The following is a 117,166-nucleotide window of genomic DNA, read 5'->3' on the forward strand; positions in this document are numbered from 1 at the left end:
CGCGTTTTAAATGTTTGGACGATGTTCGCACTTATTGGAAAATTATTCGCTGATTGAGGTCTCCTTGTCGTTTCATGCACTTCGCTGTGGCACAAAGCGTTCCGGGGATCTATTTCCTCATTAGTTATCATGTTGAACTCGAGATATGAATGAATCCAGCCTTGGAGGGGTGATCGACTCTGTGTACGGGGAGCCGAAAACTCATATTTTTAACACAGCTGGTCAGCGGCCATGGTTTCTCGAATGATCGTCCTGCAAGAAAACAAGGGGGGGGGGGGGTGCATATGCCCCTTCATATTATTAAGGAATAACCCTTTAAATATCTCCGCGAAGGTAGGCGCAAATTCATCTGTCGATCTCCGCTCCGATTAGTGGTATATCACCGCAAATAACACTGACCAATAAAAACCTGGCTCGTTACACGTGATGGTCTCTCTCATTTTTAAAGCCACGCCTTTCATCCTTTTTAAGGCTCCGGTTACTTTCTAGCGAATGATTAAATAGTCTGTAACGAGTCTGGTGATAGTTTTCTCTTGATAGTAACATAATCTTGCCTTTGTGCCATCAAGTCATTTAGTGTATATTAAATTCTTGGCGCATGTTGTAAGTGCTAAGTTATCCTCTGATGCAACTCTGATGGCACTGGCTCTTTCCTGCTTTCTCAAGTATTTCCCACCCAGATTTATCTGTAGCCAGGCCGTGCCTTCCCGCTAGAGGCCGCAGCACCGCTTTTAGGTTTTCATTCCTCTTTTTTTGGAATACAAAGGATTTCTGCGTTTAGTCTGCGTGAATATTCTCACTGGCACATGGCCGTGGTGCGGGGCCACACCCACACTATTTCACATAACATGGGAATGCGAACGAAACAACGCATTCCGAGAACACAAACCCCCGAGTGCGGAGCACTGGGAGAGCCGGCTCGTCAGCTGCGAGCTCGCCGTCCAAAAGAGGATGGTAGAGCACGCAAGGGATGCAGCCAAACTCAGTGGAGCCCTGCACTGAGGGACCACCCTTTGCTGAAGAAGCCTTCCCTGCAGCGCAGCGTGAAGACAGCGACACGCGAAGCAAGCAAGAAGACTTCTGATCGCCTAAATACTTATGATTCAATAAAAGTTTTCCTATCCTATCCTATCACTGGTACAGAACCGACGACCTCAGGCGTGCCGCCTCGGACTTTCCAGACGGCTATTTCCAGCGTTACAAACGTTATCTTAGTACCCTTTTGTTCTTTTTTGTTTATTAGCATTCGCAGCACGCAATCGTATACTGTTGAGATAAGCGTTCCAATGAACTTTCTGTCGTTTCTATTATGCGTTGCATATTGCAATCACTCAGTTCAGCCCTTGGGCGCGGCCGCGCAGCCACCAAACCACGTGACGTGACGTCATGACAGCCGGAGGAAAAGCTGGGCCCCAACTCGCGCGGCCGTAGCCACCACCTGACTCCCGCTCCTCCCGCTAGGGGCGCTGGGCCGGCGCGTGACGTCACGGAGGAAAAGCTGGGCCCCAACTGGCGCGGTCGCGCGCGGCCGCAGCCACCACCTGACTCCCGCTCCTCCCGCTAGGGGCGCTGCGCTATGATTGACGTCACGGCATATGTATAAAAGAGCTGCGCTCCTTCGCCGGGACAGTCTTATACCCCTGTGACACGGGCATTTCGAGGGCCCTCGAACCGATAGTCTATCGACTCAAAGGCGATCGAGCGCTGCTACACGGGCAGTTTCAATGGCGATCGAGTCAATAGCCTATCGAGTCAACGGAGCAGCACGGAACTCCATCGAGATATGCAACGCATTCTTGGCTTAACCAAGCTAAGCCTGGTCATTTTTTTCTTGGCTCTTTCTTCCAGCTGTAACAGTTAGTTGCCGTGTTTGATCATTTGAATATCAATTGGCGTTTCCAGCTTTCAAGTGCGATTTTGTACATCCGTAGCTTATCTGTCAGAGTGGACATGCAAGTCATATCTTTCATTGAAGGCTCTCGCGTCGGATCCGCCAGCTCAGTATGAGTGACTGCCTAGCTAGGCGTTATCTTAATTGTTTCCCTGGTAGTACCATACATGCAAGTTGGGTACACCCAGCACTCTATGTCCTTAGACATATTTTTCACGGCTGCTTTCGTTACACTCGAGCTGTTCAGTGTGATACGCGTTTTTGCAAACCGCACATGTGATGTCGTAGGACGTAAAAGCTTTCATGCATGCAAAACATCTTTAGGTTCCATTTCAGCTTACCAGTGTGGAGTCCAGCGAAGCACCCAGTAAAAGATAATCAAGCTGCTTCCCTTACGTAAAACGGTAAGACAGATTGTCGGCGCAGTTCATCGTGCGCTCCGCCGAGTGCAATCGTGCGTCGGCCGCACGGTAGCGGAAATAGCCATCCGTCTGTCCGCTGCTCGTTCGCTATTGTCCAGTGCCGTCACCCATGAAGCAAAAAACACCGCACCCGCCGACTCGCTTCAGCAGCCGTTTTTCTTTTCAGTTCATCGCTGCCTTGCCATCTTGGGTCCAGCCGTTGCACCGCCCGCCCTTTCGCAGACCCGGTGGCATCGAATTGCCTGCCAGATGTAGGCCGGCTACCCCCCTTTGTAGAACGTTAAGACATGAATTGTCGACGCTGTATGTCGTGTGCTCCGCCAGACTGCCAGAGGAGTTGGACGGCTGACGCTGCAGTCGCCGCCTTCTCTTCTGCAGCAGCGGAAGAGCTGCCCAGTGATGGCAGCGCATCGAGGCTTTGCTCGCGTTCGAACCGCGTTGGCCGAAGGTTCCCACCTTTAGCAGGCTGTGAGGAAGTTCGAAACTGGGCTTAGCTAACCACGAGGGGCGCAGCAAGGTTTGCGGAGCTTCCCCCGAGCGCACGCCCCTGAAGAAAGCCGGGCGCCAGGCCAGAGAACGCTTGTGCCCGTTTTTCGAAACAACCGCCTCCCGTGAATAGTAAGTAATGAAAAAAAATTAACAGAATATGAGGTAGTTTAACATAAAACAGAAATGCAATAAAGGCATTAAAATTCATGGTTTTATCCAGATGCATCTAACACTGCTAAAATGATGGAAGCTTTCATGACGTTCACCATCACCTGTTGGTGTACAGCGACTGTATTTAATGTCCTGTAAACATGACCGGTGACCGAGTGAATTCAGAATTCTGTCTTTGTTTTCATATCGGAGCTGTTAAATATACCAAAGCATTTATGCGTTGCATGTAGTAGGAAAATAACACGCTCAATCCCAGTAGCACCTCATAGCGGCTTGCTTTTATATTGTCACAGGCCAGACGGAGAACAGTCGTAGACGTAGAGGGGGACCGCAGAATGGCCGAGGTTTTTCTAATCGCCCAGAACAGAGCCAGCTCGAGCGCGCCTCACGCGAACGCGACCACTCCGTCCTCGTCACGGCTTAGCGCGCAGGTAGCTCGAGCCAGGTCCGTGGCATTAGTCCCCCGAAAAAGAAGAGCATCGTCCCGATGCGAGGGTATGTACAAAGCAGAAAACGAACAAAAAGAAACAAATTAAAACGCAGAACCCGAACACAGTTTAAAGTGGAGCGTCATCGCTCTCACGCAAGAAGTATGGCTTAAGTCGCATTACATGCACAATGTCAGTCCGTGGTTGCCGACGACCGGTAGCCACAGTTCCACGTGGAACAACCTCATAATCCACGTTTCCAACACGACGGAGCACCTCATAAGGTCCGAAATATCGGTGCAGCAGTTTTTCGGACAATCCCTTTTGGCGGACAGGGGTCCACCCCCACACACGGTCACCGATGTTGTAGGTAACCTCCCTGTGGCGCCGGTTGTAACGTCTGGAGTCCGTGTCTTGTTGAGCTGTGATGTGCAAACGAGCAAGCTGGCGAGCTTGCTCGGCTTGTTCGACAAAGGAGCCCGCATCTGGTGTCAAGTCATCATCCACGCACGGGAGCATGGCGTCCAGCATCATCCGCACTTCTCTGCCGTAGACTAGACGGAATGGTGTAAAGCGGGTTGTTTCTTGAGTCGCAGTGTTGTACGCGAATGTGATGTAGGGGAGTATTTGGTCCCAGGTTCTGTGCTCCACATCCACGTACATGGAAATCATGTCGGCCAGTGTTTTATTCAGGCGTTCTGTGAGCCCATTTGTTTGGGGATGGTATGCTGTCGTTGTTCGATGGCTGGTGTGACTCAGCTCAAAGATGTCGTGGACAAGCTGAGCTGTAAATGCCTTCCCTCGGTCTGTGATGACGACGGACGGAGCGCCGTGTCGAAGCACTATTGCACGCATAAAGAAGTGCGCAACTTCGAACGCTGTGCCTTGAGGGAGAGCCTGCGTTTCGGCGTAACGCGTCAGGTAATCGGTTGCAACAGCTATCCATCTGTTTCCTCCCGACGACAAGGGAAATGGACCGAGGAGGTCCATGCCGACTTGTTCAAAGGGTATGTTAGGAGGCATGATAGGTTGCAACATGCCAGGCGGTTTCAGAGGCGGCGTCTTCCTACGCTGGCACTCACGGCAGGTCCGAATATATCGCTTCACACATGAGGCAAGGTTGGGCCAATAGTAGTTCTGCCGCACTCTGGCAAGTGTGCGCGTGAATCCAAGGTGCCCAGAGGTCGGCTCGTCGTGGCAGGCGAGGAGGATCTCGTGGCGGAGGGCGGCTGGTATAACCAGAAGGTAACTCTTACCACTGGAGGCGGAGTTTTTCTTATACGACACTCCGCCTCGAAGACATAGGGATGGCAGCCTACGAGCCAGGTGGGAGGGTATCGAGGGATGGTGACCTTCTAGATGCTCCATGAGCAGCTTCAACTCGTCGTCCGCACGTTGTTGTGCGATGATGTCGGACGACGTGACTGCACCAAGGAATGCTTCGTCTTCTGCGTTACCTTCGTAAGGTTGCACGGGTGAACGCGACAAGCTGTCAGCGTCGGTGTGCTTGCGACCAGACTTGTAGATGATCGTGAAGTCAAATTCCTGTAAGCGTAATGCCCAACGTGCTAGGCGGCCACATGGGTCCTTGAAGTTTGTCAACCAGCACAATGAGTGGTGGTCAGTAATAACCTTGAACTGCCTGCCATACAGATAGGGGCGGAACTTTGTGATGGCCCATACTACGGCCAAACATTCCTTCTCAGTTGTAGAGTAGTTACACTCTGCACGGGAAAGTGCACGGCTAGCATAAGCGATTACTTTTTCGACACCGTTCGGACGCTGGACGAGAACCGCTCCAAGACCGACGTTGCTGGCGTCCGTGTGAATTTCAGTGGCGGCATCATCGTCAAAATGGGCTAGTACTGGTGGTGATTGTAGCCGACGTCGTAGATCGTCAAAAGCAGTTTGCTGCTCGGCACCCCACAAAAATGGCTCCTCATCTCGTGTCAAGCGCGTCAGAGGACTGGCCAGCTTAGCAAAGTTTTTTATGAAACGTCGGTAGTACGAACAAAGGCCTAGAAATCGTCGGACGGCTTTTTAATCAGTGGGAACCGGGAAGTCCGCGATGGCAGAAATTTTGTCAGGGTCTGGCCGGATGCCCTCGGAGCTGACGACATGCCCGAGAAACTTCAATTCAGTAAATCCAAAATGGCATTTTTGCGGCTTTAGAGTAAGATGAGCTGATCGGACGGTTTCTAACACCACTCTGAGCCGCTGCAAATGTTCCGAAAACGTTGTTGAAAAAATGATTACATCATCCAGGTATATAGACATGTTTGCCATTTAAGGCCGATGAGCACGGTATCCATCATTCGCTGGAACGTTGCTGGAGCACAGCAGAGTCCGAAGGGGAGCACACGAAATTCATAGAGGCCGTCCGGGGTGACAAAGGCGGTTTTCTCCCGGTCCCTCTCATCAACTTCTATTTGCCAATATCCGCTGCGCAGATCTACCGAAGAAAAGTATTTTGCTTGGCGCAGTCTGTCGAGGGAATCATCTATACGAGGTAGCGGATAGACATCTTTTTTTGTTACGCTGTTAAGTTTTCTGTAATCCACACAGAAGCGCAGCGTGCCATCCTTCTTTTTTACGAGAACGACAGGAGACGACCAGGGACTATTCGATGGCTGGATTATGCCGTCATTGAGCATCTCCTTCACTTGCGTTTGGATGGCCTCCCGCTCTCGGGGAGATACGCGATAAGGCTGTTGATGTATTGGGCGCGCGCCATCGTGCGTGACTATCCGATGCTTAGTGATGGGCGTGTGACGTACCTTAGACGACGAGGTAAAGCAGTCCTTAAACTGCAGCAACAATTCTTGCAATTGCTGCCTTTCTGCGGGCGGGAGGCCCTCGTTTATGTGAACGGCGCGTACTGCCTCTTCGTCAACTTCACCAGGCGTATCTTCTAGGCATGCGAAACACTCAGCCACCTCTTGGACGGGGTCGACGTGGGCGATGGCTGTGCCACCAAATAAATGGCGGTGTTCATTACTGAAATTGGTCACGAGGACTTCAGTGCGACCGTCAGATAGAAAGGCGAGCCCTCTTGCTACGCAAACACCCATGGTGAGCAAAAGAGAGACATTTGGCTCAACAACACGTTGTCCGCAATGTGGCGCGTTCGAAGTGACCCTAGCCAGAATACTCGCCCGTGGAGGCACCGTTACGGCATCGTCGGATATACGCAGTGCGGCTCTGCAATTCTCGGGGGCGGGTTTGGTGGCAGCGAGTTCAGTTGAAAATGTAACCAATCGATTTCGAAGGTCTATAGTCGCACCATTTTCTCGAAGAAAGTCGAGACCGAGAATGATGTCTCGTGAGCATTCAGGCAAAATGAGGAACGTTGCCACGAACGTGCATCCGCGCACCGTAATTCTTGCCGTACACATTCCGAGCGGCGTAACCACGTGGCCACCAGCCGTACGTATCTGTGACCTTGCCCACGGCATCATAACTTTCTTCAGCACCTTAGCCATCCTACCGCTCATTATCGAGTAGTCCGCACCCGTATCCACTAGTGCGCTAACCTCCTTAGAGTCAATCAGCACGGGTATGTCAAGGGAGACCTTGGTCTTACCAGACCCAGTCGTCGGCGCCGTCTTCGTCGTCGTCGTCGTCGTCATCGGTAGCGTGGTCGTCGATTCGGGAAGGGTCAGTCGGCGCGTCGGTGGAAGCTTTTCGGCAATACGGCGTTCGGCGGCCTCGCCTCCAAAGGTCGCCTGTTCTAGTTTTCCCGGTGCGGGCTCGAGGACCCACGCTGTGCACCAGGTCCATAACCGGACTGATGAGGCGACGGATGGCGAGGTGAGGGCGATCGGGACGTTCGGCGCGGAGGAGGTGGTGAACCACGCCGGCGGGTGACGTATTCGTCAAACTCCTGAGGCTGTTCGGCATGCCGCGGACGGGGACTACCTGCAGACAAGCCTCGCAATCCCAGAGGCCGATATGGACACCGCCGGAAGATGTGACCGGCCTCGCCACAATGGTAACACAGGGGACGTCGGTCTGGCGCACGCCAAATATCGGTCTTCCTCGGCGCCTGTCCTCGAGCTTGCCAGTAGGGAACCGGCTGCTCGGCGTGTACTGCGACTACCGAAGGGGCATACGGTGGCGCGCAGGGAACCGGCGCAGGACGGCGCAGCACGTCCGCATACGTCGCTGGCGGCCAAGCAGCTGGCTGTGGTGGCGGCTCTACTGGAGCGACGGGCGATCTGAGCGCCTGCTGAACTTCCTCCCGAATGGCGCTAGTCAGAGAGTCCACAGGAAAAATCCCCTGAAGTTTCTGCAGCTCCTCACGGACCACAGAACGCACGATGTCCCGAAGGGAGCTTGTATTGGCCCCCGAAGCAGCATCCAGGGGGTGTAGAGCCGAGATAGGGTTTAGCTGCCGGTCGTAGAAATTGTACCGTTGCTGGAGCGCCCTCTCCATGAGCACAGCCTCGGAGAGGAACTCGGCGACTGTTCTGGGCGGGCTTCGCACAAGACCGCAGAACAATTGCTCTTTCACGCCTCTCATCAGGTGTCTGAGCCTTTTCTCTTCCGTCATGGTCGGGTCCGCTCGGTTGCAGAGGCGCGTCACTTCCTCCACGTACATCGCTACGTTCTCGTTTGGTAGCTGAATGCGAGCGGTCAATTCACGCTCGGCCTGTTCACGGCGATCGCTGCTGGTGTAAGTCTCCAACAGCTGGCGACGAAAGTCCTGCCACGTCATTAGACTCGTCTCGCGGTTTTCGTACCAGATCCGAGCGGCGTCTTCTAAGCTGAAGTAAACGTTCCGGATCTTAGCACTGTTGTCCCAGCCGTTGAAACGCGCAACGCGCCCGAACTGATCAAGCCAGTCTTGGGCGTCCTCCGAGTATCCGCCGTGAAAGGGCTTCGGGATCCGGGGATTTTGCAGGCTCACAAAAGAAGCAGGTATGAACGGGGCGCTGTCTGACCTTGCTGCCATGGTCGTAGCCATGGGTGCGCTCTCTTGAGGCTGGAGTCCGAATTCTGGAGACAAGCCGCGGAGCCTGCGGCTGACACGATGGACGGGGGTTCGCACAAGAGGCACCGGGCTTGTGCTTCGGCTCTCCGAGGAAGGATGGAGCATCAGCCGAGAATACCCAAGCGACCTCCACCAGATGTCACAGGCCAGACGGAGAACAGTCGTAGACGTAGAGGGGGACCGCAGAACAGCCGAGGTTTTTCTAATCGCCCAGAACAGAGCCAGCTCGAGCGAAGGAAGGAAGGAAGGAAGTCCTCAGACGTTGCTGGCACATACCCACTACGGGGGAGTGGCCAAGACACAGGCGGTCCGTGGCAATATTAAAAGGGTCATGACACCATTTTTCACACTAAAAGTGTTCATTGCATGCTTTTCGCTATGCATCTCGGAACAACTGGGCAAAATATGAGCTCATCTGGTGCAGCGACAACTTTGCAATTGAATTCTCCTGAGCCGTAAGGCAACACTGGCGCATTCGCGATTTATGACGACATAAGTGGTCGGTCACGTGCTTGCTCGCGACTGCACTGCGCACTGCGGCAGCATGCAACACAGACCGATGCCCTTCCCTTTTATGCCCAGCTTCTGCCCAGAGACTCGACCATTGCAATGTGCAGCTACCGGACTCTGGTAAGCGCGCGGTTTGCTCCGCACCGACCATGCGCAGTTTTGCAGCATACGATTGCGCAGTCGAGTCATGACGTCACTCACGCTGCTTCAACATGGCCGTCGCTTCTAGGGGAAGGGGTTTAGAGCCGATAACTTCTAACTGCATTTATAGCTGAAACGGGCGCGTAGAGCCCTATCTCTTTTTGCAAGTACGCGTGATAACGTCGTGGCTAGTAGCTGCAACGTAAAACTACGATTTAGTGCATGGTAGGCGATGCCATCGCATGACCCCTTTAATTCTTTTTGGGCTAGCAGCTCGGGCAATCTAGTTAGACTATTTTGATATTTGCCGTCAGGGTGACGATTACAGCCCTAGTTCTCGAGCAAATTCCTTGAACTGAATGCCTATCCCCGATTGCATGCTGTCGTCTCGCGCGAGCATGCCTCACACATTGTTCACATTTCTCCCTTTCCTTCAGTGGACCAAATTTCGCTGCTTGAAATGAAAAATTGGACGGGACACTTGAGCTCCACTTTAAGGACATGACGTGATAGCGTCAATGAGTTAATGCCCATATATGCGGAATTAGTCATTCTCAACTTTACATTCATACATCCCTGGGGGTCATCACATCGCTCCTGGCGCAGCGGCTAAGCGATGGCCCTGCGATGGCAGGCGCTGTTTGCTCACAATCCGGTGGGCAGGTTGTGATGACGTCACCAGGTCACGTGGTATGAGTGGCCCGCCTAGGTTGCTTCTCCGGGGATTCTTCGCTCACAGCGGCGACGAAGACGCTGAATTTTCCGCAGAACGGGAGACTTAACGCCATGCGTTAAAATGAGTCATTCACTGTTACAGCGCCGCTGCATAATCTCACACAGTGAACTCTGCAATGTCGCCCTCTAATGGGCCAATAAAGTGCAATTAGATTCGAGGAAACGTTATAAATGTGGGTGTAATCTTTTTCTGAGATGTGTAAAGCAAATTGCACGAGTAAATTTGCCACGCCACCATATCACAACATGAATGCCAGCTCTCATTAAACACCTTTCAGAAAGTTACGTATTTGCTGCAAGCCTGCAACAGAAGATATTAGCAAATTAAGGTAGTAAAAGCATAGCAGAAAAATGTAATAAATCAAATTTTTATGCATAACAAATCACACGAGTGTTTTCAGGGCTTTGATATGACACTTTCCCTGTTCATTTGCAAAGACTCATTACAGCAGTAGCTGAACACGTTCTGAGCTGCTGCGTATGGAAATATTCATCAAAGCCGGTCCCCACTGAAAATTTAATGTTGTTTGCAGTATGGACCAAATGATACACGGAAATTCACACGCGCTATTCTCAAGCTGTAAAACTGCGGTCTGTACAAGTTGCATGGCTTCACTTTGAATAACAGCTCAAACGAAATACGAACACACGGGAGAGCAAACAGCAAAGCATCGCTGTTATTAACCAAGGGTTAGAAGGATCCTCGCTTTGTGTGCATTCTCCGTCTTCGTTGCTCCGAGCAGTGACAGCCGCTACTTTCGCAGAGATGTCACGAGTCACGACGACAGGCGCTGACACAGGCCGCCTCTCGTGCTAGGCGCCGCTTAATTGCCGTAATCTATTTGGCTGCACCTGTAGCTGCGCACTTTCGTCAATATACCTTTGCGTAGCATTACCTCCTCTAGGTATCTTTTTATTTGATTTTGCCCAACCATCTCTCGCAGGTTAGAGAGCGGCCTCCACAGCGAAGCGGCCGTCAGAATATCGGGTTATGGCCGGGGGCGCCGTGCCGTTCTTCCTGCGACGCCGCTATCTTACGCGAACGCGGCAGGGCATATTTCTAGCTTCGAGCCAATGCGCGTGCGCAGAGATGTTTCTAGAACATCTGCACTTGCGCATTTCTACCTAGTCGGATTCTTTGGGTGGCCGCAAGGTTCTGAATTGCGGGAACACAGACATCGCGTAAGAAACAGGCGTTGTGCATGAGAAGGAGCTTTTCTCACAAGCGTGCTATTCGCATGCGTCTGCGGTGCCAATTACGCAAGAATTCATGGAATACTTTCACCACACGCTCGTTGCTTACACTCCACTGCCAACAAGTTGTGACACAATGTATAGATGAAGAAAGACGAGCAATCTCAAGTTCGGGGTCATTTCAATTCTCAGTTTCGTAATGCCCTTCGCTCGCCTGAGCGGTCTTCTTTTTTTTTCTTCCTTGAAGCACGTCGTTTACACAACGCCACAAGGATTGCAGACACGTTACGGCGTCTCGTACTCGTGTGGCGTCGCTGGAAAACGTGCCAGAAACCACTTTGCGGCCGGAACGCAGAGCTAGCTGTGCGCCGTATATTTTTTTCCCACGGCCGCCGAGTGAAACGGTCAGGGCGGCGCGGGAGAGGGGAGGAGGCCGACGTGCTGCTTTATTCTGGCTGGTTTGTACAGCGGGCTTCAGTATGCGGGCCACATCCGTATGTATAACGAGGGCCCTGGCTCACTTTCGGCGCGCTTTCACCGAGTTCCTTTTGATGCGTCAGCAGGCTTAACACGAGTCTCCGCTCTACCCGTGCAGAGTCTCAGTAGGCGTCTTGACTTCGGTACACGTCCTCCGTATCGCGACCCCTATAGAAGGTGCAAGGGCGAAGTGGTTTCTTATTTCAGGCAGCGAAATGTATATAAAAAAAAAAGTGGCAGATCGGGATTCAGGTAAGCGTCCCGTCCCCACCTTTACCCTCGTTTCTTTTTCAAACGAAACGTATACTTTCAAGGCTTGTGCCGAACACCGCGCAGTGCATGTCGAAGAGAAACTGTAAACGTGGGCTTTCTGGACCTGTAGTGACGCACGAGCTATGCGTGAAGACGTAATGGAAGGCTCTAGTTTAAGCCGCCTGCGGTCCTTCGACATGCGCAGAGCACATGGGCGTCGTGTTCATCGAGATATGGCCACTGCAGCCGGGGTTCGATCCTGCGACCTCGTCGTCAACAGTCGACTTCGGTTACCGCGGCCGGTCATATCGGAGGGATTCTCGGTCATCGCTCCGAGAGAAAAGGCGACGGGTAGGCATACTTTGAAACGTGTTAGGACTGATTGACCCTCCACAACAACAGCTGTTCATACACGCTGAGTTTCACTTCTAAGCATGGCATAGTAGTTTCTCTACTCTTTGGGCGAGACAAAATTTGTAGTCTATGACTCGTTGGCACCTTTATTGAAGTCCTGATGTATGAGAGTTTTTTTTTTCTGCTAAAGTGACAGACCACTTACACGTATTTAAGCAAGAATACGGAGACTACATTGCAAGCATGCGGTACCGGAGAGCTTGCATAAGGAGGGGGTGCACTAATAGGTAAGTTGCGATATCACGCTATCTCAAGCCCAAGTAGGTTGGTGGTGATGATTATGATGATGATGAAAGTCACCGGAACACCAAAAAGTACCGCATCCGTTTGTTCCTCGCCGCAGCGCCCCTGATTCGCTCTGAATGCTAGTGTAGCAGCAAAACCACATGCCGAGGTGCGGACCCGCGCAGACTCCCCTGCTCTGCCCTGGCTGGGTGGGATGCAATCGGATGTGGGAACGGGACGTGGCTATAAGGGTGGGGTTATGACACTGCATGCACCACCCGACAACGCCGAAGGTAGCGCGAGGCGGACGGAAGAGAGAAGAGTAAATTTCAGGTCAAACTGTATAGCCTCCGCCAGATGGAGCTGGTCAGCGAAGGCCGCGCACAAGTATCTTGTGGTGTGGATAAATAACGGTGCCGAGTATCTGACAAAGCATGAAGAATATGTAATGAATAAAGCTAGTAGGAATGCAGCTGTTATGAAAAATAGGGCACTGTGGAATTACAATAGGTATGAGGTGGTAAGAGGGATCTGGAAAGGGGTGATGGTCCGTAGCCTGACTTTCGGTAATGCGGTCATGTGCATGAGACCAGATGTTCAAGCAAGGTTAGAAATTAAACAACGGGGAGTAGGGAGGTTAGCTTTGGGAGCACATGGCAATACACCAAATCAGGGGGTACAGGGTGATATGGGATGGGTGTTTTTCGAGAGCAGAGAGGCTAGCAGTAAGGTAGAATTTGAGGAGCGATTGAGAAAAATGGGGGAAAAGCGGTGGGCTAGGAAAGTTTTCAGATACCTGTCAATGAGGAATGTTGACACGAAATGGAGAAAGCGAACTAGAAAATTGAAAAGCAAATATCTGGACAGCCGTAGATATTCAGCAATTATCGGTTAAGAAAAAGGTTAAAGAAACAGAGAGAGCTCTGTGGAAAACAGGGATGCTGACGAAATCAGCACTGGGAACATACAGGGTTTTTTAAGCAGGAAATTGCCAAAGAAAATATCTATGATAATTGTAGGGGAAGCTCTTTGTTGTTTGAGGCCAGGACGGGAGCTTTGCGGACTAAGACGTATAGAGTCAGGTACCAGGAGATAGACACGTTGTGCGTTGCGTGCGAAGAGGAGGAAGAGGAAACGGCTGAACACTTGATACTCTCCTGTAAAGGGCTTTGCCCTACAGTGGAAAGCAGCGGGGCTGATTTATCCAAAGGCATTGGGGATTAAGGACGGTGAAGGGAAAGTAGATTTTAAGAGGGTAGAAGTAACCAAGCGAAGGTTATCTGATTGGTGGCTAAAATCAAGAAAGAGTAAAATTTCGCAAGTCATGGCTAGGTGGCTTGAACCATCACCCGATTTAAAGGGCTCAGCCTTATCCATCCATCCATCCATCCATCCATCCATCCATCCATCCATCCATCCATCCATCCATCCATCCATCCATCCATCCATCCATCCATCCATCCATCCATCCATCCATCCATCCATCCATCCACCGCGTGGTGCGGTGCTTGTGGAGAAGAGGAGGAAACGGCTGAACACGTGATACTTTTCTGGTAAGAGCTTCTCCCTGCAGCTGAAAACAATGAGGCTGATTTGTTGAAAGCACTGGGGTGGAGGAAAAATAGACTTTAAACGGGTAGAAATAACCAAGCGAAGGTTATCCGACTGGTGGCTAAAATCAGACAACAGTTAGATTTTACGAGTCACGGCTAGGTGGCGCGAGCCGGCGCCCGCAGCATTATCCATCCACCCACCCATCCATCCGCGCACGCCAACCACACCCGCCTGTGCAGAGAATGGTGGGTATAGGTAATCAGAGCAAAGAAGAGCTCCGGGAGAGAAGAAAAGGGTGTGCTTGTGGAGCGGGACAATTGGCTAATCCCCCGCCGTGAGTATGTGTCATTAAGCCTGGAGACATCATCATCATCATCAGTTGGGACGGGGGGATCAGAGCAGTAATAGACACTTTTTGTTGGACGTAGGGGCGCTACGGCCCGGCCAGCTAAAATTCGCATTATGATACATCGTTCTGGCGCACGAAAAACACGGACGAAGGAAGAACAGACACACAATCGCCGAAGAACAGACACACAATTGTGTGTCTGTTCTTCCTTCGTCCGTGTTTTTCGTGCGCCAGAACGATGTATCATAATGCGACTGTGAACCAACTAGCCCAGCTGTCTACGCTTAGCAGCTAAAATTGTCGTATTTACACTATTTACAGCGTACGCAACGCAGTAAGCGATGCGTACGCAAGCTTACTGCGTGCGCCCAACTAAAAGTGTCTAAAAGTAGAAATATACACGCGTTGGAGTGATGAAAGAGTTCAGCTGGATGTACTTGTGCTGTGGTCGGGGAAGGGTGGCGTGCAAGAAATGTGCGTAGCAAGTGACTAAGCTGTTGGTAGTGTTGTTTTGAAGGCCTCCCTTAAATGAAATAATTTGCCGACAGGTTTGCATGACGTAGCAGCCCACAATGTTAATCGCCTGCTGGTTGAATCAGCGTGCACACTTGTATACGCCAGAATTGCCAAACATTGCGAGAAAACAGAGAATTAATTCTTTCACTGAACCAGAGCACCCGGGTTCAAACCTGGCTGCGGCAACAGCGTTTCGAAGGCGGCGAAACGCAAAGGGCACCCGTGTATTATGCCACGGCCGCTCGATCTCCAGCAGGGAGGTCGAGCGGCTGTGGTTATGCGATGCCTGTGCACGTTAAAGAACCCCAGCTGGTATAAATTAATCCGGATCTCTCCCGTACAGCATCCTGCAAAGCCCACGTGTAGCTTCGGAGCGTTGAACCTCAAAATTTACAGTTTTCAATTAAATAATCTAACGTATCCTCTTGGTCTGCAGTCATTACAAAGAGCTAGGCTTTTATTGTATTTGTATTTTCTTATTACTGCGGGCCTTTTTGGTTCAAAACAGGAAGAACAAAAGCAAAATACAGAGGAGCAATGTTTCCATAGCTTTGTACAAAGAGCTCATTGTGCAAATATTCTTTAAAATTTATGCATGAGACGGGCGGGTGGGCAGGCAGACATACAGACAGACTCCCATATGCGGGGAATGGCCAGGCCACTACAAGTGCTTGCGCACTAAAACGGTTGCCTCTTGCTTGCTTCGGTTTCATGCAGATCCTATATTCTAGCGCCGTGGACTCGGACCTCTTTACAATACTGGTGAGGTGTCCGAGACCTCTGTGTTTAAGCACTGCCTACCGGTGTTTTCTTCCCTAAATGTCCTGAATGAATGAATGAATGAATGAATGAATGAATGAATGAATGAATGAATGAATGAATGAATGGACTTGATTCCCGTCATCATGGGGTCTCACGGTCGGGGCGCAGCAATTAGGAGGGGGTGCCTCCCGGCCGGCTCTCAGCACCGGAGATCGCGGAGAGAGTCTTCTAGTAAGCTGTCTCCGCCTCACGGATGAGGAGTCTTTGCTAATCCGGGTCGTGGCTCCGGATCAGCTCTTCCCAGGTGGCAAGGTCTGGGATGCTTTGTGATTTAGCCCCAGGAGAATCCTGACACTCCCAAATTAAGTGATTTTGCGAAGTCATTCTGTGGCAGCTACTGCAGAGCTCAGGCTCCCCAGTGTCTTCATCGTGTAGTATAGAGTACGGAAAGAGTCTGTTGACCTGAAGCCTCCTCCAGGCCCTGCACTCCTTTGAAGTGAGTGACCTATCCGGAAGTGACAGCGTTCTCCTATCCAGTCTAGGTGTTTCGGTTATTTCTTTATACGTTATGAGAGGGTGTTTATTCCCACTCAGGGGCACTTCCAGAGCAGCCCTGATGTATAATTCTCGAGCAAAACTTTGAGCAGCCTCATTCCCCGGAATGCCCTCATGAGGATGGAACCCGCATGAGGGAGACCTCCCTGCTTGAGGGGTATCTTAGTAATTTGGCGGCTTGACTGGAGACCATCTCTTACAAAAGTTGTGAACAGCTGCCTTACTGTCAGGCAAGATGATCTTGGCTTTGGTACTGACGCACGCTAGGGCAATAGCAGCCTCCTCTGCCACTAACGCATTCCTTGTGTTAATCGATGCTACAGTTACTTTCTCCCCATTCCCATCAACGGCGGCAATGACGGAGGCGCCATGGAAGCCACAGGCTGCGTCGCAGAAGGCTGTGTTACCCGGTGGGTCCCGGGCAAGATTGTTCATTATTGTTCGAGCTCTATGTCTTCTCCTTTCTTTATCATGCTCCGGGTGCATGTTCTTAGGTATATTGGCAATTTTGAGATGCTTCCGTATGTCTAGGGGAATTAGCTCTGCAGTATACGGGGGTTTCCTCTCGCTCTCCCTTAGGTCATTGAGGATCTGCCTGCCTGCTATTTGAGGAGCTAAGCCTCCGAATTTGCGCTTCTCTTACTGCCCTGGAGATCTCCGCACAGGCATTGTGGACTCCCATACTAAGCAGTTTCTCCGTTGAGGAGTTAGGTGGGATGCCGAGAGCTCTTTTGTATGCGTTTCGTATGCTCTATGCTCTGGAGAGAGGGCTTTCCTGCTCCCCTCAAAAATCGTGAAATCTTCTCCCTTAATACCAAAGACCCGATGAAGAAAGAGACTCGCTTCCCTCGCCTATACGGCCCGATAGAGGTTGCCGTTGGGGGTAGGTTAGTACCTCGGGTTGACACTATAAGAGTCCTAGGACACTTTTTCCAGACGAACGGACGTAACATAACCACTATCAAGAAGCTTAGCACCTATGTCGCCCAAGTTATAGCTATCTTTAGGCAGATCTCCCTCAGAAAGGCCTGTGAGAGCACCGTCTCCTTAGATTAGTAAAAGAATTCCTAGTGAGTAGTATTGCATACGCGACTCCATTTCTGAATCTTAGTCAGCAAGAGGAGGAGAAAATAGACAAGTTAATACCCTAAATGTCCCTTTAAAAAACTTCATTTTCAAAACACGCGCGGCTTTTGTTTACTAGCGCCATCTAGTGAAAGCTTTAAAACCAGCGTTTCGTGCGCACGACCTCAGAGATCGGAACAGATCTCGGAGGTTATGTTGTAGAAAGGAGGGCAAGGGGCGTAAGGGCGTTGTCGTCTGCTGCCGCGGCCAGCCGAGAGCCTTCGCCACATTTGCCGTTCTCGGGAGCGCTTTTTTCTCTCTCGAGCGGTCGAGCGCTCTCCCTCGCCGGCGCAGCGCCGTCGCCGCTTCCCTCCTCACGCGAGCACGCGAGGGCGGCCGTGAGCCGAGTTTTTGTGCCTCGTCTGTTCGTCAGTTGTCGTGAGCGCTTCGACAGTAGCAACGCGCTCATGTTGGCCTGACCACGCTGGCAGCAGCAGCAGCATCAGTAACATCGTGTGGTGTGTGTGCGTGCGCGTGCGAGCGCGTGCAGTGCGGAAGTGCGGGCGCGTGAGCCGTGCAGCGTGCTCTATTAAGAGCACGGACACCGTCGACGTAGGAGGGACTTGTCACCCGGCGGTCTGACCGCGCTGGGCGGCCGCTGCAGTGCATTGCCGTGGCGTGAGGACGCATCGGGTCCGTCACAAAATTCTCCGGCCGCTGCGGTCTGCCGAGGCGGGAAAGCATCGTCGACGGCGCCCGCGTTCGAAGCCCTGTTGAACGTCGCCACGCAACGTCGATGACACGGATGATGGGAGTCCCGAGGTTTCGCCCCTTCGCGTACGGTGAGTGGAGCACGTATTTTTGGGCAACGTGTTTTTGAACGGGTATCGTTTGATGCGAGTTTCAGCGCTTGTTCTCCTGTCACTGGGTCTTAAACCGTGAAGGGATCGCACCACGTGAGACGACGGGTTGTACGAAACAAGATCGCAAGAAAAACGTATTCGTTGTATACGATGTTTATTGTCGTTGGCGAAGATATGCCTTTTGGTGCCAGCCTCTACACATCCTGAACTTTTCTGAGCGTTACACAGAACATTTAGAGATTTGTCATTAAACGTTGATAGCTGAAAGTGCAATGATATCATTGCAGACGTCGAACTAGCATGGAGTAGCGACCCCCGCTATATTTTTAGCAGCATGCTGAAAGCGTTCAATCTTGCTTATTTTTCTTTTAAGCGGCTCGACATTTCGCGGTCAGCTCAACGTAACAGTGAGGGCGCATGCCAGTGAAGTGAAAAGGTGTTTCGGAGAAAAAAATCTCAAAGTTAAAGCTGGTGGCCTATGAAGCAGTACAAATGAGTGTATACCACCACGATAGATATTGGGTGCAACTTTTCCTCGACATTCTTTTAATGTATTTGTTTTCTGCAGAATCCCAATCCGCATCAAATTGCTGATTGACGAAATACCCATAGCTGACGAAACATGCCGCTAGAGCGGAGAGACACTGCACCAGCAGCCTTCGAGAGAGATGTCAGTGGCGGGGTTTGATCTTATATTCTTTACGGGCTTCAACCGGCTGCCGATTAGTTTGTAGATAGACGACCCAGCATTCTCACGCCTAGATACTTTATCTGCTGTTCCCCGTGCCTTCGATGTTATCTGCCTGCGGAATCACAGGCTACGTGGTTTACCAACGTCATCTTAGCTCTGTTTGATGGGACCTGCGATTCTAAAGTTTCCAGGTGCAGTCTTGGTCAAAAGTCTTATGGCCAAAGGCTTTTCGCTTCAGCCGCATTACAGAGCCATTACGGAACTTGCTAAATACCGAATGAATTTGAAATGCTGGCAGAAGGTTTCTACTTGCACTAGAGAAGCTTCCTGCTTGGCTTGTGTTTTGAATGATCGGCTACACGAAGCATTCTATAGGAACATTCATTGCGCTGCAGCTGAACGCCGTGGCCTTAACACTTCTGACCAAGACTGTACTTTCAAATTTGATCGATCGAAGTACTAATGCGTTGGTGGGCGTCGAGTTTCTAGGGGCCACAATCGCTTAATTAGTCTGAACTAGCTCACAAAACCCGTTCACCGCAACGCGGCACTCATCTTTTTCCGTGGGGGGGGGGGTGAGTTCGCAGTTCACAGGTGGCGAAAACGTTGAAGAAACAGAATACGGAAAGGAAGACCTTACGCAGTTTAATAAACACTTTTTTTTTCGATTTCTTTATAGCAAGGCCCCCTTTTTTTACGGATTAGGACTTCACTTCCCGAGTCTTCATTAGTCCCACGCAGTGGCTAGTAGTAGTAGTAGTAGGAGTAAGTGGTTCATTAAAATGACAATAAAAAGGAAGGAAAAGATTTTTGCTCGCCCCAGCATCGGCCTTCACTACGGAGGCACCTGAGCTGGGGCTGCGGAAATAGAGGATAGCAGGCAGAATGGACAAATGAAATGCAAGAGGTGAGGGTACAGGAAGAGGATATAGGGGAGAGGTAATATACAGAAGAACTATTTACACAATAATAAATATGGTCAGGTTGCGCTCGTGATTAGTTCATGATGAAGCAGCAGTGCCTACTTTCCATTTCTCATTTGAGGATAACACCACCAAGAATAGTTTAAAGCAGCTAATAATGGTGCTCAGCATATAAGTGCACCATTTATTTTTCTGTTCCTTTTCCGTGTCATGTAGTATAAAATACAGCACTTCTTGCAGCTCAATACTCAGTGCGCCAATGTTCAGACACTGTATGGCATTTTTAAACGACTTGTGGAGCAGTCACCTCAGATTGTCTTTGTTCTATACGATCGCGCCGCGGTTTGAATTTCAGTCCGAGTCCAATGGCCCATATTTGGCTGCATTTGATAAGTATAAATTCGTCTCATAGCACTGTGAGCTTTTTTGTAGCACTGCCTGCGTAAACAGCGCGCCCGCTTTCATCATCGCATCTGAATAAAACGAAAACATGTCTCGCTTTTATTAGTATAGCTGCTGGCTTGAAGCAAATAAAAAAATACTTTTTAACATACCAGAGAAGCACTAGCGCAGACACATGCCGTGCCGCCAGGGCGCAGGTACGCGTTCCTGCCTGCCGAAGCGCATGCAGAGCAGGCTACGCTAGTGTGTCTCCTCTGCGCTGGAAGTGAATTTCCACGAGGAATGTCGATGCTCATCGCGAGAGCCAACAAAAAAAGAAAGACACGGGTAACGGAACGCAAATATGCTCTTTACAGGATCTGTCCTCATCCTGGCGCTTTCCTGTTTACGCATGGAGGTTGGAGATGTTTTACGTTTGCCACAGGTTCTGAGTATTACGGAATTTTCGCCGAGGTTTTAGGGAGTTCTACGGAGTTGATTTTACATTCCCGAAGGGCACCGCCGGTGGGCGGCCGAATACGCCTCAGCGTCTGCTTGTGCTTCGTCAGCGGGAGCATGTTTCGACAGCAGCGCCACCTCGCGCCGAAATTTTCGGGCTGCTTCAGCAGCATGGATATATTCTAGAGCTCTATAATATGGATAGCGTGCAGAGGCCGGAGGGTTTGGCAACTGACCGTGCTTCTATTAACGTTGGCCAATCCATCGGTACAGGAAATAGCATCAGGACTTTCGTCATCTGTTTTCTGGAGAGACTCTCTAGTTACTAAAAGGGAAAACAGGAGCCGCCGCGGTGGCTCAGTGGTTATGGCGCTCGGGTGCTGGCCGCTGCCGCGGCGGTAGAGTTTCGATGGACGCGAAATTCTAGAGGCCCGTGTACTGGGCGATGTCAGTCCACGTTAAAGCACCTCAGGTGGTCGAAATTTCCGGAGGCATTCACTATGGCGTTCCTCACAGCCTGAGTCGCTTTGGGACGTTAAACCCTCATAAACCAAATCATAAACCAATCAAAAGAAAGAACATGCAGTGAGGAGCTGAAAGGTGTCGGCGACTTCCTCAAAGGGCAACTGCAGCTTTTTTCTACCTTGACTAATTTTACTGAAACCTTCACTGTAGGTTCTCCGCACTTTTCAGCTCCTTTGTGCCAAGTTTCGCAGCGGGGCGGTGTTTTGTTGTAACGCAATTGAATTTTAATATTTTGCATTCCGTGACATCGGTAGGGGAGATTTCCAAGGCCAACCTTGCGTGCATGGCGTCACTGGACGCACAGCCGTCGATGTTCGGTCTTTGTTTGCTGAAAGACAAAATTTCGAGCTTTCTTTTTGGTCATTTCGGACAAATAATGACCCATGCTCTTACTTGCAGCCGCCAGTTTAGCCAATCAACGCGCACATGGTAGGTTTTGTGACAGTGTTCGTGACGTCATGGTTTGGTCGAAAACCAGTTTCGGTTTAAGTTTTCTGGTTTGTGATCTATTTAAATAATTCTACTTTAAATATATACTTTATTTAAATAATTCTACTGGCTCCATCAGGCTCCGAAGGGAAAAACAAATTGTCTCGACTCATAGGCTCCCACTCGCAAAAATTATATACATGTCCTCTTCTATTTTTCTTGCACAATGAATACACTTGCATTGCGTAAGTGAGCTTCGAAACCAAGGAGTTATTGCATACTTGTATCCGTGCAAGCACAGGCAGCTCCCCACGCATCCAAGCCTGAGTTTGTCGCCTGACGGACGAGATTTGAGAATGCCAGAGAGGCCCAGTGTTGCGATGCAAGGGAACCCCCGGATGCTGTGAGTCCTCGGAGTGCCACATGGTGCCTCCAAAAAGACTTGGTTTTCTGCACCGGGGCCCTAGCCAGAACCCTTTTTGTTTATCAAGGTTACAAGCCCCCGGAAATCAAAAAAAAAAAAAATCTGCTCGGTTACATGCAAGACATCGAGCACACTCTTTTTATCAAAACAGAGAACAACAACGTCATCGGTGGCAGTGAAAATTTTGATTCCACATTGTGATAGCGAGAAGCCTAGAACTGCTGTGTTTTTGTAGATTATAAGGGATAGAGGCTCGGGATATAAAGCGAATGAAATAGGCGATAGCTGGAAACCCTGCCAAACCAATGATTTAGTTGGAATAGGTTTGATAAGCTTTTGATCAACGACCTCTCTCGTAGTGGACGCTTTATAACATAGTTCTACGCCTTTAAGGCATCACCAACGTTCGCACTCTCCGAGACTGCAACAAAAAATCATCTCGCACCTTACCAAAAGCTTTTGCCAGATCAATCTATAAATAAGAGCCACTTGGCTAACCTCATCTGATGCTGTCTCCAACACCAAACGTGAGATATGGATATGGCTGTGGATCCTTTGCTTCCACGCATTTGCCACGGCTCTAATAAATGTGATGCCGCAAGCGGTAGACGAGAAGAAAGAACCTTCGCAAATATCTTGTAATCGACTTTGCATCAGGAAATACCGGACGATACCTTTCAACAGTTTTCAATTAACCGACCTGCATATCTGCTTTTCAGGTTTAGTATGGTGGTCACTGCACTAAAGCTTCCAACAAGGCAGGTGCTAGGCAAGGCGCAGACGCTTTGTACAGTTCACTACTTAGACTATCCGGACCAGGAGACCTCTGGCCCGAGCAGAAATGGCCGAGCTGACCTCCACTAAAGTAATAGGCTGTTGTAATAGTTTATAACTATAACTGAGAAGCACCTGGTTTCAATTATAGACTTGTAGCCGGCCGTTAATAATCATACCAGTTTAAAATTTTTTTGAGAACGCGATTACCCTCGCCACTGAGGCCCAACAGATTTGGTCCATTTCTCGCGCCATTCGAAAACCAAAGATAAGGGAGTCCCACTCGCCCGTTAGCTTTCCGCGGCCGTGTACGTTCCGCATTTGAAACAGTCCTCCTCTGTCGCTTCGTTCCGCATCGTTGCAGAAGCGGATGCAGGCAGTATAGTACGGGACAAGGGTGTGCGTGTAAAATGCGACCTTGTCCGCGGCTTTCCGCTTGGCCGCGTCGTTCCGCATAGCCTTCTCTATCTCTCTCTCTTATGACATCTCGCTTTCTATCTGACGCATCTTTTTTCTCATTTTTTTGTTCCCTCCTGGTTTCTTCCTTTTCCTTTCGCATTTCTTTATCCGTCTCTTTTCCTTCTGCGGCGTAAGAAGTGGCCGCAGATGCGAAACTGTCGCTGTGGCCTCTCTATCTGCCGCACTCGGACGACGAGCCTATAGGTCACTCAGCAGACATCGACCGAGGAACGCTTGACGGAGTACATTGTGTTGTGCCGCGGTTTTTCCGCTCGGCTGTAGCGAGAAGGAAGTAGACAAGGCGTTCTCCAGCTGCCCCAAATGGCGACCTTTCTTGAACGTGCTCCGACTAGTCAGCAGGTGTGCGACAAGAATAGCTTTAGCGGCGAATTAAGATCTAATTAGGTTTCATCCGGGACACAAAGAAAAACAAAAGGGAGTAAAATCTAAGCATCGCGTTTTCCTGTTAAACGCTTCGCTTTTGTTATATCTTTTTTGATCACTAACTAACGAAAGATGCAAATACACACAAGAAACGCTGGATGTAAAACTGCTGCAGGAATGCACTCCCCTCGATTGCCCATAGAAAGCCGCGTATTTTGTCGAGGATTTTTGAATCTGCTTTTACTGCTGTCACCTACGTACGCCTGCACATGGCAGCTCTGAGGTCATGGCGTTCGGCTGCTGGCCGCGGGGTCGCAAGATCGAATCCCTGGCTTTCTACTAAGACGCAAAGTAAATAGGCTGTAGGCGCCCCACGGCTGTGGTGATATCAGTGGACGTCAACGAACCCCAGACGGTTGCAATTAACCCGGAGCCCTCCACAGCGGCAACTGTTTCGCAGCGATAGCTGTCAGGCGCCCGCCCCTGGCTATCTCGTCGCCGTCGGCGTAACCGGTGGGTGCGTAATGTCACGGTCAACCTGCTAGGTCGCATAAGCCTGCGGATGGCTCTGTTTGGAACAGCCACCTGCCAGTGCAGGGGTGCATCACGTGACCACTACATCAGTCCGCCAGGAATGTATCCCCAAACCTAAAGGCCTAAACAGCTATCGCTGAACATCGCGCTACACAGTCGTAACCGTCCTGCGGGGTTCCCCCCCCCCCCCCCCCCCCCCCCCCCTGTGTTTAAAAAAACATTGTGAAGATGAGCTGTTTTTGCCTTACCTGTCGCGTTTGCTCCGTGGCAGTGACATTCTGCTGCAGAGCACGACACAGCTTATGCTTCCATTCCGGCCGTGACGGCCGCATTCTGATGGGGATGAAATACCAGAAAAAAAGAAAGAAAAAACACGTCATTCGCATAAGTATGCTGTGCGCGTTAAAAAGCTCCAGGTGGTCTAAATCTATCCGTAGCCGTCCCAGGAATGCAGGCGCGTGAGTGACGTATAGAATTTACTTTAAAAGAGAGAGAGGGGGGGAGATTTTAATGATTACAGGAAAGGTATGCCTGGTTGTCAACCTGGCATGCTACTCCAGATGAAGGTGAAGGAAGAGGGGAAAAGAATAAAAGAAAAATTGAGCTGAAATCGAGCATACGCAACACTCGCGCACTCACAAACATACGGGATCTCCAAAGGGTGTCGATCAAGCCCGTGTTCCTAAGATAATCTAGTCGGGCTTTTTCTCACGCGCAGCCGAATCCGAATCACTTCAGAGTCCAGAGACATGATCCATGCCGAGCACACTGCCCTGGCGATGTCGTAAACTACTTAGCAGTACCTTGGGGTATGAATTTAAAATTTGGCAGCTGCAGACCTAGTGTTCAAGGTCTTCGTTTTATAGTAAACTCCGCATCACAGCTTTCGTTCTTTCGACCTCCTGCTCCCCTCCATGCACACTTAAAGACGCTAGCTACTGCCCCAAGTCACCCCTGATGAAGGAGCCGAGCAGGCTTCGAAACGTTGGTTTCAAATTAAAGTTTTTGGTTGGAGATGTGCAGAGTTTATTATAAGTCTTCAAACCTAACCAGACAGGCAAATATGTCAAAATGTTTGCTTTGTAGCCGCCGCGGTGGCTGAGTGGTTATGGCGCTAGGCTGCTGGCCCGAAAGACGTGGGTTCGATCCCGGCCGCGGCGGTCGAATTTCGATGGAGGAGAAATTCTAGAGGCCCGTGTACTGTGCGATGTCAGTGCACGTTAAAGAACCCCAGGTGGTCGAAATTTCCTGAGCCCCTCACTACGGCGTCTCTCATAGTCTGAGTCGCTTTGGGACGTTAAACCCCCGTAAACGAAACCAAACGAAACAAAACCGAAATGGTTGGTTTTTAAATCTTCGTCAACACCGGATGTCGGGCACAGAGGGCTGCTTGATGCGCCAGTTTTACGAAGAAAGTGTTTTGTGCGGGAAACGTCCGAGCGAATTCGGTGCAGGCAATTACAGTCATGCATGTCTAAATTGCGTGGCATGCGAAAGTCACAAGTGGTGTCGAAATGAAGTAGGGGTCTGCATTGACGCTGTGGATCACACCACAGAGAGCACTGCGTCCGCCAGGATTCACTAGCCACAAATGTGTCGCCATCACTACGGGAAAAGGGAATGAGTAGCAGCAGCACTGAGGTGTTGCCGTGCACCGCTTTCGCTACGCCGTCAGCGTGATCGTTGCCTGCGAGGCTGCAACGAGCGGGCAACGAGCACTGCAGCACAACGTAGCTCGCAGTCCTCGGCGTGTTCAAGTAGATGACGAGCGGCTGCTGATGACTTCAACGATTGTAGTGGGGCAGCGCGACAGGCAGTGAACATAACCCGCGCTGTTGGGTGTTGCACAATATAAGTAAAAGCTGCTCGCAGAGCAGCCACCTCGGTAGCAGTAGTCGAAGTGCGGTGGCTGAGTGTCGCCGAAATTGTTCGCGTTGATGGAATCCAGACCCACTGCTGATGATCTCGAGCTCTCATCTCCCGGGTGCCTCATACCGACTCTGATACCTCGGATGCAGGGCAACCCTTATTCCACTTTTGTGTAATTCGGCAATATTATCAGCATAAACATCAACGCTACCGATCTCTGGTGAAAGGGCTTGGGAAAGCAGATGAACGCGTGCTCCTCCGACTATTCACTAATATTCTAGTGTGTCCGGCTGTAATGAGACATTTCGACCCTATGGTCACTGGCCGGTGCTCTCGGAGGTGGCTGACACCAACCACATGGTGTGCGCCTGCCAGCAGAACACAGCCCTTTCCCCAAACACCCACCCTACCCTAGAGGACTGGGAGGTGGCCCTGCTTCGCTGCTCGGACCTCCAGGCCCAGCGGGCCTTGGTCCAGAGGACCCGGACGGCGGCTTTTACCAATGGGATCCGAGACTAGGGACTCCACCTAGCATGTAAATAGCCTTCCCACTAAGGGAAGCCTCCGAACACCTCTGTGTATATATCTATATCGAATAAATGCTTTTCACCACCACCACCACTGCTGATGAGACGGGCGTGACAGTGCCACCATAGTAGATGTGTAAGTGCGCACTGTAGCATCCAGAAATGTGCTAAAAGGCAAAGTATTGAAATGCTTGGCCGGGGGTGTTGGTTTTGTTCTTAATGCCAGGTAATCTTGTCGTGATCTGCCATGCAGCAAACTTCCAGGGTGGTGAGGAGTACGTGACAGCGCACTGCGACGCGAGAAGATCGGAAACTTCATTTATGCGTACGCTGCGAGTTGATGGCTACAGGTCCACTGACCACAAACCGAAACTGCACCTGGTCACGAAGCAGCAGCGCTGGGTTAGGAGCACTGGCAGAGTCGTCTGCTCTCTCCTAGAGTACCCACTGTGGAGGTGTTGTTGGGAAAGCCGAGGCAGGTACTCGGGGATTTAGCTTGCATGGCTTCGAGGAGTTCGATGTTTGTTTACGAGATACCCGGAAGAGCTGGGAGACTGTAGCGCACAAGGCGTCCCACAAAGCCGTAGTAATGAACGTGTACGGCAGCCTCTCCTGGTACCCGCCGCGGTGGCTCAGTAGTTGCGGCGCTCGGCTGCTGACCCGAAAGACGCGGGTTCGATTCCGGCCGCGGCGGCGGAATTTCTATGAAGGCGAAATTCTAGAGGTCCGTGTACTGTGCGATGTCAGTGCAGGTTAAAGAACCCCAGGTGGTCGAAATTTCCGGAGCCCTTCACTACGGCGTCCCTCATAGCCTGAGTCGCTTTGGGACGTTAAACCCCCACAAACCTAAACGTAAACCTCTCCTGGTGGTGGAGAGCGTATACGAAAGATAGAGGCGTGTGAACAGATCGAGTTTGATATTTAGCTGTTGTATACAAGATGAGCTCATTGTGAAGAATGCTGTCCCAGGGTTCTCTGCCCTTGATTTGCGTATATTTGTATCCCCATGCGGGATGATGAGCGTTAAAGTCCCCGACAATGACGATAGGGTTTTTGCCCGCTATCTGTTTCGTTTTTGCGAATAGCCTGTCGAAGCCGCAATCCTTTCTCTGTTTCGGAGAGCTGTATACGTTTAAGACGAATAGGCTTTTCTCTCTCCGCTTACGCGGTATCATTTCGATTAGAGTGTGATCTAATTGGACGTGCCCTGTCTCGTGCTGCAGCGCGGTAACGTTGCGTTTGACAAGGGTGGCAACCTGCGTGTTGTCCCCTCGGCCCGGGTACGATTTGTAACCGGGCAGCTTCGCGTTTTTCCCGCACTCTTGTAAAGCTATAATTTCGGGTTTGTCTCCGTTTGCAAGGAACGATTGTAAAACGGCCCGTTTACGCAGAAAGCCCCTACAGTTCCACTGCCAGATAGTATTATTGTTCTTTGGCCAAGGCATTTTTGGTTGCTTGGAATTCCGCGTATATCCATCGGTCCCTTTTCTCAAATTCCGCCGTGAGAGCAGCGTCTCGCTTTGCAAATTCTGCTCTGATCGTTTCTGTGACTTGTTTCATGAATTGCATTAGTGTTCCGTTCAGTAGTTGCATGTCCTGTTGTTTGTCGTTTAGTTGTTCGAATTTGGTCTCAAGATCCGACTCTTTGGTACGTTTCTTTTTTGAAGGGGGTTTTTCAACCTTCTCTGTCTCAACCTCTCTATCCTGCTCCACTTGCATAGGCGCCATTGCCTTTTCCTGTTGCGGTTTGTTTTCCTCGGGTTGTTTAGCTGTCGTTTCTAGCATTTTGATCCGCTCTTCTTGCTTCTTAATATAATCAGTTAAAGTCTTAATCTGATCTGCCTGCTGTTGAATAAGTTCTTTTAATTCTTTAACTGTCTCGGAGTCCTGGGAAACTTTAGCTGGCCAGCTCACCTTTGCAGCTTGCTCCTTGCGTGGCTGTTGCTGTCCGGTTTGTAGCCGGGGGAACGACTCTGACCGAAACCTCGTTCTGCTGCCGGATCTATCACGGGAGCGGCTGTTCCTTCGGTCTTCTTGCTTCGCTTCTTCAGCCTCCTGTTTGGCTTCCCATTGGCGTTTCTTGACAATATAAGGGGTGCGGAAGAGATTTTGGCACCTCTTGTCCCCGGTGTAGTGTTCTTTGCCACATAGTTGGCACTGCGGTGTACATTGGTGCCCCTCGGGGGGCGATGTCATGCCACAGCCGCGGCACTTGGTCACCTCACTGTCGCAGACGTCCGAGCGGTGGCCAAGTCCTCCGCACTTGTAACAGACCTCATAGCGTTTCTTGTATAGAAAGCACTTGAAAGTGATTCCGCTCAAGACTACTCTGCGTGGTACTTTCTCTTCTTCAAAGGTGATTAGGAAAGATTTAGTCTTCCCCATTCTTCGTGCATCTATGACTAGAGGGTTGAATCCGTTAATGTTCAGTCCTTCTAGTACATACTTGTGTGTGTATTCCACATCAATTCCATGGATGACTCCCCTGCCGCAACTCTCTGGTGCGTTCATGTAGGTGGTCACACCGCGTTCCTTGTCTCCGATCTTGACAGTTTCAAGTTTCTCCACCTTCCTCGCGTTTTCGTAGCTAGGCGAGTGGTAGGTAATCGTTCCTTGCTTGGCGTTTATAGCTAGTCTGTCCTTCAGTGCCTCCTCGTCCTTGATTCCGGCGTTCTCCCTGATGGCCGCCGCAATTCTCATCTCGGTGGTGCTCTTCAGCATTGTGAGTCCTTCTTTGGGACGCATAACTACTTTCCATCCGGTCGCTGGAGGTCTCGGGAGGTCTGAGGCTATTGAACGTTCAGCGAGTTTCCGTCCCGCCTCTCTGTAGGCTCTCGTGTCGCTGCCGTCGGTCGTCGCAACAGTGGCGGCGTTCGCTGCCGCCGCGTCTCCGGCACCATGTGGGTGTCCTAGGTGGCGTTCGTTGTTCTCCAATTTTTCCGCTCGCTTCTTCAGTCGCATAATCCATTCTTCTTTTTCGGTTTCTTTGGGGTCGATGTCGGTTCCCACCACCGCCACTTCCATCGTCATCGTGGAGCCGGGCGCGGTCGGCGATGGCGGGAGCTCGCCGGTCGCCGCCTTCCCGGTCGAAGTAGGCCTATCGTAGCGTGTAGCGTTGGCGAACTTGGAGTGACGATATAGGCTTTAAAGATGCACTTACAGGCACAAATGTCGTATCCTCGGGTTGCTTGCACCTTAGGAAACAGGTTTCAAGGACATTTACGGTCAACGTAGGAAAAAATCCGCCATGAAATCACTGATTTCGCGGAGCCGACGTGAAACGCGTCCGTACTCCTCGACGCCCCCTCTAGAATGTCATACATGTGGAGATCACGAGATGGAATTTGCCTCTCGCGCCACAGAAATGAGCTGTCGTTTTGGCGCGAAAGCACTTCTTCATTAGCAGTCTTGAGGAAGCCAATGGGTCTCTGAAGTCTCGACCTTTGACCCTTGATACTTCTCAGATACCCTCAGGAAGAAAATAAATAATGCCGCTACTGGGTCTCCGACCCGCGCGAACAGATCAGCTTCGCTGGCTACCGCATGACAAGCACTATGCTATCGCCGCAACCGATCACTAATGGTGCTTAACTGCCTCACTGTCGCGCTTTTCATTGCACGTCGTCGCCTTCGTCAACTTCCAACTGTGCGCAAAAAGCACCATTAGCCTCCTACCCCGCAAAATCCGCAGGTGGGCGTGAGGCCTCTGAGATAGTCACGAAATGAAAGGAAACGCGCATAACTGGCTCCCTGGGTCAGTGGACACCTCAGTCGCGCTCTCAGATGCGTTGCGGTGGAGTCCACCTGCAAAAAAAAAACTTCTTCCGCAAAATATTTCGTGCTTAGCAATGTCAAACCGCCAGCCACTTTTTTTTTTTCACTGGCGCCTGTCTCTTGCATCATCCCAAACCGAGTAGTACATGTCTGGCGGGAACTGTTTTCTGGCTTACGCCGGATGCTCACATCCAGCGGGCGTTGTTGGAGCTTTATTTACGTTTCCTCGAATGGCAGGCGCCGTGCAGTAACCAGCCAACAGGATAAGCCTAGGTTCGCTGCGGATAACGACCGGCTTTGGATGGTTATTTATGCGTGGCTTGCATCTCGCCGTCAAATTCGCCCGCTTGGGTTGAGCGAAGTGCGGCTCACTTGTCTTTTCTCCTTCCGCTTGCATGTCGCCATTCTGTGTGCGAAAGACATCGCATGAGCCTCGCTTGACGTCTCTACAGTTGGCGGAAAACACGTTTAACGAACTGGCAGATCGGGAACCTGCCCGTTCGAGTGAGAATGAGTGAGCGAGCGAGCTCCGATACGTACCCTGGTGCTAGTGAAAGGTGATCACTTTAGGCTTAGCCTTCTCGCGGATTGGAGTGCCCTAACGCAGTCAGTCATTGTAAAAAGGCTGAGTGGAATATTTGTGCTTAGCCGCCCGCTTGGTCGCTCTATCCTGCACCGTCATTTCGGTTGGACAGCAAATTGCCATCACACCCGGAAAAGTTTGTCTTTTTGGGCCGAAATAAGCATGACCTTCATGGCTGTTGTGACACTACAGCAAACAGTTTATTCCTTCGCTGCTTGTTGCACGCACATATAGCCCGTAAATGGCTGCTCTAAACATTATCGCGAGTCGAAAAAGTTTGGGGTAGAACTCCTGCGTGAGAAATCGGCGCTGGCAAGCTTTGTCGCATTGCCTGGCACCTGACTGTGGCGCATCTAAAAAACGGTTTCACGCGGCTGCTGCTACGAGTAAAAGACTTCTAATAGTGTTTTTTTTTTTGTGCTAGCTGGTGTGACATCTTGCGCGTACTGAGCGCACTTAAAACAGGCGCGTACAGGAGTGCATAAAATTAACGACGAGACACAGTACCGACAACAGCTTTTTTTTTTCTGGCGTGCTTATGAACACGCACATAGTACACTAATGTGTGATGATAGATTTTTATGGCGCAAGAGCATATGTGGCCAGAAAGCGCCATGGCTCAAGGTAGTTTCGATTTCTCAAGGTGGGGTCAAAGACCCGTTTTTTCAAGCATTTCACCCCAGATAAGCCGAGCACAAGGCCAGGGTAAAGCTTGTACCCATTGTATCCCCGGTGGGTACTCGGCGGCATTGGGGATCGAGCCCCGCACCTCCCGCATGCGAGGTGGATGCTCAACCTCTTGGCCACCGCAGCGGTACATAGTACAGTCGAAATAAAGATCACAAAAGTAAACGACAAACGGAAAGTAGTTACAAGACACGCGTGTGTTGGGTTATGAGGTCTTCGCAGCTGGTGTGGCAGACAACGCTGCGGCAGGCATCGCTTGATCATTTCAACGTGGACCGTAGCGGTGGCCTAGTGGTTCCAGCATCCGCCTGGTATGGTGGAGGTCCGGGGTTCGATCCCCAGTGCCGCCGGGCTCCCACCGGTTTTTGCTTCCCCCCGTCTGGTGCTCGCCTTCTCCATAGGGTGATATGCTGGGGGGAATGGGATTTTGTGCAGACCAAAGACACGCTCTCCGCGCCGCTGTTCGGCCAGGGTGCCCTTGCGCCATTTCAAATAAAGTCGTCGTCATCGTTGTCATCATCATCATTTGGCAAAGCAGTCGCTTCTCGTGGGCGGAGTTTCTCGGCCTCAATTAGGGTCGCTAACTTTGTAATTAACACCGCGTCCAAGGTGTTGCAGCGTTATTTACTAGAATAGTACTTAACTGCGACATTCTGAATAGCCACCAGGCCACTGCACTGCTATATAATTCAATCCTTAACTGCCACTGTGTTGACGCTGTTGACGCGCGCTAATCTCTTTCTACGAAAAGAGGACGAGAAGAGGAAGCACAGGACGGGCGCTGTGTCCTGTGTTTCGTCCTCGTTCCGTCCTTCTCGTCCTCGTTCCGTAGAAGATCTTTTTCGTAGAAAGTATGAACCAACAAGCCCACACCGGAATAATCTTATAACGCTAATCTCTTGTCGTGCAATTTTATATTTCTGTGCCATCATCTGGCTTTCTCTGCTTCCTGCCTCAGTTCCGAGCTTTCGGATGTCCGTGCGCGTGCTTGTACGCAGTTTTCCTACTTTCTCTTTTTCTCCAAGTGCATTCTTTCTGGTGTGATGAAATGCAGGGAATGAACGTGCGGGGTAACAGTACCACGTCCTGCATTTCGCGGAGTCCGCGTAAATTATGCAAGCCATTTCCGGCTGCATTCTGTGACTCAAAAGGCCGGAATAAGCAAACAAAAATGGTCGAAAACGATGTGTGCCCACTCCGCACCTGTATTTGTGAGGTTTTACTTGGCTTCTTTATTCCTTATAGCGTGATTTTTACGTGACCTGCATTCGAGTTCATACATGAGTCGTGCTTAAAAAAGGCGGTGGAATCGGTGCACATTACGCCGAATGCATATTGGCTAAGGGTGAAAATCGGCGAAAGGGCCGGAAACCGTGCGATCTGCTTTTAATTTATTCTCTAGTTGCAATGGATGAGCGTCGCGGTTGCATCCAGTACCCTACGCGCCTCTGTCCGCTGCTTACTCCCACTCAATTCATTTTTTTTTTCATTATCTCCTCGGTCCGTTGTACGCCCCACGCCGCGCCTTTAACCATCTATTCATAGTGAGGATCGCATATACGCAGCTGGTTGAAGATACTATAGGCACTATCTTATCCCATCCGCGCAACGCTAATTAAAGTGGCTCAGGCTTCCATATCGAGAGATAAGGTCTGCTATTTGCGATTCGAAACTCTATATAGACAAGGCTGTCCGTCTATCTCACGAGCCTTCACACGCGAGAACTGGTGAAGCTGCAGCCCTATGAAATGCTCCGATGACAAGTGCGGCCACGAGCGAAGAGACTTTCGGAGCGGAGTCTTCATTGCACTGTGTCGGTTTCACATCACTCTTATTTCCGAAACCTTCCTCAGCACCCGTTTCTAGCGCCTTTTAATGCGAGAGTATTGCTAGTCCCATTACGAGAAAAGTCGGTGTGTGCGTGTGTGTGTGTGTGCGTGCGTGCGTGCGTGCGCGCGCGTGTGTGCGCGTGTGCGTGCGTGTGTGTGTGTGTGTGTGTGTGTGTGTGTGTGTGTGTGTGTGTGTGTGTGTGTGTGTGTGTGTGTGTGCGTGCGTGTACTCTCAGATGGTACAGAAAATCCCAGCGATCACAAACAATGGGGAGACGTCATCAAATGGCCGTATGACGACGCACACAGCAAGCCGAGCACCACCACTTTGGACAATCCTATCCATGTCGCTCGTCTATATATACCCCCCCAGCTGGCCGACCTAAATCTGGCGCCGGCTTTCCAGACATTTGTACCAAAATTTCGGCGCTACAGTTTGTCGTGCAGGGTTCCGGGTGGTGTCCTATGATTTCTCGTTGCATACAGCTTACATGTCTAGTCACGTTGGAAGCTAGCTTGCGACACCCATTCAAACTGACGACATATAAACCTTCAGTTGTATGCCCTTTCGTATCAAAATGGCGATGCAGCCGTTCGTCGTACAGCGTTTCTGGTGGTGTGTGGGCGTCCCAAACAACCAAACATTACCGTCCAAGACATGCAAACTCGGCCAACCTCATCGCCTTGAAGCGAGAGGGTCGGAACGTTTGCAGTCTTGTTCGCAACCGATACGCAAACACATAAACTCATATCAAAGAAATTAAATGCATGTACGCGTATAGAGAGATCTCCGTATTTATCTGTCAGGATTTATTAAAAAGCATATGCGCAAAGTACTTGCCTAATCGAGAGGAAACACCGCTCACAAGGTACCATATTAAAGTATACGTTCTTTGAGGTGTAGTAATACATCGGTACTCGCCTGCATTTTCTAGAAATCAGGACAAACTGCTGTCGGTCCCGAGTACAATTTTTGCAGACGCGAGCCAAGCAATTGATCTGACAGGCTGCCGCACCTGCCGGACGAAGGTGCAACCGAAAGCCCGTCTTGGTGGTTAGGCGAGTTGCTCGTTTGTTTTAAGGCGAAAGCCTTAATGGCTCGTACTCGCGGCCACGATCGTGTCCGTCCGACCGTAACTCTTCGTTTAGTGGAAAGTAATAAAGATAGGAGAAAAAGAATATTTGCATAGGATAGAGGAGGAAAAAATCAACCTAGAAACCAAGTTTGATGACTGTAGAGTAATTAGTTAATTATAATAAAAATTGCGTCGAAAAACGGTGTGACGTCACATTCACCGGAAGTCGTCACAGCACAGCGGAAAAAACAGAATGGACGAAAAATGCCGGATTTACTAACTAGTAATTAATTAATAATTAATGATAATTCACAAAGGCAGCAACAGTAGCAGCCAAAGTCGCGCGGAAAGACTTTCGCCTCACGCAGTTTAGATCGTTAAAGTGCCTCCCGAATTTTTGCTAAGTATATCCCAAGCATACTATTGCACAAATACTATGTAAAAATACTGCAGTGTATAGATATGCGGTATTTGACCGTATCCCCCGGGAATTTTCGAGTCATTAAATGTTTTGAATCTTACTGTTGCGTCTTTGCATTGGTTTATTTAGGGGAGCGATCTATAGCTTTTCCTTTTGACTTGAACGAGCAAACAAACATCGTCTTCAAGAAGCTGCTCAGATTGCCCACAGGCCACCGGTTAATTTTCTCCTCCAAACGGCATGCGGCGCCGCCCTTCTTTTCGGCTGCTCAGCCATCCTTCCCGAAAACTGAGCGACGCCGGTATTTCAGTAACTACAAAAAAAAACAGGCATGTGCTGGTGTATAATTATCTAAAAGAATGTAGACAATAATGTGCTACCGTGAGCGATGTTTGCTCCCGATTAGGCCATTAGTTTGCGCACAGGATTTTTTAAAACCCGGACGGATAAATACGGAAGTGTCCGTACAGTGCACCCAGGGTGCAGTCAGTTCTGCCAAAGGACTTTCAGTCAGCGCAGGAAAGCTGTCTGGTTTTTCTGAAGGGGCTCTGCACGCTTATCCACCAAAGCTTAGCATAAAATATAAAGACATGAAGAATGAAAAAGCAAGCAATACTTCGATGGCCAATACGCGACACAAGTACAGTAAATTATAATATGCAACCCGCTGGGTGTAGTATTTATTTTTAAAAGTTAAAATTGAGGGGTGTGCTGTATAGGTGCGTGCAATGCAGCATTTTGTTGTTCAATACCGCCCCAGTACAGCATGAAATTTCATGCACCAGGTGCGGCCTGCGTGCCGTCTGCGAACAGTCTAGTAAAAAAAAAATCTTTTTTTACAGCCTTAATTGAATTTTGCGGACTATACCGGAAATTACGGCCTGCCAGGCATGGGGTAGTATTTTGTAATAATCGTTTTCTCTATTTTTTCTTTCGTCCTTCTGCGATTGGTAGTTGAGACTCTTGCGACGTCATGACATGCCCACTAAACGAGCAGTGTCATTCGCTGACATCTGTGCCGAAGCCGGGGCTGAGCAATGACATTGAAGCGAGAATAAAGCGGTATGTAATTGCGAGAAGAATCGTTTCATAACGCGGCTGCTGCTCTGGGCTATTAAAAAAAATGGGATGATTACGGTAGTCGAAATTTGAGCGCATCTCTTCAGACGCCACCGGCCACCGCTGGCAGGTACCCTGACAGCCACCCTCCGTGACCTTCCTGTAGCAGCCACCTGCCAGGTGGCTGTTTGGACAGCCGGTTACTCCTATGACGACTACGGCGCAGAACGCAGGCTCTAAAACCGTATAGTGGAGGACTTATTCCGACCACCTGGGATACTTTAACGTTCACCGACAACGCACCGTCCACGGGCGTCTTACAGCGAGTGTTGTTACTGGCACATGGAAACAGTGCACACTGGTTGCGTGCGAGGGGTAGCAGGCCAACCGTGTATAGACCGCAGGCCGAAACACTCATGCATTACCGAAAGGCAGCTGCGGCTGTGCACTCACAGCGTTCGCTGCTTGCGTCATTCGCTTCGACAGCTGCTGAGTCCAGTGTAACGGCGCTCTTTGTTCGGATATTTTTTTTTCCAGACGCGGAACTGGCAGGTGCGAGATTCGCTTCGGCTGTACTCGCGACTGACCGTAGTCTTTATAGAAAGAACTCTTCGCCACGCACTCCCTTTGGCTTCCACGAACACTCCGAAGTTTGCGAAGGCAAAAACTCTTAGGCAATCATTACCGGTAGACTGAATGCGTCAGCAGCTAAAGCTAAGACCTGCTCTGTGCTTCTGTTTAAGTTGTATTACGTATCAGATAATGTTCGATTGCCGTATATGCTGCTACTGCTGAATAAGGTCGCTTACATAACTGTTCGTGTTCGTTTTCGTATGCGCTGTGTTTCGCTATGGTTAAAGAGCTGACAAATTTCATATTTGCATGGTGTCTCTAGTGCTTCGTTATCCTCCCAAGCACGACGCTTAGCCTCGGCACCTTCCTCTAAACGAGCGCGGCGTTCGTCCGGTTTCCGCTGCTCGTTGACGACGGACTTCTGCTGCCAAGCGCTGAGCTTGTCGATGTTCGGTGTCTGCGGAAAGCGTCGTCTGTACTTCTGCCGCTGCCAAGCATTGATTGAGCCCTCTGGTATTCAGTTTCAGCTGCGCCTTTACGGCGACGAGTTTCCGCTGCCAGAGTCACCCGTACTGCAATAGGCCGGAAACTTGTCAGGCGCTCATTTTGTCACCAAAATATTCAGAGGGCACTTACTTACGCGCGTTGAAGGCGAAAGCATTTGTTCGACCTCGATGCAGGTTGTGCACTGAGAAATGAGACGAAGACGAGCCTCCGAACGCTGTTTTTTTTTTTTTTTGCAAAGGAAATGGCGAAGCAACTGTTTCGCATCTCAGTGGACACCTCAGTCGCGCCTTAAGTAGTCTGGAAAGGCATACTTGAAGGTGCACTTATTGTCGGTTCGAAACCTTGTTGCAAGCTAGCCTCCAACTTTACCAGGGGCGTAGCCGGGGGGTGGCTTATGGGTCTTCGCCCCCCTCCCCCGCACACACCACCACCCCGAAATCTTTTCGTACTGTCATGCACCGCCAAATAAATCAACCACGTATGCCGAAAGTCATGCTGGATCTTGTCTACAGTGTCCTTTTCACGCTCGAAGAGACATTTCGGCGCGAACATTGCGAACTCGGGCTGGATTTTGTGGCAACACCCATGCACCTGAAGCAATACCACCTAGATAACTTTGAGCTAGTCTATAGTGGTATTGCCTGAAGTCACAAAACGCAAGGACCCCATCCGATCACAAAGTTTCAAGGGTGTTACGAGCAGGCTCGTCGCGACATCTCACGGCGGCCGCGGAATCTGCGAAGCGCATCAACTCCGAAACTTTATGGATATAAATTTCTCATAAACTTTGTTCTTTAGATAGCGAAGCAGAAAAAATCAATGCAAGTAAAAAGCTCTGTTCTTTTAGGTCCATAAACGCGTAATTAGGAAAACGCATGACTGTTCATTAGCTTTTAAAACCTCAGAATTTTTTTGCCGTTTAATGTAACAGTTAGCAGCATGATGAAAGTTATCATGCGAATACTAAAATTGCGAGGACATCAGTAACCAATTTTTACCGACCTTGCTCATTGAAAGCCTGGCCTACGCGGCGTTTCCCAACAAACACTGGGATATTGGGTAGTTCAACTTGTCGCATCATCTGTCGCTTCCGATTGTCCTTTTCTTTCCTTTTCAGCTACCTGCTTTTACTTCTTTTTTGAGAAAGACCAATACCCTTCTTTAATTTTCTGTGCAGAATGATTGCTGCCACTTTGCAGGCAGCTAAAATACACATTTTTGCATTGATTCCTGCATTCTTCCTCTATTATTCTACCCATATGGTGCTGTCGCGACCGCAGCATGGCTCAAATACCTATCACGATTTCTGCGATCATAGTTTTATTCTTGCAGGGCAGTTTGTCTTTCTATGCGTAAAGGTTACTATCTGTGATTACGCAACATGTTTATTTGGCTTGTTTGACGCATTATATACAGCAACTTTTGCTTAGATATGTAGATTTATTGGAGACGTATACATCTATTTAAATATATTGTTGCGAGGGTTTGTGTATATGCGGTGAACGTTGTTTCGAGCGACACTTTCTTGAGCTGTACCTTGGAGTTTGTGATATTCCATTGTATCTTCGCATTTCTAATGCATATTTTGCAGAACTGCAGTTTTTTACATGTGCTATTTGTTGCGACAATAATTTCGGTGCAGTTACAATACTCGGCCAATGACAGATGCTCCTGCGCAATACATTAGGACGCAGGACAGCGTCATTGAGATTTTTCCCTGGCCGTTGCATGTGTAAAAAAATTATAAACAGGGTTCTTGAAAGACAAAAGTTCCTTAAAATATTTGTCCTCAACTTGTTCATTTCATGGCCTTTGGGTTTTTCATATAAGCGGCATGCACAGTTTTGCTGGTTTTGAATGAATATAGTCCTAAAATTCATGTGACATTTTCTTTGCTTACTAAATAGACAGAAAACATGGAAGCATTGATATCAGTTATTTCTGTCACAATTTCTGGGACATACGAATGTATTGTTCTGCGAAAAAATACATTTCACTTGGCTTGACAGTGCGTAGCGTTCAATAATTCATTTGCAGCATCTAATACACAATAATATTGACAATGGCAATGCAGTTATTATTAATGTATTTGATACCTCGACAAATATTATAAGGAGAAGGCCGCGCTGCAACGCGAGCCTTCCTCGAACAAAATTTCTGTCTACGCCAATGAACTTCACTGGCACATGTAAGCTATATGAAAAGAGAAATCGTGTGCGACAAACTGTTGCTCACAGTTTTTGGTACGAATGTAGTCGGGAAAACTGGTGCCACATTGAGGTCTGTCAGTTGAGGGTATACAGGGTGTTTCAGTAACTCGAAAAGTGGCCCACCAGAGCTGGTTGATACCGAATACATATTGTTTGCCGCCGTGCGGCGCTCCTCAGGATATATTTTTTTAATTTTCGCTTAATTAGTTATTTACCTTAGATTAGTTATGTAAATATTTCAATATTCACTTTTGGGTCAGATGCGTTTCGTTCAGTCGTAGAGGGTGTTATGAAACAACCGATCCAGTTTTTTGTAGCAACATATTTTCTTCGTGGTCCTGTTTTAAAGAAAGCCCACAAAATATGAAAAACAAAACACGGGATTGCGCTCTTGCGCTACCGTGTTGTAGCGCTGCGCAAAAACCTGGCTAAGAGCTGCCGCTTCCTTGTAACGTAAAGGACTTCTTCCCCATGACGATTGCCATTTTGTCTTTTTTTATGACCAGGCCTCAAAAATGTCACGTGGTGTTCCCTCCTAGGTTTCTTTTCTTTCCTCCGTGTTACCAAATTAAAGGCTGGAGCGGTGGCGGCTTTCGTGAGGGTGGCCTCGCCTAAACCGGCTTTCAGTTCATGGCGAAAGCCTTGTTGTACAGCGCATCTCCTGACTGCCTCATTGCGTGCGCAGCAGTGTACTGCTGCCTAATTGCACTGTCATTGATACGCCGCTCACGGTTAATAATAATTGGTTTTTTGGGGGGGAAAGGAAATGGCGCAGTATCTGTCTCATATATCGTTGGACACCTGAACCGCGCCGTAAGGGAAGGGATAAAGGAGGGAGTGAAAGAAGAAAGGAAGAAAGAGGTGCCGTAGTGGAGGGCTCCGGAATAATTTCGACCACCTGGGGATCTTTAACGTGCACTGACATCGCACAGCACTCGGGCGCCTTAGCGTTTTTCCTCCATAAAAACGCAGCCGCCGCGGTCGGGTTCGAACCCGGGAACTCCGGATCAGTAGCCGAGCGCCCTAACCATTGAGCCACCGCGGCGGGTACCTCACGGTCCGAACGCTGATTGGTGGTGTGCGCACTGTGCGCAGCGGTAGAGTAGGATCGAACGAACTTAACTTTTGTCTCTGCCGGCAATGACAACGGCGTGCCTTCTAGGGGTCTCTCTTCATTTCAGCCCTGCTTACTATACTATAGTAACACGGAAGCACCACCTTCGAGGAATGTGAAGCTAATATTGAATCTGGCATGCAGAGAGCTTTAGATCGGAAACACGGGACGAGGGAAGAAGGACGAGACTTGCGCTAACTTGTAACCACCAGTCTTTCTGCGTACATGTTTAGATGTGTGGCTGGGCATGCACGTTGGTTTTGATTTCATTTTCATTTTTTTAATCGTAATCTTGCCATACAAATTATCAAAACACTGACTGAACCCATAGCCAGAGGCTAGTGTGGGGTTCAGAAACAAAGTACATAATGGCAACGACACAGCACACCTCGAGTATGTTTCTGGAATGAAAGCTTGAGTTGCCAGTTGACGCTCGTCGCGGCCTTCTTCCTACGTTTGCGCGCTCATCATCATCGTCATCATCATCATCATCATCATCATCATCAGCCTGACTACGCCCACTGCAGTGCAAAGGCAAAATGCCGCCCTTGGAAGAACGTTTCCCAATGCATTTCACGGCACCTCTTTTGCTTGCGCGCTGTAAAGCTCACTTGCACAACAATAAATACCGCCGCTCGTGCCTTTTGAAGCATGTGCGCTCCGTACATGGCCACATGTGGCGCAGCTCTGAAAGGGTGGCCACGTGGGTTGTCCATTATATCAAGGTGAGCTTGGAAGAAGTCGAAGAAGGGCAAAAGCAGTAGACTGAGAAGAAGATAGCCTGGTTATCACGCACTGGGATTTTCGGGACTTCGCGTAAGGTTACTAGAGATGTTCAGCATAGCGCGACCCACCATGATCCGCTTCCGCCGGGGACTCAGCTGCGCAGCGACAGGCGCGCTCCCCTCGAGGCCATCGGCGCATGCGCAGCTGGAGCCTCGATGAACCGGTTCGTGGCGGCAGATGGCGGATAGCGCTATGCTAAATCTCCGTGCGTGGTAATCATGACATCCGCGGTTTTTCCGTTCGGACACGCTGTAAGAAGGTAGTGCGCAGGTTTACTCAGGTGGGCTTTAAAGAGGGAGTATTAGACGCTTAGCACTCGCAATCTGTCCAGTCGGTGGGAATGCATTTCTACAGCAGTCGCACCCAGCTCTTTGCAGGCGTATTATCGGTATTGTTTTATTTATTTATTTCTGCCTCCAGGCTGAAAGCGTCCCAGAAAGAGTGTTTGCTTTGCACTCGTCCCGTCCACTACTGTAGCGTAAAGATGAGTTGCGCAAAAGGGACATTCACGTGAAAGGAGACGGGACAATGAACCAAGCTGTCCAACAACTCATCGTGCCCAGTCCACCACTCCGTTTACGAATAGATAAGCGAGGCCGGCGGTGCGCTGGACGCCGTCGCGTGCCGCGAGTGCTTTGCACACATACCAAGTAGCCCTCCAGCGGCGAGGGGTCGCTGGCCCGTTGGCGATCCTTCCGCGCCGCCAGAGGTCGCGGCACGGATCCGCTTGTGCGCTTCGTAACGGGGACGGAAGGTCGGCGCAGCGCTTCGCGGCAAAGCGGCCGCGACGGTCCTTCCGACAGCGCGATCGCCTGCTTTCGGTTTCCAGTCGCCGGCCTTCCTCGCCCGTTGGAAGGGCGTTCTTCACGCAAATCGATCCGAATGTTTTCTTAAGAAACGGTAGCATGCATTCTGCAACACTAGAAAGTTTCATCACAACGTACACTACCAGCCGCCATTACGCATGCGCATTGGCGCGACTCGCGATCGCGGTATGCGGCAGAGGTATATGCTGTGCTAAATATTTCTAATGAAACTGAAGCAAGTGTTTGCCTGGTGGACTTCCCGCTGAGCTGTGTTTCTTACTTTTTCGCTCTTTTTAGCTTTTCTTACTTTTTACTCTTGACACTGTAGCTCAACAAATTTTGGTCATTTCTCGCGAAATTTCAAAATCGCACGCCTGCTGTGTGCCCTCAACGGCTTCCATCAAGTCGCATCACTTCGGGGGCACTCCTGTCACGTGACCTTCTCTGTCCCGCCCGCGCAGCACTCTTCGCTGCTTCTGCCGAGGCAGGGACGAAGTCACGTGGCACGTGCGCCGGGAGTGATGTTCACTGGTGGGCGTTGTTTTGCGCGAAACGCCGGCACGTTACTTTTTCGACTTGTGTGAGGAATGGCTGAAACTTGCTGAGCCGCAGCACCGAGGATAATCGCGTTTTCGAAACTCTAAAAACTTGTATGGCTATTACTAATGGTCGGCTACATATTTTTAATTGCAACTAGGTTACGCGCCTATCGGTAAAGTGAGAAAGTTATTAACTGTTAGAATTTACTTTTAAACGACTTACTGGTTAACATGACTGATCCCTTTTCTGACGTCCGTCAGCACTGCTATTATAATGCCGCAATCGCTTTTTTTTTTAAGGCCAGTAAATTCAAAGATGGTTCTTTGCGTTTCTTCGGAGGGGCACAGGAACTCTCCGAACGCGAATTCGACGGTGTTGAAGGAGCAGACGATGATTGATGCCAGATGATGAAGACAAAGAGAAAATATATTTACAGGATGTACAAGGGCAAACTGCGTTACAAGTTGAGTCACACAGACAGTCAAACTGTAACTTAAAAGATCTCACACAGAGAAACACGACAAGACCTTTCATCGACCTGACGTTAGAGTCTAGATCTTTACAATTACGTGCCACTGCACGGAGCCTCTAGCTCAACTAGACAAGACTGCCCTCCAATGATTTTACATGCAATTTTAAAGCTTTTTCAAACAAAGAAGTTAGGGCGGTCATATTTCGAGGCCCGTCCTAAGCTTCGATAACCAATGGGGGTAGCCACAACCCCTGAAGGTTGGACCCAACTTCGAGCCCGGGGCTTGGCTAAAAAGAAAAAGAGACACATACCGAAAACATTCTGAAAACCCTCTCCCCGGGGGGAGTTCTCGCCCTTATTGCTTGATGCTTTCTCCTTCCCTGCCGCACCCGCGCGTCGCCTCTCGAAGGATGAAAAGTTTTTTTTTCAGCTAATTGGCGGGACCACTGATCCACTGGCTCCCCGCAGGAATGTCAGACGGCGGAGAACCGCGACGCTTCGGTGCCGTCGAGAATGCCAAAAAAGAAAAAAAAGGCCCATCGCGGAATGCGAGGTGGTTCGCATTCTGTCGTAGTGAGAATGCTGCCTAAGACCAAGCGGCACCACGTGCTCGTTGTGTGCGCCTCGCATGCTTTCCTGGTGCGCTTAACAAAGCCAGGTGTCCTCGGCCGTCACAGCTGTGCTGTCAAGCAGCCAGTGCCTCCTGCGCCTTTGCCACTGCTTGCGGGGGGGCGGGGGGGGGGGGGGGAGGGGAGGGGCTCGGAGCTTCACTGACAACTCTCCACGTAGACCGGAGGCCCGCCGTGACCTCAGGCTAAGGGAATAAAAAAAATGTACGCGTTGATGAAGCGCGGCCTTACCTGTTTCTGAAAATTAGTGGCCGGCTTCCCTGAAACACCCGGTATGTATTGAAGTGGTGCTTTTCGTACGCTCCAGTCATCCCACTTCATAGCTGATATCGACCAACGCGTTTCACAAGTTTGCTGGTGTCTGTTGCATAGCACGTAAATCGCGTGAAAGGTTGCTCAGGCTGCACTTTCACGAGAGCGGAGGCGGTGCTCTATATCACTCGTGTGCTTTGCTGAACAGATCTCCGATAAAGCGGCAGTACTTACATGTCTGCACGTTGATTCATGCTGAAAGAATGCTTTCGACGACCTCTTTCTTCCTTTCTTCTTTCACTCCCTCCTTTATCCCTTCCCTTAGGGCGCGGTTGGGGGCGAATTTGAAGGGAGGGAGAAAAGGGAGCTGTATCTCCACCTTCCTCGCCCCCATCCCATAGCGAGAAATTTTCGACGGTTAGGGGAATGAATGGGAGTTTAGGCTATAGCCTTCTCCACCGTCATTTTTGACGGGTGCAGATTAAAGTTATTGCTCTCTCTCTCTCCCTAGGACAATTATGCTCGACCCGATTTTTTTTCGACGAGGTGAGACCGCCCTTTACGCCTCCCAAACCGATCCCGCCATCTTGACCAAAATCAAGGCACCCATTTTATGGGTCTAACTCACGGAGTGTAAGCTTTATTCAAACGAGTCCCGTATGTTCCTTCTGTTTAGGCACTCTGGTGCGTGCGAGGATCACTTACAGTCATTCATTGTCCGTGTTTTTCTTCTTTACTCGTGTATAGACTTGTTACAGGCTCTCAGTGGACTGCCTAAGGAAATTTCGGTATGTTGCGATGACAGGATCTACCGCCAGAAGGAAGCAGGTCGCCAATGTTGCGTATGCCGTGTGTTAAGTCACGTCCACATGGCCTTGTCTTCCCGCAAGTTTTTAGATAGTGCCTCGGAGAATAGCGTATGAGAGCCGGCTTATCGCGTGGCGATTATGTAGAGGAGTTTTCTTTCCGCTGGCCGATTATTTTGTCTCTTTGGGTTTTTATTTATTTGTGTGTTTTGTTTGCTGCTTTGTTGGCAAGAAAGAGTTGTTGCAAAAGCTCAGCGATTCCATCCCATGGAGGCGCAGCTGATGGCGCCTGTCTGTACTCTGTTGCCATTTCACAGATAAGGCAGTGGCCTGACATTCGATACGAGCGCGGCGCGCCGCCGGCGTGATCTCTCTCATGGCCTCCCAGCCTCGCCTCGTCGAGAGGCTTTCTTATCTGGCTGATACAGACGGGCCCTGTTGCAACAGCCCTTTGCGTGTAGCTGAGCTCATAAAGGCCGTGTAAGGGCACACCAACGCAAAATGCACAGTATGTCCTGAGTGCAGCGCGTGGTTTTTTTTTTTTAACCTAACCTCTGTCTAGTGGCGAATTTTAACGGATGCCAGCAGTGTTACCTGGCTCAATCCTCAACCGCTATAAAATAATGGAGTTAAAGAAGCGTATCTTGTTTGGCCAATGAGTGCAGGGTTACGAGAAAAAAGAAACAGCCGAAACAGCCGCGTCCACTAGGAGTAGACAGGACGACGCTGGAAAAGCTGCTCCCTGTTTCTAGAAGCCCCCGGTTTTCCTCGACGGTTGGACATATTCCAGCCTTCCCCTTTTTACAAAAGAATTGCCGGGCGCTGGGATCGGGAACTGCATGGACTTATCGCTCATTGCGGGTTACCTGGTCTCTCTCACAATTCGTGCCAACTCGTTTGTTCGGCCTGCATAGATGAGCGTACAATTTGGTGACCGACAGTTGACTAATTTATATCTCTAAAGCATGTTCCTAATTTATTGAACAGATGTTATTGACGCTGGTTAATGTTTTAAAACTTTAAAACAAAACTGGCGATTTTAGCAGTTGTGTCAGCAACATTAGATCGATTGTTCGGTAGATGGAAGAGATAGCCACGCACAGTTTTCTTGCAAACAGCGATTATTTTTCAACGCAGTGGACCTTATTATCAACCAGAATCAAAAGTAATATGCCTGACCTACGTACGAATGGGCAGCATCGTGTAGCGCGCGTGTATCCGGCGCGATACAATAGTAGCGTTCGGTCAACCATTCGGGATTTCTCGTCTCTTTTCTCATTGAAAGATGTCAACCCCGTCCGTGAACGCTTCGATCTTGATAATAGCAGTGCGAGTAGTTTTGCTTTTGAGATTGCATTAAGCGTTTTGTTTTAATAATAGGGCACGCAGGGATTGTGATGGAGGAATTAGACGCAATTTTTTTATACAAGAAATTTTTGTAAAGCATTGCGTGCGCTACGGCGTTACACGTCGCTTGAAGCGCTCTCTGCGACTTGCTCCCTGTGCCATTTCTATGGAGCGAGTTGGGTGGTGACTGTCTAGGCGCCGTTGCAACTCCCTGCATAAGCCTTTAATTAAAGCCTTGGCGAGCTAGACTGGCGAGCCTCCTGTTTCATTTTGCGCAGAGAAATGTTATTGCGCCTTTCGGCAGTTTCAATCAGGGTTGCCCTTTCCGGCACGCGCCCTGCAGAGCCGGTGATAGGTGTTGTCAATTAAATGTATCAGCTGTCCTCCGAAGCACAGTGGCGCATTGTGTGATGTCGATATGGCGGGCGTCAGCGATGCGACATGAAGCTGAGCGCATTTAATTGGGCGATGCCTATAACGCTGAGCACGACATTAGCCCTGTATCTACCGCCTACAGCGCATGTGCTGTTGGCGGCTTGCCGTAAAGGTATATGGTGGCTTTTTGCTAAAACTCCCGATTGGTATATCTGCCCTAAAAGGCTCCAGGAAAGATCTCTACAACAGCTTCGGACGAACACATGGCGATGGTCGACAGTCGGAAAAGGAAAAACTTTTGACATGCAAGCTGAGCGCAGGGTTCGACACTGCGTCAAACACTTTGTATGCGGTTGGTTAAGTGATTGATTGCACCGGCATGACAGTGTTAGCTGATAAGGAGCTCGCCGAAAGTCGGCGCATTTGCCTAATCCGCTTATCGCCGTTTGCACCGTGAAAGCTTGGTAGTAACCACTGACGCGGTGCTGCATGCAAGGCTTCGGCTACACGCCTCACAAGCGGTCTATAACGAATATTATTTTGAATGATCAGCTCCTAGTGCGCGGTCGTGGTCTTTAATCGCCAGACAGAAATGTAGTTAAGGCACTGCAGGACTACAGACACTGTCGTGGTTTGTGCGCGGCTGAACAGTGAGTCTGTGTGCTTCCCACTTACTCTTGGAGTCTGGTCTTAAACTGATCGATACTGGACGTACTCGGTAAGTGAAACTTCTCGCGGTCTGTGAATCGCCTTGAAACTTCTAACTTGCCCTGTCAAGTTCGCGAAAACTGGAGTTTTTGTGGACATTGTGTAGTAATAAGCGTTTTTATAATGATAATAATAATGCTTTCCCTCCGAGCTTTTCAACACTGCCCTTGCACCAAAAGTGGTAATGTTTTGGAGCGCAGCTCTTAGGCTGCCCGTTCCTGCGTTCGTGTCGTCGTCGGGGTAGTTAGCGTAACACGCCACGTGACAGGTCACCTGCCAACAGTGGCAGGTAGCAGCAGATCGAGACTCCACCTGCCACGGCGAGGGCGGAGGAATGGGCAATTAACCGGCAGGTGGCTGCCATGGGAAGATCCCAGAGGGTGTCCAGCGGCGTAATACGCCACCTGCCAACGATGGCATGGCAAGAGCTGCACTCAAATTTCGCTTTACCGACTCTCGTAATCGTCTGTCAATTTTTTCTTGTCCATTCGTTCCGGTTCTATATATACACCGACGTATCGGTATATATATGTTCTTGTGCAGCAACGCTGACAATCGAATGGCTCCCTAAAATCGATTTCTGTCTGCGGGGCTACCTCGACATGCAGGCAAACAACTGATGCACGATCGATTTCCTGGCATGACAAGGTTTCCAGATTTCCATATTATTTGACGTCGACTAACACCTAGGCCCCTTGTAAACCGTCAAAAACGGGAGTCTTGTTTCAAGCGCCTCCGGAACCTCGCCACGGCTCAAACCATTGCTGGTGCTTTGCGTGAGTGCACTTTTGGTCCCCCCCCCCCCCCCCTAAACTGTCCGAGCGGGAATGCTGGTAACCCTCGAGTTCTGCCGCTCGATACAACCGAGACCGCTTCCTCCTCTGCACACAGACAGTGAAGCAGCCCGGCGAAGTACTTGCAGTACTGGCGTGTCTGCGCTGTATACGCCAGAAGGAAAAGGGCTACAGAGGCTAATTCTTTGAATACTGTGTCGCCACAACAATTACTTCCTCAGGGAGCGACCATTGCTCCTTTGGAAACTGACTCCAAAGGAACTTCTGCCACAGTCCCTCCACACACTAATAAGCGTTCGTCGTAAGGAGAATGCGCTGCAGTTAGTGTCATTTTTGGCTCAAGCCTTCTGGAGTAACATTAGAAGCTTCACAGCAGAACTCCGCATCTGTGAATCGCATGCTTCATAAATGTCTGACTTTCGGCTGTCGTTATGTTAGAAGCACCGTGGGAAAGAGGTGCTGTCAGGGTGGCATATATATAGTGGCGAAGCCAGACGATACAGCGTTGTAGGCCGCCACTACGGCGTTCCTCATAGCGTAGCTAGAGTGATACTTTGGCGCGTAAAACTCTAACAGCCCAGGCTGTGTTACTTTAGGCTCCTGCGAGTTTGGGTAAGTTAAAGGGAGGAGCAAACCGTCCCATTTTTCTACGAGGCTTCGATCGAATATACCTGGTCGGCGGAGAGCGAAAGCGTCAGCCCTGTAAAGCTTTCCCACTCCGCTGCTGTGTTTCTTCTCTGCGTGGTTTAGTAATCTCGCTATCCGCCGCGGTGGCTCAGTGGTTAGAGCACTCGGCTACTGATCCGGAGTTCCCGGTTTCGAACCCGACCGCGGCGGCCGCGTTTCGATGGAGGCGAAAAGCAAAGGCGGTCGTGTGCTGTGGGATGTCAGTGCACTCTAAAGATCCCTGGGTGGTCGAAATTATTCCGGAGTCCTCCACTACGGTACCTCTTTCTTCCTTTCTTATTTCACTCCCTCATTTATCGCTTCCCTGACGGCGCGGTTCAGGTGTCCACCGATATGTGAGACATATGCTGCGCTGTTTTCTTTCCCCAAAACCAATTTTTTAAAATCTCGCTCGTGCGATCTGGCATTGTTCCGCTATAGAGTCGACGTTGGTGTACGTTGGCGCCCGTCGCTTCCAGGTCGATTGGCTCGCCTTGGAGACCGGCTGGCCACGCCTGTATTGATCCAGTGCGTTGTCGTTGGGCGCTGTGCCTTTCTTGCGCTATGGGTTTCTTTCATCGGGGGCGCGTCTCTTGTTTCCTCAACCCGCACGTCGCTCTGTGCACAAGGAGCTAAGCGGTCCCGACAACTCCGTGCGAGCGGCCAGCTCTGTACTGGCGCCTGATTAGGCTACACCAATCGTTTGTGGCTTTTTGGTTGATTGACGTCGAAATTATAATTAATTGGGTCAACCTGCCCACCGCTGCACTCTCCGTAAGTTTGGTGAAGGCGGAGCGACAAATTTCTTTTCCAGCCCGCGTGCGTGCAAGAGATGAGATTCGGATAGCTGGTTGGCGATAGGGGCCTCGCCTAATTAGGCATTGACCGGAGGCATGAGGTCTAAACATGTTAAGTGGAAAACAGTTTACTTCAGGTAATAATCAGCAACGAAATATTACAAAAACCAAGGTTAATAAAACAGCGTCAGGCGCGAAACAATCAAGAACACAGCTAGTGTGTCTATAAACCCTTTAATATGGAGAAGGAAACACAGAGGTACATACAAGAGTGATACGCGATGAAAGAAATACTATACAAAAAAAATTCAGGGGGGGGGGGGGGGGCACTCTGTTGACCTAAAGTGCGGTGAGGCGAAAGCCTTTAGCGCGGTGTTGCTGCTTGTGTCACTGATGTGTGGTTAAGATGTTAATTAAGTTCACAGTTGTTTGTGAATCTTAAATGCTGTAGACACTGGAAGGCATTTAGGAGGCATCCATCTGATCCGACGCCCTTCTGCAAACACTCTCCAGCGTCCTAGACAAGGAGAACTACATATGCGTTGGCAGGAAGTAGAGTAGTCGGTTAGCACGCTCGGCTGCGGAACGCAAGGATGGTGGTTCGAATCCCATCGTGCACAGATCTTTTTTTTTTTCTTATCGAGTTGAAGAGTGTCACGGATGGCCGGACGGACGGACACCGCGAGTACGAGCCATTAAAGGCTTTCGCCTTAATAGTAACAGGAGAACATGGCGAGCGCCGAGACAAAGACTTAGAAGCAGCGGAGAGAAACGGTGGTTTAGGTGGCTTTGGCTTAGCTGCGTAATGGTATAAGGTCCGGTCGCAGGGAGCGTCGGGCTGCGGCCGCTCGTTGCGGTGCTGATGGGGTGTCGCGGATGCGGATGACCTGGGGCCGCGCTGCGTGGCTCATCATCCTGCATTGCTGAACCCGCGCACGTCCACACGCACCGATTTCTCCCAGCCAATTGACTCCTCGGCTCGCGTTTCCCCCGCCGGCGCGTAAAAAATAGTTGGTAGGGTTTTAACGTAGTTAAGCCGAGTAGGACGTGCGAGAGCATTTGATTAGCTGTGTGCGCTCCTTCCCCGTTGTTGCTGTTGCCTTCGTGACATGGCACATACCCACGACGGGGGATTGGCCAGGGTTCAGTGGGCAGAGTCCAAAGAAGAGGGTAAACTGGTGCCAAGCTAATGTTTGGGCCTTGGGTGAAATATCAGAGTAATTAAAAAGGAAAGTAAAAAAATCAAAATATCGGGAGAGAATATCTGAGAATTGAATATATAAAATTCCCGAACGGTCTTTTAAATGCTGGAGAGTACACTAAACGGTACGGATTTGCTTAATGTCTCCCACACCAAGTACTTCGAATAGTCTTTGAATCGGACATGCATTGTAAGCAACAAATTAAAAATGTTTGCTCTAAATTAGCTTATCGCTGTCGTTTTATTAAGGGCGAGGGAATGTTTTCGTACACCGATTTTACGCATATTGTACTTCGCGTTTGTCTATAGTCACTTATGTTACTGCCTAGAGACATGGGGCGGTACCTATATAAAAGGTATTTAGAATGAACTTTACGCTCGCAGAAACGTGCTGTTCGTACCATAGCCTTCGCAAAGGTAACCGGCCCTAGCCGACCACTCTTTCAAGAACTGCGAATATTACCGGGATCAGTTGCATACAAACTAAAGATAGCTCAAATAATAAACACAGTAATAAGCCGTCATTAATAATAGATTTACCCTACCGCCTTGTCACAACACTTACGGTCAAAGGCTATTAGAGTACAATGGTGCTCAGATATGGAATGAGATTCCCAATGACATCAAACTCAAACATAATTTTTCGGCCTTAAATGAAAAACGTTTTTTTTGTCTGTCCAGAACAGTGGGACTAAATACGTTTGTGTTTGGTTTTGTACATTTATAAATCTTTTTTTTTTCAGAATATGTATGCGCTTTACATATTTGCAATGCCGCGATTGTAGTATCTCACGTGTTTTTGCACATGTAGTTTGAATGTCTGCCATTTCTTTAGTGAATATCTTGTATTTGGACCTTTCACTAGACGAGCTGGCTATGGGTCCAATCAAGTTTTGATGTTTTGGTTTCACAAAATAAAATGATGATGATGATGAAACAAATGCGGAAATTTTGGGAACAATTAGCAAGGGAATCTGGCGGTAGCTGTTATGTTTCTTTCTGTGTTTTCCTTTTGCCTTTCTACATGCGTGTCTCGTTTCCGCGCGGTGCCTGACGGGCTGGTTTGCATGTCACGAGGACGCGGCGTCATTGCACCAAATGGACGGCTGTTTCAAGGGTACTCGTATATCTGTGACACCTAAAAATTACCGCAAATCTTTTACTATAAAACTTTTTCTACTCTCCTTCGTATATATATATATATATATATATATATATATATATATATATATATATATATATATATATATATATATATATATATATATATATATATATAGTCCGACGCTGCGACGGCTCACACCGCACAAATGGCACTCCACTCACGGATCGCTTGTCACGCACTCAACGATTTTTCTCTTGTTTTGCACGGAGGGCAAGTAACGGCGGCACGTCTTATCGGAGCACCAAATCTACGCACCAACGCAAGATCATTGAATGCCGAGGGGTGCCTACAGCGCAAGTGCATTGTTTATCCATTGTCTATAGTGTGTATTGCCGGCGAAGTTTTGCTCGCTAGCGCCTCTTTACGAAGCATGGTCAGATCTCTTCTGCGAAGAAGGTCGAACTAGTCCTTGTTCTCCGACGAAGCAATAAATGTCGCCGGGGTTTTCTCGTTAATATATATATATATATATATATATATATATATATATATATATATATATATATATATATATATATATATATATATATATATATATATATATATTAAGAAAGCCAACAGTCACCGAAACCAAGGTGCATAGGGGAATGTTTAAATTTTATTTTAATTTGTAGTGCCAATTGGCTTTAAAGAAAATTACTTATAAAGCAGCAGAAAAAACAACCATGCTGCCGGTGGGATCCGAACCCACGACCTCTGAATATCGCGTCCGGTGCTCTTACCAACTGAGCTACGGCGAAGGCTGTCCAATCTGCTGCTTTCGTGGGTATTTATGTTTGCTGGGTGTAAGCGAACCTTGAGAGTAGGGAGCCTACATGTCGCGCCCCCTCCCGGCTTAGGGTGGTGACTTCCTTTGACACAGCACATGCCGCCTCCCGCTAAGACCCATGTTGCCAGCGCGTGTGTTGTCATGGTTACGGGAAGACGCCGCGCCATCTTGTTCCCCGCCGTGCATAGGCGCGCATTAGCTGCTGCAGCAGTTGCGTCTTCATCGCCGTTCATCGTTGAGTGGGACAGTCATATGTTGTCGGTTGTTGCACTAAGTGCGCCAGGAAGCTTACGCAGCAGCAATGCCCGGGTGTTGCGTTCCGCAGTGCTCGAACCACTGCAGGAAGGGCACACGGATGTTTCGTTTCCCGGCTGACTCCAACCGAAGAAAACGTTGGCTGCCACAAGTAAAGCGAGACTGCTGGGAACCCACTGCTGCTTCTCGCATATGTTCTGTGAGTACCGTACCTTTTTCTCTTTTGTTACCTGCTCGCTTGTTATGTTTGGTGTACTGTGCTTCACGTTTACGATAATTAAACCACGGCCGCCTCGAACGGCGTGCGCGGCGTGGGTTTGATAACAGGCTACGCATTGCGGGCGTGGGTGCAATCTTCTCGTTAGTTTTTAGATGCGCTGGCGGCGTGTCTCGAGCACCAAGGGCGAGAAGCAACGGTTCGCATTCGCCCTCGCTGACTGTAATTCTCACGCGAGTGCACTCACGATATATTGGCGCCCGCTTCCTTGTTTGCGCTGTAATACATGCGCCAAGACTCATGTCAGAGAACATGACTGAGGTAGTGAAAATAAATTTCTACATCTCTCTGACATTGTACGCGTTCGCTGTTTCGTGAGCGCTGTGGTCGGAGGAACTTATTTTCAGTCAGGTCTGGTTATCTAGGCACCGTTCTGCTGTACGACGCTATTCGGTAGAAAAAGATTGGAAACCCAAGATCAGACTAAAAGAACACATTTTGTATATGCCCGGTTACTGGCATGCATATGAAGCCTTTAGGAAGCCCTTATCCAGTTTTTTTAGCTTGGCACTATAGCCTGGTAAAAGACAGCATGTGAAAACATTACAGCAGGCAGAAACAGCTCTGTAGTTGTAACGCTAGTCATGTTCCGGTTTGCAGCATTTGTCACAGTTATGTGCAGGTATGAATATACTTCTTGATGCTTATGAAGTACTTGCTGCCATTCATTTCAGGCACATTTTGAAGAAACAAGTTTCGAGCAAAACAGACAGGATGGCTTAAAGAAGCTAAGGCCAGATGCGGTTCCCACACTTTTTACTTATCGAGGTAAGCTTCTAATTTTGATCCATCTCTTAAATACAACTCTGCCTCATTCATATGAAATGTTTGCAAAGAAATTTGTCTACACGTATACGGTAGTGCTGTGGTTGCTTTGTGCAAGCTCAAAAATGTGCGCTCATCTGCTTTTAGAAGGCTGCAAAGAAAGGTTCATCACCATCAGCATTTCAAGGTCCATAGCAGGACGAAGCCTATCCTACTGACTTCCCTTTAACCGGTTCCTGTGCCATCTGTGGCCACATTATCCACACAAACTTCTTGGTCTATTGATATGGCTTTTATATCCAAGCATTCCTACAGCGCATGTTTGCATCAGCATCTAGATCCCTAGCTAGAAATTTGTTGGGATCCATGCAATTCATTTCTTGTAAAACTAAATCGCGGGCATAAAAAATATGTATATTGCACGTTATTGTAGGATCATGCATTCGAACAGCACCTTCAAACATAAAATCACCTTAAGCCGTGTTTTAACAGCTTCTGCATTACCTCTGGCTCATTTTTCACTGTAGATTGAAAAAAAAATGAATGAATGACAATTGAAATCTTCCGTGTAAGCCATAAAGGTATAAAGTATGGCACTAAACAAAACTTTTGCCACCTAACTCTCTGCCTACCCCTACTATATTTGCTTTTCTTGAACACCCACTGCTTCCCTAAGGGACTACTGTTTATCTTCTCTACACATTGAATGCACTCATATATATGATACTAAGATCCAAAATGTAACACACAGATATAGCCTTGTATTCAAAGAGCACAAGGCCACCTATAGTGTGTTTATACTTTGTATAGCATCGTTTTTTCTTTATAATTCACCCGACGCCTGCGAGAAAGGGGGCGTCTAGAATCAAACAAATATCCTAAAGCAGACTGCATACTGTGCTGTCTCATTTGTTCTATGTCACCTGGCACAGAAGCTAAAATGGCAAAATTCAGGACGATTAGTAATTCTAGTTGCATCAATGGTACCTCAGCTGCTAACACAACCTGCTGTTGAGCACAATTTTGCACGACTGAATCATTGCCAGTTGTAGCATGCTTTCCGACGCTGTTAAATATGCACTGGCGGTAAGAAATCTAAAGCCCCCCAGTACAGCTTTGGGATCTTAAAACCCAACTGATATTACTACTCCTGAAGTTTATTTGGAAGTTTTATGCAGGTACTAGGTTGCTCTTCTGTAAATGCAGAATTTCTGCAGTTCTTGAGTGTAGTGCTACCCTATTGACTGAATTTTTTATTTCAGCCATCCCGAAACACCGGAAGCCTCCGAAGAAGCGGTCTTGCTTTCGTCCGGCCACGCCAACGCAAAGCCCAGTACTTGACCCCACCGGAAATGAACCATGTGGTAGTGCTGCTCTAGAGCCTGTCTTCGCATCAACAGCCGAACAAACACAAGAATCGGCTGTGAGTGACAGCATGAGTTCCCAGGACACTGTCAGTCCACTACAATGTGCTCAGGTACCAGGGTATGATCTACCTTTAACAACCACCTTGCTGCCGCCCAAAGCTGTCGACACTGTTATCTATGCAGACAGCGTTGCCCATTCCTTTCTGAGAACAGATAAAGCCAGTGGGGAAGATTCCACTGATGCAAGTCGACTTCCTCTGCCCGCAGCTTCACCCATGGAGGCCGAATCCTTAAGCGCTGAAAGGTCACAGCATAGTAATGAGCGATCAAGTAAAGAAATACCTCAAGCTGCATTCACACTTGGTTCAAGTACGGCTTCAACTGACTTGTCTCTTCAAAGACAGAATGCTGAGCTGAGAAAGAGAAATAAGGACTTGGCCCAAAAGTACAGAAACCTACAGAGGCTTCACGAGCAAACAAAGAGAAAACTGCGCAGTCTTGTAAAGAAGTCACAGTCGCCACAACAAAAAATGATAACCTTGGAACAATTACCGTTCCTCAAACACGACCAGAGAAGGGCTTTGACGGTGAAAACTACGAAGGGCCTTAAGTGGTCTGAGAAGACTATTCGAGAGGCCCTTCAAATAAAGCACGCATGTGGAACAGCAGGCTATGAATTATTAAGATCATTATCATATCCACTGCCATGCAATAGGACATTAATACGAAGGCTTCAAAATATTAAATTTTTGCCTGGAGTTCTTCATGAAGTTTTTAATGTCCTGAAATCCAAAGTAGCCACAATGCAAGACATAGAAAAAGACTGTGTGCTCTTCATGGATGAGATGGAAATCTCCCAAGGATTTGACCACGATCGCTCGCTTGATTGCTTTTTTGGGAGCACTACATTGCCGGAGTCCGCTACAGATGTTGCCAACCATGCTCTTGTGTTCATGGTTGGTGGCGTGAACACGAGATGGAAACAGGTTATCGCCTATCACTTCACTGGAAGGTCGATAGATGGCTCTATTTTGAAGGACATTGTGTTCCACTTGATTGAGCTTTGTTTTCAAATCTCGCTTAGAGTGCTTGTTGTCACAAGTGACATGGGAGCTGCCAACCGTGCAGTTTGGCGCCTGCTTGGCTTGTCCAACCACAGAAACTCACAGACTGTCTGCTGTATTCCGCACCCGCACCTCCGTGGCAGGCAACTATTCTTTATGGCTGACCCCGCCCACGTCTTGAAGAACATCCGTGCCCAACTACTCCGAGTGGGAGAATTCACTCTGGGTGAAGAAACTGTTAAGGAACAAAGTCTTCCTTCTGGCACTGTCAAGGTGGAGCATGTTGAAGCAGTGTTGAAGTATGACTGTCAAAGTGAGCTGAAGATTGCAAATAGGCTGTCGGAAATCCACATCAGCAGTGGACATTTCACTACCATGAAAGTGAACATTGCTGTGCAATTGTTCCGTGAGGCTCCTGCTGCTATCCGATATTTAATCCAACAAAAAATTTTGCCCCCCGAAGCAGAGGCTACAGCGTGGTTTTTTAACCTCGTGAGCAGGTGGTACACCCTTATGTCGGCCAGACATCCGGTTGTTGCTCTGAGCGATATAGATCCTTCAAAGCATAAAGAGGCCACTGCGCTTTTGGAACTGACGTGCAGCACTTTCCGTCAAATGAAAATGGGAGCAACGGCACATTGGAAGCCTTCACAAGCTGGCCTTCTGGCATCGACCACTGTTGCTCTCAGCCTGTCGCAAGACCTCTTGGACAACCAAAGCTACAAGTATGTGCTTCTTGGCCGGCTCGTACAAGATTGTCTCGAAAACATATTCTCTGTGTTGAGACTCAAGAAGCCGGTCCCTAGTGCATACGACGTTAAGTGTGCACTGAAGCTGATTTGTGTTGGACAGTTCATGCACACACCTACAAATTCTAGCTACGAGGTTGATGACAGCTTGCATCTAGCTGACCTCCTTGACCCAACTATCCAGAGACATGAAGGACAAAACCAAGAGCCTGAAGAGCTAGAAAACCTGTTTGTGTGTGCTCTCACAGAAGCAGAATGTGACATTCTTGCTTATCTAGGAGGATTCCTGGTCAAGTCTGTCATGAAGTCCATTGGTAACTGTAGTGACTGCAAAAATGCCCTTGTTGGAGATGCTACAAATCAGTATAGCAATCTTATTAAGCTTAAAGAGTACGTGAAAAATTCTGAGAACCTCATTTATCCAACGCAAGCAGTGATTAATGTCCTTATAGAATGTGAGGAGCAGTTTAAGACTTTTGCAGATATGAAGGAAATCATGGTGCTCAAAACCCCATTTGCTAGCATTCTGAATGCCCTGTGCAAGGCTGTCAAGTTGAACTTAGGTTGCTGTGAAACACATCATGCTCAGGCAGGGAAGGTCCTCCTGACAAAATATGTGAGGACAAGACTGAGGATCCATCTACGACAGCAGCATGCACAGAGGGTGGATGGAATGTCTAGCAAAACATGTGCCGCAACAAACCTGGTCTGAACTCTGAGAAGGATGGTAACATCATATGCTTAGATGCTTGCAGTCAGCTAGTTAATGATTTGGCCTTGCTTTCGTTGTTTTTCTATAGTTTGACACAACTCAAGAAAATAGGGGAGATGTCCTTAAAGAATTCTATCCAGCCAATGGCGCCAACCGATTTTCATGACACCATGTTTAATGCTGGGAAGTTGCATCGCTGGGAGTGGCAGATGAACGGCAGTTAACCGTGGCTTAATCGGATTGACCGCGTTGTCATGAAAATCGGTCACTGCTATTGGCTGGAGGGAAACGGTCGGGGGGCATCTGCCACTACTTCCTTGGGTTGTACCCGAATATAGCACTCTGACACTTTCACTGTGTATGTCGTGTGTACTTTGCTCGCCTGTAAATTGTTCACGTCTTTCAGCATATTTTTATGTCACCTCTCTGTAGCAAGCTGTTGCTTGCAGATTGTGTGCACTAACCAATGAAGCTGCTTTGCTTCAGTCAGCATTTGGAAATAGCAAACTGATTTACAGTGCGTGCCACTAGTGTGTTCATCAAAGGTGAAGTTTTTAGGAGCAAGTGTTGGAACTAGATGCAAATGTGTAAACCACTGTTTCAAGTCTTTTGTGAAGTGCGTAACAGTCTTATTTTTGTGGCTGGAGCATCACTACCATGCCTTGCATTATTTAGGGGCTGTAAAACATACGCTCCCACAGAGTTGCTGTGGTGTTTCTCATTATCATTTGAGTTGTTTGCATTACTAGTCCTGCTAATTTAGCCCATTTATTGTGTCCTCTGTACTGCACTCATGCAATTTGTTCATGGCTATCAGTATATTTTGTTTTATGTAGAAGTGTTCATTGAGCAACGAAGCTGCTTTACTTCGGTCAATGTTTAAAAATAATAAGCCTGTTTGCAATTACACCATCAGTGTGCGCACCAGATATGTTTTACAGGAGTGACTGATATGTGTACAAAAATTTCACTGGTTTCACAGATGCTGATAATGGAAGAATGTAATTTCATATGCACTTTAGCTGGCTGCGGATGCTTATATATTCTGTCAGTTTACTTGAGAAAGAATATGAGCACCTCCCCTTTAATTGACAGTTGCCAGAAGTGTGTCGGCAATAAAAGAAGCTTCTTGAATGTTTACACGAAGGCGTCTGAAAATGTCATTTGGTTTCTTGATTTTAGGTTTTCTCACTTGTCCCATTGTTTGTATTGCTCCTCTTTCTCTGATTCCATTCCAGCAAGTCTCATGTTACACTCTGAACATTTGAGCCTCCTACTGAACACCCTGTGTAAGTTAGTTTTTCAGCACACGTGGAAAAATGGTAGGCAATGTGAAATGAAGCACTGCTTTAATGTTAACTCAATGGCAATCTGTACAAAACTAAGACGCTTACAACACTCGATCTTAATTTGTTAACATCAGCCTCAAGATTCCCTAAATTTTTTTAAGTATGTTTATACCTTTTGCTGAAGCTACAGTGTGCTAGTATGGGGTTGCATAGCTCATTGCGTAGAGCATGTGTAATTGCTCACAGAAGAGCAAAATGCACAAACTAATGGTACATTGCACACGCAAATGCCATTGTGATGTCGGTAATAGAACTACTGGGGTACTTAAGTCTCTTCCCGTGCTGTGAATGCATAAGCATTAGGTGCTACTGTTTTGCTTCTGTTGCGTGGTTTTATTTTGAACCTACATAGACCAGCGTTAGCTCGGTTTACCGTTACATTTTCGATTCTACTCATCGAGACCTTTCAAGGATATATGACGATGCTATAGCATTAGGTTCAATTTTAAATCAAATAAATAATTAATGGTAATTAAGACCTGCGATTACTCCGGTGGAATTATACTCGACATAAGCTATCCAACGATATATAGCTTGATGATGGAGCATAACGATTGATTTTTAATCACGGTTATCTAATTAATGGTCGGTAAGACAAGATTAGTTCAGTGCAATTGTACTCAACATAAGCTATCCAGCGACTTAGTGATGTAGCGTAAATTTCAATTACATTACAATTAACTAATTACCGGTAATTAATTGAGACCTACAATTAGTCCGGTGCAATTATACTCGACATAAGCTATCCAACGATAGAACACTTGCGGCGATTATGCCCGACATAAGCTACACAGCCACTACGGCCACATTCTGTACAGGCCGCGCATGAACCAAGTAATTGATAAGCATTAAAAAGTGGGCCTGCGTAATCTTTTGATTACCGTCATAACATTAAATTCTGAACGCCCAACACCTAAGCTCGGTTAGTGCTCATCGTGAGGAGGAACCCTTTTTACGTAATTGATAAGCGCTGCCTTTTGGCGCGATGACGCGCGCAGAGGAGAGACCCGTTCGGAGTGTAATGCACCGTCGCTGAGAACTGCTCTATGTCGTCGGAACGGCGTCATCTGTTGGTACTAACTTCGAAAGAAACGCCGATAAACTAGAATATAAACTAATGTTGTAGATCGCCCCTGCGACCACGCCACTGAAAGCCGGGGATGCTCTCTTCAAGGGGAACAACATGGCTGCCCGTCATGTTTAGCGGCCGTTTTCGGCAACACTGGGAGAGATGTCACCACCCTAAGCCAGGCGGCAGGCGGCATGTATGTAGGCTCCCTACTTGAGAGTGTTCACCAGCGCCACCCTCGACCATAGCGGTGGACGTAGCACGTCCTGTAATACCGCGAGTGTGACGTAGAACGTCATCTAACGGCGAGGGCGGAAGCTGTGCGAGAGCCCTCTTGTGCTACCTATGTCAACAAGACTGCCAGAACCGAGACCCCCGTTAACCTATTAGCAGACAAGGTAAAGGAAATGAGGGGCTCGTTTGACAAACATATTAAGGAAGCCAACAGTCACCGAAACCAAGGTGCATAGGAGAATGTTTTTAATTTTTTTAAATTTGTAGTGCCAATCCATCGGGTTTAAGGAAAATTACTTATAAAGCCGCAGAAAAAACAACCATGCCGCCGGTGGGATCCGAACCCACGACCTCCGAATATCGCGTCCGATGCTCTTACCAACTGAGCTACGGCGACGACTGTCCAATCTGCTGCTTTCGTGGGTGTTTATGTTTACTGGGTGTAAGCGAACCTTGAGAGTGTTCACCAGCGCCACCCTCGTCCATAGCGGTGGACGTAGCACGTCCTATAATACCGCGAGTGTGACGTAGAACGTCATCTACCGGCGGGGGCGGAAACTGTGCGAGAGCCCTCTTATGCTACCTATGTCAACAAGACTGCCAGAACCGAGACCCCCGTTAAGCTATTAACAGACAAGGTAAAGGAAATGAGGGGCTCGTTTGACAAACATATTAAGGAAGCGAACAGTCACCGAAACCAAGGTGCATAGGAGAATGTTTTTAATTTTTTTTAATTTGCAGTGCCAATCAATCGGGTTTAATGAAAATTACTTATAAAAGATTTATGTATATATATATATATATATATATATATATATATATATATATATATATATATATATATATATATATATATATATATATATATATACGAAGGAGACTAAAAAAAGATTTATAGTAAAAGATATGCAAAAGTCAAAAGTGGGTTTAGTGAAGCTTGATTCTCTGTAAAAAAATCTAAATACATCCGCCTACGCCAATGTATACTTGATGCCGCCGCGGTGGCTCAGTTGTTATGGCGCTCGGCTTCTGAGCCGAAAGACGGTGGTTCGATCCCGGCCGGGGCGGTCGAATTTCGATGGCGGCGAAATACTAGATTCCCATGTACTGTGCGATGTCAGTATACGTTAAAGAACCCCGGGTGGTCGAAATTTCTGGAGCACTTCTCTATACGGCGTCCCTCTATACGCTTGTCCGGTCTCGCTTGCTATGTGTTGTCTTTTTCGGCGCTACAACCCTCTTCTGGAAACATGCGCCAACTAGCCCCCAACAAGTATTACTCATTTACGGCGCCCCTCATAGCCTGAGTTGCTTTGGGATGTTAAACTCTCAAAAATAAAACAATCAAATCAAATATATACTTGATGTTTCAGAGAGCATTTTGAAAAATTGCTAAAATAGTAAGTTCGAAACTAAGAAAGTCTTTTCACGAACAAACCAGACGCGACGGACGTTAGTTCTCATAAAAACCACAGTAATTAGGTAGCTCATGAAGTAAAATTCTCTAATTCGCTTCATATCAACGCAGTCTGTAGTTAGTTCGAAATCATGAACAAAGCGATTGCATATCAATTTTTTTTAAACGATAAAAATAAAAAGTCATACTCTGAAACTCCGCAGTGCAAGAAATCCGACGCTTTTTTCCGCACAAAACTCAAACTGGGCGCATCAGGCGCGCAGGAAGCAGGAAGAAGAAAGCGCCGCTGCAGATCTTTAGAGAACGACTTCTTTCTTCATTTTAAAAACTGGTACAGCATGTTACAGCATACTGTCCAATGCTTGGAACTTCCCGTGGGACTAACCACCAGTCTTCGTTAATTAAAAAGGTTAATAAGTGATTTCATGTTTGTTATTAGCCTAATTCGGATAATTTTTATCTTAAAGGACGTCTGCCACAGATGGAATTTTCGAAGCTTCCGTCGAAACACCTGGCATACGGTATATATGGAGCCCTGACGGAGCTATGAGGTCGTCTCCCAGTGTGCACACCTTGGCACTGAACGTCATCGTCAGCCAATCAGGAATTATCTGCCTGGTACCATCTCTTGTGAGGACATAATATGATGATGGTGGTGATTTTTTTATTGCGCAAGAGTATCTGGGGCCAAAGAGAGCACCATGGCACAAAGTATTTTTTTCCTTCTCAAGGTGGGGTTGAGGACCCATTTTCCAAGCACTTCGCCCTAAATAAACCGAGCACCAGACCAGGGGAAAGCTTGTGCTCATTGTATCACCGGTGGGTACCCGGTGGCACTGGGGATCGAACCCCGCACCTCCCGCATGCGAGGTGGATGCTCAGACCACTAGGCCACCGCTGGGGTACATAATTCGCGCGATTCAATTAGCTGCAGCGAAGGTTCTTTAGTATTGGCTTCCTTTGATATTTCTTTATGCGCCCTTGCTACGAATCATGTCTTCTAGAGCTGAATCACCAATTGAAAGTGCAGTGAGTATGCTTACTGTATTAACTGTGCACTGATTGACTCAACACACGTTACCCATGGAGTGCTTTTCAAGTTCGTGAAATCTTCAAGGTCTGGCATCTCTGTGATCGAGAAACGTTCCAATAATCCCTCCTGCTCTTCTTGAAGAAACTGACCGTTCCATTCTGCTCCCACCTGGAATATAAAGGACGCCCTCCCACAACGTATACGGAGCCCTCGGCTGTCTCTAAATGTACGGTCCTGCGTGCTCGTGAATGGAAGGCACGGTCACGGCGGAACGATGCGTTTCCGTCGTCTGTCTGCTACGTGCGTCTCGTTGCCGACTAGTCTGAGGAAAAGCGTGAGATGTTTAATTAATAGGCGGTGCCCTCTGGAAAGTGGCGACGATTGGCAGCTCGCTCGCTTGAACTCAACTGAGAAAAGGCTTTTGCCGACATTCGGAAAAGGTCTCTTCCTTCGTGTTCGATGTGTTTGGCGCCGAGGCGGTTCGTCGGCGCCGTGGACGCGGCACAGGATCCAGCGCCTGCGTGGGGCCGCGTTGCGCAACGCATTCGCAGAGCGGCCGCAGAACCGGTCCTCCGCGGCGCCGTGTGTGCTGCTCGGGGCCGTGACCTTGTCAGTCAGACCGCGCTCCCTCGGTTTGCATCCTTCTCCCGGACCCGTCCATGGGCCCGGGCATGCGCGCCCATTTTCGGATCTTCCGAAGTGGTTGAAGATGTATTGAGAACGTGACATTGTCACTTCCCTCCTCCACACTGACCTGTATACCCTTGCATCGGGTGCACGTGGATGTCCAGACACCTGCGCTTTGGAGCGCACACAAAACAAACCAGCGAGCAAAACCTATAGCGCCGCTCATTGTAAGAGTCGGGGCTGCGATAACAGTTAAGTGGAGTTATTATGTGTCCCACCTAAAAGCGCTCCACGCCTTCGCAGGCTAGATTAACACTAATCACGCGCTGATTAAAACTTTACTCGACTGTACTGTTTTGTATTATATTCTGTTGTATTTTTGGCTTTAATAGGGCAAGTCCACTTACTCCGAACTTCGGATACAACGAACGCAATCCGTGCGACTGTCAGGTTCTTATAACCAAAAGTTAAATCACGAAAAACGTGAATTTCCTCACTGGCGTAGCCACGCACTGAGGGGTGCATTGTTTAGGTCGCGCTGGTAACTACAAAGCACAAACATCAGTTCATGACTGCATGCTTGCGCTGCGCAATAATTAGGTTTTGTGGCAATTTTCGTGTTCCGAAAACTTTTGTGGGCACCTGTACATACAAAGTCATTGAAACCGACGAAAGCTTAGGGGAGAGTAATATATATATATATATATATATATATATATATATATATATATATATATATATATATATATATATATATATATATATATATATATATATATATATATATATATATATATATATATATATATATATATATTTTCCTGGCGTAAATTTCTTGCGCTCATTTGGTAGAGCACCGCACGTGACTTGCGGATGTTGTTGGTACGGACCCCCACCGATCATATGGGTGTGCTTCCTTCTACTTTCTACGTGAATATTTTTTCTAATCTAAACGATGACACACCTTTTCCCATGCACCCTTATCACACGCCATACAAAATACACTGCACTTAAACAACAGCATTCCCCTGTGCTTTCCTTGGTTTGAATGACCGTTCGCTTCTTTCGTATTTTATTGCACTATACTGCATGTATCTCGTGTATCGTGTCTTACTGTCGGGGACAAAAGTCCGTGGACCGCGTGTTCCCTAAACGAAGCTGATAGCTCTATTAATAGCCGGCGGCTGGCGACCGCACTTGTTGAGGTGAAAGTGAAGATTTTTGTTCTTTCATCTGTACAAGCGTGGTCTCCAGCCGCCGGCTAATAGCAGAGCTATCGGCTTCGTTTAGGGAACACGTGGTCCACGGAATTTGACCCAGACTGTACGTACGTGTCGTATACCGCTGGCCCGGAACCCAATTACCCGACTTCGATTCGACGGAAGGCCGGGGCTCATTCTCATTCCGTTTGGAGCGGGGAGATGAGTGCTATAGCTTTGCGATCCGTTTCGGCTGGCATTCTGTATATCTAGTGTGCTTTACATTCTGTACCCAGTTTCGGATCGTTGTTTACACATCTCAACGTTCTATCTAATGGTTCTACTTTCCGAAAGGCTTTCAATCGACGCTGCTCGAAACAGGCTTTGAGCGGGCGAGCACCAGGTGGCACTGGAGGCTCTTGCTTGTTCTCTTTTTTGTTCTTGTACCGTGTTGTCCTCGGAGCTGTGAGAGACTAGCTTCGGGTTTAATCAATTTGGAATATCAGTGTGCGGTGGCGTGCAGCCTCGTCTTCGTACATCCGGGCGGTTTTAATTGGTTACACCATGGTGTATGCAGGGCAAAAAGCGCACACGTTCACTCTACTCTGGATTCCAACACCGACAGAAAGCGTTTCCTGCTGAGCACTCCCTCGCGCATATACGTATATAGAGAAGCGATGGCGGAACCGGCGGGAGCGGATCTATGATACAGGACACTAAGTCAGCAAGTGTTTTCTATGTTTTCACCGCTTGATTCGTGAACCGCACCGCGGGCCAATTAGTCATGCATATGATGAGGGCTGCGGCGCGAGCAGGAGCAACCACTAGTGGAGCAGAGAGAGGGCTTTGAGCTGTGTTCTCAGAGTCCATTGCGCGTTTCATCGGTACGAAAGGATGTCTGTCTTCACTACACGACGTACCTGGACCTATAGACCCCCCCCCCCCCCCCCCCCCCGGCCTGATTTAAGCTGCGAGATGAACCTTAATATTGGAGAAAAAAAAGATTTTGCAAACACAAAGAGGCTGCATTCTATCTTTTTTTTTTCTGTGGCTGCTTGCTGACGTACTGCCTTATTTCTGTGATGTCTTCGTCTTCGTGAAGCTGTCTTAGCTAAGGTTTCTGTCGTGCGAGACAAGCTCCTTGCCGAGCGCGCTAGGTGAGCGAATGCAGCTCTCGAATTTGCGTCGGAATGACTGCCTGTTCACAGTGGGAAAGAGCCTGCCGTGCTGTTTCCGGTCTTAAGCGTAATCGTAATCCTGATTTGTAAATTTGTATGCTCTACTCTGTGAAGGGTAATGAAGGTCACCGTATAACGGAGAGCGGCGGATTAATTTCGACCAGTCTGGTTTCTCTCAAGTTCGTCGAAATTTCATCACGCTGACGTGTTTGCATTTCACCTCCATTGACACGCGGCCGCCGCGGCCGGGATCGAACCCGCGGCCTTGGTCTCAGCACTGCGCCACCGCGGCGGCTTCCTGTAGAGGAAAGAGCGGGGTCGCAAGTTTGCTTTTGCCCAGACTTTGAGACGGAAGGGGAAAGCTTGCATGTCCTTCTTCTGCTGCGGTACTGCTTCGCGTGGTATAAATTCGAGATGCTGCGTTCAAAGCGATCGAAATACCGAATTCTTCATCCACAACGTGTCGGTCTCCTGAGCCGCGTTTGCGTTTAAAAAAAAAAGATTAATGGCTAACGCGGGGCCTTCATTAAAGGTCGAGTTGGGACTTAAAATACAGTCTTTCAATTCGCTGACCGAACCGAAATTTTGCCGCGCCGGGCCTATCTAAGCCGCCGCGTTTTACACCTTCCGCACGAAACGACCTACCGAAGCAGGTCACGGAAACAAGGAAATTACGGTACTGACCCTTCGCGAAAAAACATTGATAGCTGCGGAGAGTGCGCTCCGTCGTGACTACTTTATCGGCAGTCCGGGCTCGGAGGTAAGCCTTGCATGCAGCCTTACGGCTAACAGAGCCACATTTCGCGCAGTCTCCGCCGAAAGGTTGTCTTCTTCTCTATTAATGCTGTTTTCTCCTGGAAATGTTTATAGTCGGCGTCATGGTCAGAACTCGGCTCAGCTTTCGAAGTATCGCGCGGGAACACCTCCGAATGTCCTTCCTACTGCCGACCAAGGTCTCTTTTCTGTTTCTTTTCTTGAGCTTTGTCATCTTGACATTCTAACTAGTTGTTTTTCCTCCGTATTCTTTTACCGCAAGGAGCGTCTTGTGAGATTTCCCCCGCCACTTTTTTTTCTTTACGCGATAGAGTTTAGGCTCCAGTTCTGCAGAAAATCCCGTGTCGTCGGTGGAGTGAGCGAAAAGGCAGGTGGCCCATCTGCCACGTAGGTCACGTGGTCTTGTGACGTCAGTAAAACCTGCCCACCGCGGCAGGTGGCAACGTGCCCACCGGACTGCAAGCAAAATTCCCATCGTTGATTGTACCGGTTAAATTAAGGATTCGTCGCGAGAGGTTCCTCGGGAAAAGCAACCTGCTTTGCACGAGCCCAACCGGTGACAGCACCTGGCATCGCAGGGCAGTGGCGCATCGTTTAATCGCTGCGCCACTCCGCCAAGAATGGTATGAGTACTCCCAGGGATCTATGAAGGTTTAGTAGAGAATGACAGATTGCGCATATTTGGGCATTAACCCATTACCGCTATCACGCCATACCCTTAAGGCGGAGCTTAAACGGATGTAGACACCTAATTTTTGCGGCGCGTGAGTGTGCGCGAGTGCTCGGAGAATAATATTATACAGAGAGTGTGAGTGAGCCGCCTCTCAGGGTGCCGGTGCATGGCGGGATAACTTGATTGGCTGCATATAACCGAAATAAATTGGCGGTGGTTTAGCTCTGGTTAAACCTGGAGTGACGCGATAGCTACGGCTGGCCAAGTGGAACTTGGTCACGTGACCAACCACGTGGCAAACCACGTGACAGCGTGGCGCCGCCACTGCCATGGCGCCGCCACGCTGAAGACTCGAAATGCTACCGTAATGTAGCTATCGCTACAAAAGAGCTTCTTCTAAACCGGCCTCTTTCCTCGGCGATTGAAATTACCAGCACACGTACTGCTTCTCTGCAAGGTCGCACAGACTGTCGGTGATGACTGCCCTTGTGCCTACCCCACTGCGAAACTCACCTTACACCGCAAAATTCACGAAGTACTGACTGGCTAACATTTACGACACGTGGAAGCAATGTATAGGCGGCGCTGGCTACCCAAGCTGACAGTTGCATCTCTCTCTCGTCACGCATGGCTCGTACGCAGTGGCGCGAGGCCTAAAGGCGCCGTGAGCAAGTACCTTCGCGGATTCAAGGCAAAAAATGACGACACCAGGAGCACTCTCGTTAAAAAGAAAATATGCTCATCTTTTTACTGCCATGCATCTCCTTCACTCTCGCTATTTTCGTTGCCCTCCCCCGCGAGGAGTAGCGGGCCGGAGACATATCCGTGCGACGGACCCCACCGTCTTCCTCTTCGCATAATGGCCCGTACAGGTAAAGACCGTACAAAAGGGAACGCTGCAATAGAATGCTGTCAACGATTGCTCCTTGAGTGGGGGCAGAGAGTCATGCTCCTTGTTCTGTACGATAACTAGACTTCATTTAAACTGAAAATCTTTTAATGGTTGTTCAAGTCCGACAGGTACGTGAAAATAAATTTGGTTGTTGAGTGTGAACTAAGTGTTCCCTTTCATTGTGGTCGCCCATGTACACGCAGCCTTTAGCGAGCCTGGTAGGGACAGCAACCGCGTCAGCCATTGCAGTGGGTTTTTGCTGCAGCCACTCTGTTAGACCCTTGATTGTGAACCTTTACTGCTGTCTATTATTCCTCTCTCTTTTTTTTTTACTGGTTCCCCTTACTAGCCATAAACATGTCTCTGAAATGTTTCTGTAACATATCATTTATGTGCTCCGTTTTGTTTTTGCAGTTCTCTTCCCTTTTTTTTGTTTTCTACGCGTTCTCCATAGTTTGGCAGGTGCTTTTTCTGTTTGCGGCTTTCATTTACAGTGTTTAATTGCAGTTCTCGCCTGCTGCTAACCAGTGGTTTCTCTAAGGGTCAGTGGCCGCGTAAGGCTCTGAAGCGCGCCGGTTAAGCTCATTCTTCTATTTTCCTGTTTACCCTTCGATGTCTCTACCTCGTTCGTTCCACTAGCAATAAACATGTGTCTGTAATGTTCCTGTAACATCATTTTAGTGCTATCTGCTGGTATATGTCCGACGCTGTAGTCCGACCAATCTTTGAATATGCTGTAATGTTCTGATACCTCTTCACTACGACCAATATTCACAAACTATAAATGGTAAAAAAAGTAAGATTTATTTATAATTTCAATGGACGCGCCTTCATTACTGATCTCGGAAAAAGTGGCTTACCATATGTTATTAAGAATCCTATTTGTTGCTTGAAATTCTTTTTCCGCTTGATCAGTGGGCATTACAATAGTGACACCTTGCAAATAATTTGTTATTCTAGTGTCTATGCTACACGCATGAGGCATTCTCTTTAAGTAAAACCTTTGTCAGCATTAACGAACTGCTGTAAATCTTTCTATTTTCGCAGAGCCATTACAGAATGGAACAACCTTGCTGATCATGTTGTAACATTAAATTCGTTGTCGCTATTTGAGTCGCAGCTGCAATAGTAGTGCTTTTCAGAGATAATATACTCGGTGATGTGAATTAGCTCACTCAGTTACATAAGTATACTCTATTATGCGCGTGTGCGGGATGACACCAATGTGATGTCGTTTACAAATGTTTTAATACTGTTGTGTGGTGTAGTAATTTTGTTGTTGCTGACGCGTTGCGTGCTGTATTTCTTTTTGTCTTTTTGTGTTAGTGTGAAAATGTGTGTATACCCACCTGTCATGGTCTTTTGTTAAGACCGCGGTTATTATAAATAAAAAAATCTGTTCCGTTTTATTTTTCCTGTTCTTCTTCCTTCTTTGTTTTCGGCGTGTTCTCTATAACATGAGTAATACTGCAAGGGCTTTTTCTGTGTGGTGTTTTTATTTCCTGCGTTTATTACATTTCTCACCAGCTGCTGAGCAGTGGTTTCTGTATGGGTTAGTGACCGCTTAAAGCTCAAGAGCACTGGTTAAGCTTGTTGGTCTAGCATTCTTAAGAATGGGGGAACCCAGGCACGCACTGTCAGAGGCAGCAGAAATACCACGTAAATATACTGGCAGCCACTTTCTTTCTTTTATATTCCTCCGCCTTAGGGGTGTAAGTCGAATATTTTTGCGTGCCGGCTGAAGTTCGACTGAAGTTCTGGTACAAGTCAACAACTTTACGACTACTGATCAGGGACTTCACCTTGTAGTCTTGTACGCGCTCTGCGGCACTCAAAGTAATCCAGAGCCAACCACCGCAACGGTGTTATGTAGCTTAGAAGCTTCTTTAGGGCATAACTAGCATAGGGGCGCTTAATCATTGTTAGCAGTGTTAGCTTCGTGACAGGAAGTGGGAAAGCTGGATGTGCTATGCCTTTTCGAAACCGTGCTGGCTAGGGTTTCCTATTTGAAGAACTTGTTTTTCTTCCCTTTACGCTGTGCGGACGGTATGCAATCGTTTATAAGCCTTGCGAAAGTCACTAGAGCCATCTAGTGGCGAGGTGAGCAGTCCTGACGAGCGTGTCAGCAGCGTGTCGCTTTAAGGGATGGAAGGACGGCTCCCTCCGGCTGCATGTTTGGCTCCCCTCTCCCGCTTGGCTGCAATCAGCGCAGTGCGGCGGCGGACAGTTTGTAACAGAATTTGCGGTTGATTTAAGGAATTCTGCGCATTTAGCTCTTAACAGAGTGGCGGCAGAAATTGCGGGAACAGTCAATTAGGGTTAGTTACGCAAAGGAAGTAATATTTCTCAGCTGATTTTCTGAGAAGTTCGGTGCCTCGTGAACCGTAGTGCATTCGGGCAACGAATGCATCATATGCAGGCGGAGTAATGAGCCTTCCGGGGCTGTTGGGCTCTTTGAACGAATTCCCCTTTACGCTGCCCGCAGGAGGTGGTCCCGGGTAACACGTATTCCGCGGCCCGTGCCAATTTTTGCGCGTGTGCTTTCGCTTTTTCTTGGGACAAATGGTTTTATCGATGGTTGCCTGAGCTACAGTGGCGATCTTTGCTATTCACGGGTCAGAGTGTTCTTTTTCGCGGTGGTGGAAATGTGGATACATCAAAAGACACCGCTAAATGCTTCTGCGTGAGAAGTTCTTGGCCGGTGGCAGCATCATAGATGTCGAGGATGAGTTGAGCTTATGGCTGCTCTTTGAGTCTGCATGCGTAAACACTATACATGTACGCCGCGTCTTGAAACATTTTCGCCACGTGGGAAAGCGAGTGATTTTGCAAAGACTGTGGGCGGGTTACCACGAATAGGGTGGCGGCAGGGATTCCAAAACCTCTTGGAAGAAATAGTCGTACCTTAATTACCATTTTAGAGAAAGTGGTGCCGCTACTGGCGGGGATACTTGGATTTAAAAGAGCTAGTTATGCGCTGATTTCGTTGTTTCTTAGTGAATCAGTCACTTTTTAAAGAGTTTTTCCGTCCTTGCTCTTTTTCTCTTTAACAAAAAAAAACCTTTTGTTCAACTTTGTGCTCGACAACATGACTTCTCAGCTACGATTCAGCGAGACGCCATAGCATAGTCAGCCTACATTTCGTTAACATTATCCAGAGAGCAACCGAACTATGTGCATGATTTTGTTTGCTGAGCATGCTGCTGAGGGAAGAAAATGAACGGCTCGAAGACAGCTTCGCAGCTCATCCTTCATATTTCTGATATACGCGCTAAGTTGGCTTTTTGTAAAACCTTTGCGTTCGGACAGCCAGTGTAGTATAATCCTACTGAATTCGGTGACCTTATATTCTATATTACGAATACGAAGAAAAACGATATAGCCGCGGTCACTTTTCTGTGTAGCTAGCACACTGAGCTGCTGCCCGTGCTGGCTGCACAGCGTCCCTTTATAGCTTGTCGATTGCCGTGCAGTCGCAGCGACCGAATCGCGGATCAAACAGACTGGAAACCGCCAGATCATCGCTGCCACGAGGAAAACAAAATATCTGCGGTCTCTTTTCAGTTCAGTCACACGGCTGCAGTCGCCACGCCACCGCACAGAAGCCAGCATGCAACTGGCGAGTGGGACCCAACGTATGCCGCCTCGAGCGAAAAATGCCGGGGGGGGGGGGGGGGATCCAAAGGGCGCGCCCTCCCCAGAAAGTGGAGGTGTGGGCATCTAGGCACCCCATTCCGCTATGCCGTGTTTCGCGGGTGCAGTGGCGTCGGTGTGCGGACGGGCAGCCGAAGTTGCGTCGCGTGACTGTGTGCTCGTCGTCCGTCTCTCTCGCACGACGGTTGTGCACAGGGAAAAGACAGCATTGCGACAAAACAGCACCCGTCAAAACAGCACGCGTCAAAAGAGCACGCCGGACAAAACGGCACACCGACAAAACAAACAGCACAGCGAAAAAGCAGCACGACAACAAAACAGTAATCCCATTACGGTGCAGCGCTGCTGGATGGGTGAACTATGATATCCATAACCGCAAACGGTAATTCACAACACACGCGGCAGCGACCTTCGGAGTTAGCGAGTGCTCGTTTCACAGACTCAATAAGGGACGCGGTAGGGTAATATTCGCTATCTCGAATACCGGCTTTTTTATGGCGGTTATTCGAATGAATAACGCAGTAGAAGTTGTTCTGGAAGTCGCTTTGGAAGTCGTCACTAACCTTCGAAGGTTAGCTATGGCCGCTGAAGAGCGGGCGAGGTCTATGTGCAAAAGGAAGCGGCCGTGTGCGGCGGCACGTAATGCATCGTAAGCAGCCAAGAAAACCGAGGGCATCTGACAGCAAAGCAGATGTCCGGGCCATTTTGTCTCCCAGATTCTTTTTTACATAACAGAAAGAAACGAGCACTCGCTAACTCCGAAGGTCGCTGCCGCGTGTGTTGTGAATTACCGTTTGCGGTTATGGCTATGATAGTTCACCCATCCAGCAGCGCTGCACAGTAATGTGATGTGCTGTTTTGTCGCCGTGCTGTTTGTTTCCGCGCGCTCTTCTGTCGTCGTGCTGTTTTTTCGCTGTGCTGTTTTGACGGTGCGCCGTTTTGTCCGGCGTGCTGTTTCAACGCGTGCTGTTTTTCCCTGTGCGATTTTGTCGCTGTGCCGTTTTTTCCCTGTGGTGTTTTGTCGCTGTGCTGTTTTGACGTGTGCTGATCTTTTGTGTCCCCGCCGATAGCCATCCACTTGTTCTTTGCAAAATGTTCGTGCAGGTAGCTCCAATAGGGAGCAGTAAGTTTGCGCACTAGGATCTAATTTTGGAAAACAGGAAAAGAGCGTATTTTTCGCTCGTGATTAAATGGTTGCTTGAATGCGGATAATCAGTTCTCTTTCATAGATGACTGTGTCTGTGCGTCTGGGCTCAAAACTAGTGAAGTCCTGCACTGTAATAAATTTTCTCCCAACCCTGCTGCGCTGGCTCAGTGGTTATGGCGCTCGGCTGCCGGCACGAAAGACGCGAGTTCGATGCCTGCCGCGGCGGTCGAATTTCGATGTAGGCGGAATTCTAGAGGCCCGTGTACTGTGCGATGTCAGTGCCCGTTAAAGAACCCCGGGTGGTCGAAATTTCCGGAGCCCTCCACTACGGCGTCCCTCACAGTCTGAATCGCTTTGGGACGTTAAACCCCCATGAACCTAAACCTTACCACTCTTGTCCTCTTCTGGCCTTTCGCAGGATGCCGCTGCACGGCTTCCCATGCCCGCCCGCACGAACAGCCCGCGGTACGTCGCTGGCCGTGGCTGCTGCAGCAGCAGCAGCAGCAGCCGCAGCCCCGGTGGGCGTCGGCCCTGTGGCGCGCCCGCTGTCCTGTCGGTGGTGGCTCGTACCGCTGGGCGCACACCACGAGCTCGCTGCGGGACGATGACGACGCCGGGGGAGGGGGACCAGCGGTGGCCCTGCAGGCCGACCAGTGGCCCTACCGCGACCGCAACATCACGGTCACCACGTGCGCCGACCTCTACAAGGTGGGTCGCACTGCCCGTTGAGGTACAGGCGTGGTACCTTTGAGCGTGCACGGTACAAGACCACTGCAATCAATCGAGAGCCGAAGCGACACCTCCGACAAGTCGCGCTCAAGTTACGTTCAGCCTCTGTCAGAAATAAACAGGCCGCCATCAGGTACAGTCTTTCTCAAAAGTGTACAGCCCAAGGCGTCTGCTTCTAAGCCACACAGAAGAGCGTCTCCTCTTGCATACTCAGGGACCACAATCTCACGAAAGCGGCAGGAACTTAGGTCCTAAACCCTTCCCGAACTTAGTACTGTCAAATGTGCTAAGGAGCCCCGCTACACAGCTTGCAAGCAAAGCCCTTGGGCTGTGTATTTTTGACAAAGGCTGTATGTCTTCGGGCTGTACACTGCTATTTATTTGGCATCACCAACGTTGCAAATCTCGCGAATGATTGAGACTGTCCTTCTCACCCTTTCCTCTCGGGGTCTACAAAAGCCCCGCTACAAGGGAGGCAGCAGCAAACATGGTGCCCCGTGCGCAGGTTACAGCTACCACTCTATGAAGCTTTTTGCATCCGGCAGGGCACAAATGTGACCCCGAAGAAGTTACCTCGGGGCCGGAAGTTTGTCGCCATATGATATAGGCGCACCGCTGGGGCACAAAGCGTCGTGACTAGCGTGACATGAGCGACTTTCATCAGACTTACGCTGCGCGGTGCACAGTCGGCGCTTAGTAAGGCGCATTGTGGACGACCCGTAGCGTCCTAGACACTGACTAGGTGGTGTTGGCTCAAGCGTCGTGTCTGTTCTCTGACCTGGTCTCTGAGCCCCGCCTGGTCTCTGAGCCCCGGTTTTGCCGCGTAAATGCAGTTAAACCTCAACTCGAAAAAGACCGCAGTGATTTCGGTAGCGTAAAGTTTTTGTTTTGTTTTTAATTTCATGGTAATAATTAATGGCTCTGTGTTACTTTCTCGTCGAAAACTAATTAGCGCAACATGGAAAAGCGTCCTCGAGGGTGGCACACAGTACAACGTGCTACTGACAACTGGTTTGTTTATTGAAATACAACAAGTTTGCATTCGCAGGCATTGTGCTTATCAGCGGCAGAAACGTCAAGAAGGTGAAAGGGCCAGAAAAGTGTTAAAACGGAAAGAAAATGAATAATTTTTGACTCAGTGAGAGACTAACAACAATAAGAGCAAGAGATGAATCTTAAAGGTAATGAAATGCAATATGAGACGTGGTGTAAATAGCCAAGGGGCATATCTGACGGGAATGAGGATCTACAGGTATGCAAAAGGACAAATAAGTTTTTCTCTAATTGCATGAACTGCTCTTAAACATTTCGAGGAATGACCTTAAAGTAAAGTATGCCATCCTTAAGCGAGTGCACTACCCAGCCCCACAGCTTCATGCAGTTGAATGATTTTATCTATGTCCTCCTCGCAAGCAATCCTGATAACCTGTGTGCATGACTGCTTCCGAGCAAGAACTTCTCCTTTCCTGGACCAGACGAATTCATCGTTCACTTCTCTGGCTTTCTTTTTAGCGAACCACAGTAGTTTCTTGTTGGAAGCTTTCAGGTCATCAAAAACCTGATGTCGTTATCGCATTTCCTTCGCTTCGAAAACAAATCTGCCTTTGTGAATCGATTGGAAAAACGGATAAGAACTGCAGGTACCATGTCTTCTTTGCAGTGAAGAAGACGCAATCCTTCAACGTCGTTTTCTGCAATGGGAGCAACTCAAGTTTCCTCACAAGATCGTTTACTTTGTCTAGTATTTTTTCTCCACCTGTCAGAGGAAGTCCACGAATTTCGATGTTTTGCCGTCTACATTTAGGTCGTTCGATTTCTGACGCAATCTTTTCGAATGTCGTGCATGTCATAGTTTCCCTCAACGTTATCAACTCTCTTGCGAGGAAACTCAGTTTCCCTCTCATGCCTCTCGGATGTTTCTAATGGTTTATCGCGGGTGTCATACATGTGCTCAACGAATGTTTCGATGTTGCGCACAGTTTCCTTCATGGTTGAGAGGTCATCTACTCTTGCTGTGAGGTATGCCAGTGGTTTACTTATATTGTCACGTACTAGAAGACGACAAAGTGGGCAGTGGCGCGGCACGGAGTGCTCGCGCTAGGCCCACCGCCATTAAATCATTCCATCGCCATCTGTCATGTAGTCCGGCTTTCACCTGCTTGCCGTCACGTAACAATATCAGCAAGCTGTTTGCCTGAGGTGGCAGTAGTCTCATTATTTTGAGATCTTCTGCCATAATTGCGGCGAGGCGTTGGTGCACGGCATGTAAAGCATTTCAGAGTTTTTCTTGTTTTAGCACCTTTCCTTTCAAAATTCTGGTCCCCAATTCTTGCACACTTGCCGATATGGCATTTTTGGCAGCAGCTGGCACAAGCGGCAGCGACAGCTGAGTAGAAATAGTAATCAAGGAGCGAAGACTAACCCGCGAAGTCAAAAATCTTCTTCTTGTCTTATTAAATATTCATCTCAACGGAAGCGATCTAAAAAGCCGACATCACTCATACAGTGTACAAGAGCACATAAATATATAAGTGTATAAGAGTGAATTCGGTATTTAGAATTATGTTTTAGATGATTATTTGTACCTGATTGGCTGTCTGCACTGTTCTGTACTGTTCGTTCTACATAGCCATCTCCGAATACTTTACGCAGATTCACTTTTTTTTAAATATCACCTTTTAACGTATTTTTTCACTTCTCCGCCTTTAGGCCCACATCCTGTCAAATATGTCTCTTGGCCATTTACACCACGTCTCATATTACTTTTCATTACCTTTTTTTTTATCGCTGTTATCCTCTGACCCAGTCAAAACCTATTCGTTTCCTATTATTTTTATCGCTTTTACGGCCCTTTACACCTTATCAACTTTTCTGTCGCTGATAAGCACAGTGCCTGCTTATATGAACTTCTTGTATTTCCATAAACGAATCAGTTTTCAGTAGCGCGTTCTCCTGTGTGCCTCGCTCGCGAACGTTTCTCTGTGTTGCGTTATGTTGTTTTCCACCAGAATGCATCGCCAACTGGCCCAGCAAAATCAAGTTTTAACTGTGTTGCGTGTTCGAGACGTGTTCAAGAAAACCGGCACCAGCTCCACCTCTGCGAAACAGGCCAGCGTATTTATCGCTGTCGCCTACTTGTTTCTTCTCAGCTGTGCTTCTGCACATTTGTTCTCCTTTGCACTTTTCCTCCCTTCCTCTCATGGCGCTGTGCGGTTCGAGGTCAGGTGACCGTATAGAGGCCGAAACGTCTCGTTCTTCTTTTTATTTACAGATTCATTGTGAGCAGGACTGGAGCCAAAGTGATTTGTTTTTGTTTTTCTTTATTTTATAGTATACGCCTGCTTTTTTCAAGTTTTTCTTTGCCGTACCTTCCTGATAACCTCCTGCTTCCGTCTGCAGTCCTGGCGGGGCACACGGCGTGGCTACTCACGCGCACCCGCCAGCGGACTTCCGGTTCCGGTGTCGTTCGTGCACACGGGTTTGGACCGCACGGAGCGCGCTGGTCCCACGCCGGCCTCCGCACCCAGCCGCAGGCCCGTGGTCGTCATCCTTACCGGCGCGCCGGGAACCTACAGGGACTTCGTGCACCTCATACCGTTCCTCGACCGACACGGCGTCGACGTTGTCGCTCCTGCGTGGCCCGGTGCGTGATTGATTGATTGTCAATCTTCATCGCGGGCCATAAGGCCCGCCTTAATGGAGGACCGCAGTCAAAAGAGCACTAAAATCAACCAAGCACCGGAAACGATCAAACACTCGTGTGGCTAAGCGTCCCAAACTACAACCTTCGTCTGTAAAGTTTCGATACTGATTTATTTGCTTCTCTAGAAATGATTCCCGAAAACAAATGTTGGTGCGTATGTGTAGCTCCATCTTTTCGGGCTAACCTGAGATATTTATGTTAATTGCTGTGGCGCCGCTAGATGGCACTACATGTAGAAAAATACGTTGCCACTAGTCGTCTGTGCATTCTTCTGTGAGTGAATGTAGAGAGATGGGCGTGCACCTCGAACAGCGTGTAAACATAAAATTCTGTGCGAAGCTTGCCAAGACAGCCACACAGACGCATGAGCTCCTTTGTGAACATTACGGCAACGAGACATTACGCGGGCGTGAGTTCTCGAGTGGCACAAGAGGCTCGTTTCGCGGACAGTGTCGGTGGAAGGCGACACAAGGCAGGGGCGCCCTCCAACCTCACGGAATAAAACAACGTGGCTTGGATCAGGGAAATCGTACAGCATGACCGCACCATTACAGTTTGCGTGCTATCAAATGCTCTCGACATTAGTAAAACAACATACCACCAAATTTTGCGTGAGAATCTGGGGAAACTAAAGCTGAATACCATACTTGTGCCGCACTCCCTCAAACAGGACCAGAAGGACACGCGGGCGTCAGTGAGCGCTGATTTGCTCTCCGAGGCAGACAAAGATACTGCATTTGTCGACAGCATCATTGCTGAAGACGAAACATGGTGTTTTCAATACGATGCTCAAACAAAGAGGCAGAGTTCTCCGAATGGCGGTCCACAAGCTCTCCGGAGTCGAGAAAGGTGCGGCGACAGAAGGCCAAAACAAATACGATGGTGATAGTTTTTTTCGATGCCAGAGGTGTCATACACCACGAGTTCGTCCCACAAGGGCGGACGGTGAATCAGTAGTTTTATATCCGCGTGCTCCAACTCATGCGTGATGCACTGCGATGCCGTCGCCCTAACTTATGGGCATCTTGACAATGGAGCCTTCTAAACGATAACGCAAGGCCGCACACTGCTCTCAGCGTCACAAAATTTCTCGCCAAGCGCAGCATTACTGTACTTCCCCATCCGCCGTACTCGCCTGACCTCCCCCATGCGATTTTTTCCTGTTTCCCAGTGTGAAGAGAGCCCTAAAAGGTCGCCGGATGGGGAGCGCGTGTAGGCCATTCAAGACGCCATGACAAAGGAGCTGACAGCCCTGCCAAAAGGAGCGCTTTCCAACTGTTTCCAAGACCTCAAGAAGCATTGGAAGCTGTGTATAAACTGCAAGGGAGACTATTTCGAAGGGGCGCTGCACAAATGATTTCAATGTTAAACGCATTTTTTTAATGGACTGAGTCTCGGAACTTTACGGACAAAGGTTGTATCTTCCTTTTTTTCCTTTAGAACCGTGGATGATTGGCTAGCGCACTTTACTGCGCTATTCTTTATCTGAGACGCCTCGCATAACTCTTATTCATTGATGCACACGTTTAAATGGACGCTGAGGCGGAATACTGTCTGGCCTGATTGGGTAATTAGTGTCCCAAGGTACGAGGTATGTCACTTTTACCGAGAACACGGTTTTGGCAAGCCAGAAGACTCTGTAAAAATGAAAGACTGCAGCGACACCCCTCGAAAAGTCCGGCAACTGTGCCTGGTCACGTGAATCTTTTGACAGCCACGATTGGCTCATGACATTTATCTGAGACACTTTCGACGGGGACAGTAAACATCGATGAAACAGCGGCGCGCCGAGTGTTGCTGAGATAAAAAAAATGCAAAGCGTCGCCGGCTTCGCTTGCCGCCCGGCCGGCCTGCATGAAACCGTCGTGCTCAGAAACTGTTGTCCTGCAATCGTTCTACTACGGCGTGGAAACATCCTGTTCCCATAGGCTTTCAGAAATGCGAACATCGGAAAACTCATGCGATGACAACTGGCAGCTCTTCTATCTCATTGGCGTGCAAAGATACATGTAACAGTATTCTCAAGGTATATTTTTAGAGCAGACGTCTGACAAGAACCTGTGAATATACCAGTGGCGAACCACTCAGGCAGCAGAGCAAACGACGCTGTTTGCGCGCGCCGATCCTCCATAGACTAGTTCGCGGCGCCGACGCAGCGAGGCGCCGATTTCGTGAACATCGCCAATACTGGGCTTCATGGCAAGGCGGTATGTATTGGCGCCATTTGCTGACAACTTTTGTGACAAAGCAGCCGCTTGCGCCTGTTTGTTTTCCTTTTACTGTCCATTTCAAACAAATAAACAGTGTCATCTCCCTTTCCGACACGGCTCTAACGTGGTATGGCAACCACAAAGATACTTTCACGACCTGGGGCGCTTGAAAATGCTGAAATTATGTGAGGTTGTCTGTCCTCGCATGACAAAAGAGGACAAAGCACTTGCTGGAAGGGTTTGCTGAAGACATCTGCAATTTTCTTTTCGGAAAAGCTTTAGCCTCGAGTCCGTGTCCGACGTCATCCAGCACTGCCGCTCTTTTGAGCCATTGCAATTAAACGCTTCGCTCAACCCTCAAGTTCGGGCGCGTGGCTGGAGTGACGACGGTATAGCAGCTGCTGAAGCAACATCGTCTTGCGATCTGTCATCCACTGTCTGCCAGATCTTTGGCGAGGAATTGACCTGACCGCTGGAATTCACTTGGAGCTCCTCAGCGCTCCATCCAAGGTGTCCGACGAGTCCGCCTCCAGCAGCCGCCTTTAATGCAACGGACTTTGAGGGGCACCGCAGAACATCGGAGATGGTGGCGGAGCCACATAACAAGACGTACCCCCCCCCCCCCCCAACCACCCTCCCAGAGCCATAGTCCTGCCATTACCAGCAAGCGCCGATCCCATATGACGAGACCGTTCGGAAGAACGCTTCGTGCGGTGACTACTTGCCGGTGCAGCCTGTTCCTCGTCCCTCTCTTGTGTGCTACCGCTGCGGTCACCCCAGTCACACATCTCTACGTCTCCTCCACGGCCGAATTACCAACCTGCTGTTTCTTGGCGCCCAACCTGATTCCGGGGACCCGTGGCCTGCGCAGTTGCGGGATCAGATAGGGGCGTGGGACCACCTCCAGCTCTGCACGCGCCAGTCTCCATCACCCCGGCTCCACTCCTTCACGCCTCCGCTGGAAAACTAGTCAGCTCGATCAGTGCCTCCTCTATACTTTGAAAGTATCGAGGAGGCACTGGCTCGACTGATGGTGGTGAGGTATACCTCCGCCGGTTGTTATGCTAATGAACAACGTGCGCGTGCTCGTTGATGGTGTACATGCCATGGCTTTTGTTGATGTTCAGTTTTATGGTGTAAGCGGCGAACCGTTGCCTGCTATTGGAGTGTGCAGTGTCAAAGTTTTTTTGGGGTGGTGCAGTATTCAACACGGAACTGGCGATGCTCTCCCGATCGACACACGGTGTCATTCTAGGGCTCGACTTTTTGCAGATGTGCGGCGCTAACGTCGACTGTCACACCGGTGAGCTCAGCGCTGGAAAATGTACCACACCTGGTCTTATGGAAGATCCGTGCAGTGGTGGCACTGTGTTCCATGTTCCTGGTGAAACAGTTGCGCCCCCTTTTTCGGCTTTATGCGTACCGGTTGCTTGTCCTGATACTGCCATCAACAAGTCTTGGAACCAAGACAGAAGAATGTCTCCTTTACAAAAATGGTCTATAGACTTCTCATAGACTCCAGTGCCTTAACTTTTTGGCCATTCATAGTTTAAGACTGTGTATAGACAAAAGTCCACTGAAAGTGTATGGCCGTACATCTATAGAAATTTTTGTAAGGGCTTGGTTCCTCATGCTGTGGTTTCCATCACCGAATGTCGCACTGAACTGGGGACCGTGAATTTTACAACAGAATTTCAAGTTCTACTTCAAGGCTTGAAACTTGCGTAATGCGGCCCCGACTCGCCAGTATCGGTTGTCTTCGTTACCGACGCCTTGGACTAGGAAGTGCCATAGTTGCCGGACGAATCGCAATTACTTCGCATTATACACAACTCGCTTTCCACGCGTAAGCGTCGTGGTGCGTTGGCCATCCTAGTGCGAAACTCTCCGTGTTTGACTTTTCATAGCCAGGCGGCCCACCTTCCCTCTTCTCGGAGGACCCTTCACAGGGTTGACACTGGCGCCTCATATCCGATCCGACAGAATTCCTACCGGGTGTCACCGCCTGAACGCAAAGTTATTAACGAACAACTGAAGGGGATGTTAACCAACGTCGTTATCCAACAGTCGTCGATATTGAGCTGCTCCAGTGATTCTTTTCTGTAAGAAGAATGGCTCATGATGTTTTTGCGTTCGTTACGCTGGTCTGAATGCCGTCACCAGAAAAGACTCCGTACCGGCGATGCCATCGGCTGCCCTTTTTCGGCCTCCTCCTTCTTCTCTGTTAGCCGCCGCGGTGGCCCAGTGGTTTTGGCACTCGGCTGCTGGCCCGAAATACGCGGGCTCGATCCCGGCCGCGGCGGTCGAGTTTCGATGGAGACGAAACTCTTGAGGCCCGTGTACTGTCAGTTGTCAGTGCACGTTAAAGAACCCCAGGTGGTCGAAATTTTCGGAGCCTTCCACTACGGCGCCCCTCATAGCCTGAGTGGCTTTTGGACGTTAAGCCTCCATAACCCAAACCAACCAACCTTCTCATCTGCTGACTTCTGACCGGGATATTGGTAAATTCCTATTCATCCCGCGCAGAAAGAGAGAACTGCGTTTATTACACCTGGCGGCCTTTATAAATTGAATGTGACGCCGTTCGGGCTTGCTATGCGCCCGCCACCGTTGAAATTTCGGGACAATATATATACTCAGCGGTTTAAAGCGGGAAGTATGCATGGGGCTACCCAGACGAGGTTATCATTTTCGGAAGGACCCTCAGTGAGCACAACGACCGTTTAGCTCTCGTCATGGGCTGTATGCGCAAAGCTAGCATTGTGCTCAACTCTAAGAAGTGCTGCTTTGGTACGTGTCAAGCGTTAGTGCATGGACACCTCGTCTACAGAGACGGCGTCAGACCTGATCCCGCCAAGACTGTAGCTGTCGAGTCGTTCAAACCACCCCAGTCGGTCAAACGGCTGCGGAGTTTCTTGGGCTTATGCTCATATACTTTCGCCGCTTTATTCATCGCTTTGCGGACATCGCATACCCCCTCACAGGCGCCATTCACAAATCTGTGGCTTTTGAGCGGTCCCCTAAGTGCGACTCCGCCTTCCGCCAACTGAAACGACTTCTCACGTCGCACCCTGTTCTTCGACACTTCGATCCATCCGCCCCCACCGAGATTCATACCGACGCAAACGGTGTTGGAATCGGAGCGGTTCTTGTCCAGCGCTGTAGAAACAAAGAGCGCGTTGTTGCGTACGCGAGTCGCTCCCTCACTAATCTGGCGCGTAATTATTCGGTCAGAGCAGGAATGCCTGGCAGTCGTCTTCGCTTAGCAGCATTTCCGTTCGTATCTCTACGGACGCCCGTTCACCATCGTCACCGACCACCATGCCCTCTGCTGCCTCGTTAACCTTCGTGACCCGTGTGGGTTCCTCGCACCGTAGGCTCTCCGGCTACAGGAGTATGACTATACGCTATCGCCTACACTGTCGCGGTCGGTCTTTTGGCGCTTGCCCCTTCCTGAGATGCAGTGCTACATCGATAATTCATACCACTGCGTCGCGTCAGTGTCACCGGCTTTTCCCGACATCCCCACGTTCAAAGAGGAACAACAGAAAGATCCAACCCTACGGTCTCTCCTTGCAGCGGCTCAAGATCCCTCAGGTGCCAACCTCTTTTGTGTGCGTGACGGTCTGCTGTGGAAGAAAAACTACTCCCGTACTTCTTGCCCGTACCAAGAACGACTTCAAGCGCGCTACAGCGCCCACCACCGTCACGTCACTCACGGCTCCGGTGATTTGGTCTTGTTGTGGCGGCCTATCAGAAAACCGGGTTTGTCCAAGAAGCTGCTGTGCCACTATACGATGGACCCTACCTCATCATTGCCCAAATTAGCGAGCTCAAGTGGCCTTCGGGCTGCGAAAACTGGGTGGGGCGACTCACGTTGCCCAAGCGGTTTTTAGCTCCCCCTTCTGTCTTAATTCGGCTGCGCGTGACGCCCATGAAGAGGATATGCCGACCACGCAGAAGATACAAGAGGTGTCTCGTGTTCAAGCTCGGCTATGGGCCCGAGCTGGCTTTAGTCATCCGTTCTGGACTCGATTTTAACTCCAACTTGCAACAATATCTATGGCGCCGAATCACGGATGACATCTACGGTTTGTGCACTGAGCGAGTAAATGGGCTTTAGGGGTTACAGTCTTCAACGAATTTTCCTGTTTCGTCTGTGTATTTATGTCCGCAAGATATATCAGAATAAAATAATCAGAACCAGAAAGTTAATAGTTTAAAAATTAAATAACCTGAAAAATACGGAAAGCGTTTCACATAGAGAAGAGTGTGAGAGGTCGTGTTAGGTTCAACATCGAAAAGAACTGATTCATGGATGCCCAGTAGTACACGTGTAGATGCTTGTATTGTTTTGTTGGGTACACCCACATGTTTTAACCGAAACATATTGGCCGCGCGTTTTCTGTGAATTCTGGTTTCGAGCTTGTAGCATGTGCTTCTTCTCTGGGTCCCTGCCTTCTGCGCTCTTTTCCAGATAGCCCGCCCAGCTTTGCTTTCTTCAGAGCTAAGCCTGCGCCGTGTTTATGCGCTCAAAACGGTCTCAGTTCGCGTGCCCAGCGTGGCCCTGGCCTGCGTGGTTTCGAATGAAGGCCGGTGTTGCACAATTAATTAAACTGTGTAAAACGGCCACCTTGCAACCATTTGAACGACTGCTAGCTTCACCTAACGCCTTTTGACAGACTTGAAAAAAAAACCCACCAAAGTAAGCAGTGGCAATCTTTGTGTCGCTGACAACTTTCGGCGCCCGCCAAGTTCTTCCAAAGGCGGCTTGCTGTCCGTAGTGTGTGATTTAAAATAGACATGTTTTCACGCCGTTTGGAGCAGTGGAAAAACAAGCGGGACCTGGTACGCGCTTGCGACCGCTTAAATTAGAGTGACCATGGGCGTGGAGCTTCAGCGAGTCAGTTAAGAAAAAGGCGGGGAACTCCCGTGGAACTTGTTCCGGTGGTTAGCGACACGAAGATATATCTTTGGACCAGTGAATCACCGACACAAATGAGCTATGTTTTGTGATGGTGTGATGTTGATGTTTTCACCGATGCCGGCTAGAGACCGGCTTGGCGTAGACGGACATAGTTCGGCGCAGAATTCAGAGCTGTCTCGAGTAAAAGTTCGAAGGCTAACGACATTATTGAGAGTTAGAGCATTGCATGGCGGACACTGACCTCTGTGTGCGTGTGTGTGTTACGCCCTTGTTAGCGTCTGTGCTCTTTAGTGGCATATATGAGTCTGTTATAGCCCCCAAGGTACAGCCACTGGAGGTGGCCGGATTTTAGTGTTCCGAGTTAAAGGACATGATCGGAGTCATTTAACAGAGAGCACTGCCTGTCTTTCTGCTATGTAATTGTACGGCTCATGATGGCACGGGTGTGTTGCTAATACCGCCTTGCTCCGCAGATCTGGCCTTCAGTCGCCAGTCGATGTGCTGGTGGCATTCGAGCGCGGAGAAGACCAACCTTGCCCTCGATTTCCTCAGGGCCGTCGACGTCACGGAGTAAGTACGCTGCCCTTTCGCCGGCACAGTTTGTGTCTTCCACTCTGTGCAAGACAGCAGCTACTGTCATTTACGTCAGCTACTGTCATGCGACGGAGTTTTCTTGATCGTAAACAGAGAGTTTCTAATTATTCTGAAAGAAGCTTGTGAAATGTCAAGACGCTGTTTTCAACTGAACCTCTCGTTTGCATTTACCTTTCATAACCTTAAAGCTGAATTTTTTTTTGCACTCGTCCGCTGGCAGTCGTGGGACGCGCCTTCTGGGGACGTCGAATTTCATCGTTCAGTTAAACACGACCGAAAAACGATAATACGCCAAGTTTTACTTGATTTCAGTCGACTTGGTGAAATCTGGGACCTGCAGTCACCGTCTTCCTTCGAATTTCCTTGGCGGTTCATATTGCGTTGCACGGCCACCAACGATGACAGTGACATAAAAGCGAAGTAAGCGTCTCCATGCGCAGTTGCCAACTGTCACGACTCACCAGATGTGCTGTCTCGTTTGCATAGAGCTTGCGAGCGCTGGGATCATAACCTGAGACCGTATGTTAGCCACCAACTATACAGTATGGCCTGTGGAACTTTGCTGCTGTCCACTCCAGCTGTGACGTAACGCACCTGATCTGCAGGGCGGACATGCTGGTGGCACACAGCAGCGGCGCCTACCCAGCCATGCGCCTCATCTGCCGAGACGACGGCCTCAAGGTCAAGAGCCTGACACTCCTAGCGCCCGCAGGGTACAGCCAAATCAAGTGAGATTCCTCTTCAAGTTCCTCCGTTGTGCGCGGATCATGCATTTGTCGACGTTAGTCGGTTTGAATGCTACGTATTCGCTAAAAACACCGTATCCTTGGTGGGCGCTTCGGTTAAGCTTGAAGGGACCCTGAAATGATTTTGATGGTCATATTATTGTGTGAAAGATCTGTGGAAGTGGTCTTTGTTAGTATTCGAGTCAAATTTAAAAGATCTGCGTGGACTGTATAATCTACAAACAATTCTTAAAAATCGCTGCTCACGGTAGCTCACAGCCGATTAGGGCGACACCTCACTGCGCATTCTTAGCCGCCCCTACCCCGATGACGTCAGTGGGCAGTCTGGGCGAGCCTCCTCAATGGGTGTGCCCAGGTGGCTTCCGATATCCTTCCGATGTCCGATATTCGTGGAGCGCTCAAGGGCCGTGTTCATCGGAAACTCAAGCAAGAAATGTTTCATGGACCAGCACATCGGTTCTGCTTTTTTTTTAACGGAACAAGTTCAGGAAATTCATTCCGCAAAAAAAAAAAAACCCTACCCTCCTAACGTTCCTCTCTAAAAGCTTCCCATAAGTCCGTACCGGATATATCGAACCCGGATATTTCGAATTGCTGGTTATATCGAACGCACAGATTATTCTGCTGAAAATTCTGTGTAAAAGTATAGAAAAGTCGCGCTGTATATGGAACTCGAATTTCTCCCGTAGTTTCTATCGAATTATTGATATATCGAACTATTTCGCTCTCGCCTTCGAGTTCGATATATCTGGGTTCCACTGTATAATCATCCATTGATGACCAACTGGTGGGGTGCGGGTGAGGTATTTTCAGCCATAATGCTGCCAAATATGACCAACGGTCAGCCATTTTCTAGGTCAGTCGCGATGCTATCGTCGAGTCATAATTTCCCATAGCGACTCGAAAGCCTGGAGTGCGAATGTAATTTCCAGCTTGTTTACCTGTTTACTCTGGACAGAACCCAAGGGCGACGGCGTGATCGCTCCAGTGCTGGCGCGCTACCCCGAAAACAAGTTTCGCTCGCTGAAGGCCGCCGCTCTGAATATATTAAGGCAACACCACGAGCAGCATATCGAGGCCGGGCGTACTCGTTCTATTATAGATTATGCCAATGGCCGTGTCGTTTAAAAGAGGGTTGTCGCAGCGAATCACTTTATCCTTATTCTTCTCCGGCCATTTATAACTATACCTAAACGCTTCATAGGCACAGGCGTGTAAGGTGCGACATAAAATTGTCTCCTTTCACTTCGCTGTACCCACGAGGAGGAGAACAACTCCATTTTATTCCTAATTAAGAGGGGCGCTTGCTCATCTGTAAGGTTTTTAGGTGGTCCGCCTAGACAATGAATCCAACCAGCCCTCGTCGGTGCCACTTGCACACGAGGAATACCTCTTGATTGCTCTCGCTATAAAGAAAATTGGGGGGGGGGGGTGATGAGCGGCTTAGTTCAAACTTAGTTGAGCGCAAGAGCAGCTGTCGCGCCACTGTCCCCTCCCTTCAGTCCATCATTAGATTCGTTACTGCGATAAGAATTAATCTTTCTTCCAAGATGGTCACGCCTGGTCAAAGCACACTTAAAATAGCAATAGTGTCGCTGAAACTGCGGTGTGCTCATTGCTTTCAGCGTAATCGTCTGTCGAGTTGCGCGTCTTCTCAAGCGAAAGCATCGCCAACACGATCGTTCATGCGTAAAAACATGGTGCCCGTTGCCGTGTCCCATGACATACGGAGCTCACTATTTGATATGGTGCGAAGCCTACCGCTGTAAACGGCTGCCTCGGTATCCTGTTTTTTTTTTTTTTTGCACGCGTCGTTCTTCTAATAATTTGTTCGTTGTGAAACAGTTTTTCCTTGTGGACTTTTGTTTGCTAAAGTTCTTATTAGTAAACGTTTTTAAGGTTACACTATATAAGCGTATATTTTTAGGGCAAGGCGCTGGACTGTGTCTAAAAACACATTGTTTGCTATCCGGCAGAAACACCTGCTCCGGTGCGGACCGCCCCTAGTCCGTCCACCAGATGTAGAAAGTGGATTTTTGGGCCGCACCACGGGATGTTACTGGATTTTTTTCGAGAGCCCAGTGTGTATCTATATTTGTAAATACTTTATACCAGCAGGCACACTGTCGCAATAAAAAAAAAGACATTACACCTTGACATTTGTCAAGGAAAAAAAAGGCAAGCGATCGACGTCTTTCTTAACTGCAAAAGGCTCTTCACTTTATTCTTGCCGTTTCCGCATTACTCTGCTTCCAAGCAAACGGTGAAGCGAGGAGAGAGTTCTCAAGAGGCAGGTTGGCGCTTTTCAGATATGTACCGGCGCGATCTTTGTCATGTGATGCACGTGGGCTACACAGTGCCTCGCTGTTTTAGAGATTTTCTCGTGCCATCTTTATGTATAGAGCAATGTTGAGAAGCTGGTTCAAAGTGCCTGCACCGAGGGCGCTTCCCGACCTTCCCTTTGCAGCGTGATGCGGCCGTACTGGTTCCCGAAATTCCTGAGCCGGCTGTACCAGCAGCCGTTGACGCAGCGCCTGGTGAACGCCCTCGCACTCGCCTTTCTGGTGGCCACCCGTCACCCGCTGCGCCGAGACATCGACAACGTGCTGCTCGCCATGAAGGCCATGCTGTACGCCGACAAGGCGCAGGTATACACAGCACTCGGTATGCGCGAAGCTTGTCCACTGACAGGTCCCGACACCGGTGGCCTAGCGTCCGCCTCGCATGCGGGAGGTGCGGGGTTCGATCCCCAGTAAGGTCGGGTTTGTTTGTTTGTTGTTTCTATTTTCCTGCTTTTCTCTTTAAATTAAGTTGTTTTTTTTGCGTTTAGCTCCTTTTCTTTTTTTATTATTGGCTTTAAGCCTTGTAAAGCGTTGTTGGTCCGGGCTCCCTCTCTCTTCCATTTATGTTTTTTTTTATTTTTTAGAGGACCAATAAAAGGGTCTGGTACCCACCGGTGGTACAATGGGTACAAGATTTCCCCTGGTGTGGTGCTCCGCTTGTTTAGGGTGCAATGAAATTTAGGGTGAAACCCCTGACCGTTGGGTTGTGAATCAGACGCGCTGCCCGCGGAAGCCGCGTAGGCACGTTCGTACAGCTTAGCTGGACTTTATATGTATGTCGCGTGGTTTTTCACATAGAATGGAAACAGTGTCCATGTCTGGGGGGCAAGAGAAGTCGCAGCCGGGACCCATTAACGCTATCGCGTCATACACTCATCGGCGGCGCTTAACTGTCCCCCCATTTTTTTTTTTCATTTCAGGGCTCCAAAAAACTTTTGTGGGCACCTGTGTATACTATATTGCCGCGAATATTTGCAGTATTTGTTCGTTTTTCAAATCTGCCGCCACACCACCTTATCGCTTTGTTTGCGACGCAAGACGCGACTGGATTTATCTAGATTGATCGCAGCCGGGCAGAGCTGTTTCTACGTTGTTCCGGAATGTTCTAGTAACTCTGCACGCTTTATCTCGAAAGTTCGCTATCAGCTTTAAATTGAGCACGGCCGACAGCGGCGAGCATTCTGTTCGACGACCGCCGAGCACGCTTGTCGCTTCGCCGCCGTCGAGTGATTCAGTCCATTTTGGGTGCAAGTCAGCCCAATAAACAGTTTTCTTTTAGAAGACCCTTTCGTCCGTCTTCATCGCTGCTTCGACTGCCGTCACCACTACGTGACAATATAAATGCCTTAAAGAGTTAAAGTTCCCGCTTAGGGCGGATTGAATCGAGAATACAAACTGATTTAATTAAGGCGCTTCTGGATAGAAACGTGTACAGTGCAGTTACAAAGGATTATGCCGACAAATCTAAGAAAGCTTGAACTAGGCTGAATGTTAAGCCTTGGGGCAGTCTGTCGTATAGGGGCCGCGATTCCTTCGCCTCCCGATTTCTGGTGGCTTCGCACGCTCGCTTTTCCACAGTTCGCTCTCGTAACTCGCTCCGCATTCTGACTCGGATCAAATCAAATTTATTTTCCAGCGACTGGATGCTCACCTGGGCTAAAATCTGTACAAAACAGATCGGCAAAGGCCCAGGAAACCATTACATAGCATGGCAGCAGCAACAAAACGAAATAAGAATTTAAGACCAGTACAGAAGTAGACATCAATAAAAACTGTAGAACTGCAGATTGGGCTAGTTGGTGATGCATAGTGGTGGTTCAACAGCGCAAAAACACACAAAGACCGTGAATGCATATATGACGTGCTTATTCCTAATAAAAAATCAGTTGTAAGTTCAGCGCTGGTTTCTGTGTCTCGTCTCCTGCTTGGTCTTTGTGTGCTTTTGTGCTGTTGAGCCACCACTGTCAATAAAAATTCATACAAACATACTTCAGTGTAACGTAACATAAAGAAGGAAACAAAAGGTTTATCACTAACAAAGTCATTACAAACAGTTCAGCAGTAAGACCAGAGTTCGTAAAGACTTGGATAAAAATTGAAGTAACGAGAAATTAAGAGATACAGGTTAAATTTACACGAAGTTGCCTTGGTCTAAATCCAACTGTGTCTTTATCGGGATATTTGTTAAGAAAAAATGGACGGTTGTGAGGCAAGGATTGTAGTTTGTATTTTGTTCTAAACATTGGTAGATACCAAGAGTCAGTACATTGAGTGTTGACACTTGTAGGAGAGGTGCAAGTTGTGGCAAGAAATTACTTAGCCCTGTGGAAGAAAAGTACACTATTTGCAACAAACGAAATTCAAATATTTTATCCGCACGGATCATAGTGACCGATGTTATTGTGGGGTTAATACTCGACATTGCATTCAAAGTTTACGATGAGACGAATAATTTTCCTTTGCAGGACGAGAAGCTTATTCATGTTTGCTTTAGTTGTTGCCGCCCATACCAGAGTACAGTAGTTAACGTGGGGAAGGAATACATTCGCAGTTTAGCGCTTAGGGGAAGCAATCTGCTTCAACGTGAGATAACACCAGCAGAGAGATTTTTAGATATATAAGCTAAATGAGCGTCGCACTTAAGGAGGAACAATTCCACGTTCGCTGTGCGGATGTGTATGCACGTGGTGTTGCCAGCTAGCGTGTGATCCGACCAGGCCCCGCAGCCGAGTGGGCCACCGAAACATGACTGCCCTGCCAGCAGGGCGCGCTTTCCTGCTGCGCCAGGCCATATTCGAGTATTACAATCGCCGTACGATGTTTTGTGCCGTGGAGAACGGACGGTTCGTGATCCACGGTACGGCCTCCACTATGGAATGTTCCGGGTGTCCGTTTGAACGTGTGACCTTTTTCCAAACGCGGATTTTCCGAATTCATTTTTCAGCAGGATCTGGAGATGATCAGTTGTGTGTCTTGTCCCCTGTGGTCGCAGTTCAAAAAGGACGCCGAGGCGGTGGCTGCGAGCAAGCTGCCCGTCCTGGTAGCCATCAGCGACAACGACAAGCTGATCGACCTGCCCGTCAGCCTGGAGACGGTCGGCATCCTCGGCGGATCGCCCGAGAGCACCTGGTATTACGACCACGAGAAGCAGCTCAAGAAGCGGGGTAAGCCACGCCTGTGTGTGCACTCATCCTGGAGCAAAGTCACAGGATCATCAGACCGCGGGAGTAGTATAGCTTTTAAATTAAGTTCGTGCTCGTTTTACTCTACTTGTAGCAGAGTTGTAACAGGCAGCGGGAATCGTAGCTTTTTTTATCATGTTCACTTTACTGTTCTTTAAAAACTGTGCACTGTGTACGCTCCGAATGAGGACAAGTGAATTTCGCTTTGAGAAGTGAAAGATGTTTGGAGGATCTGGTAAGATGAAAAAGGTACTGGTGAGCGCTCGGTATGTTCGGGGGCACCGGGCGTTTTTCGATGGCGTTCACTGTACCGTTTGCTCGTGCTGCAGCTAGACAGCATGAAGAACGAAGAAAGCGTGTGAAAGAGCGACACAGCTGCCACCGCCGGTTCCATGCCCCGGAAAGGAAGGCCAGGAAGGAGGGCCTGCTAGATAAACCTGCGCCGCGGTGTTTCGAAAGAAAGCGTCGTGGATCTCTAGACTAGATGGATCTGTAGACTAGATAATCATCGTCTTGTCTAGCATCGAGAGTTAACAGTGCTTGTTCGCGCTGTTCGAAGAAAGGCAGTGATCGGCAAAACGCACTCGACATACAGCTCCTGTGCATAGCGGGGCTTGTAAAGCGTGAAACACAAGCGTTTCGGTGTCCAAAGTGTCTGGTCGGGCCGTTGCTCCTCAGTACCCAGAATGAAGTACAGCTTAGACTATACATGTGCACATTCAAGGCTCTGATATTCTTTGGACACTTTGGACGAGTTATATCGTTCGTAGGAGCATCCGCCATCTGCTGCTATAGCTGCACAGGACGTTCGGCTTCCTTCGCCGTTTCCACTTCGTTACGTGCCGCCGCGTTTTTTACAGCGATAGCTGTAATAGTTTTGTGCAAGCCATTCAGTACAAGCCAATTTGGGGTGTACAAAGGCAACATTAAAGTGCTGCGAGTAACGTGTTCACTCTCTCGCGTCGAAGGAGGGAGTGAAAGCCTTGAACGAGCACCACCTGTTGCTGGCCCAAGCGAAGTGCGCCATCAAGGTGGAGTGGGACCGGGGACAGGGAGGAAAGGAGAGAAGCTGAACGGCGCCGTGGGAGTATGTAGGCAGGAAGGTCGGAGTGAAAGAAGGCTTGCCGAGGCTCCGGCGGAAAGAGGTGAAGAGGAGATGAAAAAGGTTAGCGCTGTGGTTGAACGAGGTGAAGAGGAGGATCGCTACACAGGGCGATGGAGCGTTTCACGCAACAGCAGCGCTCAAAAATCAGCTGAGGTGTTCAATGCCGCGTTGACGAGATGAGACCACGACGGATGTTCGCGAAAAGTGTGCTTCGTGGGATGCTCGTAGATTCGCCATGCCAGTAGCAGTTGATATTAAAGAGTTATAGGAAGTATTCACTGAGGCCGCGCTACCAGACGGCACAAGCGTCGTCACGTCAAGCGCGCCATGCTGGCTGTGTCAAGTACGCCGTGAGGTAGTACCCGGCCTAAATTGTTAGTGATCCGTAACATCTTTGCACGTTGTTAAATGTGTCACCGATCACTTTTCTTTGTGGAACGTTTTGTGTGCATGAAGTTTGTTGCATAATTCTTCTGTGCCGTGGTATACCGAGCCGCCTGTTCAGTGTTTTGGTTAGGCAGCCACCCTGTGCCGTAACTGAGCAGAAAAACTGGTCGTCTGCGCTGCACGCAAGAATGTACACGACCTGCAGCTTTTAATATCGGTTGATAACTGTCTGCCACTCATGCAGGACACATCGTGGATAAACAGCACAGAATTAATTACCCACATTCCAAAACTGGCGCCGCAAAAACTCATATTTCCATTGGCAATAGTCCGCGAACTGCTGAAGTTTCACCGACGGTGTTTCAGCAGAAAAGCAAAGTGTCATAGCTTCCTTATTTACATTACAGAATGGTCGAACAAATACTGTCATGCGCTCGCAGCACGAACGGCAGACCCAGCGATTATGCTGTGTAGTTTTGACTGAAGCACCGACCTTACCTGCCGGAAGCGCCGCTAATTCCAACCAACTTTCGCTTGAATAAAGACTAAGCCGGTAAGCTTAGCTCTACTCATCCACCCCCCCCCCCCCCTTCTTTTTTGTGCCGAGCAACGCGCTCAGCGTCTCTCGCTGCTTTCGCACTTTGACGTGCCATTATGCCTCGCCCGCTCTTCGGTGGCCTTAGCAAAAAATCGCGGCGCAGAATAATAATAATTGGTTTTTGGTGGAAAGGAAATGGCGCAGTATCTGTCTCATATATCGTTGGACACCTGAACCGCGCCGTATGGGAAGGGATAAGGGAGGGAGTGAAAGAAGAAAGGAACAAATAGGTCCGTAGTGGAGGGCTCCGGAAAAATTTCGACCACCTGGGGATCTTTAACGTGCACTGACATCGCACAGCACACGGGCGCCTTAGCGTTTTTCCTCCATAAAAACGCAGCCGCCGCGGTCGGGTTCGAACCCGGGAACTCCGGATCAGCACGAACGATGACAAAATCAGCGATCTCCGACACACAACACTAGAGACCACCGATTAGAACAAACACCGCCAGAGGCTCCGGTGACTGCCGAGTAGCCTAAGACATCTGGAAACAAGGCTGCTTTTCTTGCGCCGCCTTTGGTTCGAATCCCGCCGGGGGAAATAATGTGCTGCAGTTTCCTCTCCGCTTCATAGCGTTCTGACGAAATAGTTAAGAAGTTTTCGGATAAGTACGGCCTCGTATTCGCCCTCAACTGCGATTATCCGATGATGTTCGCCTTAGTTTGCAGAATTCTTTGAATTCTGGCCTCACGTGACCTAAACTAAACCTTGACCTCATAGCCTACGTTAGGCTGTTTAAACTGAAACACCACAGAAGAAATCGCTATTCTAAATTATCTACCGTCCGTCGGTGAATTTCCCGATGTGATTCATGTGCAGTCGTGTCTTGTTAACGTGGACACTTTAGATCCCGAGTAAAAAGCGTCCATGAAGTGAGTCGGCAGTAGTAACGAATCATGGAGAAAAAAATAAAAAAAAAACGGTTTATGCTTACGAACTTTTTCATTTCATAGTGGCGGGCAGTCACGTGGAAAATTGGGCAATCTTGGAAGCTCCGGGTTCATTATTCGGGCCGTTATTATCTCTAAAATCATGCGGTACAATTTTTAGCACGTTTGGAGCATCGCTTCTATCTGGTCCTTCTAGGTGATGTCAGGACGGCGCGAAAAGAACAAGGACAAAAGAGGCACAAGAACACAACAGGACAGGCGCCAGCTTGCAACTGAGGTTTATTCGCCCATACCCATACATTTTATGAAGCACCCCAGCCGTATCGCAGAAGCCTATCACACAAGAATAAGAGAATAAACAAAAATCAGAATTCAGGAACTAGGTGCTACTTCTAACAGACCGGGAGATACAGTCATGCATTCAGCACTACACTCCTGATAAAAGCAAACTTTTTTTTTGTCGGAAGTGTAGGGCTGAAATGCATGAGTGCAATCATTTTTTTTATCAGGAGTGTAGTGCTGAATGCATGAACGTATCTTCCGATCTGTTAGAAGTAGCACCTACTTCCTGAATTCTTATTGTTGTTTACGATCCCTTATTCTTGCGTGATAGGCTTCTACGATACGGCTCGGGTGCTTCATAAAATGTATGGGTTTGGGCGAACAAACCTCAGTTGCAAGTTGGCGCCTGTCCTGTTGTGTTCTTGTGCCTCTTTTGTCCTCGTTCTTTTCGCGCCGTCCTGATATCACCTAAAAGCTATGCACCAACTAGTCCAAACCAAAGTACTTCTTCTATCGGGTGTTGGCGCCCATTAGGATAGACGAGAACAATCGATTAAAATTACATTTCACGCGCGGTATCCACACGCGACAACGCGTGCAGCCGCGCGCACCGGGCATGTGAACCAAAATAGCGTCGCTGCCTCCCCGCCTTGGCGAGTCGCTGCACCCTCGCTATTTACTCAATCGCGGCCCCGCGGTTTTACGAGCCTCGTGTTAGAGTTCTGGCGTACAGTTCTGAATGTCAAACCAACTCGGCCAGCAGCACACCCTGCTCGTGTTAGAGCATTGAAAACGTTTTTTTTTCTTAAGGAGCAATTTATCATACGCGTCTACCTGAGCACAGCCATACTTCAAAGGAAAGCTATACAGCTACCACAGAAACTTTCGCAGCTGAAGACAAATTCGTCGCGGTTCGGGGTTCGAACCTTGGAGCACCACCTCACCGGTGCAGTCGATCTACCAACTTAGCTAACCAGGACGGCCACAATAGATGGTAGGGCGAGGTCGAATACATTATGGATGCTTAATGATTGCCCCCTAGTTAAAATATACTCCACCGTAGGAGATTCTCTTAAATACTGTTATGTTTTATTTAATTGTTTCTTGTAAAACTGTGCTTCTGCTCGTATTTCCGGGGTCAGCGATGTAAAAGCTAAGCTGCAGAGTAAACAATAATTTCCGTTGGTACAAATGGAAGATAGGCTGTACTATACTCGAGGTTTCATGCTTTCAGTACATGCAGTCTTTTTTTTTTTGTTTCACGCCTCGGCTCATGTTTCCGCTGTCGTCATGCGTAAACGAGAATACAACTCTGTAGCTGAGCTGCTGTGTTGAACAAAAGTATACTGAGCGCTGTGCTCATATTTTTGAGCACCCGGCGCACCCTACATGTATGCATCTAGTATGTTGCTCAGCACAGAATGTCTAGTTTTCTTCTGAGGTTACGAGAATTATTGATGAATTTAATGTGAGAATGAAGTCTTAAAGGGCTCCTCACCGCCAGGTTTGGACCTGTGTAGTCCAGCACATAGATGGGGCAACTGTGATCGTCTATATGCCACATTCTAGAGCCATGCGTGCCCTGAAAGGCAGTAATTCAAGTCCAAGCACGTTTGCGCTCTTTCGACAGTGCCAGTCACATCGTCCACACCGCCGAGACTTCGGTCTGACGACACAGTAACACCATGGGTTTCAGAAAGCTGCTGGTTCGTTTCCCTGCCTCCAGTATTGGTAATCGTGTCTCACGCATACTTCAACGCACCATGAGGGGCTGTCTCGAGACAACAGGTTCTTACCGGAAAGCGCACTGAAGAGCCGCCATGAACACGCCGGGAAACAAAATATACAAAAACAAAACTTGGCGAGCTGTTGCGAGTATAGCAAATTTTTTACCAGAACGTGGCCAGATGGGGTCCTTCCAAATTCGCTCTATGCGTTCTCTGCGCCTCCCAATAAAAAGCGTGGGAGGAACGCAAGTTGCCGCCTGGATGTACGAGACGAACCAACTCGGAGAGGGCACAATAGAGAGAAAATAGAGGCTAAATATCTTGATTGCGACTGCTGTAACTCTGCTGTTAATGAATCCACTCAAAAAAATATTTGCGGCGGCGCGTTGCAGAGACGATGCTTGACAATGGCCAGAGTATAGCAAATTTTCGACCAGAAGGTGGCCAGTTGGGGTCCTTCCAAATTTCCTGTATGCTGTATGAAAAATGAAAGTGAAGATTGGTTTTTGAGGAAAGGAGATGGCGCAGTAGCTGTCTCACATATCGGCGGACGCCTGAACCGCGCCGTAACGGATAACGGAGGGACTGATTGAAGAAAGAGGTGCCGTAGTGGAAGTCTCCGGAATAATTTCGACCACCGGTGGTTCTTTAACGTGAACTGGGGACCTTTAACGTACTGTATGAACGCAAAATGAATTTTCATGCACAAGAATTTTCAAGTGGTTAGCATTAGTAGGGGCAAGCCTCACCACGTTCTTGGTAAGTGCCCATTGTCCGATGTCTGGCGCAGCCTCGTCAGAGTGAACGGGGTGGAGCTGTGTCGAGGCGAAAAAACTGATAGTGCGTGGGGTGAAGGTGAGCCTCCGGAAGGGGAAGTTTAAGATTCGCTGTCCCGCCTGCTACGTACGCTTCTAATTTTATGTCATGTACCAACTGGCCCGGCTAATGCCTCTCTTGGAAGGGGCCGATGGGACGAGAGCGATAAAGTGCAAAGGGCGCAATGTTCACCTCGAGACGAAGTGAACGAGGAGGCCATAGATGTGCCGCAAGGGTAGGCGCCCGCGGGAGGAGCCGAGAGAAGGAGCCCCGGCTTAGGAGGAGGAGATGTCCTTACATTTAGTTCATTGAGGGACTTCAGGAGGCCAGTAACGTGTGCTCCCTCGCTTGCATTCTGGTTGCACCGTTTCAGGCCGCGCTTTCTGCTTCAATGCAATCTCGGTGGCAAGACTGGGCAGGTGAAAAATACTTTTCTTTAATATCTCTCAACGTCCTTCACAAAGATTCCCTTGTAGGCAGAGCTGCGGAAAGACCTGTAAGTGCTAAACATTTCGAACGGCTTTGGAGTTAACCGTAGAAATGGCCAGGTCTTCTCTCATTCTCTATTTATTTTTACCTCTCGTGACGCAGGAAACGGCAACGGACCTGTGAAGACCCTGCGGTTCGAGAAAGGCACTCACTACCTCTTCACACGCTGCGCTGACGTCATCAACCAGGAAATTCTCGAGTTATTGAAGAATACTACCAAGCTATGACGCTTGCATAAGACTCTGCGAACATCTTATGGTAGGCCTATGACTCAGGATGCCTGACGCACCGTTGGTGATTCACAAAGGTGTTTATTCACCGTGGCTGACTTTGCAGCAGCGTGTCGCTGTTCTGTCTCGTTGGTGCACCACCCGACGTTACGAGCAGCTGTTGTTATGCTTATCCCGCAAACACTGGGAGTGATCCTGGCCGGATCGTGTGCGCGCTTTACCCTCAGCAACTAAGTATGAACGATCGACAGCAATTTTTTTTTTTCTACTGTGGCAATGCCTGCAGCGAAAAAATTGGCTTACGCCACGAAAGTGCAGCAAAGTTGCATAATAATAAAATGGAATGCTTTCTTTTGTGTTTTATTTACACTTCAGTCGTTATTGTACGATGGCCGTCACGCTTGTTAATAAATTATGTGTGCCGCACGCCACTGATAGCCTGGATCAGGCGTGTTATATGGTTTGTTTGGAGTGATTTTTTTCTGGCTTGCCTTAACGAGTTGTAGAAGCTCAGTTAGTGCAAGCCACCGACGTATCGAAGTCTCCGTCCTCTTTCGGACAGCCCCCGATATGCCTCCGAGTGGGCACCGAGCAGAGACAAATGATGAATTAAAAGCTGACACTAAGCACAAAACCGCATCTGCACATTTCAGCCGGGACAAGCTCACAGTCTACCTTGTAATAGCGTGTCACTCTTTTCAGTGTTCACAAGAGGATTTGTAAGTCGGGGTGTCCGTGGTGTGTGAAAAACACCACGTAAAGTGAATGGCAAAAAGGTAAACAAGTTCAGCCGACAAATTGGGCCTCCCTGCAAGTGGGTCCGTTTTCGCAGCCTATCAGGGTTATCATGGTCGGATGTCAATTTATCCATGCCTTCGATGGTTTGTGCCCTAGCTAGCTACTATGTGATTTGCGCATCCTAACCGGGAAAACAACGACTCGGAAGATACGCGGTGATTGAAATGGCGTGATGTATCGAGCACGCGCTTCCTAAGCGGGAAGGTCGCGACTGTAGAGGGAAGTCTACAATAGAGCAGACTGTTAAAAGCACGCGACTAGTGGGGTGGTGCTCCGTGACGCATACTATAGATGGCGATGCGACTTAATAGTAAGCCAATATTTGTTTTCAAAAAAGCTATTGTAAATGGGCTGTAACTCTTTACAGACTGGTTGTAAGAATATAAAGAGAAAAAAGACCCAGCGTGGTGGCACCATCCCGTTTCAAAGGGGATGCTCTTATCATCCATCCATCCACGTATTCAACGCCTCGCCTGGCGCCGCCTGCCGCTGAACTTTTAATGCGACCGCATTAAAAGGTCCGGAAAAAAATGTGTCATCGATCACAAAATTGGCTGCGGGGAAGTGACGTCAGCAGACCGGAAGAGATGTTTCCGGTAAAGGCGTGAACACCTTGTAATGCTATCGCATCGCCAACACACAAGGTGATTAGATGTCCCTGCGAATTTTTTCCCCAGCATTGTCTCCAGTCGGTACGTCGGCTTAATCGTGTCTAGCGTCACAGAAAATTTTTCCAGTGACTCTAATCGTCTGAGGTAGCTTATTCCTTTTTCCTGCTAGCTTCCTCCTCGACCCTCCTTGTCCACTATTGTCTGCCAGCGTCCCTTATAGGGGCCAAATATGGTTGGCGGATGTAAAAGTGGAAAAGTCTACTATTTTTACGCTTCGATAGTCATTAGTTTTTGATGTGAAACGAATTTCACTCACAGGGTAGTAAACTCTACACATCTGCAACCATCTCTGCCTTCGTCTTCGTGAAATCGGCTCTACGATGCGACCGTGGCTTGCGCGTGCTCTAAGGACCTTGCCCATTTCCGGAGCACAGATAAACGTCACCACTTTCCACATGGGCTCACTGGGCCAATGGCGGATGTATAAGAATGAAAAAAACTAAGTGTAAAAGCGAAAAGTCCGGCGGCAAGATCAAGAAATGATGCTACCTTCGTTGTTTTTTTTTATTCGATAAGTGTGCCATAAGTAGTGAGAAAGGCAGAAGGGAACATAGGAGAAAGAAGTAGTGAAGACCAGTTTGCTCAGATGGTCGCAAAGGTTGCCGGTGTACCGATTGTTCATGGTATACTTTTCGTAGCCAGGTTAGCGGTTCCATTACGGGCCCACCTCCCTGAGGAAACTCTTTCGTACAGAAGCCCTGGCAGGGCACGTTTACAATTAACAAGTGTCACACATATCACACAGGTCTGGTGAATCGCTACAGTGAAGGCACTTGTCAGTCGCTGGCAGGAGTGTGTCACGCTATCGATGAACTAAACATTTTGACAGATTTACCTGTCTGGTTGGGTTTGAAGACATAACATCTACACATCTCCAACCAAAAATGGCTGTTGTTTAGCTCTGGTTAAGCTCTGACGCGTGAGCTACATAGCTATACAGCTGGCCGAGCGGAACTCGCTCAGTCGAATTGCAAAGCCAGTCTTTCGCCGCTCCGTTTCGCTGGGCGTTCCTTCTTCATCCCTGGACGTGGATTCACTCTCTCCCCTCTTCACACAGCAGCACGTGACCAGCCACAGCGCCGCCACGGAGCTCAAGGGCGGCTACGCTGAAGGATCGAAGTGCTAGCGTAATATAGCTATCGCTACAAAACTAATTTCAAACCCAACGTTTCGGAGCCGGCCAGGCTCCTTCAGGCGTGAGTCGGGGCAGTAGCTAGCGTCTTTAAGCATGCATGGTGGGGAGCTCGTGCTGCCATCCATGCATGCTTAAAGACGCTAGCTACTGGCCCCAGTCACCCCTGATGAAGGAGCCGGGCCGGCTCCGAAACTTTGGGTTTGAAATTAAAGTTTTTGGTTGCAGATGTATAGAGTTTATAAAATGCCATCAATAATGCACAGAAGAATAATGCACGTGTCTTCTTTAAGGGTAGCAAGAAGCAGAAAGCGTTCGCAGCGGCGTTTCGGCTACAGAAAAGGGGAGGAAGGTGAGAGCACAGGGGAACGCTCAGGGTGTCGCGCCAGCATGGCATTGTCGCCGTGTGCCGAATGCAGTGCGGCACGCACGGGTTTTATTTCACTCCGTGGTTATTGCGACATACAACAGCCTGCGTGACGTGCGCTCGATGTTGCGAAAGGCGTCGCGTGTGTGTCCGATGGATTTTCACCGATTCGCTTTAGCGCCTTTACGCTTTTTCGACAGCCGAGGCTTATTTTGGTAGCTGTTTTTCAACATCCAGAACTGCAAAGGGCACATATCACTTACCACTTCACTTTGTTCAAGAACCCTCATTTGCGTGTTGTTGCACTAGCTACGGACGCACCGTCGTGCCGCCATCTTTGTTTTAATTCCTCTCCCGCACGTGCCCTGTGCATGTCACGAACCGGTGTCATAAACTGATCCGTGAGCTCAGGTGCGTGGTGGCCTTGCTTACCGTTCAAAGCGCCTTGAATAAAACTACGGATTTATCTCTGCCTTCGTCTTCGTGCACAGATTAGTTTTCCCGCTGTGACCGGGTGTGCATGCAGCCGTATAAACTTTCCAGCAGCCTGTCTCGGTGCTTTGTAGAGCGTGTCAGTGTGCTGGCTAGCATGTGCATTTGTGCACAATTTCGTCTTGTTGCTCAAGGTTGCAATTTATGAATATGACCACTAAACGGAGCGATTGCACTGCAGAAGCGTACGGGCGAAAGTAATGTCATCGACTTCTGGGAACATACAGTGCAAAAGCAGAGTTATGGCCACCTCCCCGAGATAGGGGGCTGTCCACCCGACCACTGTCACCCTCGACCCACCTTCACTCTCCAGAAAAAAAATTATTGGGTATGTGAAGCATCGCTGAGAGCAAAAGGACCAAGACATGTATTGTCGAGGGTAAATCCAGCTGCTTTTTCAAAACACGCGTCAAACGGGGGATCGTTCTGTAATTCTTTTTTGCTGCTGTTACGTCTGGGAAGCTTGCGTATTCGCAACACAGAGTAAATTGCCGACCACTGACGCCGAGTACCGCATCCACCAGTGCCACCCGACAGGGAAGTAGCTTCGCGTAATTGTTTTCCCTCGTAGAAATTTTTCTTGGTTGGTTGGCAATGACAGGTCGCTCTGTGTTTTTCGCCTAAAAATGCGTTTACCTCGGCAAACTGGCATTTGAAAACGCACATTGGTCACTTGGCGAAGACTGCACAGGTCTGGTGTGGTCCTGCAACGTCCAAAATAACCAGAAGACCATCTCTTTCGGACATTAACACTGCACGAGAACGACGGTGGTAAAAAACAGTCGCGAACTACGCCGCAAATACACTTTCCAGAACAACACCCTTCTCATCTCATATCGTCTACAAGGCCAATGTCTGTTAAAATTCCCCGGTAAAGATCATCGATAGCTCTCTCAATGCTAGTGCACAGGCGTGTTTGCATTTCACCCCGAACCGAAATACGCCCGGCGGGGTTCGATCCCGCGACCTTCGGCTGAACGGGCAGCTACAAGCCACTGCGGCGGGCAAAAGAGCAGGATTCAGCAGTGGAAGGAGACAGCACGCTTTATTTGCGCTTTCCGACTGGACGGTTGGTGTAATGGAGAACATCTTTTACTACACTTGTAGCACGTGGCTCCGCTCGATAAAAACAGTCAATGCTCAGACAGTTATTCCAACTTCTTTCTAAAATGCAGGAACAGCTCTCGTAGCGGTGTTGTCAGTCGTTTTTGCATTGTCGTAACCACCCTACGACATTCTGGCTTCAAGCATGAGCTCCGTCGAGGATGTCACTCGAGCCGTAACTTTTAGAGATGCGACCAGGCCATCCAGATTCCCGTAAGTTCTGGCGGTTCCTAGTACCCGGTCCATTATCATAATAGCGGTAGCCGCTTCCGCGTCTCCAGCCAGACCATTGGCCGCTGCCGCTACCCCAGCCACCGCCTTGGCCGGAACCAGAACCTTGTCCTCCTCCGCAGCCTCCTTGTCCACAGCCGCCACCTTGGCCGCTTCCGTGACCTTGTCCAGAGCCCCATCCGCCACCTTGTCCGGAGCCAGACCCTTGGCCGCTGCCTTGACCTTGTCCAGATCCCCATCCGCCGCCTTGTCCGGAGCCAGACCCTTGGCCGCTGCCTTGACCTTGTCCAGATCCCCATCCGCCACCTTGTCCGGAGCCAGACCCTTGGCCGCTTCCGTGGCCTTGTCCAGAGCCCCAACCGCCGCCTTGTCCGGAGCCAGACCCTTGGCCGCTTCCGTGGCCTTGTCCAGAGCCCCATCCGCCGCCTTGTCCGCCGCCAGACCCTTGGCCGCTTCCGTGGCCTTGTCCAGAGCCCCATCCGCCGCCTTGTCCGGAGCCAGACCCTTGGCCGCTTCCTTGACCTTGTCCAGAGCCCCATCCGCCGCCAGACCCTTGGCCGCTTCCGTGGCCTTGTCCAGAGCCCCATCCGCCGCCAGACCCTTGGCCGCTTCCGTGGCCTTGTCCAGAGCCCCATTCGCCGCCAGACCCTTGGCCGCTTCCGTGGCCTTGTCCAGAGCCCCATCCGCCGCCTTGTCCGGAGCCAGACCCTTGACCACTGCCTTGACCTTGTCCAGAGCCCCATCCGCCGCCTTGTCCGGAGCCAGACCCTTGACCACTGCCTTGACCTTGTCCAGAGCCCCATCCGCCGCCTTGTCCGGAGCCAGACCCTTGGCCGCTTCCTTGACCTTGTCCAGAGCCCCATCCGCCGCCAGACCCTTGGCCGCTGCCTTGACCTTGTCCAGAGCCCCATCCGCCGCCAGACCCTTGGCCGCTGCCTTGACCTTGTCCAGAGCCCCATCCGCCGCCTTGTCCGGAGCCAGACCCTTGGCCGCTTCCGTGACCTTGTCCAAAACCCCAGCCTCCACCCTGTCCTATCCCACAACATCCAGGGCCTTGGCCGCCTCCTTGTCCACTTCCGCCACTCCAGCCGACTTGACCTGAGCCGCCATGCCACCCACTGGTTTGCCCTTTCACTGCACCCCAACGATCGCCCTGTACAGATCCCGGTCCTGCTCCGAAGCCAGAGCTGCTTTCCCAGGCCTTGACGTTTTTGGAGATGTTTCCGTCGCTGGAACCCCAACCCCATCCAGATCCGCTGCCAGAGGTGTCGTTGGCTGAACTCGACCAACCAGAGCCGCTCTGGCCAGAACCAGACGTGTGCCAGGAACTCTCGCCGCCGGCGCGCCATGGTCCTCGCAACGGCTGAGTTACGTTTGCCCCACTCTCGTTGAATGCATTCTGTTCAGAGCCGGATACGTTCCAAGTCTCCTGGACACCCGCAGTCCACGGGCTCCCGAACGGTATCCTGGTCTCGACCTCATCTTGCGCCACGGTGCTTCGAGTTGGCTCAGTCGGTGTCATCGCGGGCGTCACAGCAGTTTCTGGCGGCGCTGATTGTGTCGGCCGCTTCGTCTTGTGCAGAGCCATGCATTCTGCTGGCCGTGGCAACACAGACGCGCAGAGCGCAAGAACCAACAGTGCGTATGCGACGGCCATGGCCTGAAAGGGGCAGAAGAGAGACGAGCTGAGTGGTCACTGACGTGCACGAATCGTACATGATCAAATTATACTTCTAGATTGCGGGCAAATTTATATGCGTGCTAATGGGCAGTTGCGTTTGAGAAACCAAGCAAGAAAGGGGTACGCTACACGTATACACCTATATGGGAGTAAAAAGGGAGTAAGCTGTCCTCTAGCGCTCTCCGTCTTGCGCTAAAGGACAGTGTACTCTCTTTTTACTTCTTTCTGTTTAGAGTGTAGTTGATTTCGGTGTACCCAATGGAAAGTGCACTGAAAGATAAGACTTATACTGCCCTGGTGCCTAATTTCTAGTGCTGATTCTGGACTTAGTACCTAGGTTCGGCCAGGTACGAGTGCGCATGCATTCAGCTAGCTACGGGCAATACAAGTAAACATTCGCGCTAAACGAAATGCTCATGGTCCTTCATCAGTAAAACTTGCGTGCAGTGAAAGTACAGTGCGACAACGTTAACATGAAATAGTTCGGATTACCTCGGTTTCAACAATAAGTTGCTGAAGAACACATCCCAAAGCATTAGCGCTGTGTTGTCCAGTTGGTTTTCGCAATCATTATCGCACGGATTAATTCCTAATGACTGGCGGATAGCCAAAGTAATACCTATATTTAAATCAGGTGAGCGTTCCTCTCCATTAAACTATCGACCCATCTCATTAACCAGCACTGTTTGCAAACTACTCGAACATATCATTCACAGCCAAGTCATCAGCTATCTCGAAGATCATAACATTATTTTCGATTATCAGCACGGTTTTCGCAAGGGATTTTCTTGTGATACTCAGTTAGCTGGCTTTATTAATGACTTACAATTATCACTTGACGCGGGCTTTCAGGTCGACGCAGTGTTCCTGGATTACTCAAAAGCTTTCGATCGGGTTCCTCATCAAAGACTTCTACTGAAACTAGCACAGCTTAATATACACCCTAACGTGCTCGCTTGGATTAAGGACTTTCTGTCATCTAGAACTCAGTTTACCTCCGTTAATAATTCTAACTCTTCCTCTGCTAATGTGACATCTGGGGTACCACAAGGAAGCGTGCTAGGGCGTTTGCTTTTTCTAATCTATATTAATGATTTACCTGCCTGTGTAACATCTAGACTTCGCCTTTTCGCTGATGACTGCGTAATTTACCGTAACATTACTACAGACAGTGACCGCCAATCTCTACAATCTGACCTGAACGCAGTAAGCTCTTGGTGCTCATCATGGTTAATGGCAATAAACGTTTCTAAAACTAAACTAATATCTTTCACTCGCCGTACAGCTCGCATTCCAACCACTTATATTCTAAATGACAATACTGTGGAACTAACATCAACATACAAGTACCTTGGGGTGCACCTTCAGTTTGACCTAACATGGCATCACCATATCGACCTCACCCTAGCATCTGCTAACCGCTCACTTGGTTTTCTTAAACGTAACCTCAGATACGCCCCTATACACGTTAAAAAGCTTGCTTATATAACTCTAATACGCCCTAAAATCGAATATACTGCGGCCATTTGGGACCCTATTCAAGCCTACGTTATCACTAACATTGAATCCTTGCAAAACCGTGCTGTTCGTTTCATATTTTCAGACTACTCACCCTTCACAAGCCTTTCAGCATTAAAAAAACGTGCCGAACTGGAAGATTTGTCATATCGCCGTAAACTTGCTCGCTTAACCCTTTTCCATAAGCTTTATCACCACCCATCCCTTCGCCGTGATTTGTTTCAGTCACCTGATGCTCTCTTTCCACGCCGTGATCATTCTTTCAAAGTTAAACGCGTAAACTGTCATTCATCGTCTTATGCCAATTCATTTATTCCCCGTACTATCACTGAATGGAATAGTTTGCCATCAGTCATCGCCACAGAAACTGACAATAAAAAATTCCAAGAGCTTCTTCGCTGTGACGGAAATGTGTAAATGTTTGCTGTTTTTGTTAGTGTTCAATTTTTCTTTGTGTGATGCCTTATGTTTTAATTAGCGTTTTTTTTTACACTTACTTGTTGAAATGTATCGCGATTACTTATGATTGTACCCCCCCCCCCCCCCCCTATGTAATACCCTCTTCTGGAGGGCCTTTAGGGGTAACTTGAATAAATAAATAAAATAAATGAAATTTAAGTCATTTTGCGGCGAAGAGCGTTCTGCACAGCTCTGCCACGAGAAAAGACACTTCTACAGCTTGGCTAGCTCTGCTGGCAGATGTGAGGGCTATAAGAAATACTTCAAGTTGAAATTGGCTAGAATTACGCGTAGGTCAGAACAATTTCCAGCGAACAGCACTCTCTCTTCTGTCAAGAGCTGCTTGTCTAAGTCGAAGAACGTAGAATGTAAGACGTTTACTCACGGTGCCGTCTCCACTCGATGTCCTTGTCTTGTGGCGGGCGTCGGCGAAAAGCGACCTTTTATACGTTTGCGCTGTATGGCCAAAAAGTGCAACCAGAGGTCGCCGTGTTGACAAAAGGAGGAGGGTGGCAAGGGCTAAAGAAAAGAAAGCGAGCCTACGCAGCAAATATCGCGCACCCCGCTTTCTGATAAGTTTTAAAGATAATAAAAAGCAGACGAACATCGGTGGAAGGTATCTCTTGATGAATCAATACGCTATCGCTGCATATGGAAAGCGTGGGATTTACGATTTCCCCGGTTTGCATCTATAGCCGGAAACTGGTCGTGACAAGTAGGACAGCTCGAGACGGGAACGTTTTATCGGTGGATTTTTTTGGGTTTGCGTATCGCGTGTCTGCTTCTTATCGTATTTTCCCGGTAATTTGTGTGTCAGCATATGACGACTTCAAAGATTTTGTCCACTATATCCAGCCCACGGGTCTTTTCAGAAGATATCAGCTCGGTCGTTTATTCTGTCATATCAGTCTCTTTTTTTCTCTTTGGGAAGGGAAAGTAGTCATCTTAATATATCAGTGAACGAATTTATTTTAAAAAATGGACGGCTGAGCGCTGCATGCATACCCATCTTAACAGAAGTCTCGCAGCACAAGATATCATCAGGGTATCATCAGTTGTGTTTTTTTTTAACTTTTGCTGCACAGATTTCTGGACGGAACAATGGACATAAGCCTTTTTTTATCCTGAAGAAACCTATATAATTTATCATGCAGTGGTTGAATAAACCAGGAATGAATGATAAAATTCCTCGGAAAATTGTTTCACTGTATTCATGTGGGCGGATATCGATACGTCGCTATCGCAATTAACAGCGCGATTACAATCCATTCCGCACTCAACAACCGATACAAGATCTTTGAGGAGCGTGTAGCCTCACAATACAAGGAAGTTTCTCACAAACCTTTCTGCGAGTCGTTCTCACCAAAATGTGACAGCCACGGGCGGAAATCGAAATCGCGACTTGGTGCTCAGCATCAGAACGCCAAAGCTGCTGAGCGGTCGCGGTATACATTAGGCACAGCTGCAGCATACCACTCGTATTTCGTTTACAAGCTCTTAAGGATAAGAAAATCAGAGGTAATCTCGGTCAGCCGTTACCACAGTGACGATTCTTCAGACGACTGCTGTCTTTTTTGCCCTCACAGTTTATGTATACTACATGAATCATTGCTCCACCGAATGCGGATGATTCACAGTCAGATACTTTCGTGAACGCCGTCTTGTGTTAGCCCAGCACACAGCTTAGCAAGATATCTGTGCTCGAGTAGAAACAGCTAATTGGTACTAATGATGATACGAATGTGGCTGGGATCAGTTTGATATTTCGAACGACGATGTTGTCGCCTTATAAAATAAAACGGAAAAAGATGAAGCGTGCAGCGGAGAGAGAGAACGCCTTTTCAGACGCCAACGCTTCCTTAATTACTTCTGCTTTTGACGTTACACATGCTGTGCGGGCGATGAGGGAACCTCGTTATTTTCCTTTTCAACAATTTTCCCGTCAAATATTGCTTTGAGCATAATGCTTCTTTTATGTTGAACTGACTTTAAGCCCGGTAATGCTTGCCTAGTACGGGCTCCCACACACTTTCATTTCTGTATATACTAATGAGATGACAAATTGCGGAACGCGTCTCGTAATTTGTTATCTTAATAAGACAGTTCTGCACCTCGATATGAACTTGCCTGCCAATTCGCGACGACCATGCTGTCAAGGTTTCTATCTGGATCAACTGCATCCTGTACCTGTTCTGTGGCTTGAAAAAATCCTCTCGCAACTGAGTCTTATAGTGTGATCGCCTTGAACACAGGCCAGTTGATGCACTATATTTTCGGCTTGGTCCGAACCCGACTAAATGTCACGATAAGCGCATGGGCTGCACAGGGTCATTTTTCATCGCTTCGCACAATGACCGTGTGCCTTTTTTTATTTACTCATGCACATCGTCTGCAAGGCAATTGTCCACGGCGCAGTAAGCATTCAGTGGCGCCTAGTTAATGTGGACACTTTGATTCCCGAGCAAAAGTGTCTATAAAGCGATTCGTCCGTAATAGCGAATCATGAATAAAAACAGAAACAAATATTTTGAGAAATTGTGTTACGATTGCAGACTCCTTCTAAGCGCAGTGGCGGACATGCAGTGAAGTGGAAATCAGGCAGTCTTAGTAGCTCAGGTGCATTATTCTGGTTGCCATTATCTTTAAACTCAAACGGTATCGGTTGAAGGACGTTTGAGGCGCCTAGTGGTATCTTCTACCGCGACTGTTCACATCCCCAAAACTCTGCACTAACTCGGCTGGCAACTGCTGAATGTGGTTTTCAGTGGAGCGTACAGAGAATTCTTTTTTTTTCAAACATTCATCAAATGTGGCAAACGGTAAGGTGCGTTGACCCGGAACCTTACCACTGTAAAGCATGAAACCATGCACACGCGGAAAGGCAAATACAAAGTCATTTGCGCATTCGCCTGCCCTTCGTTGATGTTCTGCTCTCAAATTATAAGGGGCGGAACATCTCGTAGAGACATTCGGGATTTTGTTCTGATCGCTGTCCATATTGACGGGACAAAAATACACGGGTCCCAATGGGCTCCGTGCATTTCGACCCTGTCCATTGTCCGGACAGCGAGCTTTCATATTAACGAGGCGTGAATACACTGAAAAAGTTTAGTCCCCAGAAAAAGTGTCCATAATTCGAGTCGTCCATATTAACGGGGGTCGTATTAACGGGGCACTGTATCCCACTTTTCACACGAACACCACAATTAGCACAAAAGCAACGGCAAATGACAGTGAACCTTGTACTCTATATTGAATAAAGGGGGGAGGGGGTGTAGAAGAGCTTGGTGCTTTGCTAACGCTGATCCCCCCTCTCCAGCCTCACATTCTGTTTTAAAGTCCCTGAAGAGCGTTCTTGTGCTAGTTCTAGAATTTATCGTAAGACGCAGATGGCTGCTTCTGTCTAGCGAGCATCCAGGAAGAGTGGAAGCCCTCCCCAGTCGGCGAAACGTGCATGTCGTAACGAAGGCTTCTTAGAGGTCACGCAGTATTGTAACATCGTCAAAACTGTGACCTCCAGGCTCCGCGGCACTCGGTATACGAAGAGCTCCTTCGCGTTCTTCGGCAAATATCGTACGAGGTAAAGGCTTGATGACTCACCTGCGTTGCAGTTGTCGGAGCTTGGTGTCCCACTTCGGCGCAGTCGCAGGATGTACATGCATGCAAAAATAGCTCGCGCAGAACTTGCTTGTCTACCGGCTTTGGCTTGTGGATGCGAAAGCAAGCGGTCGCCCAATGCAGAAATCAGCAAGAGACGATTGTTTTTTTCTAATTTGATCTTTATCGAGTGCTGGTTGGAAATTAGCGGCATACGCCATTTGCCGTATTCGAAGCTCATTTTAAGCTCTGTGCTGCTCAATGGGATACAGATTTCGTGGGCGAGAGAAGCATTTAATGAACAGAATAAATCCAGGTTAGTCGGGTGGACCCTCATTCCAGGAGCCCATTGGCTTTTGCCACCGCTCTTGCCCGGTTTGCCACGCAGCCAAAGCTGGTCTTCCGGGTGTGAGTTGGGCAGCGCAGCCTCCCAGCCCTCACTTGTTGGGTTATTGATTCTCGCAGCATCTGGATTGTTCTGACACGCCCCCACCATGCGTCATAAGTCAGTCACATCACCGCAGGAGGCGCAATGCGGTTCGTAGTAATTTGGAAACGTATACGTATACAGCTGAATGTGACGGATTTGATAGGATGACCCCTTGCTCCCTGTTCAGATTTTTATGCAGTTCGGGATATACTTTCCTTGTTAATCTAAAATGTTGATGTAAATCCCTGCAGTTTAATAGTGGTTAAGAATAATTGTCCCTGCGAATGTTGGGGGACCCGGGCAGCGGCGTGAGTGCCTTCGTTTCCGACATCCCCAGAGTGTTCTGGAGTCCATATGACTGTGAATTTAAAGTCCCTATCTTCTTTAGTTATGATTACTTTGTTTGTGGTTTACCAATCCTTCTTCTTTTATAGTTACGACATGCAGTCTGGGGGTCCATAATTACACGCGAGATCTTCCTGGAAATCATCGCCAAAGCTGTCGCCGCTTCCTCAGCCTCGGCGATTCTCTGGCATCGAATTCATGCCCCATTAAAACTAATTTCCCTTGCGCATACGTGCATGTTGTCGTTGATATCCCGTTGACCGGTCCTGCCGCGTCCACGTAAATTGCCTCTTCCACCTCGCTTCAGGTTCTCCCGACGGCCTTCGCAATAGCCTTCCTTCTTTTTTTAATTATATTCGGGCTGCATGTTTATCGGAATGGGCCGCACCTCGATATTGCTTCTATGCTGTTCTTCCAAGCCCTATCTATCCTCCGTAAACCCGATGCATGGGAGCCCTAGTCTGTCCAGTACATCTCTTCCCGTCCTGCTTCCTGATAGCCGTATCGACTGGGAAATCGAATGGCTTTCAATAATTTCATCTACAGCGTTGGGAATGCCCATGATTACAAGTCTTTCTGTTCCCGCGTTGACAGGGATACCAAGGGCTCTTTTACATGATTTGCATATCAGAACGTCCAACTTGTTCTTCTCTACTGTTCTGGCCTCATTTTCACGAATACTAGGCCGCCGAAAAACTTGTATCCGATCCCCATTTCTAAGGGGCAGAGACACATAAAGTTTTGGGTGTCCGTTTCTTTTTTTTTTTGCTTTGAATGAGCCCTATGGGCCTAGTAATTATAAAGATGAGTTCAGAACACCGGTGCGCAGTGTTAATAGTTAATTACGAACAATTTTTTACCGGCAGTTTTGGTCTCGGTCTGCTCCATTGTTGAAGTGCACCTTGACGTCACAGTCATGAAGTGATTTTTCCGACTTGGTCGACGACCATTATTTTGTTTGTTTGTTTTTTTGTTTGTTTGCTTAAACATACTGCAGGCCTATTTCGAATCCATGCAGGAATGTTTAGAAAACATTCATGTCAAGAGAGGAAATTTAGCATTTTTTAACTATTACGCATTTTGCGTTATAGCCGCAGGATCCTGATAGATTTTCTTGTGAACAATTCTGTTGATAGTGTAGTGTGAACTGGTATCTGCGCACGTCCTGGTTTTTTTCTTATATTTGCTCCACTGTCAGTGAATAAAGTTAGATGAAGTTAGCGCTAGTACTGTGTGGTTCTTTCTTGTGTTCGTCTTGGTTGCGCTATAGTTCTTTTGTTGCAACATGCACCACCTAGCCCCAACAAAAAGTTCTTCTGAACCATCTGGTAGAGGGGGAAGATGCTAAACTTTATAAATAACGTTGCCACCACAGGCAACCGCGCACGATAAAGAAGAATCCTTCCATTTCATCTCGTTAGTATTCTTTCAGCTGCCGGACAAAGAGTATTGCTCTAAAAGGAGAGACTGTCGAGGTCCACTGAAGCGGTCGCAACTGGTGGCTCACATTGGCGGAGATCTTGTGCACGGGGCCCTTTCGAGTGCCTAAGGCAGATTGGCCGAATAAGCAAAACACGTGGTTTTTGGACCCGCACCGATTGAGGTCGTCGTCGGAATAGGTGTTTATGTATGGAGCAAAGTAATACGAAGGGCTCTGGTAATACAAGAGAACACAAAGAGGACACACATCAGCGCTATCCTCTGCCTCAGGCCACACTTCGAATTGACTCAAATTCTGTTTTCGTCAGGAAAATATTTCGAGATAACCGGTGACAAGCACGGGTGCGTTTATTGTGCCACGCAAAATATTTCGTTCTAGTAAAACTAAAGTATACTGTATATCCATGATTCTAAGACATGGCTCCCATCGTGTTACAGGGATTGGAGCCACGCCAGAATACCTTAAAATATGTAATTAAATACTTCTTCTCACCCTAGTGTTCTTCGAAAGCAAAAGATGAAACGAATATGTTTGTGCCCTTTTTAATACGGACGATCTTTCTCTCCCGCTCCTATTTTTTCTCACAAAATGCTACAGAAGCATACTTGCGGGGATGCAAATGGCGACGTCAGTCATTGATTAATGCAAAGACATCGAGGCATATTTTGGAGTCCAGCGTTATCCTTTATAGCACGCAACTTCCAGCCACTTGAGCGCACTCACCTGAGGTCATGTTTTACGGTGACGTCAAGTAACGGATCTGACATACATTTTCTCATGGGTGCCGCCGATGGATAGATGGAAGATAGGAGCGTCCCCTTTGAAACGGGGGGGGGGGGGGGGGGGGTGTCAGTTGACACTATGCTTGGCTTTTATTTTCCTTTATATTTCTTTAACGGTGTAATGAATCGGTCTTTAAATTCGCCATTTTCTTTAAATACTTTTTACTCCCACACTTGTAACCTAATGTAACCTATCTGCTTTTGCGCCAACAATATTCCAATCGCATTTTGCTAACTTCCACCGCAGATTCATTCACATGACCATTGTTATCTCTGAAGCCTAGGGCATCAGGGAGAGCGACTATGCCTGCATCGGCATCGACATTTTGGAGAACTAGCGCCATCTGTTTACTATTACGGTCATGACCGCCACGCTGTGGCTTGTGTGACCGGGCGCAGCTGCTTTTGGCTGAGCAGGAGCAGTCGTTAAATGCGCTGTGTAACTGTGTTCTTTTGAGCGCTTCCTTCCTGGCTGGTGCCCTTTTTTAAGGAGAACATTGGCCTGACTCTCGCAGCTGTGCCTCCCCTTATGTCGCACGTACTGCTGTCGCTGACCCGGATTTCCCTGAAGCTTATTCGACAACTGCATGCAGCCTGTACAGCCACGAGGCTGGAAACCCGAAGTTTCTGACCGAGGCGACTCTACAATGTCACTAAGCATCTCGATTTGCGACCTGAAAGGTTGAACACACCCAGGGATAGTTATGAGTTTAAAAAATAAGGAAAAATGTCGAACTGCCGTCCACCTACGCATAAACGCAGCTCTATCTCCACAGCGCCGATGCGAAGAAGTCGTTTTGAATTTTATTATAGTCTTGACGTGGCGCTTGGTGGCGGTGGCCTGGAGTGCCTGCACGCACACCAAATGTGCGTCGTACTAGAAGCGTGAGGTCATTGTAAATGAGAGATGCAGCTGGAAAGCAAGGTATGTTTGGAGTTCTCAAAGAGCAGACGTCGTCATGCTGTATCGACATGGTCAATTTTGGCAGCCTCGAATCTGGCGCGCACTGGATGTACACTCATGAGTAGAAAGATTTCCACAATGACGTCACCGATGCGGCGAAAATCACACCGCGCGGCTAGTGCGGCACCGTGCTAATGCGAACACACCAAGTATTTTTGTAATCGGCATGTTTGCAACCGCAGCGCCGAGAGAAAAATGCGTTCTGTAAATCTGGAAATAATCATGCGTAATGTTAATTCCGACGTCTTGTCTACACTCAGTCGGTTCTTAACATGGTTTGCATTTTTGCTGTATAATACTTCTTTCGCATGGTCAAACGTCTTAAGGCCACAGCGCTCAGCTGCAGCGAAATGAATGCTCCTATAGAATGCTCCGTGTAGCGAATCACTCAAAACACAAGTCAAGCAGGAAGCTTCTCTACCGCAATAAGAAACCTTCCACTGGCACTTCAAGGTCATTCGGTCTTTAATAGTGCCGCAATGTCTCTCCTATGCGGCTCAAGCAAAGAGTCTTCGGCCTTAGGAGTTTTGACCAAGGCTCTACATACGGGAATACGACGAACGAATCACCTGCTGCCAAATGCTGCTCATCAGCAAGATTCAAATCTTTTCAGTATGTGTCATACTTAAAGGGAAAACGGCTACGCGTGGCCCCGCTCCCCGATGAGCGAAAGCGCAGAGAGAGAGCGAAAGCTGGCGCATGCGCAGGAGCCCGAGCCGCGCTCCTGGTTCGCCCTAATTTTTTCCCCATTAAGAACCATTTCTCATGTTCCCTCGAAGTATGACACACGCTATACGTAACTCACCTAAACTTCCCTGCTGAGGCATATAGTAGTAGTAGTAGTAGTAGTAGTAGTAGTAGTAGTAGTAGTAGTAGTAGTAGTAGTAGTAGTAGTAGTATGTTTATTTGGCCATATTATATACAATATGCCCTCGAGGTGAGGCTAAAGGAGGTAGACCAAGCATACCTCCTGACAAGGCCTACACCCCGATCACACATCATGGAAACGGGGGCCGAATGGACAAAAGATAAAAAACAATGAGCAAACATGATCACAATAGAAAATAGTTAATGATAGACAATAATAAATATCTATTAACAATAAACGAAACATTTCATAATATGCACATTCAAAAAAATAAAACTAAGTATACAGAATTAGCTGAAATTTAACCGGGGGGGAAAAGAATCGTCAGTTTTTTCTTGAATACAGACACACTATAACTTTCTAAAGCAATCTGAGTAAGATACTGGTAGGCATTACACAATGTTATAATTTGATAATCGGTTGTTTGTTTACCATAATTTGTTCTGGGTCTTGCAGTAGATAGGGCTACGGAACGTAGACCATACGCAACGTTTCTTGATTTATAAGTATTAGAAAAAGAGCTAAAGTCATGCTTGACTTTATAAAAAATGTGAAGAGCCAAACTAAAATTGTATGAATTAAAGAAATTGCGAACATGAAATGTTTCAAAAAGACTTGCTTCAACAGATGAACTTGAACTTAATAAACGTAGAGCTCTTTTCTGGAGAGAAAGCAATTTGTATGAATCAGTTTTGTTGCATGTACCCCAGACTAGGTTGCAATACACCAGGTGAGAATGAACAAGGGCAAAATATAACTGTTGTTTAACTTGTAATGGGAGGAGATGTCTAACACGATAAATAACATAAATAGATCTGGCCATCTTTAGTCTAATGTAGTTTATATGATCACTCCAACCCAAATCGCTACGAAAAAACACACCAAGAAACCGGCAACTATGAACTTGCTCGATGTTAAAGTCATTAAAAAATAGTTTGATGTGAAGATCTAATGGTTTGTTTTTGGATGGAAGAGCATAAACTTTGTTTTGTTTACGTTTAATTGAAGTTGATTGACATAGAGCCAAACCGCTAACTCCTCAAGCCAGGCATTACATTGGTGTTCAATTACTTGGAGACTGGAGCCGGAAAAAAAGACATTAGTATCGTCGGCATACATCATGATATTAGGAGTTAATGGAATGTTTACAATGTCATTAATATAGAGAATAAATAAAAGTGGTCCCAAAATGCAGGACAATATGCAGGACAATTCAGAGGACGCTTCGCGTTTGAGCTTTTCTCACGCGTTCAGTAGAAAAAAATATGAACGTTTCTTGTGGTTAAGCGTGCGTGCACCAGCGGCCTTTGCTAGCACGGGTATTAAGCATCTCCGAATTTTTGCCAGGTTAGGCGAGTAGTTTCATCGCCGAGTCGTGCTCCGTATTGGTATGGCAGCGACTGTACTGTGAAGCCAGGATTCTCCATGTCTGCATGCAGAATTGCTTCGTGCTTCGTTGAAAAGCGCATGTTCCGTACAAAGGCGGCAAGAATTTTTTTTTTTTGAGATTCTTAATTAAAGCTTTCAACGTACTATTGCTTGGGATAGGAAACATTTCAGATGAAACCCCGAAGTGTTTTTCTTTTTCACGTGACTATGCGCCACTGCCTGCCGTTTTCCCCCTCGCTTCTGACACAGAGATTATAAAAACAAAAACAAAGGTATGGCCCCGTGCTGGGTTCTTATCCCTCACCGACCACTCTCTCTGGCTCGCTGTATTCGTTTCAACGACGGCGAATACAGCGTGCGAGAGAGATTTCGTCTAATATTTCTATGCTCGATTTTGTGAGTGGAATAACTTTCGTTCCCATGCTCCGAGTTCAATTACTATTTTTGCTCCGCTGTCCGGAACGCACGAGAAATCCTTTGAACTAAAGTAATCGGCGGTGAAAGAGGCATCGCGGTGCCCGTTTAAGCCATAGGGGAAGGAGGAGGAGGAGGTAAACTTTATTAAAGAAAAGGTCTTTGGCGCGGGTTGGGGTGACGTTCCCCTCCCCGCGGTGGGCACCCCATCTAGGCCGGACGCCAGGTGGCCGACCGACGATGTCGCTCGGCGACCTCTTCGGCCCGCTCCGTGACTCGGAGTTGAACCTCCGGGTCCGAGCTGAGCAGCGCGGCCTTTCACTGCGATTGGGTAGAGAGCTGCAGACTGTTCGACGGCTTGTCTTGAGGACATGAGTTATAGGATGTGGGGTGTGTCTGCTTTATGGTGCCCGCAGAGAGAACAGATGGGGCTGAACTGCTCTGGGAACCATATGGAGTACATGTACGGATTAAAGAAAGTTTGTTTGGAGCTGCCGCCGACTGACTTGTTGTGTTTTACTTAGAGATCTATGTGGGTCTGGGAAGACTGGTCTTTCTTTCTTGAAGTGGGTAGTAATTTCTTTGTAGGTCGCCATTCGCTCCTTGGCCGACCTGAGCTCGGGGTAACGCACCTCCCGGTTAACTACGAATCCTCGGGCAAATTGGTGCGCCGCCTCGTTTCCAGGATGGCCCGAATGGGCGGGGACCCAGATCAATGTGATCTGGCGGGTATTGGAGATTTTTTGTAATATATTGATG

The 117,166-nt window shown here is 48.6% G+C and overlaps 2 protein-coding genes across 2 annotated transcripts; one reads left to right on the forward strand and one right to left on the reverse strand.

Moving 5' to 3' along the window:
- Positions 1-17,416: 17,416 nt before the first annotated feature.
- Positions 17,417-98,180, forward strand: LOC144129369 (uncharacterized). The gene is made up of 8 exons (XM_077663443.1): positions 17,417-17,985; positions 73,185-73,474; positions 76,895-77,138; positions 84,809-84,905; positions 85,535-85,657; positions 88,143-88,323; positions 91,010-91,181; positions 97,597-98,180. The coding sequence occupies exons 1-8, from the start codon at positions 17,940-17,942 to the stop codon at positions 97,719-97,721; spliced, it is 1,278 nt and encodes a 425-aa protein (XP_077519569.1). The 5' UTR covers positions 17,417-17,939; the 3' UTR covers positions 97,722-98,180.
- Positions 98,181-102,210: 4,030 nt separating this feature from the next.
- Positions 102,211-104,041, reverse strand: LOC144130023 (uncharacterized). Its single transcript, XM_077664065.1, has 3 exons — positions 103,679-104,041; positions 103,414-103,551; positions 102,211-103,365 (listed from the first exon to the last, which is right to left on the reverse strand). The coding sequence occupies exons 1-3, from the start codon at positions 104,039-104,041 to the stop codon at positions 102,412-102,414; spliced, it is 1,455 nt and encodes a 484-aa protein (XP_077520191.1). The 3' UTR covers positions 102,211-102,411.
- Between the last annotated feature and the right edge of the window lie 13,125 nt (positions 104,042-117,166).

The sequence above is a fragment of the Amblyomma americanum genome, chromosome 4 (genome assembly GCF_052857255.1).
Source record: "Amblyomma americanum isolate KBUSLIRL-KWMA chromosome 4, ASM5285725v1, whole genome shotgun sequence".
In the NCBI taxonomy this organism is placed as follows: domain Eukaryota; kingdom Metazoa; phylum Arthropoda; class Arachnida; order Ixodida; family Ixodidae; genus Amblyomma; species Amblyomma americanum.

What these genes read in the sequence shown, in the direction of transcription:
- LOC144129369 (XM_077663443.1), top strand. Translation starts at nt 17,940, where the DNA reads ATGACACGGATGATGGGAGTCCCGAGGTTTCGCCCCTTCGCGTACG. An exon ending in CGTGCGCCGACCTCTACAAG is followed by an intron (nt 73,475 to 76,894) that starts GTGGGTCGCACT and finishes TTCCGTCTGCAG; the next exon opens with TCCTGGCGGGGCACACGGCG. An exon ending in GAAGCAGCTCAAGAAGCGGG is followed by an intron (nt 91,182 to 97,596) that starts GTAAGCCACGCC and finishes CTCGTGACGCAG; the next exon opens with GAAACGGCAACGGACCTGTG.
- LOC144130023 (XM_077664065.1), bottom strand. Translation starts at nt 104,041, where the DNA reads ATGACACCGACTGAGCCAACTCGAAGCACCGTGGCGCAAGATGAGGTC. An exon ending in TCGGAGCAGGACCGGGATCT is followed by an intron (nt 103,552 to 103,678) that starts GTACAGGGCGAT and finishes GTTGTGGGATAG; the next exon opens with GACAGGGTGGAGGCTGGGGT. An exon ending in CGGATGGGGCTCTGGACAAG is followed by an intron (nt 103,366 to 103,413) that starts GTCAAGGCAGCG and finishes GCTCTGGACAAG; the next exon opens with GTCAAGGAAGCGGCCAAGGG.